At 53.6% G+C, this 141,946-nt stretch overlaps 2 protein-coding genes across 3 annotated transcripts; one reads left to right on the top strand and one right to left on the bottom strand.

Moving 5' to 3' along the window:
* The first annotated feature begins 8,053 nt into the window (after positions 1 to 8,053).
* CASQ2 (calsequestrin 2) lies at positions 8,054 to 65,395 on the top strand. The gene is made up of 11 exons (XM_045817257.1): positions 8,054 to 8,495; positions 29,834 to 29,918; positions 32,746 to 32,846; positions 34,271 to 34,382; positions 37,022 to 37,095; positions 42,549 to 42,679; positions 44,187 to 44,232; positions 50,949 to 51,003; positions 60,217 to 60,317; positions 62,174 to 62,248; positions 64,072 to 65,395. Exons 1-11 carry the CDS (start codon positions 8,262 to 8,264, stop codon positions 64,276 to 64,278), a joined length of 1,221 nt encoding a protein of 406 aa, XP_045673213.1. The 5' UTR covers positions 8,054 to 8,261; the 3' UTR covers positions 64,279 to 65,395.
* Positions 65,396 to 72,473: 7,078 nt separating this feature from the next.
* On the bottom strand, positions 72,474 to 119,432 carry VANGL1 (VANGL planar cell polarity protein 1). 2 transcript variants are annotated; one of them, XM_045817013.1, is made up of 8 exons: positions 119,296 to 119,432; positions 110,130 to 110,333; positions 103,566 to 103,698; positions 98,937 to 99,544; positions 82,756 to 82,889; positions 81,181 to 81,313; positions 80,145 to 80,379; positions 72,474 to 76,642 (listed from the first exon to the last, which is right to left on the bottom strand). In XM_045817013.1, exons 2-8 carry the CDS (start codon positions 110,198 to 110,200, stop codon positions 76,382 to 76,384), a joined length of 1,575 nt encoding a protein of 524 aa, XP_045672969.1. In that variant the 5' UTR covers positions 110,201 to 110,333; positions 119,296 to 119,432; the 3' UTR covers positions 72,474 to 76,381. The 2 variants fall into 2 exon arrangements, with proteins under 2 accessions (XP_045672969.1, XP_045672968.1); XM_045817012.1 differs by lacking the exon at positions 119,296 to 119,432 and adding an exon at positions 118,400 to 118,525.
* Between the last annotated feature and the right edge of the window lie 22,514 nt (positions 119,433 to 141,946).

Consider the following 141,946-nt stretch of genomic DNA (forward strand, 5'->3'; position numbering starts at 1 on the left):
GGCTCAGGTAGCCTATCCAGAGAAAACAGCTGAGGCCACAGGAGAGACCGCCTTTCTTCACTGTGGGAGTCAGTGCTCCCCAGTGTCTCTCGATATCAGTTAAGTGTTGCTGCTGGCACAAACCACCACAGACTCAGCAGTTAAAACAGCACACATGTGCTATCTTGCAGTTATGGAGGTTAAACGTCGAGAATGGTTCTGCAGGGCTTCGCCCCTTCTGGAAGTCCTAGGGGAACATTGGTTCCTGGCGTGGACCACCTTTCAGGCTGCCCACGCGCCTGGCTGGTGGCTAGTGGCTGGTGGCTGGTGGCCCGCCTCATTCACGCCCCCCCCCTGACCCTCCTGCCTCTGTCTCCACGGGCCCTCTGGCCACACCGGGCCCCCCAGGACCGTCCAGGCTAGGCTCCCATCTCAAGGTCCTCACTCCTCAGTTCAGTCACATCTCTGCAGCCCCCTTTGCTGTGTGAGGCGACACTTCCACAGGTTCGGGGGTGGGACCTGGACGCCTTCGGGGAGCGAGGGCACTGTTCTGCCGACCACACTCTCTGTGTGGTCGCGCCACGTAACCTCTCGGTCCGGGCGTTTCTGTTGTTTCCCTGCTTTCCCTGAGAAGTCTGCATTTTTTTCTCTAGATCCAGGACAAATCAGCCCCAAACTTGCCACTTACCTGCTCTTCTGGGCATTTTCTTCTAAACTAAATTCCTCGTTTTTTTCTCCTCCAACCATTCATTCCTCTGGCACTTTCCTGTTGAAATACCTGGTTTCCCTTTTTTTCTTTTCCTGTAAAGTCCGGGTAATCTAAGTTTCCCTGTTTTATTTTTCCCTGAAGGAAACAGAGGCGGCCACCCCTCCCTGCACAGAGTAGCCCGGGGTCGTGACACCCCAGAACGACCCTGGTCTGCGTGACTTTCCAGCTGTGTGACAGGCAGACGACTTGTCTTTACTGAACCTCAGTGTCGTCATCTGTGACCTGGAAGGAGTAATAGGATCTTTTAAAGGAGAGAATCTTTTTTTTAAATTGATTTTAAAGACAGAGAAATATTGATTTTTTTCTTTTTATCATTGCAAATGCCAGCCATGACCTGAACTGGGCACCCCCCCGTGACCCCTGTGCCCTTGCCTGTGTTTACTCCTGAAGGAGAAGGGCTTTTGTTATCCAAACAATTTCCTAAGTAGCATGGTGGGCACTGTGTGTCCCATCTCAACATTGTTAATGAAAATGATTCGCTGATGTTTCTACTTAACTCTTGGCACTGTTAGAAGTACTGATTTTGGACTTCTGGCCAAGGTGGAGGCATAGGTAGATACACTTTGCCTCCTCGCACAACCAAAGAAGGACAACAACAAATTTAAAAACAAAAATAACCAAAACTGCCAGAACATTGAACTGTGTGGAAGTCCAACAACCAAGGAATTAAAGAAGAAACACTCACCTATACCTGTAGGAGGGGCAGAGATAGGCAGCCAGATGGTGAGAATTCGAGGCAAGGTGGCAGATGGTGGACCAGGTGGGACAGGTGGTGGCTGGAGGACTGGGTGGTCCCACATTCACGTGCAGATAAACCAGAAGAAACAACTAGGGAGTGAGACAGACTGTGCAACCCAGGGTTCCAGCGCAGGGAAGTAAAGCCTCAAACCTCTGACTGAAAACACCTGTGGGGGTTGAGGTGGCAGCAGTGGGAGAAACTCCCAGCCTCACAGGAGAGCTCGTTGGAGAGACCCAGGGGGTCCTAGAATGTACACAAACCCACCCACTTAGGAATCAGCACCAGAAGGGCCTGATTTGCTTGTGCGTAGCAAGGGAAGTGACTGAAAACCAGCAGAGAATGGAACAAGCGGCACTGCTCCCTCTCAGACCCCTCCCCCACAGACAGCATCACAACACAGCAGCATGGGTTGCCCCGGCCTGGTGAACACCTAAGGCTCCTCCCCTTACTAGGTAACAGGTGCACTGAGACAAAAAAAAATGGTCCAAATGAAAGAACAGATCAAAAGCTCCAGAAAAAATACAACTAAGCAATGGCGAGATAGCCAACCTATTAGATACAGAGTACAAAACACTGGTATTCAGGATGCTCACAGAAATGATTGAGAATGGTTGCAAAATAGAGGGAAAAGTGAAGTCTATGAAAAGTGAAATAAAGGAAAATGTAGGGAACCAACAGTGATGGAAAAAAATCAGGGACTTAAATCAATGGTTTGGGGAAGAAGTAAGAAATAAACATTCAACCAGAACAGAAAGAAGAAACAAGAATTCAAAAAAAATTAAGAGAGGCTTAGGAACCTCTGGGACAACTTTAAACATTCCAACATCTGAATCATAAGGGTGCCAGAAGGAGAAGAGGAAGAGCAAGAAATGGAAAACTTATTTGAAAAAATAATGAAGGAGAACTTCCCTAACCTGGCAAATAAAATAGACTTCCAGGAAGTCCAGAAAGCTCAGAGAGACCCAAAGAAATTGGACTCAAGGAAGTACACACCAAGGTACATCCTAATTATATTACCCAAGATTAAAGATAAGGAGACAATCTTCAAAGCAGCAAGAGAAAAGGAGAGAATTACCTACAAAGGAGTCCCCATAAGACTATCAGCTGATTTCTCAAAAGAGACCTTGAAGGCAAGAAGGGGCTGGAAAGAAGTATTCCAAGTCATGAAAGACAAGGACCTACATCCAAGATTGCTCTATCCAGCAAAGCTTTCATTTAGAATGGAAGGGCAGATAGAGTGCTTCCCAGATAAGGTCAAGTTAAAGGAGTTCATCATCACCAAGCCCTTATTATATGAAATGTTAAAGGGACTTATCTAAGAAAAAGAAGATAAAAATATGAACAGTAAAATGACAACAAACTCACAACTATCAACGACAGAATCTAAAAAAACCCAAAAATGAACTAAGCAAACAACTAGAAGAGGAACAGACTCACAGAAACGGGGATCACATGGAAGGTTATCAGCGGGGGAGAAAAAGGGGGAATAGTGGGGGGAAAGGTACAGGGAATAAGAAGCATAAATGGTAGGTACAAAATAGACAGGGGAGGTTAAGAATAGTATGGGAAATGGAGAAGCCAAAGAACTTACATGTATGACCCATGGACATGAACTAAGGTGGGGGAATGATAGTGGGAGGGGAGTACAGGGAGGAGGGGAATTAAGGGGAGAAAAACGGGACAACTGTAATAGCATAATCAATAAAATATATTTTTTAAAAGAAAAAAATTGATTTTTTGTTCCAATTATGTTTGCATTCATTGGTTGATTCTTGTATGTGCCCTAGCTGGGGATCCAACCTGCAGCCTTGGCACATTGGGACAATGCTCTAACCAACTGAGCTACCTGGTCAGGGCCCCGTTTGGTAGGATTTATACGAGATGATGTATAGAACCCAACGAGCTCAGTGACTGGCTTGTAATGAGCACTGAAAACTTCGTCCCCTTCTTCCCTCTCCTGCTGCACACTCGGAAGGCAAGGCTGCATCCGCAGAGGAGCAGTCTCACACTGTGGACGCCACGCATCGCTCTGAAGCAATTCCCGGCCTGCCCCAGTGCCTTTACCAGCCTCCCGTGAGCGGTGTCTAGTCGGTGGTTACAAGTGGTAGAAAACAGATACAAGTGGGTTCAAATCCCAGCTCCGCTGTTACTAGACATGTGACCCTAGGCAGGTTAGTTCACCTCTCTGTGACTCTCTGTTAAGTGGGGATGCTAAAATGAGCGGGCTCACAGGATTGCTAAGAATAAATGAGTTAAATTTGCAAAATGCTTAAAAGAAGGCCTGGCACAATGTAAGTGCTTCAAATTTATTTAATAACTATTTAATGGGAACTACTATAGGCAGCACTTGGGAGTGGATGCTGTCCCCACCCCGGTCAGGCTCAGTCCCCTGGGGAGAAGTCCTCCCCAGTGGGAGAGTGTCACCAGGGAGAAGTGTGGTGTGTAAGGGGCATGGACATCAGTCCCTGGGCCACAACCAGGCCCCCCCCCCCGCAGGAAGTGACACTTGTGAAAACCTGGAATTCTTATTGGTAGGGCTGTGGGACTCTTTGTCAACTGAGCATTGATTTTTTTTTTCCTGCCTGGTTCCGTGGAGGCAGCTCCTGGAGCAGGGGAGTGGGGAAGCTCCTGATATTCAGAGTGAAAAGGAACAGAGGCCTGGGATGGTGGACAGGCCTGTTCCGAGCTGAGCAGAGGAAGCCTGAGGCCAGGACGCAGGGCTGCAGACACAAGCATTTCTGAGACTCTCTGCCAGGCGAACAGGCTCTAACTCCCTGGCCAGTGGCCTGGCCTGAAGGAGGGAGAAAGAGGATCAAACAAAGAGAGGTGTCATACACCGTGTTGTCCACTGGGTGGAGTATGTGAGCCAACGAAGGGACCTTGGGACCTATAGACGCCTAGATCTCTGCTTTGGAAAAGACAGATGCGAGGTTGGACTTGCGAGGAGGCACGCCCATCAAAGCCCTTCTTCACAATGGAAATGGGATGGCGAAGAGGAGAGGAGACTGGACCAAGGTCGCACAGCCAGGCTAGGCCGGTTCAGACCAGCCAGCACTCAGGTCTCCTGAATTCCTGGTCACATCTCTGTTACTCTGAACTGTTTCTGAGTCTCTCAGACAGGTCTCCTTCCCTTGTAGACCTTCCAAGGTAGGTATGAGCCTATATATTTTATTAACAGATTAAAAAGTCTGAGAAAACTGATGCTGAGGGAGGAGGAAGAGGTGGGTACAGCTCCCTCTAGTGGTGGAATCCGCTAGGTCTCCTCCTCCCTGGGACTGGTCTCTCCGCCTGCATTTCTGCTCCCCTCTGCTCCCAGGACCTCTGGTTCAAGAGGGGCACTCCTCACCCACTGTCACGGGCTCTCCCTTGACCTCCTTGATTGTTCTCCCGAGCAGGCGTGTCTGCTTGACGTCATACTGCACACACACACACACGCAACATTTTGTTTGAGTATTGTCTGCCTCCCCTCTCGGACGGAGCTCGGGGAGTTCAGGTTTGCAATGTATCTATCCCCAGTGACCAGAAAAGTGTCTGGTACCTAGAAGCTGCTCAACACAAATTTGTTTAATTACCAAATCCAGGAAAGACCATAGTTTCAAATCTTCATCTGTCTATAAAACGGATTCTTGCGCAGATGAAATCAAGTCGTGTGTAAAACATCGTGGCCGCCCGTCGGGAACAAATGAAGGCAAGGGCCCTCACTCACAGAGTGATGGACTGAAAATCGTTAGCAACGACAAGGGCCCCGTGTCATGTATGGTGACAATAATTAACATGCATTTGTATTAATTTGTTTATTTAGTTGTATCTCTTCTTGCTCCCGAACAAAATGAAACGATACCTGCTAACAGCACATGGAGACGCACAGGATCCAGCACATCAGTGTGAGCTGGGCATGCGTGGTGCCTTGCCATAGGCAGCAGCTCAGCCCGGAACGGAACAGCTCATCCTCGAGATGCAAAGTTGACTCAGAAATGTCAGAAGCATTTTCTGTTTACAAAAATAAATTATAGTTGGTGAGCAAGAAGGCAAAGTAAAACAAAAGGAGGAAAATAAAAGGCAGCCAGAGAAAAGGCTGATCCACTAAAAGCAGACCGTGAAAACCTATCGGGACTATGAGTCGGACGCAAATTTAGGTCCTCACACCCACGGCGGAGGGACAGTGGGAAACCTGATAGTCACAGCATATGCCAGTGGCCGGCTGCCTTCAGGGCTGGGCCGAGAGGCCCAGATAGAGGCCAGGATCCGGGCCCAGGGACTTTCCACCCCGGGGCGCTTTTCTGCTCTTACCCAGCTGGTTGTGAGCCGCACTTGAGAGCCAAGCTGAAACTTAAAAGATTATCCCTTTGCCCTGGTACTTTTCATCCCTTGTAAGTCGGCAGGAAGTTCGAAGACTCTGACTTTAAATATCTCCCAGTTTCTCAGTAACGTTAGAAAAACCATATATTAAGAAAAGTGGAGCGAATTCTATATAAAGATGAGCCGACGAGTTCGAGACAACTGGGAACGGTCTGGGGAGCTGACCTGGAAAAGACAAGACACACACCGCTTCACTAGGAAATCTGTGCCCCATAACTTATCCGAAGAAAGCAGGGACCCCCATGCTCGACAATGGCTTGGAGAGCTGACCATGCCTCGGGGTGGCCATTCTGGCTCCAGCTTCAGAGCACAGAGAACTCACCATCGGAAGGAAGCGAGCGCTGTCATGGGTTTTAATGGTGTCCTAAGCCTGGATATGAAAAGCCACGGCTCCTCGGCAGCCTGACTCCCAGCGTGAGGCCCTGTGGCTGCAGCAGAGGCCTGGCGTCACTGGCACAGGCCACTGAACTTCCCTTTGCCTTCTGTCCCCTGCAAACCTGGCGAGTGACAAGGTCCTCACTACTTCCAAAGTTGGCTTCTGAGTGGAAGGAAGACAAAAACTTGGCCCGAATCATAAGAGCCAGAGACCACTCTAAGGAGACATGCCCAGGCGGTGGTTTGACCAGAAGACATGGTCAAGGGCCACTAAAGCAGAAGGGGGTCTGCAGGGGCTGGTCCCGACTCAGAATCAACGCAGCCAGCAGCCCAGGCCCGGAGGCAGAGCTGAATCCTCACGCCGGCAGGTAGAAACAGTCTTGGACAAGCTGCTAATGTCTCTGAATCTCAGTTCACCCACCTGCGCGATGCGCACTGGTCATGTCTGCCCTACTACCCGCTGGGATCAAGGAGAAAATGGACACAGAAGGGTTCACAGCCATTACTGCCAGACACTAACAAGCACTTGTTACAATAACCCAAGTCCCAGCGTCTCCAGTGAGAATGAAATAAGTAGAACAGCTGCCGTGTTTGGGCACCTGCTTTGTATTGCATTTTTCCATCTATGTGGGCCAAACCCTACAGTGTGGGTATAATTATCCCCATTGAACTTGGGGGCAGCTGAGACTCAGAGAGGGGGAGGGGCCCTCCAAAGTGCACTCAGCTATTGAAAGGCAGAGTGAGCCCTGGCCAGTGTAGCTTGGTTGGTTGGAGCATTGTCCTGTAACCAGAAGGTCACTGGTTCGATTCCCAGTCAGGGTACATATGTAGAGTACAGGTTCGATGCCTAGTTGGGGCCCATATGGAGGCGCTCTCTCTCTCTCTCTCTTATAAAATAAACCTTAAAAAAAGGCAAAGTAGGGATTTTAACTCTCATCTCTCTGGCTTTTAGACCCTCTTCATTATTCCGTGTCTAATCAAGAGTCAAGGACAAAAGTGATATGTTAGAGATTAATGTAAAAAGAAAAATATGACAGCCCAAAACCCTGAGAAGATTCCTGAGGAAGACTGTTGAACTTTTATTTAATTTTCAAACGGGGACGGGTCCTCCTGGCGCCGGCAGAGCTCGGGGTGCAGGCTGCAGGGAAGAACTGTGCTCCCGCGCAGGCTGGCGCCCCGGAGCCCTTCGGTGTGGAGGGCCGGTGGGGAGGGGTGTCTGGTACCCTTCACCCAGTGACTGGCAGGGCCATGTGGGCATGGCGAGTGGCCAGCCAGTGCTGGGCTTCTAAGAAGAGAGGACAGGAGGCAGGCCGGGCAGAAGGTGAAGTCCACTTCGGGGCTCCCTCCTGTTGTGTCAGCAGTGAGCGGGCAGCGAACGGACAAGCTGTCTGCAGGAAGGGGCAGGCCGGATCAACTCCCTAGATAATCAGATGGTTCGATAATGTCCAAGTGGCACTGTGTACTGTGCACGTCTAACCTCTCCCCCCCGAGTACCACTGTCCCCTCCTCTCCTCTCATTCCCTCTTCCTCCCTCCAAGTTCATCTCTCATCTGTGACCTTCCGGCCTCCTTACTCCTCGTGTAATCGCCCTCCGCTCCCCCACCACCTGCCTCTGTTCTGCCCTCCTCTGCCCTCCCCACCCCTCCAATAGGCTGTATCAGCGAATCCCTCTGCTGTGGCACAGAGCACTTTTTTATTCATTGCACGATTTATTTTTAGCCTGAAACAAGTGCATCCTAAAAATGGAGTTCCTGATGGGACAGGGGCCGGGCAGAGCTATGCGAGGTATCTGGGGCTTGGCCGCCCAGCCTGGCTCCCAGTCCACACGTGTGCGTGCGTGCCTGCGTGCGTGCGTGTGTGTGTGAGCCTCCACTCTCTTCTTCCTGAGCCCGCGACTACAGGGGCTGGAGCCGAGGAGGTGGAGTGTCAGTCCTGGGGCCCAGGAAGGGCAGGAGGGACAAACTCAGCCTCTCCTGAGAGTTTTACCTCCTTCTGCCTGCACTCAGTATTTCTGGGCAAGAAAAGCCAAACTTCTCCCAGATGAAGAGGACTTGCTTGTTTGTCGTGGGGGTCTACCTGCTGTCCTCCTGCAGGGCAGAAGAGGGGCTGAACTTCCCCACCTATGATGGCAAGGACCGTGTGGTGAGTCTCACCGAGAAGAACCTCAAGCAGGTCTTGAAGAAATACGACCTGCTCTGCCTCTATTACCATGAGCCGGTGTCTGCCGATAAGGTGGCTCAGAAACAGTTCCAGCTGAAAGAGATTGTGCTGGAGGTAAGCAGGGGGCGCGGACCACCGTGCCAGTGAGCTCGGGCTGGCCAGCGGGGGGATGTGGGCAGCGGGGCACAGAGCCCCTTACCCTGAAACCCTGCTGCATTCCGGTCTCCTGTAAGTCTGAAGATGTACTTGTTGCAAAGCTGGGGTGTGTGAGCAAGCCTGGGCTGAGACGCTGAAAATGGGGACAATGGAACGCGTCTGACTTAAAGTCTGTTGCATGGTGGTCCTTTGGGTATTTCAAGGGCAATAGCCCCAGCCACTGTTTTTCGGAGAGAATTAAAACTATTGTTAAAAGAGTGGTGACGTGAAACTCCCGGGGGCTTTGGTGGGTTTCATGCCGATGACCCACTCTTTGCGCTCCGCCCACGATGCTGGGCAGACAGGGGGCATGTGACCTTGCCTGTCCCGGTCACTGGGTGACCCTCCTTCCTGGCGCCGTGGTTTCCATCAGCGTTCCAAGTGTGGATGGGTGACGGCCTCAGCTGCAGGCTCAGTAACGGGAATTTTTGTTTTCCTCAGAAAGTTCTCGGTGTGAGTGCAGGGCTGACACTGAAGTCAGTTCTTATTTTGTCTGCATTACGTGGCCTGTGTGCAAACCTGGTGCCGGGGCCCGTTCCCGAAACCGGGTTGGGGCCCCGGAGCTCCTCCTGTGGCTCCCCCGCCCCGCCCCGGACAGCCTCGGGCCACTCACACTCAGGGGCCCCGCGCGTGCCGAGAGCCCCGGCGGTCACCCGGGTCCCTCGTCAGCCCCCGTGCCCGGCCCGGTCCAGGCACAAACCTGTGGAGAGGACTGCTTGAGAACTACAGTGGCTTACTAACCATCAGGAAGCTCCGTTTAATCAAATACTCTGATTAACAGATTTAACATATAAAGCCCACGTGGATTTGAATTCTCAAAAAAAAAAAAAAGGCTGATAAAATCCAGGAAAACCATCCGAAGCACATCAAAATGTCTTTAACAATTCAGCGAGCACTTCAGAACCCCGAGTGTCTGCGGGTCATCAGGCAAGCACCTGTTTTTCAGAGGGTTTGTGCTCCGCTGTGCGGGCAGCAGGGCAGCTCCAGTCAATGGAAAGTTCAGTGTCTTTAAAATGCCCCCGCCACCACCCTACTCTCCCTCGGCTCCGTGCGGGGGCAGACGCGAAATTCCACCCCCTCTGTGGGCTGCCAGCAGGAGAGAGCAGGGACGTCTTGGGTCTTCGGAGCACAGACACGGGGAAGTCGCAGGCTGGAAAAACCAGGCCGTCCGGCCAGGCTGCTCATAAAGTCCCCACTCCCATCACCGTCTCCATCTCAAACTGCCCCACTCAGTTACTGAGAGATATTTTTACGAAAAATTTAATTGAGGGCATAAGGATTCTACTTATGTGCTCGTCACAGTCTGGTTAGCCTAGAGCTCTAAAATAAAATAATAATAAAAAAAAAATAAAATAAAATAAAATAAAATAAAATAAAGTAAAGTAAAGTAAAGTAAAGTAAAGTAATCCCAGTGCCCCTCGGAGACTGAGGAGGGGCGGGGGGGGGGCTGGGGCGGGGCAGAGGGAGCGGAGGCCCCAGAGGCACCTGAGGTTGCAGTGGGCGCCCCTAGAGGGAAAAGAACACAGAACTCGGAGTCGGGAGATCGGGATCTGTACTACATCACATTTACATGATAATAATCACTGTGCACATTTATGAGATCGTCAGATAGAAATAATGAACATTTTGAACGCTCACTGGGTGCAGGGGCTACTTCAAGCCCTTTGCACATGTTAGCTGGTTTCGTCCTCACAGTGTTTCTATGGCGTAGGTCCGGTTACTAGCCCCATTTTACATATGGGGAAACTGAGGCACTGAGGGGCTCAGTTGCCCAAGGGCACTCAACTAGTGCAGGTGGCACAGGCCTGGCCCCTCCACCGCACTGCTGCTAGAGTCAGTGAGACAGGTGCAAGGAGCTGCTGGTACCCAGTTCAGCAGTGTTCCCAGAGTCTGCTTGAAGTAGAGGCTCTCAGCCCAGGACCCTGGGTCTGATCACCCCCAGGATCCCCGCCAGGGCTGAGCAGCACAGACCCCTGAAGCTACTGCTGATGCAAATGCCCAAACCAGGGAGGAGGCTGGGTGGGGGCAGCATGGGGGGCAGGCCTTTGGCAAGATGCCTGTCAGGTGTAGGCTGTTTCTCAGCACCCAGGACAAAAATGGTTCCAGGAGACCCATGGGTGGGAAGGGGGGTGGATGTGAGCCTCTCAATAGTCTTCATGGGCAAGCAACTATTTTGTCCTCTTAACTCACTGGACCCCAAACCTGCACTGGGGAAAATCTGGTTTGGAAGCCCACGCCGGAGCACGCCACCTCTCGGGCACTGCAGCCCGAGAGAGGGGGTGATGTTGGAGGACTTGCAGGCAGCAGCGGTGGAGCAGGAGTGCCAGCCCCAGGGCTGGGTGGGAGCGATGCGAGGCGAGGAGGAGGCAGGGGCGTCTCAGCCACCGGCACACAGCCCGGGTGGGGGCAGCAGGAAGGGCAGGTTCCTGTCCTCCAAGGAGTGTGAGAAGGAGGCTTTTGATGTTTTTTTTTTTTATCGTAACTCACACAGACACATATGTGCACTAATGAAACAATGTCATAAAACAATCCTTGTCATAGTCTATTTCACTTAAAAATGTTTCAACCAACAAAATCAGTTTCCCTCTCCCATAGCGAGTTGCCACCCCCAGGTTTAAAAGTCTGAGGACTTGTAGGGGTCAGGAGGCTAGGGATTCACATGTGTGGCTGGTCGCATGAGGGCTGTCCCATGCAATGAAAATCCCGAGATTCTGTGGTCGGTTATGTATGCTTTGTCTGCTTCTCCAAGGCAGCAGTTTTCAACCTTTTCCATCTTGTGGCACACATAAACTCATTACTAAAATTCCGCGGCACACCGAAAAATATGGTATTTTTGCCAATGTGACCAAAAAAATAGGTGTAATTTTAACTCATGCACATGGATGGCTGTGTTGTGTTGGTTGCTGTCATTTCTTTATGAGACAGTCTGAGGGAGAAGAAGTTGGTGCCCCTGACTGAATGAACGGTCAGGGGCTGCCTGTGTTAAAACTCCTCGCGGCACACCAGTGGAAAACCGCTGCTCTAAGACAGGACAGGAAGGACCCCCAGAGGCAGGCCCTCTGCAGGGCCAGGAGGGCACCGCTGCACTCGGGGCCTTGAACTGTCCTTCAGTGAGCCCTGCATCTGTCACTTACCCTGGTTGGGCCTCGGGGTGGACGCTGTGATACAGGGAACTTGGGACACTCAGGTGGCTCACAGCCTGATGGGAAGGAAGACAAGCAAACGAGAAGACACACAGAGATGCGGCCATTGTCACAGCAGAGCGACCTCCAGGGACCTCTGGGGATGCAGAGGGGAGAGGGAACCCCCCTACCCCCCACCCCTGCTGCACTCTGGGGGAAATGAGGGAGCTCTGGCACAGAAGAACCAGATTGTGCAAATGAGTGCGATTGACCAGGCAGGTCTGCAAGGGTGGGGCAGGGAACCCCAGGGGCGAAAAATCTAACAGCTCCCAATAGTTTCCCACCTGCTAGCTTTTTCCTAAAATGGGCTGTGAGGGCCTCATGCCTTCAGGGGAAGATTTTACCCCTGCTTTGTGGATTCCCCCATGGGTGGTCGTCCTGGAAGAGGCTGCCAGTCACTTAGACCTCCCTCTGACCGAGTGTGAGTTCCGTGGGAGAGCGGGGCTTGACGAGGGGAAGAGGGGAAGGGAGAGCCTGCAAGGCACTAAAAGCCTCAGCAGAGGAAGGGCCAGGAAAACGGCACCAGGATGCACCGAACTTGAACTTTGCTTTCGGGTTTGGCCGGGCCTAGCTCTGGAGCGCCCCAAGCCCGGTACGTGGTACATAGTTCCATACGGATGTTCTGTGAACCCTTGTGGAGTGGATGATTGCAATGTTTCAGCTCAGAAGAACCCGGGCAAGCATCTAGATTTCTTTTGAGCCCCTCATTTCATAGGTGTGGCCTTGCAGGGTTAAGACTTGCACAGCTGGCAGCCCTGGTTCCCGACTGGGCACTCTTCATCTCCAAAACAGCACACCCTCGGCGAGAAATGTTAGAATATGTAGAAAAAGAAAAAGAAAGCTACAGAAATTGCCACCCAGAAATAAACAGTGTTAATGGGTGGATAGATTCCTTTCTGGTATTTTTTTTCTACTCATAAACACACATTTTCAATTGGGTTTACACCATTTATAGTTTTGTTTTCTCATTTTCTTTTAAGATTTTATTTATTCTTTAGAGAGAGGAAGAGAGGGAGAGAAACATCAATGTGTGGTTGCCTCTCACGTACCCCCTACTGGGGACCTGGTCCACAACCCAGGCATGTGCCCTGACTGGGAACCGAACCGGCGACCCTTTGATTCTCAGGCTGGCACTCAACCACTGAGCCGCACCAGCCAGTGCATTGTTTTCTCATTTTCATTTCACTATATTGTGAGTGTTCCCATGTCATTACATAGTTTTACATTCTTTACAAACGTAACGTCAACAGCAGCATAATATTCCATTGCATGATTGTGCATGCTTTTTAAATACTTTCTCTATTTTCAGATAATGACATTTTTGGGGATTTTAAAAGACTTTGTCTATTTAGATTTTCATTGCTGTTTTAATGAACATTCTTTGATTTCCAGCCGGACAAACTTTTTTCATAAAATTATTTGCCACTTACATGTTTCCTTCCGTGCACGATTTCTCTGTTCAGGGGCCGGCACAGTTATGCAGGGAGCTGCGGCGTGGTATGCTGTTCCCCTCGGCTTCAGCCGAGACCGCAGATTCAGCCGACACCACCGCGGCCACATTGTTATCGGCACCGCAGGGCTCAGGGACCCGAGAGGGAGGAGACATGGGCAGTGAACGCAGTTCCTCCTTTCTCTCTTGTTGCCCCCTCTGCTTCCCCCTCAAACCTGTGGTGCAAAGCACCGCTTCTAGAATGTTCTGTAAATACTGCCAGAAAGTCCTCCACTGTCACAATCACCTCGTTGAGAGGTGGCATGCTCCAAAGCGGGCTTCTGAAGCAAACAGAGCTGGGTTCAACCCCCGAGGAAGAAGCCTGCCCACGTTCAGGTTCATCACTTGTAAAGTGGAGACGGCATGGTGGTGTGAAGACTCAGTGAGGTAGCTAGGCAAGGGCACGGCTTCTGAACACTGGAAGGTGCTGGGCGCTCTCCTGGCCGGGCTGGATTTTAGACCCAGCCCAGCCGAACCCCATTATTTTACAGACGGAGGACACCAGGCCACTTTCAGAAGCTCAGGACAGGTGATGTGACCCCATATTGCTTGTTCATAGCCAGCTAAGCCCCAGAGGGTGGAGCGACCTGCCCGTGGTCACAGGCTCTGGATGTCCCCACGTCCAGCTCTCCCTCCGATCTCTACGGCTTTGCTGAGTCTGATACAGGCAGTGACCTCACCAACACCACTCACTAATCAGCCCCTTTCACACGTTCAGTCCCAGGACGGCCTCTGTCCCTTTGAAAAGTGCTTCCACTCTACCGCCTAGCTTACTCTTTCTCCATGGAGATACGTGTTGGAAATCTTCTAGATTGGGAGCCTCCTGAGGGCCACCTGAGTCCAAAGCAAACGTGGGGCTGGGGGAAGTGACAAAACTGGAACCAAGTTCACATGGACAAGGATCAAAAAACGGCTCATGAGTCAGAAACACAACTAAATGAATGGACAGGCCATGGGGCGGTGTTGCCACGGACACCTCGGTATAAGAGTCTGGGTTTGCATCACACTGGGGGTTCCTGAGCACACGGGACCGATGTCATTGTTCTGCCAGACACTAAGCCAGGTGCCGGGAGTCACTTAGTCCTCCCTCTTCCCCTCCTGCCTTCACACCGGTCCTATCCCAGAGTCCAAGGCCCAAGAGTCTCTTCCACACCTCTCCACTTTTCGGAAACCAGCAGTCCAACCTGAAAAGGAAGAACGGAAAGGGCAAAAGCTCTTTCCTGGTGAGCTTCGTGCTTATGTGGGACAGTGTCGTGGCCGCGTACACGTCTGTAGAAGGAGGCAGGCACGGCCCAGTTTCAGGGCCTCTGGGCACATTGGTGTTCAAGGCTGAGGCTGTTAACTGTACACGTGTGTTTTGGGGGGGTTACTGTAGGCCAGCCTGTAACAAACACAGTGGTCCCCCTCACCTGCTTTCTGCGGCTTCAGTTAGCCAGGGTCAGCTACGGTCCAAAGATATTAAATGGAAAGTTCCAGAAATGCACAATTCATAAATCCTAAATTGCTCACCTTCCTGAGTAGTGTGATGAAATCCCGCACCAGCCGGTGTCTCCACACTATGTATGCTACCTGCCTGTTGTCACTTAGGCTGCTCTGTGATCGGATTCATTGTCACAGTATCTCAGTGTTTGTGCTCAAGTCACCCCAATATTACTTGGGAATGACGCCAAAGCCATTCACGTACCTCATTATAGCCTGGTGTTATAACTGTTCTATTTTATCGGTCGTTGTTCATCTCTTACTGTGCCTACTTAGTGAGTTAAACTTTATCAAAGACATGTATGATAGAAAAAATAGTATGTATAGAGTTTGCTACTGTCCACAGGTTCAGGCATTCATTCGTGGGCAGTCTTGGGACGCATCCCCCACGGACAAGGAGGGACCACTGTATGCCTTTATTGGATTGGGAGAAATGATGGAGGGTCTTCTCAGGCATGTAGCAAGTGTTTAAGAGCATGAAAATTAGTGTTGTGAATCCCTGACTAGACATATTGATGCATCAAATGTCCATTGATCAGAGTGGACTCAATAATCTTTGCATTAAAAAATGAATGAAAGAGCCAGTGAATGGATAATGAATGAGTGGTGCTTTCCATATTGTGAACATTAAAAATGGGTTCATTTGTTTAGGGTGAACTGGGTCCCTTGCGCTGGCAGTAGAGCTGGGGTCTTGGCACAGAAATGGCCACATCATCCAGGCAGCTGCATGCCAGGTCAGCTCACAGCTCCCACTGATTTCCAGCAGGGTTCGGCTAGGGTGGGAGGTCCGAGGCTGCCCCTCGGTGTCCCCTCCTCAGGGGCCTTAGCTCCCCACACAAAAGCTGCTGCCGTTTACACAGGACCTTCCCCGCAGCTTCCTCCCAAGCCCTCTGGGACGTTAAATGGCAGGGTTGTCCCGTAAAGATTATTGGAAGTGGCCTGTCTCCCAGCAGGGACGATTGTTGTGATGACCAATGTTTCAGGCCTGGCAAGCAGATCCCTTTCTGATAATTTCTAGATGGTGATTCCAGCACAGATTACCCATCAGGCCCTCTGGAGGAGGGGGAGGCGGGTCCCATCAGCTATGGCAGAATCAAACATCAGAATCCTGTGCAATGGAGGCCTCTGGGTTCTGCTGCTATTCAGGGAAGTCCCTTGATGCCATTGCTCTCAGTCTGCCACAGCCCCTCATAGACTATATTCAGCCCCTCCGTCTATATTCAGGTCACAGTCTTTTTTGTATACTAGTGAAAATATCTTCGGCTGGGAGTAATACAACCTCCTCAAATCCTGCCACATACCCAATGCAATTGGCATGACTCTTGTGTGCACTTGATGAGCGTGGCCATCTGGTATACCCAGCCTCGGATGAGGGAGCAGTGCTTGGGACAGGCAGACACCTGGGGGTCAGAGTGCCTGAACTTCTTCTCTTATACGCAATGCCCTATTTAATCCATGGCAGGTCACAAATATGCCCCCATCTTACTCATTTATAAAGTCAATCATATAGTTTCTATCTCGGTGAATTAAAAGAATGATATGAAAGCAGGAGAATAAGAATCTCTTGTAAAATTCTAAGAAGCTGTGCAAGTACCAGGTATTATTATTTTGTTATGCTGGCTCCTGCTTGGGAAATTAATCATTGTAGAATGCCCGAGTGCCTGAAATATAGCCAGTGCTTTTCGAACGCTAATTCCCTTCACCTGTCAGTGGAATTTCAGAACATGTTCTTGGCCAATTGCAATAGTTCTCAACCTTGGCTGCATGTTGGAATCAGCTAAGGAGTTTTTTAGAATACTGGGCCTTATCTTCCAGATACTTGTTTAATTGGTCACAGGGTAAGGGATGATACTACAGTTTTTAAAAACTCCGTGGGTGATTCAAGTGTGCAGCCAAGTTTGTAGACCACTTAAACCTACCTGGAGACCTCAAAATGTGGACCCCAGAGCAACGTCAAGGGCCTCACTTGGGTGCTTGTTATGTGTAAATGGGATCCCCAGGTGATTTGCAGCCGTGTTGAAGTTTGCAGAGCACTGTGCCTGTCTCTTGGGCTGGGTGACCAGAATCATGTTGCCCTTGCTCGACCTTTGGTCTCTTGGCTCCCCTGGAGGACACTGCATGTCAGCGTACCTGTGCTTTGGAGAACTACTGGGGTGTTAGGTTGGTCCTGGAGCTGCAAAGATTCGGGTCTGCTCTGGGACTCAGCCAGGCCTCCCAGGCCCCCCCCCCCACTGTCCCCTCACACAGGCAGTGATCAGTACTTCAGACCTCCTCACAAGGGCCCCTGGAAAGCCTTCCCCTACTTTGGAGGTTTCAAGTCAAATTGTGGGGTTTTCTAAGAAATCAGAAGATGGCTTTCTAAGTAATCTTTCTTCAGGGTCCAGGAATTACCTTCAGAAAGAGAGGGAAAGCATCGATTTGGTTGCTGTGTCTCACTGCATTTTCCCCCAAAGAAACGAACATCTGAGAATTCTGGAGGCATAGGATATGGAATGCTAAGATGTGAACGTGTTTAACAGGGAACCATGGGAAAACTTCTTGGCGCAAACTGGTGAGTGTTGCACAAGGTGAAACTAAGTCTTGTGAACACCCAAAGAGAAATATTCATTATTCCATCTACTCCTCCACTCTTCAGGTGCTGCCCACTGACAACGTGCAGATAACATAGCCCCGGACGGCTGAGAGATGTCCTTCTTGTATTGATAACAATTCACTTCCTCCAGTTCCGGGTGGCATGTCACCTCATCAAAGAAGTATTCTCCCTGACCACCTATACAGATCGCACTCCCCAATCACTCCTTTTATCCTCTCTATTGGACTCTGTCTGTCCCCTTGCATAGTGTCTAGCACCCCTGCAGAACGTAAAATCCACAGAGGCAAAGACTTTATTCTCTCCATGGCTGTACCCCAGCACCGAAACCAGTGTCTGACTCAGTGGGCACTTAGTGGTATTTGTTGAATGAATGTTGAATGAACAGAAGGAAGAGAAGAGAAACAGCACTAACTACAAACTTACCCTAGACCATACCCAATATGGGTGCTTTACATCTGTTATTGAATTCTTACAATATATTCTCACATTACATTCACAGAAAGGATCTCATAAAATTAAGTAGAAATCATCCAAAGTCACGAAGCTAGAAAATCACAGACATGAAACAGGACTTGAAGCCATATCTGTTTGATTCCAAATGTCATGTTCCTGCCACTGCACCAAGGAACAGCTGAGTGGGATTGCTTCATGCTCACACGCAGTGCCAGCTCACAAGGGGACAGGTGTTTCTAGTTTGTGTTCTGGATTTTCACCTGCACTTGAGCAGTATTTACTGGTACAGCTAGTCTGTGTGTTGAACCAGAATGACCTGTGTGAGTAAAGAGACTAATGCTTAGCACCTACTTGGTATTAAATCAATGTTTGCTGGATGGATGGATGGATAGATGGATAAAAGGATAGAAAAGGCAAAGGCAAAGAACTATGGATACATTGCCTACATGGCAAATATATTTCTCCTTGATTTCTTTTTAAATTAAATTAATTTTTTAAAGAATTGAACATAATAGTAAAAAAAATAGATTGAACCTGTCAGATTGAAGGACCTGTTTGTCATCCTCACTTAATTCTACTGAAATATGGTTTAGGCTGATTTTTTTTAAGATTTTATTTATTTATTTATTTTTAGGGAGGGAAGGGAAGGAGAGAGAGAGAGAGAGAGAGAGAAACATCAATGTGCGGTTGCTGGGAGTTATGGCCTGCAACCCAGGAATGTACCCTGGCTGGGAATCGAACCTGGGACACTTTGGTTCCCAGCCCGCGCTCAATCCACTGAGCTACGCCAGCCAGGGCCTAGGCTGATTTTTTTACAGCCACGGGACTCTCGGTCCTCTATGCACACGGCATGGGCAGAAGCCTCTGTGCACTGCAGGGCCGGCCATGCCTGCAAACCTCTTCAGCCCTGGCAGGCATGCCAGAGGTTGCATTTCCAACCCCCAAGAGAGGAGGGCAAAATGAAGTGGCCGGACTCAAGCGAATCCGCGGCTGGAATGATGTGGGAATTCTGGGCAGAGAATAGCAACACATGCAAGATTCAGGCATTTCTTCCCACTGTCCGCTGCCCAAAGATGGCCTTCTCCACACTTGCACCTGCCACACTCCGAAAAATCCGATGAGGTCAGGCTTATTTTGGCCTGGCTTTGGGAACGAATCCTCACCCAGAGCCAGCATTCTCTTGGGACGTGTGTGCGCAGGCTCACTCTTCAGCTGCGATCTCCTTCGAGCCCAAGGGCCCCCGCACCATTCGGGGAGGGTCTGCTGTGCACATCTCAGCAGTAATATGGGTGCTTGGGTGAGACGGTGAAGCAGCGAGAGGCGCAGTGGTGAGAGAGTGGGTCGAACGGATGACCGGCAAATTCTCCCTTCCGCGTATAGAATTAGTGGGGAAACAGACTCCACAGAGTGGCAAACACACTGTTGATTCAGAAGGTTTAGACCAGCGGGACCTTCTTCTCCCACTCCCGTCCCTCCAAAAGCCCTCAGTACTCGAGCTCAGATAGGATGTGTCTAGTCATCGTATCCCCAAGGGAGACCTTCTCTCAAAGTCACACACTTTAAATTTTATTTTTAAGTTACAGTTCACATTCAGCATGATTTTGTATTAGTTTCAGGTGTATGGTGTAGTGGTTAGACAGTCAGTGTGTGACAATGTGGGGTCCCAACATCTCCAGCGCCCGCCTGGCACCGTACACGGTTTTTACAATATTGTTGACTATGTTCCCCGTGCTGTACTTTGCACCCTCGTGACTGTTCGTCACCACCAATGTCTACTTCTTAATCTCTTCACCTCTTTCAGGCAGGCCTCCAAGCCCCTCCCCTCTGGCAGCCATCACAAGTTATAAATTTTTAATTAGAGACATGAGATACCGTGATTATAATGCAAAGCCGTAAAATAAAAAGGAAGAAAATCGATTTGAGTCACCAGACTCTCCTTTCAAAGCAGCAGCCCTGCTCTTTTGCAATGTGAGCTTCCCCGATCGGGTGTGGAGGATTTTTGCGTAATAAACAGCCCAGGCTTAGCCTCTGAAATGACTGTCCCCCAAGAAAGCCAGCCCCTCGAAGTGCGGAGTCTGTACAACAAAGCCTCGCAGGCTCCCTCGTCTGCACACTGGGTGTGGTTCTGTCCACAGGAGCCGCTCCTGTTTGGACGGCCACGCGGGGGGATGGCCCGTGCACCATCTTTCAGTGCGTGGGGCCGGGCGGGCCTCTGAGTGCCGGGCGTCTGCTCCGGGAGCGCCCATCCGCCCGCCTGCTGCTCGGTGCCCCATGCCAGGCTGGCCTCTCCACACCATCTGCTGTGTGGTGGGCAGGGAGCTGGGACCACAGGTACTTACTCCCTCTCACACTCACCTGCCTCTCCTTACAGTGACACACAGCCACCCTGGCTCAGGACACCCAACGAATGTGACCCGCTCAGAGTGTCACCACTGATGAGTAGCAGAGCCAGCATTTGGGCCCAGGGGCCTGCGAGGCCCCAGTGTAGGGACATGAACGGAACCAGAGTGTGGGCCCTGAACCCGAGTGTCACCCATTTACTTATGAAGGAAATGACAGTTACCCCCCGCCCCCCAACACACACACTAAAAAAAGTGAATAGTCTCTGGTTGAGTGGTGCAGTTGGTTGGAGCATCGTCTCATTCACCAAAAGGTTGAGGGTTCGATTCCCGGTCAGGGCACATCCCAGGTTGCAGGTTCAATCCCCAGTTGGGATGCACACGGGAGGCAATTGATAAGATATTTCTCTCTCACATCAATGCTTCTCTCTCTCTGCCTCTCAATTCAATAAATATATTGTTGGGTAAGGACTTAAAAAAGTGAGTACAACACATAAGCAGCAGCTGACAATATCTCCTGGCATTGTCAAAAACACAGCCTTGAAGTTAGAGCCGCCTGCGTTTGAGTCCTTGCACGGTCAAGTCCTTGAACTGGACATCTGACCACAGGCCAGTGACTCAACTTCTCAAGGCCGAGCGCCTTCCTGGGTGAAACGAACCACACTGCCCTCATCACAGGATTCTCACGAAGAGGAAGGAGGCGGCATGTGGAATGACCAGCACGCTGGGTGCTCATAGAGGACCCTCCTTGGAATGACTGTGTCTGTGACAGCTCCAGCTCTCTGCTTAGCTCTCTGTAGTGTTTGTTGCCATTAGCAGATTCATCAAAATAAACACGAGTGAGACGTTTCACAGAGTTCAGCCAAGCAGCCACGCTCTCCCGTGTGCGCGGTAGGGATGCAAGCCGCGGGCCTGTGCTTGCAGCCATTCCTTCACGGTCGGGAGGTCTCTCCAGCCGCCGAAGCCCTCCCCCTGCTGTCTTCTTTTCATGAGGAGTGCCAGCCCACAGGAAGTTTAGTCTTGAAAGGGACGATCTGTCCCTGGCTCCAGGGTTGCAGTGACAACCTCGTGGGCCGCTCCTGCGGCAGGGCGGAGGTGGGGGGCTGCCCTCACAGGCTCTGGGGCACAGAGCTCTGCCGAGAGACCTGGAAAGGGGCATGGTCTAGCCCGGCGTCACTCAGGTCTACTTTCTAAAACCCCTACTCGGACAACACTTTTAGTATGAAAAGCAAAGGCCTGGCCTCCAGAGATGGCCTCCTTCGTCCAGTCAGTGTGGCCGGCACTGAGCGCTCCACAGGGAGACTGACTGTGTGCCGGAGCCGGTCGTGGAGCAAGATTCTCCGTGTGGGGCCCAGGCCCAGCGCCGGCGTCACCCGGGACCTTGTCAGAAATGCAGATTCCAGGGTCCCCTCCCAGGCCCGCCGAATCCGAAACTCTGGGCGGGCCCAGCTGTCTGCGTCTGCATGGGGCTTCGCTCCGGGTGATGCTGACGCGGCTCAGGGTCCACACGGAAGGCTGGTGTCGTGGGGCTGCTTGCAGCGAATTTGTAGGGAACGCACAGCCACCAAGCGCTTGCACCCATGTTCCTCCTGCAGTTTTGGTCTCATTTTTCATATCAGAAAACTGAAATCGGAGAGGCTGTGGCCTGTGAGGCCCCGGTGTAGGAACACGAATGTGAAGGATGAGAGCGTGGGCCCCCGAGCCAGAGTGCCGGGTTTGGGATGCCCGCTGTGTCACTTCAGTGCTGTGTGGTCCTGAGCAAGTTGGTTGACCTCTCTGTGCCTCCCTTCCTCATCTGCAAACCCACTTCATGTGGGTTTTGGGAAGACTCAATAAGATAATTCATAGTAGGGTTGGAGCAGTACCTGGCAGGTAGGAGACACCCGTTACCATTGCTGTGACGGTATTTCTCTGTGTGACAGAGTGGAAAAAACACACAGTGTTGGCCCTGGGGTCTTCACTTTGGCACTGACCGAGGTGATGGCCCAAAATAAAGCAGGCGACAGTCTCCCTCGCCCCCAAGGCTGTTTCAGGGGCCACCCGGTCCAGCACCCCGAGGCCCCAGGATTCACCTGAATCTCAGAATAGCTGCTCCACCCACTCCCCGCCCCCTGCAAGGGCACACCTCGTGCCTGCCCCCAGCTATACATAGAGCTGGCCTCACCCAAGTGGAAAGCAACGGGAGATTATCGGGAGATAAGCGTCAGCTCTCGGGGGTTCTGGGAGGACACGCAGTTGTTGAATTGCTTGACGTGTGGCCAGATGGGATCAGGGACAGTGGGTGAGAACAGCCGCTGGGCTCTTAGCTTCCAGGGACGGAGCAGGAGGGCAGCCAGGGTATTTTTAATGCCTGGCCCGAGGGACATTCCCTCGGAGCAAAGACCTGTGACATTTTCCCCGGGCTCCTCAGTCCTTAGACAGTTTTTTTTTTTCAAATCCCTGGCCCTGCAGGAGGGTCCTCGGAGCTCCCCAGTGAGTCACCCTGCCCTTTCCCTCTGGCCCACCTCCCCCACTTTCTCTCTGACCACGAAGCAAATGCGTCCTCCCCGCAGGAAGACAGCCCTTGGGAAGGGGCGCAAATGCAGCTTTCTTCCCACCTGCCCACCTGGACTGGGGCTCAGAAGTGCTACAAAGGCACAGACCTGGGGACACGGGCAGACGCAGAGGCACCGGCACACTGCACTCCTGTCCTCTGAGGCCCCGGGAGCCTCACACAGCCCAGGGAGCTTGTCCTCAGGTGCTTCTGAATCAGCATCACCTTCGTCTCACGGGCAAACTTCTGGAACAAGTGACCCACACCTGCTCCAACATGTCCTTGCCACCCACTCACCTGCCCAATGCCCAGGGCTCTGGCTCCGTCCCAGCTCCTCGCCGAAAGGTCATGGGTGACTTACTGGTCCTGAAAGGAGAGACCACATGGGGGACCCACCCCTGTGACTCCCTACAACGTTCTATCCAACCACCCACTCCTTCTCAAGGTCCTTTCTTCCTGTGACCTTGGAGTCACGACACAGTATTCCTGTCCTGCTCCTTCTCCCACAGTCCTCTCTGCCTCTTCTTGCTCTTGCCTCCTATGAAATGGCCGGTCCCTGAAGATGTCACCCAACCCCTCAAGCCTTCACCTCCTCCCCCCACAGCTCCATGAGGGACCTCTCCCCTGAGCTACAGGTTGGCACCTCCAGCTCCTGGGTGGACTTCCACGGCCATGAACCCACTGCATCTCAATCCAGGCTGAGAGCCGGGCCCTGGTTCTGGCGTGCCCTCCCCCCACCACTCTGTCTTGTCCTTCACTCTGCTCCCTGGCTGGAGATTCTGCGGTCATCTGGCCTCCCCTCCCCTGCGGCTCCCCTCCCTTCTTTCTCCAAAGCCGCGGAAGAGTCACCAGCTCTGCCTGACTCTCCGTTAGCAACATCGCCTCACAAGCTGCACCTTCTCCATCGACCGCCACCGCCTCCATCGGAGACCTGTCACCCCACCCCCTACTTAACTGTGGTGTCAGCCTCCCAGCTGGTCGCCTTCCTTCTTCACTCTTGGGTCTCTCTGCCTGGCCTGTGCCCTCAGAGCCCCCAGACTCACAGTCATGTCGCTCTTCTCTCGGGACATCTCCCAGATCAGGCCTGCTAGCGCTAACATGCAGAGCTCTCACACGCCTTCTCACACGCCTTGAACACACAACTCCTTTGAGTGTCCCCAAAAGAAGCCCTCTGCTCAGGTAGGTCAGCCCGCCCTCCGACCCTCCCCCTGCCAGCCCCTCCCCCCAGCCTTTGCCAGTGCCGTTTCTTCCTCCAGGAGCCCGGCGGCCCTCCTCTGCCCACCCGCGCACTGCTCTCCGGTCACGGCTCAGCAGGACCCTCATCCACTCGTTCCGTTATTTAAGAAACTTATTTATTTATTTGCTGCAAGGTAGTGAGCGATGTGAGCCCATCTCTTCTGACTTCTCACAGGAAGCCAGAAATGTCTAAAAAGGGCACCCGCTTCAGACTGGGAGTCACGGCACGCCTTCTGAGCTGACATTTACGAGTAGACTTCAAGGATAACAGGAGTTGGTGGAGAACGGAGGGAAGGGACGTCAGAGAGAGGGAAGGGCAAAAGTCAGAGCAGAGCTCGTTTAGTGCCTTTGTGTGGGTCAGGACTTGCACCCCCTGCAGGCAGCTGCTGCACGTGACTGGCCCAGGACTTGGGAGCACCCCTGACAAGGGGATCCTGCCCAAAGAGGCTGAGTGGCCTCAGATGAGGCTGAGAGGAAGCCAGGCCACACCGTGCAGGGCATGGAAATTAAATCTGCATGATTTGCATTCCTGCCCATGAATTCATTCTCTCTCTCTCTCTCTCTCTCTCTCTCTCTCTCCATAGTCTTTATTTTCTAGTTCTTAAGCACCTACTTAATTTTCCATTAGCTTCTTCCTTAACAAAGTCACGAGGTCCGTGACGCTGACACACTTTTGTTTAGCACAGACCTTGATCATTGTAGGTCCTCAATGAACAGTTATGTTCTCTTGTTATTTCAGTGCACCAGGCTCTGGTATTTTTGAATCAGCCCAAGGCCCAGAACCCTACCCAGCTGTCACGGCATTAAGAAGAAATTCTAACATTGATTAAGCACTCACTGCATGCCAAGCCCTGCGTCAAACCCTGTACACACTTTATCTCATGTAACCTTCCCGGCAGCCTTATGACATAGACATTGTTATTGTCCACGTTTCCCAGCGGGGTCACAGCGGTTGCGACCAAGTCAGTAATCCACGGCTCTGACTCCAAGCCCCGTATTCTTAATCTCCGGGATTTACCATCCCTGGTCACTCAGTTATTTAAAGATGAGGTCCAGTTTGACCCCATCGCTGCAGGGTATCAGTGGTACAATACAGACCTCCACAATGCGATATGAAGAGAGAGAGAGAAAGGGCATACTATGAATGCCAACTTCTGTGTTACTGAATGATGCTTATTATTTAACAGAACTTTTCCGTGAAGTTATTTTTGTACTCAGAGGAATCAGCAATGGCCAAAGCAAATCCTCATGTTTCTGGAAAGAATGCATACTATGCCAATGGCCAGGGGCTACATGTAGCAACCAGTCAGAGACAGCCCCCTTCTCTGGGGCGGACGAGAGGTGAGACGCTCTGAGCAGGAGCCGGCCAACCAACCAGACAAAACCTGCCGAGGAAAGGCTTTTAGTCAACAAGAGGAAACTGCCGTCGGCTCTGAAGAGTGATCCGGTTTTCCGGAGTTTAGGCAACATGGTCCCTCGTCTTTTCTCCTCCTCATGTTTGTCACTCCTCATCACTGTAATTGGCGATGATGGCGTCTTTCTCTTGGACTCAAACGTCCCTTGAATTTGTGACATGCTCGGGCTAGTCCACCCTTTCACACAAAGTCTGAGTGTCTCTAAAGAACTATACGAGACGCCAGAGAGGCCCGGCTCAGGGTCCTTCTCCGTAGGGAGGGAAGGTTCCCGACACAGAAGAGACGCGTACATGACTCTCACGATGGTGGAGTAAGTGTCGGAGCGCCGTGTCTCTGCGATAGGCTACGGGAATTCACAGAAAGGAGGCTGGAGTGAAATGTGACCCTGGAGCTGGGCCTGGCAGCCGAGGGTGGCCCAGGCTGGCAGCAGCCCGAGTGAGCAGGGGGGCTGGGCTGTGGCAGAGTGGAGAAAGGGACATGTCAGCTAGAGACTCGGTGCCAGGGCAAAGGTGGAGGTGAGATCCAGCCAGTGTGTGAGGCAGACAGTGCCTGGCCTGCTCCACCAGCCCAGCAGCGGTTACTGGTCCTGGGGAGCATGGGTCGGTCTGGAGTAAGCCTGGAAGGCCCTGGGCTTTCACCACAGCCACCTGCCCACCCCCGCCCTCCCCCACCAGTCTCACTGCTCTCTCTTGGGTTACAGCCAGCCCTGGTCACCCTTGGCTTAGGCTCATGCAAGGTGCTTGCTAGGGCTGACGGAAGTGATGACAGAGCTCAAGTGGGCAGGCTTCGGACCTAATCTCGGTGGGAGGCGAGAGTGACGAGGCACCGCAGGGGTTGTGCGCAAGCGTACCTAGAAGGAGGCGAGCGGGTCTCTGCTAGCGAGGTTTCCTGGCGCATCTGTGACTGCCGCTTCCTCCCATGCACCACACCTGGGACAGCGAGGGGCTATGCTCAGTGAAACGGGAGAGGAGGAGCTGAGTCTGTCCGAGGCAGCACCTGCCCCTCCCACTCACACATACATAGCAATGGGGGCGTTCAAAGGCCGCGATCGACATGCCTAGGAGAGGCACACGTTTGCACCCACCGAAAACCAACAAAATGCGGTCATGTGAGCCTAGGAGAGGTCGGAGTTAAACTCTGTGTTTAATTCTCAGAGTTAATTTCTTATATTCTTGGCAGTGTTAGTATTTCTCTTCTATGCCTAACGTAGAGGAGCCCCCAAGGCCAAGCACAGGCCCGGGGGCCACGGTCGGAAAACGTTCCGCCGTGCCGCTTTTGGACGAACTGGCAATTTGTGTCGGTGTTTTCCGGAGCGGCGAATGGGATCTGCTGCAGCCGAATCGTGGCGCGGGGGCGTGGCTTATGAAAAGGCAGCTTCCCCAGCCCCAGCCCAGAGCTCTCCTCGGCTTGCTCGTGCTGAAGCCCAGGAAGCCTCCTTGTAAGCAGCGCGCTGGGTGATTCTCCTGTGCACTGAAGTTTAAGAACCGCTTAAACTTAGAGTCAGAGGCTCAGGCTCTAGGAGTGGATAAACATATCAGTATCACAAAGACATTAGGTCTCATCATCATTAACTCTGAATAATAAACACAGATACATGTAAGTTGAAGTTTCGACAGCGTGAAATGGAACAGAGTGGCTTCCACTGAAAACCAGAAAACTCACTCAGAAATGACTTTGTCTAACAAATTGAATGCAATAGACTGAAGCCAAATGACTTTGCTGAATGACTGGCCTGTTTGAACATTGCGGGAAGGCTCACGATGAGTCATAAGATAAACACGGATGACGATGTCTTTCATCCTACGCTTCCTCTAGTCCCAGGCAAAATCCAAGAAAGGAGAGAACACTGCATGAGCAGTGGGGGACGCCACGTGTTACCTGGCCCTCCAGCCCCAGCCGCCAGGGCCACTCCACCGAGCAGCCGTCGGTGCTGCTGCCCAGCAGCCTTAGCCTTAGAGGAACAGGAGCGGTTAGGAGCCAGAGAGAAAGAAAGAGAATGGGAACATATGAGAAGGTCACGGAAGGGAGAATAAATAGGCAAAGAAAGCCCTGGAGACATTGTAACAGCAGAGGAAATCCAAGGGAGAAACCACAGATGCTGAGCAAAGTGGAGACGCAGAAATAAAGGGAGAAATGAGAGAAGCAACCACAGAAGAGAAAGGGAGGGGCTTAGAGCCCGAGCCGTAGAGCCAAGTAGGTCCAGGTCAGCCCACCAAGAAAACAAGAAATCCTAAGGGTACGTGAACCAAAGAACAAAACTGCAAAACATGTGAAGCAAAACCTGATAGAAATGAAAGGGGAAATAGACAAACCACTACGATTGAGAAGAAGGCCCAGATGTTCACTCTCAGCATTTTTATTCAGCATGGAGCTGGGCGTGCCTGCCGGTGCCACGAGAAAACACGAGGAAGTAAGGAGCCATACCTGTCGGAAGGAGAAAACTGAAGTGCTCCCAAATGCAGATGACCTGATTGCCTACCCTCCCTCCCACCAAGAAAGCCCTCTTAGAATTAACAACAGTTTAGCAGGGTTACCAGATGCAAGATAAACACACAAAACCCAATTATATATCTATATATCGGCAGTAAATACAGGGACACCAAAATTTAAAATCCAGTACTATTTACAACCACTCAAAAATTTAAATACTGAGATAGAAAAGTAACAAAACACGCATAAGATTAATCTGCTAAAAACCACACAATACTGATGAAGGAGACCAAAGCAGACATAAGTAAGGGGAGCGTGGTTTTGCAAGGTGTTACTGTTTGAGGGAAACTGGGTAAAACGTGTGTGAGATCTGGCTGTGTTCTTTATTTTTATATGTACATGCATTTCTTGTAGATTTCACTGGTATAAAAGATGCATAGCACATACTTCACAAATAATAATAAAATATACTCCATCGGAAATTCCTGATATGACCAATTGATCTCATGGAATACATTTCTCTTGATTTTTGCTAAACTCTTGTGCTGCTGGCCAACCTGTGGTTCAAAGCAACCATGAGTTGTCAAATGCAATTGCATCACTTTTGTTTGAAAGGATTAGAAGAAAATAAAAATGGGAACAAAAGCAAACATCAAAACCAACATTTTAGCAGAAAAGAGTGATGGCCCTTATAGTCTTTATCTTCCTTCTCCTTCCCCCGTTTCCAGGCCCGGAAGCAGCACCTGTCAAAGATTTCCTTCCAGGCATTTTTTCCCTATTTTTTCTTTATATTATATTTTACTTTTTACATTTTATTTTTCATTACAGTTTACATTCAACATAATTTTGTATTAGTGTCAGGTGTGCAGCACAGTTAGACACTCGTATGATTTACAAAGCGGTCCCCCCCCACCGGTGGTTCCAGTGCCCACCTGGCAGCATCATTGTTGCAAAGTTGTCGTCTACAGCCAGACCACCCTAGAAGCCCCTGACCTCTCTGTATGCGTTCTTAACACTGCATGTTACTCTACAGTCATCTTTGTTTAAGTTTAACTGAAGAAAAGTGATACTAATATTTCATGATCTCTCCAGTAGCCTCTTCATTCTACCTCCTTGTCAAGCCCCCATCCAGCCAGATGGCAGGAATTCGATCTCAGTCATTGGAGGGTCTCCCTGCTTCCTTGCGTCTAAGTCTCAGGAGCTTACCCAAGCTTGCGTTTGGTGTCGTCTGTGTCGGTGGCCACTCAGGATAGTTTCCGGCCACCTGCCCGCCTAGAGCGCTGCTGCACCCTCTTCACCCCCAGGTTCTACTGGCTCTCTCTCTCCACGGGCTGCAGGAAACAAACCTTCAGGACCCATCTCAGGTCTACGTGCCAGATACGCCCAATAGACATCTCTGCTCCCCCCGTGGGGAGGCTCGAGAACTAGGCTTAGGTGCCAAGGACACAGGTCTCCTTTACTCTAAGGTCCTTCAGCCCGTCTGGTGTCCCCTTGTGTCCTCGCCCCTCCCCAGGTTCGTGTCATGCCTGGGGAAGGGCTCAGGTTCCCGTGTCAGGGATCTATGAGCATTCAAGTATTCTGCTTCCTTTCTTTTAAAAAAAAAGTTTTCTTTTATTGATTCTAGGGAGAGGGGAAGGGAGGGAGAAAGAAAGCAAGAGAAACATCAATGTTGCTCACACCCTGACCAGGGACTGAACCCACAACCCAGGCTTGTGCCCTCACTGGGAATCAAACCCACAACACTTCACTTCGCAGGACGACACTCAGCCGGCTGGGCCACACCAGTCAAGGCTCTGCTTCCTTTCTCTCTTTCCTCCCCGTTCAAAGTGCATATACCCTGTGGGCACAGCAGGGTGTGTGGGAGTGGATGCATTCTTCCAAATTTTGTATCTCAGGTCCGGTCCTCGGTTTCCTCTCCTCGGTTCAGCACTCTGCTGAACCATCCCTCCCCCGAGGGGACGAGCCCAGGATCCCTTCACTGCCGCTTCACTGGGTCGCAGTGACCGGCAGTGGAGGAAAACCCCACTGAGAGCCTCCAAATAGGACCCCAGGACGTGGTCTCCTCTCCCTGCCGTGGGCTCACTTGCTCTCCTTGTCTTTCCCCTCAGCTCGTGGCCCAGATCCTGGAACACAAAGACATAGGCTTCGCCATGGTCGATTCCAAGAAAGAGGCCAAGCTTGCCAAGAAACTGGGTGAGTGTGGTTTTCTTTAGCTCTATCAGGAAGAACCAAGTGTCTTGCAAAAAAAAGTATAGTTTCGTGTATTCTTGCGTGATAACTGGGTTTTCTATTTCTTTTCATCATGATGATCTTGTACACCCCAGTCTGGAGTTGTAAAAGAGTTTCATTGAAGTCAATACTGGCCTGAGTTGAATGGGTTTACATTAATCATCAGATATATTTTTGTATCAGGTGCAGTGAAGAGGGTTTCTTCCTGGGGAAACTGGCTTTCAAGATTTAAACCTTTATTTTTAGATCCTCGAGTTAAAAGGCCAGCTTCTCCATCTCTCCACCACGGTGGTCTCTCAGAGGGAGATCAGATCTCTCCTTTTATCACCTCGTACTGCCTTACCTCTTGGTTTCTAAGGTAAAGGCTAAACCGCAGCTGGGCATGGTCACCAGGGATGAGAGGGGGAGTTTAGGTGAGGTGTGCTTAAATGACTGCACAGCGAGGGTTGTAATCTCTTGTGTCAATACGCCGTGCGGAAGCTCAGGGCACTCCAGGATCCTTACACCTGTAATCCCAGCGAGGGAGAAAGCAGGTAGCTGTTCCGGTTTTCAGACACGCTACACGTGTGCGGCCCGTTTCGCTTTTTCCGCATGACCAGCGAGCAGTGGCTGTAGCGGGAGGTTGTAAAACAGCACTGTTGAGGAAAGGTTAATTGGATTTGGAGTAGTAAGCACAGGGAAAACAAAAAAGGTTAGTGGTGGTTCAATAACTACCTTCAGGTACATGAAAAGTTCATTATCTCTGAGAATTGCAAACAACTCTTTTCTATCGTATTTTCGAGAAGATCAGCCTTGTGGGTGGTTGTTTTTTTTTTTTTTTAATGTTTAAATTGCAGGAGACGGTGTTTAGGTCAGACACAAGGAAGAACTCGTCACTGTAAAATGATAATAAATTATTAAGAATGTCTGGGTATCTCTTTCTCTAGAGACAAATTAGGGAACAGGTTTCCTCTTGAGCAGGAAAGCAAAGTAGGTTAAACTCTTTGCTTCGTCAAAAGCTACTTAATGAATTCTTTCTCCTTCCCAGCACCTGTTGATGCCTGAGTCTTCTCCCTTCCCATTGTTAATGAGAATTTGGATTTCTGGTGAATTTAGTTCGAGGAAAACACTAGCGTTACAGAGATCTAAAAACTAAGGGAAGCCCGACTGGTGTGGCTCAGTGGGTTGGGTGTCGCCCCACAAACTGACAGGTCACCAGTTCAATTCCCTGTTGGGGCACATGTCTGGGTTGTGAGTTCAGTCCCCGGTCCGTGCATGTACGGAAGGCAACCGGTTGATGTTTCTCTCTTGCACTGATGTTTCTCTCCCTCTCTTTTCCCCTCCCTTCCCCTCTCTATAAAAACTTTAAAAAAATTAAATGACAATAAAAATAAAAACTTAGAGAAGACAAGCTGGGCAAGTATTTGCAAGAGTGGCCCAGTAAATAAATACTCTCCCAGCGGAAGAGGAGACGGGGCTTGAAAAGTCTAAAGAAGCCTTTCTCCAAGCTCAGCCTGGAGGGGTTATTGGAGGAGGTTTGCTCTTGACCACTTGGTCCTCGGAGTTTCTGGGACAGCGGTGTTGTGCGAACCTGCTCCTCCATCTCCAGCCTCGCTTCCATTTGCCTGAACTGGGGCAGTAACCTCCTAACTGGTCTCACTCAGAGCAAAATCCAACAGCAGGACACTGGCTGATACTCCCCATGGTACCCTTGGGATCAGTCATTGCCATGTTCAAGGATACAGGACACATTGCTCATTTCGATTTAGAAATGGTGCTCCATGGTGTGCCTGGGGGATCCTCAGATGCACCCTGGGACCCAGCAGGCAGGGGGCTACCAGCCTCCTTTCCCTAGAGGTTTGCAAAGGAGTTCATTCAGAGAAAGAATTCTCCAGCTAACAGAGAGTTTGAAAACAATTAATCTAAGGAACCAAGGAAGCCTGAAGTTGGACTAAATGCCAGCCTCAGCTCTTTGGCCTTTCTGGGGGCAAGTCTTCCAGCAAGCGTTTGTCCAAGCACACGGCCTCGTGCCGAGAGCGATGGAGGGTAGGAAGAAGATCCACACCCTGCCCTGCAGCATTCTCAGTTCACTGGGGAGGCAGGACGTGCAGAATTCAGCTCCTCTAGAAAAGCGAGTGTTCGTCCTGGCCACAGACATTTAGGGGGTGTCCGGGGTGCCTGGCGTGCCCAGGCTCTGTGTGATGCCTGAGCTACCAAGACAACAATGGCCCTACCCTTAGAGAGCTCACTGCTGTCGTGAGTGCACGTACCTGGAGCTCAGAGAAGCTCCGTCATGGCAGGAGAGGGTGGAGTGGCCTTCCCGGGGGAAATGAGTCCTACGCTGAAACCTGAAGCTGCTGACCAGGATGGCAGAGGGAGATGGGGTCACCCAGACTCGAGGAACAAGGAGAAGCAGGGGTGTCCAACCTGCAGCCTGCGGGCCGCATGCAGCCCAGGATGGCTATGAATGCGGCCCATCACAAAATCGTAACGTTACTTAAAACTCTTTTTTTTTGCTCATTGGTTTTCGTTAGTGTTTGCCTATTCAATGTGTGGTCCGAGACAACTCTTCTTCTTCCAGTGTGGCCCAGAGACACCAAAAGGTTGGGCACCCCTGCTAGAGAATCATGCTCTGTGACTTTTCGGCTGCACACCCTTTCGTACCAGCTTGTGGGTGAGGAGCAGCGGGAGTTACAGGGTTCAGAGAGCAGAGCTCGAAGGAGCACAGTCCCGCTCGCCCTGACCCCGGCCCACAGGATGGGTTTTCCTGCATTGGGATCATCCTGTCCTGGGAACTCTCGCTTTCTTCCAGGTTTCACCGAAGAAGGAAGCCTCTACATTCTGAAGGGCGATCGCACGATTGAGTTTGATGGCGAGTTTGCAGCTGATGTCCTGGTGGAGTTTCTCCTGGACGTAAGCATTTGTGCGCAGGGGCCCCGCATGGAGTTGTTCGGGTTCAAATACAGGGGAAGTCAAACCTTCAAGCAAGAACACAGAGGCTGGGTAACCCCTCCTGGTCTAAGACAGATTTCTCAGGCTCCACGAAACACTAAGGAATGCCTACATCACAGGGCTATTTACTCCTCCTGGGCAGCTGGACGTAAAGTCACGTTGGAAACTGTCTTATTTGTGATCAGAGGGTCACAAACTGAAACTGTGTAGTAGTAATGTGTTATTTCTCTTAAAGTTATACACCCACATCCCCTGAAATCCCCTTGGCTTTGCTCCAGTGCTCTGAACAGGAGATAGGGAGTTTAAGAAAGAGGGGGGTAGTCACCCGAGGACTGAGTTACCCCAAGTTACCCTCAGAGCGGACTAAAAAGGGGCGGAAGTTATGAGCCCCAATATCACCCTTCCTCTCGGCCATGGAGGTACCAATGCTCAGTCAAATAGAGGAACAAACACTACAAAAATATTTTATCCATAGACAAACACACTTTCAATAACAGCTGTGAGGTCAGGTTCAAGCTGCTTTGAACACAGAGTCCTGTAAAGACAAAGAACAGCCATCCTTACTGATGACTCTTTAGCCACCAGCCCATCCACAGTGGTCTCTCACCTTTGCTCCACAGCCTCAGACACCCACAGTGAAAGTCAAAGTGAACGGAAGGTCACCTCCTACAAAAAAGTGCCTGTAGATTGTCCTTGGCCCTTTCCCTGACCCATAACCGCAAGCCCTGACAAAGTTGAGGGCAGCAACTGAACAACTCTGGCAAGGCCAAGGCTTTGGGAAGTTCGTGACAGAAGCCAGACTCTAGCCACCTTAAACACTGAGCAACATGACCGCCCCTCCCAAATGGAAGTCCAGGGTGACGGCGAGTCTTAGACTTGATCAGATTAGGGCCCTAGTTCCATTTTTCTCTGCAGGTCACAGATAATGTGTCTGTGTGTTGGCTTCGTCCCCCAGCTGACGGTTCCCAAGTGGGTTCTAAGGTAGCCAGCAGCAGGAGCTAATATGTCCCATTTCCTCATTCATATGTAGGGAGAAACTGAGGTGGGGAATCTGGCTTCCCATTGTCGCCTTAAAGAGAAAGCAGAACTTTCCCGAGGCTTTCAGCAAACCTGCCCTGCAGATTCATTGACCAGAATTGGGTGTCATGCCATTCCCAAGTCAATAACTGGCAAGAGAAATAGAACTGCCCCAGACCAACCAGTCTACCCCTTGAGTTAAGGTCAATTCCTTCAAAGGTGCTGCTGCTGTACTCACTGGGGGAGGGTGGGGTGGATGCTGAGGCACCAACCAGAGTCCACAACTTCCCTGTGAAGCCCTCTGCCTCTGCGCCTGATTCGTGGGCAAGGGACTGATTTTGTGTGTGGGTGTGTGTGTGGCATTTCAGCTCATTGAAGACCCAGTGGAGGTCATCAGCAACAAACTGGAGGTCCAAGCCTTTGAACGCATTGAGGACCACATCAAACTCATTGGCTTTTTCAAGAGCGAGGACTCAGAGTGTAAGTAGCCCGTCAACCCCAGCCTGTCAGTCCAAAGGCTAGCTTCCCAACAAAGTAGGTCAGATTATCCATAAAGAGGAGGGGCCATCGGCGGGTCCAGCGCTGGGTAGCAGAGAAACTTCCCGTGCAATGGGACTGACACTTTGAGTCAATTATGCAAAACAGGCGGGGGAGCTGAAAGGACACTAGGGCTGGGCCGTGTTCTCTGGCCTTGAAGGGGCCAGGGGTGGTAGAGTGTTTTACAGAAGAGAAAAGAGCCCTTCCTCCGCTTTTCTACCTGCCCACCCACCAGCTGGATTCTCCCGTAAAACAGGGCAGCTGCTGGGCTGTCCCCCTGACGTCAAAGCTGCCGTGGTCACCAGCTGGAGAGGTCCGCAGTCACTTGGACAGCATGAGAGGAAAACGGGGGTCGGGCTGGGCGTAGCAGCTGCAGCACAATGTGGAAACTTGCTGGCCAGCCCTGCTGACCACCAAGGCCGCCTGCGATCTCGCACCACACCCTTGGGTGTGTTCCCTTTGAAAGCTCTGCGGCCAGGTTCTGGGTGGGCACAGGAACATCTCCCAGCATCAGCACAACCCATCTGGGGCGGGGGGGAGGGTGGTGAGTGGGGTCGGGAGGAATCGGGAAGGGAAGGAACCAGCAAGACCAACTACCTGAGTACCTTTTCTCAAGCTGCTTTGGCAGCATGAACTCGATGAGTTAAGCCTTTTCCTGGTATCTCAGCATAACTACGAAAGAGATTCCAGGAGCTTTGGTACAGGAGGGAAATGAAAACAAGGGCTGCTTCGGGCTATTTCTGGGAACTCCAAAATATTTTGAAATTATCTGTGAAGCCATGTCTCTACCCCATCTGCCAGCTGGCCTCCTTAGTCATCTGAGCAACCCACCAATTTTCTCTCCGCCATGACCCAACGGGATGGTCTCGGCATTGGCTACATAAAAGCCTCTATTCACCCTCCTCGAGAGAGTGCTGGGGGAAGGTGGCTGGCCAGGGAGTCCTGCCCCCGTTCTTTAGGTGACTTTATTTCAGTTTCCACATTTCGGGACACATGCTGTCCGCTCTTTGGGGCGCTTCTCGTGAGGTCAGAGTAGAAAACTAGACCACGTGCCTTGAAGACAGCTGCTGTTTGTAGGAGGCGAAGGGTTCGGTCCTAGCTTGAAGCACCAGCCTGAGATGACCTTGCCCCACCCTTTTCCACTGTAGTAAAGATGTAGACTGGCTCCCCGAGAGAAGAAGGGAGTTCTCCTAACACAGGTCTAGGCCACGCTTTCTATCGGAGCAGGAGTTTGGGAGGCGGAGAGGGGTTCATCGGCAACAAGAGAATTCCGATGGAGCCCATGGCTGCCTCAAATGGATATAGGTGGCTTAGCTACGGCTCTGACCCCTTCCCTTTCTGTTCTCTCCCACTTCCCTCTGTGCACCGCCCAGCCTCCCACCAGTCTCCTTCCCTCCGCTCGGTCCTCTGCCCCAACCGTCGGCCTGTGCGCCGTGCGTTGTGACAGCATAATCACTTGTGTGAGGACGAGTGTGCGTGAATGTGGGTCAGCGTGTGCAGGTTTCTTGTACATTTGCCAGCCCCTCTCTCAGATGCGCTTACACGCTCACCGCTGTGTGGCAACTGCCACACTGCCCTGCGGTTCCGTGAGGGTCCACAGCCCTCGCTGGGCTGTAGCCTTTGCTCACCGTCTTGTCTTACGCATCTTGGTGTCCCCTGAGCCAGCATAATTCTCGAAATGTTTCTGATTGAATAGTAGAAGAGTCTGCATGCTCCTGGAATTCTAGCAAAAACTTATGCCTCTGGTAATGAAAGGATATAGAATTCCATGAAATGGAAAAAGTTCATCTCATTAAGAATGAATCATAGGATCACTGACTCTCAGGATTATGGAATTTTTGTAGAACCACCGCCAGCCCCACCACCAGCCCCATGATCATCACCCCGCCATCTAAGGCTGGGAAACCGACGTCCCCACCCAGTCCGGGTGTGGTCAGGCGCAGCTCGGCCACGCCCCTGTGGCCTCAGCCTCTGCACCAGCGCGGACTCCGGTTTGGGGCCAGAGTCAGCTGCCGTCTTGATTCATTGTAAGGGATCAGAATACAACAAGGACACTTAAAAAGGGGGAGAGGAAAACTAGGAGTCACTACAGAGAGTACTCCTGCTAGGCAGTTGGAAGTACTTCTGTGAGGTCACTTGTGATCAAGTAGCTCGGCCGGGGAGGTTTCGTGACCCTTCACGTTATGCTCGCTCACACAGCGGGGCGCACGCTGCCTCGAGGGCCCCCCTGTAGCCAGCAGTGGGTCGGAGCCGAGGAACTTTTTCTTCTGGTCTGGAGCTCGACAATCCCTTGCCTTGCCCTTGTTCTCTCTAGGTTTTCTCCTTCCCATCTACCAGTTTTGCCAAACACGCAGAAGTGTGGCAGAGAGTTCTCTTGGGGGAGTGAATGCCAGTCAGTTCAAACTCCTTGGGGAAACCGTGGGTTTAACTAATTCTAAAGAATTATCTACCTGAATAAGATCTACTTAATAATGATCAATCAGGATTAATTGGTTTCCCACTCTCTCTGCGTTGTTTGAAAAGAGAAGTGTCTGCTGAGGGCATCTGGAAAATGTCTCTCCCTTCTATCTTTCCCCTCTTAGACTACAAGGCCTTTGAGGAGGCAGCGGAACACTTTCAGCCTTACATCAAATTTTTCGCGACCTTCGACAAAGGGGTGAGTACCTCCGAAGCCCCAGCTGGAGCACTTTCATACGCACGACGCGGTGAGGTTGGAACTTTCCACCACCCTTTCCCTTCCTTTAGCAACGTTAACCACCCTCCACCCATTCGTACTTTTCCCGAAGCGTCAGACTATGGCAGTAAATCGCTGTGAATGAGAGATGAGCACGAAGATGTTTAAAGCAGAAGATGTAGGGGTATTGCTGAAGACATCCAATGAAAAGCAATGTACCAACTGCTCAGGGTCACCTTCAGCACTAAGAATGGCGAGCGTGTGGGCCCGGAGTGTGCGGGACACTAATCACTGTGTGACCTTTTCTTACAGCCCCCTCCCCCTCCCCCTCCCCCTCCCTGGTTGCACGCTCTCCCTCTTCTGGGCCAGGACGGGGGTGCAGCGGGGAGGGGCAAGGGCCTCTGAAGCCCTGGGCTCTTCGTCTTTGGCGGGGGGATCCCTGATGTGCTTCTCTGTGATTCAGTTGCTCTTCATTCCCTGGATGTGGAAGGACGGTGCCTTTATGAGCCAAACAACAGCAGAGACCAAGGGACCTTGAATCAAGGGGTCACCCACTTGGGGTCCGCTGAACTTGGAGCGCATCGTCCTGGCTCCAGGCGCCGCTGAAATGGCTGCCCATTGCCCAGGGCCTTCTGTGGGGGTGGGGGGCACAGTTTGATATACTGCACCAATACAACCTCTAGTCCTTTAAATGACTTTGAAAGTGAACCCCCCCACTTCCCACGTGAGAAAAAAAATTTAGAAAGGTTAAGTAGTATCCGAGGTCCCCAGTGAATTAACGGGAGGCTGAGATCGCAGTTCAGGGCAGTTTAGGGCAGACTGTGTCCCAAGTCCACGTGCTTCCCTCTGTGCCGCACCGTGAAGCAGAAGACTCCGTGCCTGCCCTTGAGAGTCAAGGTGCACGCTCACACACTCACACACACACATGTAGCACATACAACACACATGCGCAACACACTTAAAACATACTCCACATACATGCCGTACATACGCAGGCAACATACACACTGCACAACGCACAAACCTAACACATCTCCTCACACATACCCACACATACACACACACACACACACACACACACATCCAATACACACACTCAGGATACTTGAAGCACTCTGTGAAAAACAAGTACTTGGTAAAAGATGAGGAAGCCTGCAGATGCTGATGCAGGAAAGGTGTGGTGATAAGAGATCGCATTCTGTTTGTACATGTATTGAACCACTTCTATGGCTATCACCCCAGTTTACAAGCTTGTGATCTGGAAGAGAGGTCCATAATCTAAATTGTGTCATCTAAACCTGAAGAAAGTTTACCCTCATTGGCGGGATTGGAGTTGGGAGAGATCTTGAGCAAGGAGAGCAAAAAGAGTAATCATTATCACTCACTAAGTAATTTTTGTGCATATATGCCAGGCTTCGTGCTAAGAGCTTTATATCAGTTTTCTCGTTTCATCTTCTCAACACCCACCCCTGTGAGACAGGGGGCGGTATTCACAGTCCACAGAGGATGACACTGAGGCACCGAGAGATTGTGATTTGCTCTCGGGCATTTAGTGAGTAGCGAAGCCCTAGGTAATCCCGGGTCAGCCCGCCCCCAGCGTCAGTGCCCTGCACGATTCTACTCTGGAGAAAGAACCAGTGCGTGTGAAATGCACCGGCACACAGTGAGCCTGCAGCCACGGTGAGCGAGCTGTGAGGACCGTTGCTAATAAAGCCCGTCCTTCAGGCCCAGGAGGACGGAGCTTGCGAGGGGATATTAGTAGAGAAGGGGAGGGACAGGAAAGCTAAAACTGAGTCCATCACTGAGAGCTCGTTCCGATTGGTCGGGAGTGACCAGTGCCGGGTAGGAGATCACCCCGGAGAAAGAGAGAGTCAGGCAGACAAGTTCGGCCAAGCAACAGAGCCTCAGCTCTTAGGAGGGTGGTGCAGTGCCGAGTTCAGGGTGGGGTCAGTTCTCAGATGTGCCTCCCAGCCCAACTGTATGGCTTCATGTCTGTGGCCCATGAGGAAGGTGAGGCAGGCTATAATTAAAAACTCAGACGACTCTACTAAAAGCTCTATAAGACACTGAGTCATAAGCGCCACCATGCACATAGCCTTGTGGGACTTCCTACCATTCAGAAAGAGAAAGACGAATGGTCTCTCCCTCGTGCGGAACACAGAGGGCAGAGCTGCCCCACCGAAAGGACTCATTGCCGTTTGGGACTGAAGAGCTAGCGCCCATCAATTAGGGGTGTGGGTGACGGTGCCCAGCAGAGGGGTGGGGCCCAGAAGGCATGGCTGCACCCACCATGTCACTCAGGATGGCACGCAGTTTAACCTTATGGATTGTTTGTTTCTGGGCTTTTCCTTTTAATATTTTCAGACTGTGGTTGATTGTGGGTAACTGAAACCGTGGATAAGGGGGTCGCTGCTGTATATGAGTTGGAGAAACCTAAAGAGGGTGAGATGTCAGGGCTGCTGGTGCAGGTTTGGGAATTAGTAGTTTCCAAACAGCACCCCCATGGGTATGCCCCAGGGAGCTTTAGAACTATGGACTCCTGGGCTCTAGCCCTGGAAATTTGGATTATTTTTTTTAGGATTTTGACAGGGTCCAGGAATATGCATTTTCAAAAAGCATATTTTGAAAACCAGGGGATTTTACCAGGCACACTGGTTTGGGACCAGAACCAATCTACAGATCCTGATCCAAAATCAAGCCCCCAAAGGAGCAAGACAGGGTCGGAGGGCCAAGGATGGCGCCCACTCTGCTGCATCTTACGGCCTGGAATATGTCAGTTCTAATTGTCCCCATGTGACCTGCTCCGTTCTTGGAGTGAACGGTGAGAAGCAAAATCATTTTTTTGAACCACATTAGGACAAAAAGAAGCAGTGGTTATCCAAACAGAGTTGATAGAGAAGACAGATACTGAAAAGGCCTCCATTCACTGAATTGGTTGCATTGGCAACAACTGAAATGGCTGGCTAATGTGTTAGAAAAACATCTGTATCAAAATTCATACATACACTTGCAAACGTCAAACACGGGCCATTGTGCTTTGTAGTTTTCTTGCCTTTGGCAAAACGTATTCCAATGAGTTTTTAAAAAGGCACAAAAGGACTCATTCTATGGGCCTCTTAGGCTTTCAGTGGTAAAACCCATCCTCATACTGTTGTTCCCACCCATGAGCCAGGGCTGGTCCCAGAAGAGTGCCTGGGGTGCAGTCAGCCCCATTAAATATTGATTGAACAGACGAATGAATCAATGCCTCAATCAATCACATCTCCTTCCGTCCTTACCACCCAAAATACAAATGAAAGAATGAGAAAAGGGATCGTCTGAGACACAAGATGAGGGCACCCCGGGGTGGCGGTGTGGATGGCATGCACAGGCCGCTGGGAAAGTTCGCTCAGCAGTCCCCAGAACTAGACTAAAGAACGTCACAGTCCCCCCTTTACATTCATGGGCTTCCCAGTGCATACCACATGCATAACACACACAAGCACATGCACACGCACATGCACACGCGCACACAGGGGGCACCCCGAGCTTCCAGTGAGCGCCTTCCCACCTGCAGGGAGCTGGATCCTGCAGACTGTGGTGGGGTGAGCGATGAGGGAGGAACAGCAGACATCGCACTGACCGTGCGCAGCACCACTGGAGCAGCTACAGGGACAGACATCGCTCGCTGCAGTGTCAAGGGGAAAGTGACTTTCTAATGACAGGGAACTTGGTGTCCAGGCAAATTGGGTTTGAACTCTGGCTCTGTCCCCTGTGGGTAGACGATCTTGACAAATAGCCTACTCAGATTGTGCCTCGGGCTCGCCATTTGTAAAATAAGTACAATAGTAGCTTCTAGCTGCCACAATCAAAGCGAGGATTCAGAAAGGAGCCAACCCAAAGCACCTGGTAACAGCACCCGGCACCTAGCAAGCGCGCTGCACGCTCACTATCATTACCTTTTTGTTCATCAGATCGCTTCCCACTTCCTGTAAGCGGTGTCCTGGGTTTTAAAATAAGCAGTAAGTGAACTCACAGAACGAGAATCTAGGGTCATTTTCAAGCCCCTTTGAGGATGCGCCCGGCTTTGCGAAGAACTGTGGGTGAACCCGGACACTGGGCGCACAGTGGCTATTGCCCCTCCTGCCCCCATCCATCACCCCTACCACCCCTGCCCTGTGGGGGAGGAAAATGTAAGGAAAAGCCCCACATCTCCCTGTCCCTTCAAACGAAATAGCATGACCATAAAATCTCCTTTGACCAACTGTCCCTCTTAACATGGCCCGTCTTCTCTCCCTCTGAGTCCAACGCTAGTTTCTTTGTTGAATACTGTAAAAAATGTCTTTTGGAATACAGTGACCTGAATTAATAGCAATCGATGACAGAATCCATGGGGAGGCCAGTGTTTCCTCAGAATGGGCCTCCTTGTGTAACAGCTCACGCAGCATCCAGTCCCCCGCCCCCCTGCACAATCAGTCCCGGATGCCCCGGGGCCCCTGAGCTGTTGGCGTTCCCCGCAGGGCGTCCGCACCCGGGCCGCTCCTCTTCAGTTTCAAGGGAACCACTGTTCATCCCTGGCTTTCTGGGGCCACAGCTCTGAACTGGAAAAGAATGGCATTTGGTTTTCTCCGGAGCGTGGCACATTCCAGGCCTCTCGAGTCATTTCACAGCAAGAGTTCCGAGTTCAGCAGGTCTGCAGGCGAACACAGCAGCCATTCTGCCCCGACAAGACAGTGCGGCGGCTGGAATCCAGAGCAAAGATGCCCTCCGGGCCGCTTCGGGCTCCCCGAGCTTTTCGTCTGGTACAGGGGAGAACAGCACAGCCTCGCCTCCTGGGTCCTACCTGGTTTTAGTGCTGGGAGTCTGAATCCCAGGAAAGCCCTCCACTCCAAACAAAGCAGGATGGCTGCGGGCAGTGCCCGGAGCCTGAGAAGCCGTCACACCCGCCCAGCACTGAGAGACAGCCCAAGGGCCAGGCTTCAACCTAAGTAACAAGTAGAGTTCATGAGCTGATCCAGGATTAATGAGTTGGCCTCTGGTTTTGAGTACCTATAGGCTTTAAATAGTTCCTGTCAATTGCCTGTTCTATCAAAATTGATTCAATTAAATCCCTGCATCCTCGGCACATCTGGGTTGGCCTTGGCTTCCTCCTCCAGCCCGGCAAATATGGCGGCGTGGTGGTGATTGTGGGATTAGATTCCCCGCTTTTCATTCCATCTGCCCAGGCCCCTGCTTGGACCTCCTTGGCCAGAGGGTTTCTTCCTCACTATCTGCCCTTTGATTGATCCAGCCAGGCCATAGGTGATGAGCTCCTGTCACTGTAACATTTAAGTTAAAACTGTACATACACGCTCAAGTCTTTGCAGGGAACACACGTGCACCGTAAAGACGAACCACCCACTGCTACTCTAGACTAGCATTCAAGGAACCTATTGTCCCATTTCTAATTGCTGCAGGTGGCAAAGAAATTGTCCTTGAAGATGAATGAGGTTGACTTCTACGAGCCATTTATGGATGAGCCCGTCGCCATCCCTGACAAACCTTACACAGAAGAAGAGCTCGTGGAGTTTGTGAAGGAGCACCAAAGGTACCCCCGATGGTGTGCAGGGGATGGGGGTGCAGAGTCTGGGACATGGAGAAGCACCCCTCAGTCCTAACATTTCAGACCCCAAGAGCAATGCCCTGGAGTTAGCACCCCAGAGGAAGTGAACTCAGCGGAAGGGCCTTGCTGGTCATGGATCAGTGGTAGGCATGTTGCTACATTTTCTTTTTAATTTTTTCTAAGGTTTTATTTATTTTATTTTTAGAGAGGGGGAAGAGAGAGAGAGACACATCAATGTGTGGTTGCCTTTCACATGGCCCCCACTGAGGACCTGGCCTGCAACCCAGGCATGTGCCCTGACTGGGAATCGAACCAGCAACCCTTCAGTCTGCAGCTTGTGCTCAATCCACTGAGCTACACCAGCTACATTTTCTAAATATGGTTCTACACTTGCAGACATGGTTAGATCACCTCCCCTCAGTCGGCAAATCCCCTTTAAGATAGATTAAGATTTCAGTAAAATTCTACAATAATAGCAATAGTGACTTAGGAACAGCCTCTTATACGCCAAGTACCATGGTAGGTACTTATGGGAGCTATTTTATCTAACATAACCGGGTAATTTTCATTATCCCCATTTCACACATTAAGGAATGGGACTGAGAATAGTTCAGCTACTTAATCCTCAGGTGAACATTCTATACACACAATTTCTGGGAAAAGAATGTTTGACACCACTCAGCTCCAGCATGGATGAGTACACTTTTTCTATAAAGGGCCAAATAATAAATATTTCAGGCTCCATGGGCCAGATGGGCTCTGCTACAACACTCAAGTCCACCGCTCCTGTGTGAAAGCAGCTGTAAACAATACCCTAACAACCGAGTGTGGCTGTGTCTCGGCGAGGAGTTTATTTACAAACACAGGAGGCACTGGCTGGATGTGGCCCGCCAGCTGTAGTTCCTGAGCCCTGCTCTTGAGCGGGGCACAGTAGGGGACACAGATCATGGAGCTGAGCTCACCGCCTCGCCCCCACCCTCCCCAACGCGTGCTGGTGTGTGTCCGCTGGACCGGAAGCACCATGATTTCACCAACCAGTCAGTCCTGGTCCCTACAGCGAGGCAGCACGTGGAGGAGCAGATATGAACAGGCCCAGCACCGTTTGCCAACATTTAGAAAGAAATGAAACCATGGGCAAGACGTGGGGCCCACCTGCTCTTCCGAACATCCCTTATAGGCCCTTTGATGGATGCCCCTGATGATAAAACAAAATCAAGACTTCCTGTTTTCCCTCCCAGGTCTCCTTATTCTGGGTCTCCTCGGGGCTCTCCGGGAGGAGAGAGATGGCTCCTTGCCCTGGGAATGAGCTGACCGTGCGCCCTCTGACCCATTGTTTATAACGGGCTGTGTGATCCTCGGGCCAAAGCAGCGCATGAAAAAGCTGAGAGCCGTAGCCCAGCTCTCTGTGTGACGCAGCAGGGTACGCTGCAGTGGCTCCGCGGCCGCTGTGGTGGCCTCTGCTCCAGGAAGCTCATCTTTTTTCTCTTTCCAGACCCACCCTACGTCGCCTACGCCCAGAAGATATGTTTGAAACATGGGTAAGAAAGTGGCAAACTCCTTCTGCCTTGTAGAGACTGGTAGAATGCCCCTTTGATCTCAAAACTCACACCAAGTTTCACTTGGCTGGAGTGGATGTCTAGAAGGTAGAGTATTTGAAATGTGAACGGCAGCACGCTCAAGTCAAACCCAGTTGTTGTGGATCCAGTTTATGCCTCTCTAGTGTTACCCACTGGGCAGGAGTACTCTGCTTCTGAGTTCATTTTCCATGGTGACCCGCCCGGGGCTCAGGGCAACTAGTGCAAGAAGCTCAGGCCATGAAGTCACAGGGACTTGGGTTCAAGTCTGGAATCTGACACCTCGTAGCTTTGCATCCTACATCGAGCCATGTGGTCTGTCTGAGCTTTAGTTTCTGCACCTAGAATCAGGGCTAGAGGTGAATGGTGGGAAGATCCCAGAACATGGTAGGTGCTTGACAAATGAATGGTAGCAGTTTTTATAAGTACCAGCTCAAGGCGCCAGAAAAGACTGAGCCAGAATATCCTCTAGGTCAAGGTCATAGACAACATGTCAGGCGGGTCAAATAGCATTAGAAAGAGAGCCCTGGAGGCACAACCTCCCACCCACCTTAGCTTTACACCAAATTCTGTAAACAGTAACAGCCAAAGTCTGCAGAGCGTTTCCCAAAGCATTACAGCAATTGTAGAGTTGAGGAAATACAGGAGTTATTTTAACACCAATTTACTTAAGGAAAGTGATCCTGTGGATTAAGTTAATTAGTCAAGAATACATAACTAATAAGCACTAGAACTTAGAGTTAGATCATCGGGAGTCAAATCCCCTGTTCTCTCCAGCACACACCCCTAGAGTGGGCCACCTCCCCACAAGGCACCATTCTGCAGTGGGGGTGTGGGTGGGAGGGGAAGGGAGTAACGTGGAAGCGTGTATTTGTTTACTTTAATTCAGAGTTTAAAGTGGCAGGTGAAGGGGCCCACGGAGTAACTTGGCACTTTCTGTCTGACCAGCATATAACGTCGTATTTGGATGTTTGAACGTAGAACAAACATTGCGTAAGACATGGACGTGGAGGGTGAACGGGCTGGGGTGCAGAGCGGGCTACCTGAGCACCTCCACGCGGCAGAAACACGTGCTCCCGGCGTGTCGTGCTTTCAAAAACATGACATTCAAAATGTTTTGTCATTGCATATGAACGGTACAATAGTGCTTTAAAAAGAATATCCCTGGAGAAATATTTTTACTTAAAATAATTTCAGACTTATAAAAAATAGTGCAAAGAATCCCACGATCTTTTTACCCAGATTCCCCATGTGTTAACGTTTTATCACCTTTGCTTTGTCTCTGGACGGACAGACGGATAAATAGATGTTAGGTTTCTCTTCTGAACCGTCTGAGAGTGAGTAGCAGACACAATTCCCTTTCGCCTTTGCGTCCTTCAGGTGTTTTCTTAAGCAGGACTTTCTCTCGCATAACCACAGTACACTTACCAAAATCAGGAAATCAATACCATTATTTTTGTCTATGGACCTTATTCAAACTGACGAGTTGTCCCACTAATGTCCTTTATAGTATGAGAAAAAATTTTTTTCCCCTGGTGCAGGATCCAGCCCTGGATCATCATGCACTGGCATTGCGTTGTTGCCCCTCCGTCTTCCCTGGTCCTTCATGACACAAGGCGCCATGTTAAATGGAGAGCGACCATTCCTGTTCTGCTGGGCCTTTATCCCCGGGGTCTTATCTGATTTCCTTCACCCCTGATAAATAAGTCTCAATTATCGAGGCTCCTGGAAGGAAAAGACTACAGAGTGTTGAGCCCTCTTTTCACAGGCCTTCCCTCAGGGATACAGCTGTGTGGTGTCCACGCCTGCCTCCGCCCACCGCATCTCCTCTTCCGACCACAAACACAGAACCCCTGCACCCCCGAACCCCCGCGCCACCCTCGGAGACACTCCCTCTTACCTCATCACACCTGGACGTTGAGAAAGACAGTCTGCTGTCTGGCTCTCTTCTCACGTAATGAATGAGATAAGTCACAGCCTTTTGCTACATAGGACGTAAAACACAATAAGAAGGATGGCTCACATTTTCTACATTGTATATTCAATTGCTTTCTGATTAGGAAGGGCTGTGTGTTAAATTTAACCTGGGAGACTGCAGGGGTGTCAAGCTCATTTCCACCGGGGGCCACATCAGCCTCGAGGTTGCCTTCAAAGGGCCAAATATAATTTTAGGACTGGATAAATGTAACTACTCCTTAACTAGGGGCAAGGTGCTCGGCAGTGCCGCCGGGTAGAAACAAGGTGCCAGGCTGGATAAAACAGGGTAGAGGGCCGGATTCGGCCCGTGGGCCTTGTGTTTGCCACTTGAGTACAGAAGCCCGGGCACCCAACCGCTTTACTCCTCTCCAACATCGAGGCACACCCACGTGACTTGGACCCCAGAAGCCTAGTCAGACCCAGCCAGCCCCTCATCCCAGCCTCCACCACGGGAGGGGGTGGGGCAGTACGGGTCCTCCAGCATCATCTCCGCATCCTAAGACGAGAAGCGGAAGTCCATCTGTCAGAAGGCCCCCTAGGGAGCCTTTCCCCGCACCGCTTCCCCATCCACCTAGGTGGGCACTGCCTCAAAGAGCATGCCCACCGGCCACTTGGCCACAGGAACTTGAATCACAGATCTTGGGGAAAGCGACCAGTTAATGACCTCAGAAGTCTTCAGCTTCAGCACCCGCTTCCCCAGACACTGCAAACTACAGTAATGAGCTAGGAAAACGAGGTGGGGCTAAAGCAACTGTTGACTTTTTTCTCTCCTCCATTGTGTAGGATTTAAAAGCAGCAAACCATAGAAACACATCATTTATTATTACTAAAGAAATCGGTGCCTAGTAATACCTGCTTGTGTAAATCAGGTAGCTATTTATTTATTTAGAACAGTCAACGAATGTCAAAGTGGGGTTAGGGTGGCCCAGGCCCAGGGCTGACTGTCCTTCCCCTTTGAGACTCCGCCTTCCGCCGGCCCTCCATCCTGGCACGTGGTCAGCCGGAGTCCTGGGCCAACGCCCACAGGGATGGGAATCATCAGTTCCTTCTAGAAGAACCGTCTCTCTGTTACAATAACAAGTATTTCCACAAGAGAGCCAGAAACCCCCAGACGGGCCCCTAGGACGCTCCATCACACCAGGGAGTCCGCTGCTCTTAAACACATTTGTCTTCTCTGCCTCTCTTCACGCAACACGAGAACAAACGTCAGCAGACACTGGAAGGAAACCACAAAACCTGAGCAGCGGTAATCCATCTGCTTGGTGGGTGATTCATTTCCCCTTGCTCTCTCTAATATTTCCTAATTTTCTTCAACCAGTATGGAAGATTTTTATCACCATACTCCTTTTTAAATTCAGTAGGCATGAACAAGCACCTGTTGTCTTGTGCTAAGCACTGAGATTATAAAAATGAGCATCGCTGTCCTGTCCTTAGGAGTCCAGGGTTGAGTTGGTGACACAGCCTCCAAACACGTGACACCAGTCCAGTGCGCTCCCTGCCATGGCAGAGGGACGCACCCTCTGCTGGGGAATCCAAAGACAGGTACTCACCCAAGTAACTCCCAAACGTCCATCTTTGGGGCTGGGGGAAAGCTGATGTCCAGTCACGTGATATATTATAAAGGCCCCGTCCCAGCCTTTTTCGGCTGACATAAGAGCCGCTGGCCTGAGGTGGCAACATCTGCGAACCCGGGAGCGGGGACGGCAGATTCACGGAGCTCATCCTCTGCCGTTGGAGATGTCAGGGAGCAAACGCTTGTTCCTCTGCTCTCTGGGGTTCAGTGTGAGAGGCCTGCAAACTAAACAGACAGAAGACAGATTAGTATGGGGGATGGGGGGGTGGAGCAGATTTAATTACCTATTTATGCTCTGGAGTTCACAGAAATGCGGCTGAAGGAGAGGCTTATGTACCATCTAAACAGGGGGCGGGGAGGGACAGAGGGACCCTTCTGGGACAACAAAACACTTTTTGCAAAGAGAAATGGGTCCTTAGGAGAAGCGATGAGAGATACGATTATTTGTGACAACGTCTGTCTGTTTGAGAAGAGAAGATTTGAGTTGCACCCCAGGAAAGGATCTACTGACAGCTGAGTTCTTTTGAGAGGCTCTGTATTTAGGCAAATGAGAGATCTCAGAAATTCAAATACCTTCAGCTCAGGGTAATTTCTGTGCCACCCTGGCTTGCTCTGGGCTCTTCCCTTGAGCTAGGAAGAGCATGGGCTTTGGGTGGGACCGGACAAAGCTGGTCCGATCCCCAGGTGTGTCACAGACTGGCTCTGTGGCTTCAGGTAAGTCGCTTCAATTTTTTAAGCCTTAAACAGGGACAAGACTTTCATTAAAGATTTAGAAGTAATGTGCTTACAAAGTACTGACTCAAAGGCAAAGGGCAGTTAAGAATAAGCCATTTTAATCGTCATTGTCATATGAAGGTGTACTCCCTTCCCTCATCGAGCTTGCCATCTGGGTAAGAAGGGAAGATTTATGCAAGTAGAGAGATCATTTCCAAGACAGTGTGACCGGAAGACCAAATGGGTGACCTGGGTGGCAACAGTGTGGGGTTCAGAGGAAGCCCCTGGGGGGCGGTCCCTCTGCAGACGGCCCTTGGCTCTTCCTCGTCCATGCACCCAGGATACTCCCCGAGCAACCCTGACCTACTGGCTGGCCCACGGGGTCCTGCTCTGTGAGTGTGTTCCTGAAAATACCCGGGACAGAGCCCCCGCCTGCCTCCGTGCAGGCGCTCGGTGCAGGGGCTCGGTGCAGGCCTGCATGCTGACCCTCTGTGCCCACAGGGACAGAGGTCACCCTTTCCCGTGGCCACGCAGCTCTCCATCCAGGGATGATCTGAGGCCCATGGAGGGACAGCCACGTTATGAACAGTCTCTTAGCAAATACATACGGACTCTTAATTCTGAAACCTATTTCCAAATGCATTCTGGAAGGGTAGGCAGAAGCGAACCTGTTTCATGGTGTCCACGGCCAGGGACACGGGGCGGCCTAATGAGAACCACTCAGGGTGTCCTGCCCGGTGCTGACAGCAAATGTACACCAGCAAGACCTCACCCCGCCCCCCTTCTGGCTGCTGTCAGATTTGTGTAATAAACCTGCACGCACGCATATAGATCTGTAAAATTCAATTCCCCGGGGAATCTGACCACAGCAGTGCCCACTCGCTTGTTTTTAATAATGATATTTTCCATTTACTCTCGCTCAGAATTTTTGGAGGTTTTGTCCATTCCAAACTCGAAGGAAAAGAATTAGCATTTAGATAGGATTGCACCGGCATTAAAATCAATTGCAATGGAAACGGGGCCATAGGAGGGCTGGGACGACTGGGGTGTTTTTTCCGCGGGACGATTCTGATGTGGCGTCCAGGGTGCCCAGTGAGCCCCTCTCCCTGTGTCTGTGACGATCATATTCACTCAGAGTCGTCCCCAGGCCTCATTCTCGCACAGCTTTCCGTCCAAGTCCTGTGAGGATCACCTTTCTTTCTTTCTTTCTTTTTTTAGAGAGAGAGGGGAAGGAAGGGAGAGAGGGAGTGAAACATTGATGTGTGAGAGATACATTGGTGGGGTTGCCTCTCACATGTCCCCAACTTGGGACCTGGTCCGCAACCCAGGCATGTGCCTTGACTGGGAATCGAACCCATGACTCTTCAGTTTGGAGGCTGGCACTCAATCCACTGAGCCACACCAGCCAGGGCGGATCACATTTCTTATAAAAGAAGCGCCACCAAGCTCTTACTCGCTCTCCTGCAGAAATAATCGATGCAAAGGAGACACGAGCCCTGTGGTCCAGGACATCTGTCCAGGACACAGGAAGATGCAACGCTACTGGCTTGCCCCGCAGATCTGAAATACTCTCTCTAGACTCTGTGCCGCAGTCCCGGCCTCCACAGCTGTACCCACTTGTCACCATCGCACCCGCAACCTTCCCCAGCCCCCATTTCCAGACTCTTCTGTGGCCTCCCTCACTCAGGCGTGCATTAGAGGCCTGTGTCACTTCCACAAGCTCTGGTTCCAGAGCCAAAAGGAACCCCCCCATGAACACCCCCAAGGTAACAGTCGGCAAAGCGCCCCCTGCTGACCACACAGGCTCTTCACTGAGCAGTGTCTTAACAGAGAAGCAGTGTGTGACACTTGTGTGAACAACACAGACGCAGATTCTAATGTGCGTCAGGGATTCCTGTCTGCTGCCTGTTCGGGGCCAGCTTCAGGATCCGTCAGCAGTGCCCAGAGGTTTCCATAGTCTGGTCTGCCACTGACTGTATGGGCTGGTGGTGACTTCTTGAAACAGAGACTAACACTCACTGAGCTGCATTCAGAGTGCTTGTCGCCTTCTGCGTTCCTGGTGAGCCAGACTCACGTTCTTCCCCTTTTGCCTCTTCCTGCTGCCCTCCGGGACCCGCCAGACCACGGGAGTGAGGCCCGTTCAGTGCTGTGTCTTGTGTGCAGCTGGTGCTTCCCCGCCTCACACACCCATCCATCGAACGCCACGCCCGCCTCCCAGCTGCTCCTCAGTGTTCCCCTCCTCGATGTGCATGCTGCTCTGTCCCCTGTGCTTCTGGCCCCGTGCCTCTGGCCCCCGAGTCTCTGTGTCCCCCTGTGCCTCAGTGTCCGCTCTCCCTCAGCCACCCTCCCCCTCTCATTTTCACCCCTGCCTGTCTCTCCGCCTGGGAGTGTAATCTTTGATTCTTTTCTCCCACAGGAAGATGACTTGAACGGGATCCACATCGTGGCCTTTGCAGAGAAGAGTGACCCAGGTAGGATCCCCCACCCCCCACATCTGCTCTCTGGTACCTTCAGCAAGAACTAGCTCCTCACCTTGGTCAGCCCTCACCTGGTCTCTTCCCTCACTTCCCACCTGCGGCGCAACCGAAAGACACTGGGCACCCCCTGGTGGTCGCCTGCTCTGCATTAACCCCTCTCCTTCCTGCCCACGGCCTGGTCCACTCCGATGCCCCGACCAGGGAGAGCGAAAGCGCAGCCTAGCTTTACGGACCGCGTGTGTGTGAGCTGTTCACAGTCCCAGTTTATGTATGTAGCCTGTGTAGATGACACTCCTACCTTAAATAACAGTGCAGGCACCCTTCGGTCTCTCAAATACTGTCCGTGCCTAGGAAATGTAATGGAAAATATTTCCCCACGTAATGAGAACTGGGCCAAACAGGCAACTGATTTCTAAAGCGTAAAATGACCCTACAAATGGATGAGTAGCTTTGTTTTCTTTTGGAGCTTGGACAATTTTTTCCTGGTTTCACTCTGTAACATCGGTGGAGAGTGAAGTGCAGGAAAAATTAATTTTGCAGGAGGGAAAATGCTGAGTCCCCTGGGCAGTGCTCTGTGAGACCAAGAGTTTCCAAAGGGAAAGGGGAAGTGGAGATTCTGAAGTGTGTCCTGGGAGGCCTGGAACAACACACAATGCAGCCGGAGAAGGCAGGGGACTTCATTTCTGATGGCTAAGGAGCCGGGCCTTGGGCTCTGAGGTGTCTGGGCGGGGGCTGCAAGACCCGATAGGTTCCCACACCACCACCGTGAGCTGACTGGTGCGGAACCTTCAGGAACCCGTAATTTCATGGAGTGCCGAGGCAAGTTCCCAGGCGCCGTCAGGTCTGGGAACCGTGGCTCCAGGGACTGAGGAGTTTTATGGCATGTGCCGTGGACCTAGGCCTCTGGTACATTCCTGGGGCCAGCGGAGGAAACAGCAGCCCAGGGAAGAGAAGCTGCCCAAGAGGGGCCGGGGAGTTAGCGGAGTCTCCCGAAGGGGGAACAGGTCGTCTCGCGCATGCTGTGACGCACAGTAGGTGCTCAGTAACTGCCCACCAGGCAGAGGATGAGACAGGCGGATGCCTGACGACACCCCAGCCCGGCTCGCGCCTGTGGGACCACTTCCTCTTTGTCGTCCGGATGCCATCAGCTGCCACCGTTTGCTGCAGACCCAAACTCCAAGTGTGTTTATCATACAGCTCAAAAAATTGAGATACAAGCCACATACCATAACAGTCACCTTTCAAAGTGTGCGGTTCAGTGGGTTTTAGTACGTACACCGAGCTGTGCTAATATCACCACCGTCTGATTCCAGAACATCTCGTCCCTCGTAAGGAAATTCCGTGGGCGTCACCAGTCTCTCCCCAGCCCCTGGCAACCACTCAGTCAGTCTCCGCCTCTGTGGATCGACGGTTCCCGACGTTTAAATGGGATCATGTAACACGTGGCCGGCCACCTCTCACGTAGCGTAACATTTTCAAGGTTCATCCTTCACGTGACATGTATCTGTGCTTCGTTCCTTTTTAGGGCTAAGTAATATTCCACTGCACCGTGTCACAACCAAATCTGTGCTCCACGTTCTCTGACAGCTTCCTCCTCCCAGCCCCTTATTTTTATTAGAATTCTTGAATGTCCATTGATGTTCCAGTCTCTCCATCCAGTTTTCCAGTCTCCAGTCGGAAAAACTCTTCAAAGATTTCTAGTCCTTGTCCAGAAAAAAGAAGAAAAAAAAAAGAGCCAACACGGTTCCAGCTTCCTTCCACAGATTCTGGCCGCCCCTCTGCCCTGGAGCAGGAAACAGCCAAGGAGGCCAGGTGCCCCAGGTGGAGAAGCTGCACTCAAACAGAAGCGGATCCCTGGTGTGTGAACAGGGAGGCCACCGCCTGCTGGCCAGACTCCAGGGTGCTCTCCTCCCGCCCCACCAGCCCTCTCCCAGGCTGTGGGGAGGCCCGTCTGGCTCTTGGGAACAATGGAACAAAGAGGCCCGGAGAAGTTGCAGGAACCTGTTTGACTGAGATTACCGCTAATGAATCAAGCTCCTGAAACTATTTCCACCTCCTCCCTGCACAAATATCCCTGGGCCCGAAGCCGAGCCTTTTCCCAAGCTAGGGCTTGTTACTGGGAAGCTGGAAGAAAGTTGCTTGTGGGGGAGGAGGGAGGGAGGGGCTCAAAGCATCTTTTTTCATCGAGGGAGGGCCTGGCCCGCTCAGGGCTGAGACAGGGAAAGGGTTTTCTGTCTCTGACTCTGTGGCAAGTCGGTCATTGCTCACAGGTCACTGGTGTGTGACCTGGGGTGGGGTGGCCTGGCTGCGGACAGGGCATTTTACTCCTGCCCAGCTGGTGGGTCCCCCCCACCTTTGCTCTTGCTACACAGGGACACGTGGCCTGTTGCTCCGACCAAACCCCTGCCCACTTTCCAAAGAAAGGTTTTACACTCAGGAACAGTAGCCACGCGTCTCTCTCCAAAGAGCGGCCCGTCTCAAGGAAGCGTGTCGTGAGCCTCCTGGAGAAGATCTCATGGGTCCCCAAAGCCTCTCATGACATATGCGTGATGATGAGGAAGACGACAATGACAATCACCTCTTGTGTGCTTATGTGACATGTCAACCTCATGTGTGAGGTGCTAGTTTTATTCCCATTTCACACCAGAGCAAGCTGAGGCCGGAGTGGGAGCCCGGTTGGGATGCGGTGGAACCGGATTAAGCTGAGGGCTGTCTGGCTTCCCAGCCACGCCCATACCCCCAAGGCCCTGACCCAGGCTCATCCACCCCTCGGAGTTAATACCCCTGATGTCATCTAAGTGACAGTCAGCCTGCCCGCCTTCCTCTCTGCCGCCCTTCACCGCCCCCGCCCCCAACATCAGAGAGACCCAGGGAAGTTCAGGGGCATGCTCAGGATCACGTGGTTAGAGGCTGGGCAGACACACAAGCTCGGTTTCTCAGCGGCTCCTCTGGATCCCAGCCACCAGACCACACGGCCCGCCCCCCCCACCCGCCCCCTTACCGCTGCCCCAGCCTGCTTCAGGCTAGCTACTGCTGCAACCTGTTTGGGGAGGGGCAGGAAAGAGAGCAGAAAGACAGTGGGGAGTGAGAAGAGAGCCTGATTATGAAGAAAAGTCCAACCTCCTCCCCCTCACCCTCTGAGGTCCCCAGACTTGGAATCTGGGCTCATACAGCAGCAACAACAAATGTCATTGGAGGGACCTGGGTCCTGCAAGCTCTCGTCCCTCTCCCGGTGTTCCAGCCTTCCCAGTGGAGGGCTGTGTTCAAGGCCTGCAGATGGCTGCCTGGCAGGCCCTGGGGCGACAGGCCCTCCTGCAGGGAGCTCTCCTCCGCTGCCACCGTCTGCCGAGGACAGGCCTGGCTGGGAGGGCGCGTGAGGCTCTGGGCTCCTGCCCCAGGGGCCCCACCTGCTGCCGGCTTCCTCCCCCAGAGCCTCCTCCCAGCTGCAGTGCCCAGAATGCCGCCTGAGCTGCTGTCTGACGGGTCTGCAAACGGACGTCTCTCTTCTCCTGGCCCCAGAGGAGTCTGCATCAGACTGACATCTTCATAACACTTGAAAGGTTTGAGAAGTGGCATTTCTACATGAGCGCGTGCTGGATGGATACCCTCCCAGGGCGCTGGGAGTGTTAGGCACTCCCAAGCTGGAAGGCAGGACAGGCTGCTGTCGGCGCTGGCGGGACAACCGGTGACACAACCGGTGACACAACCGGTGACAGGCTCTGATGGTCGTCTCCGAGCCCCGTTCCAACCAAGCGTCAACTGCCTCAGGTCTTGTCAAGTGGTTTGGAGACGAATCATCTCAAATAGGAACACTGACCGCTCATTTGAGCTCCCAAATTTAAATGTGGTTTATCAAAGCTAACCTTTGGTTTATGCCCCATGCTAAATGGTGTTCAAGTGCTCAGCAAAGGTTGGCACATGTAATCTTCCCAAGGACCCTTTGTGGCAGGAACCGTCGTGACCATCTTCCCCCGGCACAGACAGGAGTCAGAGAACCTCCCCAGGTCATGTGGCTAAAAACAGGTGGAGCTGGGATTCAAATCCGGGCAGTCCAGCCCCAAGCCCCGGCTCTGTAGCCACCATCTTACACCTCTTTCCATCACAGAAACCTCACCATTTCACCGTTTCACCGATCCCCAGGCCCTCAGACCAGGACCGACAGCAGAGGGGAGGGCTGTGGTAGGGAGCGGAGGGTGTCCAGGTGTCTCAGGTGCCATCTCGGGACTGCAGAGCCCACACAACATCCCCCATTTCTACCAGGGGACAGGATGCTGTGTCAGGGCACCTCCCAACTAGGTCCTTCCGAGGCTCCCCAAAGCCCCCGGGTTCAGGGGCCACGATGCTGCTTTTTGAGAATCACACGCTCACTGAGTGGGCTCTGGCCTGAGGACAGTCACCTGCCCTGATCCACCACTGTGTCCCAGCACCCAGCCCCAGGCGGGATATTTTGAGTACGCTCAGAGTCTACCTTCCTGATGACAAAATGAATTCTTCCCATCGATGAAGGATAAAAGTACTGGAAAAGAAAACCTAAAAATGAATGTAAGGTTGATGGAGCAGAGAGGGAAAGAAAGAAGACAGAAAACCTCTACAGTCTACTCTGAAAGTGTCCCACACGAGAACAATGGCACCGTTGTTACCAAGGAGACCCCAGGTAAAGGGCGCAGCTGCTTTCTCCACGCAGAGAGGAAACAGAGTCCCAGAGGGGTTAAGAGCCCCGGGCAAGGTCACCAAACCCCAGACACAATCTCCAAGCTGCGTGAAGCCCGCCCCCACCCACTTACCTGTGTCGCCTGCCACGTGAGCAACTGAGGGCCCCGCCCTAACAGCCTGGCTCCCGGAGTCCAGGCGCCTCTCCAGGAGTGAGACCCTGAGTCCCATAACCACAGGACGTGGCGTCAAAGAGGGTCCTTTGTGGTGAGCTTGGCCAGCTGCCCAAGGACAGGGTCACAAGGACAAGTGCAGGGCGAGCATTACTCCTGGGCTGTCGCTGGGTCTCAGACACACGTGTTTCTGCCGAACGGGGCCCTGGCTCCTGACGTGGCTGCGACGGGCCCGGAACTGGTCCCTGGGGCCCGCTGCAGTCTCGTTCCCACCAGCCCCTTGCCGCCTGGGAAGGAGAGCGTAATCCCTGGGTTCTCCTCCCACGGAGATGTGATTCCCAGAGGCCTCGAGCTTGCCGTGGGAAACCTGGGTCAACAGGAACCCTCTGCCCGGGTCGTGGGACCTGAGGGCACAGGCCGTGTGGCAGGAAGGAGTCACAGCCCCCTCTTATTTATTTAGGTCCGTCTCTGAGTCCCCGGGCTCACTCAGCAGCATTGCTGAATGGACCAGCCACACAGGCTGTGGCTGTGTGAGCATGGGACCCAGCCACAGGTCAGGAGGAGGGGAAGGGACAGTCAGGCTGCTCAAGGGGAAGGCAGAGCCCCCACCAGCCCCACGGTGCACCCCTGCCTGTCTCCTCGGGGCCCAGCCCTTGACCCTGCCCCCAGTCCCCTGGCCTGACGCTTTTACCTCCTCAAGCCGCTCAAGCACCAGCTGGAGGAAGGAAGAGGGCAGAGCTTTGGTAGGAATACCCAGACCCCAGGGGGAAGCAGATGGTGGGAGGGGCTCTGGACGACGTGCAGACCACAGACCTGGGTCAGAATCCTGCCTCTGCCGCCTGCTGGCACGTGACACTAGGCAAGTCACGCACGCTCCCTGTCTTCTCAATTCCATCCTCTTCAAGATGGAAATAATAAAGTCCTCCTAGCCGCCATCAGGACAGAATGTGAAGATTAAATGCAGAAGTACCCAGTAAGTGCTGAATAAATACTCCTAAAATAGCAGATTGGGCAGCTTAACAACTTTAAAGCAAACAGATTAGCCCATGTTCTAGCCCACACGAGGCACGGTCTCGTAGACACGCCGCCCTGTGCAGCCACCACCGCAGGAGCCTCCAGTCACCGAGTCGGGGACAGAAGGGCAGAAGGAGCAGTCCCCGTCGCGCTCTCGGGGTGTGACTTCCTGTGGCATGTCTTCTCTCCTGCACGGGCCACGGGCCACGAGCGTAGGGGACCCACCCCTTGTGCACTGACAGGAACTCACTGAATGGACAGGTGAATGGCCAGATCATTTTAAAATAATGGCTAAAACTAACTATGCACCAGGCACCGTCTCCGTGCCTTAGAGACACTAACTCATTTGACTCACATCCACCATTAGGCGCCATTGTTAGCATCACCCCCGTCATATAGATGAGATCATGTGCCCCAAGTCGCACTCTCAACGGCAGGACCAGTGTGCCGACCACAGTCGTTCTCCCCGAGTGTCCGAGTGTCCCAGCCTTGGGCTGGGCTCCCTCCCTGAAGCGCAGGCTCTGTTCTGTCCTCGCACGTCTCCGCGGGTGCGGAGGGCTCATGCTCATCGTAGAACTCATCATCCTGAAGGTCAGAGGGCTGCCCTTGGTCCTGGATGAACCCTCTCTGGCTGTAACGTCAATCTCACTTGTTAATTTACTCTTTGCATGGTTCGTTGTTGTTGTTGTTGTTGTTGTTTTGAGATTTCCATGCTCCTCTGTGGACCCCAACCGTCTGCATTCTTAAAAACAGGCAGTAAGCCCCAACTTTGCTTTCTCTTATTTATGTACAGCTCCAATCCACTTGATTTTTTCTTACAGAAACCAATTTTTATTCCTTCAGTCTTGTTTGAAATCTCCAAACCTGCTCTGGAATGGGGAATAGGAAAGGTTCTTGCATGTAGCATTTTAAAAAAACAATCAATCCCACCATTCTGGGACTTTCCCGACAGAAAACTGCAGCGCCGTCCTGCGGGTGTTCAGCGAGCGCCAGTTCTGATCGCGAGCTCATCCTCGGCAACACGTGCGCCTCCCCGGCTCCTGCCTGCCCCTCCCGGGGGCCTTCGGCACCTCACGAGGGCTTCCAGCTGGGATGTGGGTCTGCGTTGTTGAGTTTCCTCGTCTTTGTGAACTTCTGGTTTGTTGAGGTCACTTTTAAATGTGATTCTCATCCTCCAGACTGCTGTCAAAGTCACCCCCTTCATCATCATCCCTTTCTTCTCTGCCGGTGAGAGCAGTCGCTGAAGGTGTTTTGGAGGAATCGCCCTTGTGGTCCGTGTATTCTGATGCATAAACCCACACGTCACTCAGGTGGCACCGTATTCCCTGACCTGTGACACAGCAACGCGCCCAGGGGAGCGGGTCCCATCATGTCTGGATGGTGGCGGCCAGTGGCACTCTCTTGACCCTCTCAGCCAGACCTGAGGCCACAGGAGGGAGAACCCCCGGCCCCACCTCCACCCCAGTCCCCAGAGTAGTAAATAGTCAACTCTAAATAAAGCACATGGCCCTGTGGACCTCAGGTCTCTGTCACAGGCGGAAAGGCCACCCAGGCCACCCTCCTCTCTGCAGGAAGGGGCTGCAAGCTATAGCGACCCTCTTCCCTACCAGCAGGAGCCCTGCTGTCCGGGTAACAAGGCCTAAGGGGGCCCAGTCTGACTCTGATGAACTAACAGCCTTGAAGTGACTGCACCCACTCAGGCGGGGCTGCTGAGAACAGCGTGCATTCTGCCTGGAATGTATTAGGAAATGAGGAAGTGCTGAGAAAAACCTTTACCAGGAGGCCTGGGCGAGCCAAACAAAGGCTGGGGGGCCTGGCGAGAGGAGAGGCTTGTTAAACAGAGGCTGTGGCGTGGGGCTCAGCCTGGCTGGGCCCCCTGCACACAAAAGAAGAAAACCCTTACAAAGAAAGGGCAGTGGCCATACTGAATTCCTGGGCAGCTGGTGAGGGCCTCGTATATAGAAGGTGTCCATTTCAGGCCACAGATTCAGCTATGCAAGACCCATAACTTTATATGTAGAGCTGAACCTGAATGTCACCCCAGGGTGACAAAAACTGGGTCTGACAACCATGCCCCCAGCCCCGCCCACCCTCCCTAGGGACCCAGGATCTCGCTGGTTCCCAGGCATAGCCAGGTCAAGTGTACATCTGGTCAGTCACCGTCATCATCACCAATTCGCAGTGGCATCTGCAGAGAAGTCTGTCATTCGGTCTGGCCTCTGGCTTTGTTCCCAAGCCGCCCGTGGTTCCCCCCACCCTGTCCCTGGATCTGTGTGACCCATCGCCTGTGATCCTCAGGAGCCCAGAGAAGACAGTCGGGCCTCCTGGCTTTGCTGCTCTGGGGCTTCCACGTGGAGGTTCTCCCAGAGCTTCTGGGCGCCCCATATTCTCGGACTGCCTGGCGTGCTGGCGTTGCTGCGTGCGGACACCCGGGACTGCACGGGCCTGTGTTCGAGCACACGGACGTGTATAGACACACAGGCACAGAGTTTATTCTCAGGGACTTTCCTGGATCTGAACTCTGTGTCTAGTTGGGAGCCAGGGAGGGGGTTTCGCTGAGGGTTTAGTGTATGCTTTCTCTTGCTAAGCATTTGGAAGAATGTTTGTTTATGGCATAAATTTTATGTTGTTCCTGGTCCTTCAAGATTTAAGCTTTTAGAGCCAAAAAAAAAAAAAGAAGAAGAAAGGGAAGAAAAGAAAAGCAATGTTCTTGAAACTCACAAGGCTTGTCTCTACTTTTCTTATGAATCATCCCTCCCCTGGGGGCAACGAACACTCCGACAGAATAGGGTGAGAGCAGAGCACACACGGAAGGAGGGAGGGAGGGACACCCCATTTACTATTCAAAACGATGAAACCAACTGTGAATCAGGAAGCTCACTTAGCGTGAAGGTTTTAGGAACTCCAGGTGGCAGAAAACTAGGGGTCCAGACCCAGTGCTCCCGGTCCCTAGCGCAAACACTGTGGGGAACGCTGAGGGAGGGCGAAGTGTTGGTGCGGAGACAGGGCACAGAGCACCTGGTTCCGAGGACCGGGCGCCAGTTCCTCTGCTCTGTTCCTGAACTTTCTGGCTCCGGGCGGTCACCTGTCACCTGTCACCTGCAGGTTAACCGTCGGAGCTCGGCCTTGCCTTAGGAATCAGCCACTTCCCTGTGAACTGCTCATTTCTTTACTTAAAAATTGTATTGTTGTCTTTGAGTAAGCTGCTTTGCGGCTGGAGTTCTCGGCTGACTCATGTTCCAGAGTAATCCTATAATTGAGGGTGCGTGCCCAGTGGCTTAAGAACCCCTGGAAAGACCGCAGCCTCGGCTCTCCACGCCGGAAGCCAGGCAAGCGTGGGCGTCACTCCGCCTTCTCGATCCTGCTGCAGATGGCTACGAGTTCCTGGAGATCCTGAAACAGGTCGCCCGGGACAACACCGACAACCCTGACCTGAGCATCGTGTGGATTGACCCGGACGACTTCCCTCTGGTGAGTGGCTCGGACCGGGGCCCCGTCCTTGGTCACCTTCGCAGACTCGTGTTTGTGTCTGGTCTGAGATCCTGTCACACGAAGGAGGGTGTGAACTGGGAGGGACACTTGGAGAAACCCGGTGGCCGCCCCCATCCAGCGTGAGAGATCTTGGCCGCAGGGGCAACGTTGAACTTGGGGCCTGGTGCTGCCCCTGACATGGTTAGACTTCCTGTTCTCACTGCCTGGAGCCCAGAAGTCCCTCTCTGGGGCCACTCAGGTGGGCTGCCGGCAGCCCCATAGCTGCTGTCACCCACCACCACCCACTGGCAACAGCCTCTTTCATTTTCTGAGCGGGGGCTGTAGTTCTGGGGCAACCTGAGTTGCTAAGTAATGGAAGCCAGACACAAACATGTTGCGTAGAGTTAAGAACTTCATGGAGAGAAGCAGCAGCTTCTTGGAGGGAGAGACCCTGCCTGTCTCGTCGTGTGTCCCAGGTCCTAGCGAGATGTCCAGCACTGGACTGGAATGTGTAAGAGCCTTAAACTCCCACTAGCATCAGCGATCAAGGGTCAGAGAGCCTTGGTTACGCTTAAAGAGAGCCAGCAGCATTGGTCCGATGCACAAGCCTGGTGGTAGCGAACACACGTGGGGCCGGTAGACTGTGCTCTCTGCCTGCATCATGTCTTCTGCTCCTGTCAACAGCCCCGTGAAGTGGGGACTGTGGCGATCCCTGTGTCACAGATGAAAGCAATGACAGCTGGAGAGGGTAGAGCAGTCAGTGGTGGATGTGACGTTCCAGCCCAGGCCCACGTGATGCCAGACTTGTCTACCGGTCACTAGACTTGCGCGGGAGCTGACTGCTGGCAACCAGGACAAGTTTAATTATCACGAGGTTATAAATGGTAACTTCAGCTTCTTCCAGGAATTCTCATTTGGTACACAGGTCACGACTGGCCATGCTATGGTTAAACAGACAAGAGTGAGGGGTTTTAGTGATCGCAGGGTCCTGGCACCCAGTCCTATATAAGCAGGACAAACAGGTCGAAGGCAGAGACTGCCGTGACATCTGAGGTCAATGTCAGGCTATGACAACAATGTCACGGCCTTATAAGGCACTACATGTTGTACATTTGACCGCTGGCTGATCTGTTTCCGGTCTGTCTGGACTACTAAGCTGGCCAATGGTCTGCAGTTCTCCTGCCCTGTTCTGAGTGTTTGCCTTGCTTTGGCAAAGGAGAAATCTTCAGGCTATTCTGATTTCTGGGTTCCTGGCTATCCCCAGGCCCCATCAGGCTACGTATGTGCTTGGGGGACTGTCTGCACTGAACGCCTCCATGCTTCAGCCCCCTGGCCCGTGCTCCTTCAGTCCCGCCGCAGTCAGAGATTAGCCCTCACGGAACCACGCCTGGCTGGACGAAGCAGCCCTGCTCCCACTCACATGCTTTCTCAGGACACACTGCTGTTTGCCCAGCCATCTCCCGAGGCAGAGAGGCGCGACGTAAGGGGTTTTTAAATGGGACGTTGAAGAGGGGTGGAGGGAAAGGTGCCTGCCACCACACAGAAACTCCAACAGAGCAATCTGGGCACCGACTTTGGACCAGCGCTGGAACACTCGCCCTTACAGCTGTAGAAGCTTTCATATTACACGTTTGCATAGTTTGTGTTAGGACATCTTTTTTTTCCCATGCTTATTTAAAGGGCTTGAGGGCTGGGGCAAGTCTTCAATTTCCTAAGTGCCCACAGCTGTGTGGGGGCCCGTTAACCAGCGGTGACCTAGTTTCTGTGATGGGACGGCAGGTGGGTCCACCACAGACAGTGATTTTAGCGGGGAATGCCCTCTGCCCATGGTCTAATTTTATTTTTTGTTGCCACAGCTTGTTGCCTACTGGGAAAAGACTTTCAAGATTGACCTGTTCAAGCCTCAGATCGGGGTGGTGAATGTGACAGATGTGAGTATGCCCCGTGGATGCAGGCTCAGGCCCCCGCAGCCTGCCTGTGAGGTCGGGCAGGGAGTCCAGGCCCTCCTAGAGTGGGCAGGACCCGGGGCCCTGCCCAGGCTCCGGAAACTGCCAGGGTGGCCCCAGGCTCGTCCCTGAGCCTGTCTCAGCCCATGGCTCCACGGGTGCACGTCTTCGCTTATGGGGCCAGCCTGGCCTGGTTCATTGTGTATTTGGAAATTTCCACCCGAGTAAACTCTTCTGTATTTTCTCCCAGTGCCCTGAAACAAGGTCTGTCTGCACGAGGGAGCCCGTGTTTGAAGCTGCCATTGTACAGTGGGTGATAGCCTGTCACCCAGCAGCAAGGACCGCAGACAGGGGGCGGGGGGTCGCAGAAAGTCAGGGAGAGAGCCACGTGGAGGGTGGGCTTCTCCGCACCATCCAGGCATCGTTGTGCGGAGGGCAGGAAAGGCTGGGGTGGTGGACTGGCCGAGCAGGAGGAATTTCAGATCTCAGTCCAGACACCGGAGGCAACTCCACCGAAACAACGCAGCAAGGGGACAGACACCAGAGGCAAAGAGTGGACAGGAAGGGACAGCCACGGGGGCCCCCGAGAGCCGTAACTAACTGTGGTGGGGCCTCCGGTGAACGGGCCAGTTAGCCATGTCCCTTCACCCTCTCGGTGGCTGTGCAGCCTCCTGGGGAATTCTGCACTCACGTGTTTCGTAAACTATTGTTGTATTAATAATAACATTAATAATGATACTTTGAAAAATGCGCTCAGGTTAAAACATTTCACAACAGAGCAGTAGGACATCAGGTGAAAAGCAAGAGTGTCCCGCACGGCCCTGACCCCACCCCCGGTCTCATCCCCGTGGGAGCCGCTGGTGGTGGTGCGATGACCGTCCCACCAGAAACGTAACGTGTAGGAAACAGAACGTATGAGTAGCAAGTGCAGATCGGCAGACAGCACGGCCCCAGGGATGCAGAGTGCGGCGCAGGGAATACAGTCACGATGCTGCAGTGACGTGGGCGCTGCCCGGCGGGCGCTGCCCGGCGGGCGCTGCCAATGCCAGGGGGCCCTCTGTCAAGTACGCGACTGTCTCACCACGCTGTGCGCTGAAACCAGTGCGGAGTGTTGTCAAAGCCACACAGAGACTGAGAACCAGAGATTACTAGTAGTATCAGCATATGCATAGCACTGGGTTTCCTTAAAAAGGTTGTTTAAAACATGGAATATATGTATTGTTATACAGGTATCTTGTGTTGAGTCAGAGGGGGGAAAAAACCAATGCAAGTACAACTGCAATTCGTAAAAATACTGACTTTCAGTGCCCCCGGGGACTGTGCCGTTCCCGGGCCCCCTCCCAGCCCCCAGCGTTTCCCCTCAGTATCAACCTCTAGTCAGGAGGGTGGGCAGGTCTGGGTAGGGAGTGGGCTCTGCCAAGGCAGTGCTGGTGACCTGGAGGGACACCACAGGGTGGGCAGCAAGGCACAAAGAGGGGTGTGGGTGGGGGATTGGCACTGCTAAGGAGGAAGGGGTTGCAGGAGCTGTCGGTCTCGGCTCGCTCCCCACGGCCCCGCCTCCCTATCTACTCCCCTCCCCCAGCCTGTGCACATATCACACACACACACACACACACACACACACCCTTTGATGTTATACACACGGGAGACTGCATGTGCCACTCTGCAATGTGGCATTCCCCTGGAACCGTGTGCACACGTTCTGGTAAGTGTGAGTGACCTGGGGCCCACCCAGCAGAGCCCCTCAAAAGCCCCTGGTCTGGCTCACTCGTCCTGCCTCCACTCACTCCCTCGTCCTGTCCCCGCAGGCCGACAGTGTATGGATGGACATTCCAGACGACGACGACCTGCCCACAGCTGAGGAGCTGGAAGACTGGATCGAAGATGTGCTTTCTGGGAAGATAAACACTGAGGATGATGACATTGAAGATGATGATGAAGATGATGACGATGACGATGATGATGATGATTCCGATGAGGAGGATACTGATGACAGCGACGAGGATGATGAGTAGTCTCGACTCCACCTGGCTTCGATGGACACGAAACCACGGCTGCCCACTTCCACGTGGACGGCCCAGCCAGCCTCCCCTCCCTTCCCCAGCGTGTCCCTGCCCACCTGCTCTGCACCGGGAGCTGCACACCTCAGCAAATGGCTTTCCAAACCCGGTCCTCCCACTCAGCAGGGACAAGCGGGGAACTATCCCCAGGTTGACTGTCTGACTGTCACAGAGAAACCCCTGTGCCTTGTCCGACCATTAGTGGTCAGGGCAGTGCCAGAATCCGGCCGTCTCGGGAGAATACCGCCTAACACCCCTGCTCAAGTTTACTTGCCATCCTTGACTCTGGCAGCCACAGAACTGACAGCTGGCTAACTCGCAGGTGTGGAGTGACCTTGTTACCGTCAGAGCCCAGGGAAGACACACAGCGGATCCACAGAGCCCCGTGCCTGGGACCTCAGTGAGGAGCCCTCTCTCGGATGCTCAGCCTTGGAAACAAGTCTACCCATCGGCTTCTCTCGGCTCTATTACCCTGATTCTTTGCAGTGCAGGCCAGACCAGTATGAACGCAGGTGCAAGCTTTTGGATGAGACGTCATCATCTTTTCTAGATGTTAGGATACTGGGGTAGAAGCTTGATTTGCTCTCTGAACTTGCCTTTGGGTGGCAAGTCTCCCCTACACACCTGGGAGTGGGGAGAACGGAAAGAATGAAAGGATTCTATCCATTTGGATGGGTTTGCGTCCCCGATCGGGTGGGCTGGCTTCCTGGCCTGAGCTCCCATCCGGACACCCCTCCTCTGCCTTCCCGTTTGGAGTGCATCCAGGGATTGGTCTACCCACATGTCACTCTGCGCTCATCGGCACTCCCACAGCTGACCAGGACAGCAATAAACAGAGGTCGCAGTGGTGCCCAAAGGCCCTAAGGAAAAAACAACCCCAAGTGCCTTCTGAACTCTCTGAAAGTTACATCGTGCTCGGTAGTGTTAGCGTTCAGTGTGAATTATAATGTTTTAATTTATTTTCTCAGTCTTTTAACATGAGCAAGACACCGCAAATTCTTTGCAAATGGGGCAATCCTTTTGTGGAATACTAGCTAACTAACTCATTAAAGTCATATTTTGAAAATATTAAGACTATCTTGAAAAACCTCTGTTGATTTCTCCAATCCTGCTCCCACCCTCTGGGCTTCTTCGGTTTTCCTTTCTGTCCGCCCTTCCTCAGCCCTCCCTTGAAACGTGAGTGTTTCACAGCATCCTTTGACTCCCACGTCTTTCTAGGGCAGTGTCGTCCCTGCCCATCAGCTGTCGCCTCTGTGCTGATGACCCCCACGTCTGGGTCTCTAACCCAGACTTAGATCCATTCATTCAGCCACTCCTGGACATCTGGGTCTGGATGTTGCGTAAGCACTTCAAACAGCGTAACCAAACCCAAGAGCCATTACCTTCTCCCCTGTCTCCCCTCCTCTTCTCAGGGGAGCCCCAGTTTGGATGAGTGATACCACCCTCTATCCGGCCGCCTAGGGGACCTGCAGGGGCCTGCTTCCCCTCAGTTGCCGTGGCATTTTGTGCTTATTTAAACTGCAACACATCTTTCCATATCTATCTATTCACTACACCGGAGGCAAGGAATTCATTTTTTTTTTTTGTATCACCAGCACCAAGTAGATACTCCTTTATTGAACTGATGGCTGAATAACTGATTAACCAGAACACCTCTAACTCCCCAGGACTGCTGGATACCCATGCATACGGGCCTCCTCTCCTTCCCTTCTCCCCCCCACAGCACGAGGCAGGCAGGTCCCCAGCTGGCCTGCACTACCATTCAGCCAGGCCCAAGCATACCTACCTCGGGTAACCTCTAGGGGAGGTAAGTTTTCCAAGCCATCTTTGAAGCTAATCTTTCAAACAGTCAAGGAATGCGGACGGCCATAAAAATGGTCTGTTTCCCAGCCGGGAAAATCTCCTTGTTCTCAGAGGGAGAATGTGAGTGATGTGCATGGGGTTTAAACTGTGTCGAGGCGCTCCTGTGGCAGAAGCGCTGAGGGCCACGCTGGCACTGCCTGGGAGGAGCTGTTCAAGCTGGTGTTGACTGACTGTTTGCTCGGGGCCTGGAGCACCATGCTAGTGCTTCTCCTAGAGGATGTGATCGCACTTAATGCTGACAGAGGTCCGAGGAGGTGGGCCTGGTTACTGCCCCCTTTCACAGACAAGGAAACGGAGTGAGACCCAGAGGGCTCACACAATTTTCCTGACGTCACACAAACACTTTAAGAGAGTGTAACTGTGATCCCTGTTTTACGCTTAAATCAAGGATTTAAAGTACATTAAATTCCACAGATTAAGGAATCAAAGGATTCCGTTTTCCTGAGATAGTGCCCAGAGGTGAACTCAAGTGAATTTCCCATAATCCTTCTTCCTGATGGAGCCAAGAGGCCCCTTCTCATTTCATTTTGGAGGTCATAGGCAATTTGGACAGTATTGGAAAATGTCAGATAGTTAGAACTGCAAGGTCATCCTATTAGGAAAAAGATGACTTATTGTGCTTTCAAGAATGCACAATCATTTTCAATATGTTTCTTGAAAATATTATCTCCTCACGTGAAATGAGCTTGACTTTTTATAGCAAGCTTGTGCCTTGTCCAGGCCCTGATGGGTGTGGCCTGGGAGCTCTGTGCTGCTGCTGATGCCACCAGTCGCAGGTCATTAAGTTGGACAGTCCTGGCACGCCCACACACACCTCCCTCTTGCGTGCTGGTGGGTTCCTGGGCTCTGCCCTTGAACGTGCTCATGCTGGCTTTTCTCAGCCCTGATCAGCCAGCATCGGAAGCATAAACTTATTTTAAAAAACACGGATGCCTGTCACCAGCCCTGAACACCATCCCAGGCTGGGGCCCAGCCACCCGCATCTTAAACAGAGTCACTGGGGACGGACCTGGGCCGGGATGGGGAACCATCACTCTTCACACACCCCTGGATCATCTCATCCCGTCTGTGGCTTCGTGTCTCCAGCCAGGCTTCTCCTGGGTCCTAAGCTCCTCACTCCATGGTCTCCCTGGCACAGCTTTATCTGGATGCCCCGCTGGCACCTGAGAGCAACACGGCTTTGGGGCTGTAAAGGGGCACCCTTAAAAAGTAACCCTCTTTCCCTGACTGAGATCTGAACCAGCTGAGAGATTGGGTCAAACAGTCAGCTGTCCTGAAAGTCATCATTTTTACAGAAAAGCAGTCCTTTGTAAATGAGACCTTAGGAGAATGTGTTTCCCAGTTCCCCACCTCCAAGGGCAGGCCACCCAAGGGAATCAGGTGTGTGGAGAGGACCCAGCCCATTGCCTCTCAGGGGTCAAGGATAGAGAGAGAGGAGAAGACTGGGACCTCAGGCCCCCAACACGAACTTCACCCGAAGGACATCACCTGAAAGACATCACCCTGAGAAACAAGGGCCAGTGGCTGTTTCCCATAACCAGGTGACTCTCTCCACCTCAGGACAGGACTAAGGGCTGGGCAAAGGGCCAGCGGCACAGAGGGGAAGGTCCTTCTTCACAGAAGCAGCAGAGCTGGCAACAGGCCCCTCCCCATGGCGGTGTTCAAGCCAGCAACCTTCTGCCATTTCCGCGCCTCCCATCCCACCTCTAATGGGGAGCAGGCCCCACTCCTCTCTCCACCCGCTCTCCTGGGCAGCTGAGGCGTTTACAGCCTCTCACTGGGCCCCTGCAGGCGCCCTGGCTCTGCCACCCCCAACCCGGCCTGCATGCTGCAATCGAGCGATCTTTCTTAAACGAATGGCTGAGCTTGCCACGAACACGCGTACAGCCAGCTCTTCAATGACTCTCTAGTCCCGGGAGGTGTTAAAAATAAGTTTTTTAAAGACCGAGAGGCCAACAGAGCGAGCCAAAGGTTTTCAACTGGCAAACCAGAGTCTAGGGCCGTGGGGTAGGAGGCTCAAGGGGAGAAACGGGATGGGGCTTGCAAACCCAGAAGTCCTTTGGGCGTGTCCCCTCCACACGAGGAAAGCAACGTCGGAGCAGTGCTCACACTGGTGGCTGGCCTCTGGGCCCAGGGACTGGGAGCACAGGGCGTCCATCTTGGGATGGTGGCAGCCAGTTGGTATTTCGACAGAAGTCAAGTCAGCCCCAACGGCAAGCGGCCAGGGGGTCAGGACCAGCTTTGCCATGGGGTCAAAGCCAATTTCCTTTGCAAGGCCCGTGTGAGCTGCTCTTGGTCGGCCTCCCCACCACCTGCCCCCTCTGCTCTTAGAGCCTGAAGCTGGCGGGAGCCGCCTGACAGCTTAGCACCTCCGAGCCTGGCTGTTCCGTCTACTGGAATGCCTGTCCCTCCCTGGCTGTGCCTCCCAGAGAGTCCCCGGCTGTCTTGCCTTCAGTGCAAGGTAAGAGACACCCCAGGACTCTCGGGGAGCTGAGCAAGAGCTGGAACAGGAACAAGGTTTAAAGCACCTCAGGTCATTTCTACAAATGCATCCTCCTTTTGTCTGGGAAATGGTATGAATTCTCAGGACCACGGGAATACATTCAGATGGAAATACAGACCACACACCCGGAGGTCAAGCAGAGCTGGTGGCTGTCCGTGTCAACATCGGGCTGTATAATTAGAAAACGCTTGCATGACTTTCTGACCCCACTGGGGAACTTCCCAGGTTCCCCTGGATCAGAGACCCCGCCGTTCCCACGCCGCCGCCGGTGGGCCTCATCTCTGGCCTGACCGTGTCTGACGCTGTCCCTACTCCCTCACTTCACGTCTGTGATCTGACGGTTCAGTTTCTGACATCCTCAGAGCTCGTCCAGAGTGCTACCGCTGGACCGTGGGCAGCACATGAAAAAGAAAAGAATCTCCGTTCATGCCGCACAGAGCTTCCACTTTTTCTGCAGCAGAGTTTGCTCTCGGGGCTGTAGATTCTGCGCACGTGGCCGGTGGCTCAGAGAAGACAGCTTATCAATAATCTGTACAGGGAATATCTTCACATCAATTGCTTTCTCTACTTCCTGTCATGCAATGGATAGATAAGGACGCTCAGATAAGGGTGCGTGTGCCGTCGGCACGCTGCTCAGGTCAGAGGACAACCAGGTGGCTCGGAAGGCAAACTCTAACGTTTCCTTGCCAAACAATGAAGTTCCCTCTAAAGAGACCTATCTAAAATAAGTCATTAATTTAAATGGAATTCCCTAGCCTCTCACACAAACGATCCACCATGGACACTCCGCAACCCCCCGACCTCCCACATCCAGGGTCTGACACTTTTCTCTCTCTCGATTCTAAGATCTTTTCCCACTTGTTGATTTACTCAGAAAGGCCCGTTTCACCTGCAGGTGCTAGAACCCAAGGTTTTAATTTCTGGTAGTCTGTTCACTTGAAAACGTGCTCTTGACCATGAAGTGATGGCAAGCAGTAGTTCCTGTTACGCTGGCGATTCTACTTCCTCGTGCAGTCTGAGGACAAGCTGTTTTTAAGAAGGTATCCAAGTGAGCAAGAGTGAGAATGTTCCCTATAATGTAAAACTCTAGCTCAGAAAGAGAAACAAATTACACCTTGGGTTTTCTGTTTATTTTCCAAGTTTTACAGTATTAAAAAAATGTAACAGGTGAAGTGTTTTACAGGTCATTGGGGTGGGGACTCGGATGCCAGGTGCACGGCCTCGCGGCTGCGCTGCCACAGTCACCGATGCCACAGTGAGAGGGCTTGCAGCATGACCTGTGGATGCGTGTCAGCGTGCCCGCACAGATGGCTGCTGGTGGGGAGTGCATTCACTGCCACGTCGGAAACATCTGAGTAGAGCCCACCCTGAAGTGTGTGCAGGAAATCACACTGTGTCACACACACAGGCTGGCAAGTGAAATTGGCCCTCCTGGTTACAAAATGCCACGTCAGCTAATGAGCCAGAACACACAAGACCCCGGCCACATCGTTGCACAAACAGCTAAGGCCCCATCGGGTAGACAAATTTTGTCACTGAACATTTCGGGTGGATGCTGGATTCTAAATCTGGAAATATACCGTTCTTTCAACAAAAATGTGATTGTCAAATAAACCCTGGAGGAGGCCTGGCCCGGCCCCCTCGGGCCCTCTCCCCAGCACGCTGGCGGAGAAAGCAGCCCTCCAGCAGGCCAGTGACGCCCACCCTGCAGCGGGCCGGGCCCACCCTAGCGCCCGCCTGGCTGGACACGCTGCACCGGAGTCGCAAACAGCGGCTTGGAAATCAGCTTTGGTTAGTCGTGTCGTAATGCTGGGGACCCGGGGGGTCTGATCTAACTGAGGCCTGCAGTGAATCTGTCATAAAAATAAGGAATGATCACCAGTGTTTGGGTTTTGTTTCCTTTAAAAAAAATATCAGAGAGAGGCTCAACATCAAGTGAAATGCAGAAATATTTCATTATTTCTACAACTCAGGAGCACCAGCAAATAAAAAGCAAGTGGTACCTCTTCCCACCTGAGCCCTGGAGAGGTGATGACGTAGAACTGTTGAAATTCAGCACGACATGTGTTGGACCAGACTTATCACCCACAGACCAGGTTTTACTGGGGTCGGGGGTGGGGGTAAGAGGTTGACACCTGGATCTCTTCCCAGACAGATTCCCTGAGTAACAGTCTCTGGTCCTCAGAGGCGAGGCTCCCCCCACTCTGAGCCTGGGGGGTTCAAACTCTCCTCCGTGACAAGCTCCTTCGGAACACAAGCTCACGCTGACCCCCACCCCCCGCCCCGCCCTTAGGAAGCTCAGATAGGTAGAAGCACATATGAAATCACACAACTGTACATTCAAAATATTTTTACCCACATATTATTTCAGTGCCAAAAGAAACACCAAAGACATTCAAGATGAAAGCCCAGAGATTTGTCACCTTTGTCCCCAAGGCTTAAGATAAGCATGTTTTTATTCCACTAAGACAAGGACGAAGCACTGATGTTTTTGAGCCGAGAGAGACCTGTGGGAAGTGACCTTTCAGGTGTCGGGAAGCCGCTGTGCTGGGGACACTCGCGACAGAGCTCTGCTCCGCAGGTGACCCGACACAATGGGGTTATCTGTGCAGAAGTGGGACAGGCCTGGCAAAAGGGACGCAGAGTCCTGAAGTCTAACTTTACTCAATAGTTTTAGATTTCTTATCTCCCCTTTGAAACATGTCCCCATTCCTGGCGAGGACAATGCTGAGGGTGTGAGCGCTGTCTCCCCTTCCCCGTCCTTGACCAAAAGCACCCAGCAGGAGAGAAAATGGTAGTTTAGGCATGACAGATCCAAAGCTTAGAGACACTATTTTCGGAGGCCTATTTTAATGTCTGTTCTCTGAAACCCCTGAGAGGAACCAGGGGATGCAAAGAGCTTGCTGAGAACACCCGTCGGGGAGTGAGGGCAGGCTCTGGCTGCAAACCAGCCTGGTCGGGCTGTGGGCCGTCCCTCTCCCACCGTGACCAGGGACAGAATGTTGACAGCACCAGGCAGGGGCTCCCTCAGCTCAGGAGGCCAGGTCAGCCCCCACACACCCCCCTGCGACCCAAGACCGAAGCGCACACCTGCCCAGGCCAGCAGGCTGGGTGGGGAAGGACGGAGGGGCGAAAGCAGGGAGCCACCCCAGTCCTACCCCAGGTGCAACGCCAGCACGGCTGCTTTTCCTGGGGGCAGGAGATTCTCGAGTTCTCTGCATGGGAAATCCTGAGACCTGCCATCATGGTGGAGAAGCTCCAGGTGGGGCCACGCCTCTGGGGCGAACCCAAAGTGGAGGAGGAAAAGCAATTCCACCTCCAACAAAACCCTCATCCCAGGTTCTGGTTCAAGGTCAAGCGTCCGCAGGCCCCTCCTTTGCATCCAGAATGACAGATCACGTAGATCACACCTCAGGGTGCATGACCGAGAGATTGGAACCGAACATTGAATGTGAGCTTCCAGAAACTATCCGTGGGACTGTGGGCAAGTCTCCCCCTCACTGACACCCCTTTTCTCACCTGTACGATTGAGAGAACCCCCACCATAGAGGAATGTGAGGATCATGAGGCTGTCCAGAACAGTACCTAACACACAAGGACCGATAAGTACGTGTTAGGATCCTTCTCTTTCTTCTTGGACCATCATGTCTCATCAGAAACGTGACCTGAAATTTCCTGAGCATCCCTTTGGTCAAAGCTCAATACAGGGATTTCCACGCAGCATCTGACCAGCTCTGTCCCATTACCGTTCCAGTACCACACCGAACACCATTCAACAACTGTGTATGGGCTTAAGAACAATTCGTATTTTATTTAACATGGAATATGACCACAAGGTTACATAGTAGTAAATTCACAGTAGTGATTTCTTTCTTGTAACGAGATCCGTAAAGCACACACACTACCCAGGAATACTCACACCGCTTTAGAATCGCGAGGGCTCTGCTGCGGGACTATTAAACATCGTGCTAACATTTCCCTGCCACCTTCAGTAATCAACCTTGTTTTTTTGATGATGCTCAATTTTTCAGCTATATTGAGAAACACATAGTAAGGCTTCCAGGGTAGTGGAGCTGGAGCAGTAATTACATTGGGCTCACCCTTCCCGTCTGCTTTCAGGTCGGAGGGGCTGGGACAGGGGTCGGCAGATTCATCTACAGAACAGTGGGCTCCCCAGAAGACACTTTTGTGCACACACTCACACACATAAACACACAAACAAGTGATGTATGAAGATACACACCCACCTGCTACAGCTCACACAGATGCTCAGATGTCTCATACATAAACATGTCATCCCCCAGTAACATACAGTCTGAGAAACACTCGTGTGTATGGAGACACATAACCACAAACAATACCCGTCCCTGTTCAGGGAGCCTTACAGCCATAGCAGGGCCCGGGTAGAAGAGAGTCAACCGAAGACCTGATCCTCTTGGTCTCCCTGAACGGCTGGAACGTTCTCTCTCCCAGGGACAGGGCTGAGAAGGAGCAGGGCAATCAATGTCTGTCAACCCAATAGGCCCACGGCTCCCCACAGAGCTACGGCCACATCTAAACACATGCACTCAAAGCGAAGATGACACGCAAGACTGAGAGTCCTCGACTCTCGCCGACTGCAGTGCAGAGAGAGGAGGGCAGGCAGCGTGTCCCTCCCCGACACACAGCAGCGCCACCATGTCCTCCCCACTGCAGAGGAGGCCGGGGCTCGGGTAGTGAGCCGCCACACCGCACACAGCACACGCACAGGCCACCCGCCCCTTGCTGTTGGCTGCAGAGTCCGGCCTGTCCACAGCTTTGAAGAGCTGGACGGGGCAGGACAAGGGAGATGGTGATGGGTGGGCAAAAACCTGGCCGAGCATCTTCTCTGGAGCTCATTTGCCAACCTTTTGCAAGAGCATTACGTGTTTCGGCTTAACGGGTAATGCAAAGGATGGATGAACTACAAAACCCTGAAGTCCCTTCCACCTCCTAGAATGCAGACGGGAACAGTCAGGTCGTGAACGATTAAAAATTGTCATTATCTCCCCGAGGACACCCTGAGGGATGAAAGGTATCTCCTGGTTCAAACGCTGCCAGGGAGGAGAGCGACCTCAGACCGGCACTGCCCGCTGCCGCCTTCCGCTCCTTAACACGGGCATTCACATTTTAATAACTTCGGTGGAAAGTTATAGAAAAATCTATAAACATTTAAGGCAAATGAAATCCCGTCTCTTCTAATGTGGATGTATCTAGATTCGACTAGCCCGCCCCAGGACACAGTTTTAAAAAGAATAGCCTACTGGCTCCAAGAACTAAAATAAAACCGCGCTGTGTTCAATTGTGCGATGTAGCTTTCTGAAACCTTAAATGTTTTAACAGCATCTACATTGTCCCCACGGCACCAGTAACTCAAGCTATTAAGAGTTTGGATGTGCAAAGGCTGTGTACAAAGATTCTGCATTTTATTTTGGTATTCTTTCAAAAAAGGACTCCATACAAAGTCAGTGTAAAAAAAATCAATACTCAATTTAAAACAGAAACAATAATCTCAGAAAGTCTGACATTATCCTATGCCAAGACTGAGGGGGAGAGAGAGAGAAACGGGTAGAGAGAAAATAGATTCCTTAATTTAAACCTTTCTTCACCCCGCCAGGGTGCGGGAACCAAAGCAACCAACCCGACTTAACCCCTTCCGGACCGGTAACTTCAGACAGGCCTGGAAGCCCAGGTTTCAGAGTGCTGGTGAGCAGCGTCACTGTGAACTACAGGGGAGACGTGTGTGGCACTTGCACTGCTGGGCGCCTGACACAGCAGCCTCTGACACATCTCGTCTGGGACAGTGTAATCTTTCACGGCCAAAGTCATAGACATTCAGCATCTCCCATAACACATTTCCTGAGAAAGACGTCATCCTAAGGAATGTCCAGTTTGAAGGGACCTACAGGCAAAAACTAAGAGGAACCAAAGCACCGCGGTGACACTGTGTGTGTTTTCCATCAACAGAACCGTGCAGTCAGGCAGGACATCTGGGCTCCGTGCCACACCAGCGGGTGCCCTCGTCCCAGCACATCTTCTCTTTGACCTGGAGGCTGTTGATTCGAGAACACCGGCGTACTTTTTCAGGTACAGATGTATTACAAATACTCAAAGCCAAGTTTGCTTTCAAGAGTGATATGCAAATACTGTACCCCCCATGGAATGCATAAACCAGTAACTGTGCGTGGGGCACACACACAAAGGGCACTTGGATGGTGTCGTCCTCTATCAAAGCCAGCGGATGGTACCCTGAGTACCTGGGAAAAGCAAGAGTGGGCTGCTTTGTAAAGGTTTGCTGTGGATACTAGAGCGCCGAGGGTGGCAGGAGAACCCGGATGTGGCTCCTCGGGGAATTCCCCTGCTCAGGGCTCCGCCAGGAAGCCACCTCCCTCCCCCCACGCCCAACCCAAGCCTCGGGAAAGGCCCCTGGAACCATCTGCATTTTAGAGGCAGATTGTGGGCGAATAATCCTGGACCCCAGACTGGCTCTCCCCTCTCCTTTCCCTAAACTCTGCAGCCAGCCCATCCCTTTCTCCTCGCTTGGCCAAGCCCGACAAGCCAGGTCAACACCAGGGGCTAAGCAGCCCTTCCCCGATAGTAAGTGGCAGAGGTGAGGAGTTAGTCAGTCGCACAGTGACAGCGGTCAGAAATCAGGGACTGGGCGGCAGCCACTGTCACTGCGGTGGGCATCATTTGGTCTCCCAGGAAACTAGAAGCTCCAAGCCGAAGCTGCCAGTACGAGAGTCACAGTGTGAAGCCCCCGTTTGGTGGGGAGCAGCGGGGAGGAGTGGCAGGAGGGGCGGGGCTCCCACTGCAGCCCCAGAGGGATGTTCTAGCTGGCTCGCTCTCCCTGTGACCTACCCCGTGGGCCATCCACCCTCCCCTACGCAAACGACCTGTGGGGCCACCTGAGGCTGTGCACAGAGTCTGCGGGCACACAGGCAGAGCCAGGTCCCATGCAGCTCTGAAGACTGGGCGTCCCGGCCAGGCCAGCCAGCCAGGTGGGGGCGGGGGGGGTGCACGCATGCGCACGGGGGACGGCGGGATAGGTGAAGACATGTGCCAATCACCGAGTCGGCAAAAGGCTACCTGCGCTGGCCAGTAAGGAAGCAGGGTCAGAAACAAGGCAGGCAGCTTTCCTCTTTGGGAAAAAAAGAGTCACATGAAATCATTAGTGCACATTTTCTGTTGTGATCTTTCTCGGCAGAATCCGAGGCAACAGAGAACAGCCCCTGGCTCCCACGGGCGACGCGGAACTGGACATTCACACACAAACACGTGTGTGGCCACGTCGGGTCCGGCTTCCCGAACCAGATCACAGGTGCGTCCCCTTAGTCCGCGGGAGGGCGCGGCACTGCACGAAAGGCAGGGGCGACTCGCTGTAAGGCGAGGCTCCCCGGAACCGCCAGCTCCGCTTTGGTTGCAGCTGTCACAGGAACGCCGGGGACCGGCTTCTGGAGTGGTCAGGCCCACAACAGTCGGAGGCCCCGGCACCCTTCCCTGGACGGGCGTCCCCTGCTTCCGCCAAATAAAGTGCAGATGGTGGAAGGTCGCTGGTCTATCACCTGCCAGTCTCAGCGATGGGAACTAGTATGAACAAGATGCCCCTCTGGTATACATATATCTCTCTATATTCTTCTTCTTCTTTTTTAATAAAGCCACAAATACAGAACTTTAAACCGATGTCTCCGACTGCAAGCGGAGGACAAATTTGTGAGATTTGGGGTCTACGAACTCTTCCGAGAGCACGATGAATGGAATTTTCTTCACATTGACGACGAGGCTGAAATCCAAGCATTTCAGGACGAAAACCAGTCCGTCGCGTAGCCCGTTGGTCACGGCCTCATCGCTGACGAGCCTCCACTGCGTGGCCAGCCAGCGCTCCTTGTCGTACTGCAGCGTGGGGCCCGCGCGGAGGTAGCGCTCCAGAAAGGCCTGCAACGAGAGGGAACGGGGGCTCAGTCGGGAGACCGGGAGACGCCTGGCCCTGGGGCAGCGCTCCTGCCTGTTCCCGCACCTGGGGGAAGGGTTTCCCAGTGAACCAAGGCATGTGCAGCGCACTGCACGGAACTCCCATCAGATCCTCACGGCTGAGTCCCTGTCGGGAGGGAAGGCCTCCCTCCGCCGACTTCCAGCCAGAGGGTGCAGCCGGCAGGAACCACTCAGGCCAGGAAGGGGGTGGCGGGACCGATCTCTGCCTGGAAGCCATGGGATCCGGGGGAATGGCCCCAGGCATGTGCCCCAGCCCGCACCTGTTTGCCCCCTCCCACACTGGGAGTGGAGGGCCAGGGCCGACCCTACGCTGCACACACAGAAACACATGCTCCACCCCTGACAGATCCGGTGACTTTGGACGGGCCAGCGAACCTCTCTGCAGCTGGAGAGAAGGGCACCTCACTCACAGGCCTGCTGTGGGGGCGAAGCGGCTAACCACCTAACGGCTGGAGGTGACCACCAATCAGTGTCAGCGATGGTCACTTTGTATTGGACCGAGTGTGCACAAGGATGGGGAGTCCAAGGGATGGCCGGACCTCACGTTCCCTCCCCCGACTTCACAGCGCCACTCATGCGGAGCTTCCCTGGAGTTCCCTGATGCTCCCCCACCATCCCGGGAAGCTCCTCCTGCAGGATGTCATCCTCCAGCAAACTCCTCCTGGCTGTTTACCTCTTCTCAAACCGCACCCTGAACTCTCAGAAGGATGAGCACGCCCTCCTAGAAACGCCCGTGTTTGCTGGCAGGACTGCCGTGAGGCTTTTCACTTTCCCAACAACTTCTGACTTGCTCTGTGGGCCCCACGCTCAACTTGACTCCCCTGGAAGGCAGGTGCAGCTTTTCAAACGTGAACTTCGGCTGTACCTAGCACTAGAAGCGCAACAGCATGGGCATTATTGTATCACTAAATACAGATTTAGCTGTGAGAAAGGACGAGCCAGTGACACAGACAGAAAATCCTGAGATAGATCACTCTGGTCCTTAAGGCAGAGGACCCAGGGCGGTTTCTAACTGTGCCCCCCGCACCCACCCCTCACCGTGCTGTAAGGAACGTATCGCCTCAGATCTGTGAGCGCGTATTCCAAGTACAGCTGCGCCTCTGATATAACATCTACTTCTAGTATAAAAATAGCTCTTACGAATCACAAGAAAAAGAAACAATTCAACACTGAGGGAAATAAGTTTAATTAGATAATTTATAGAAGAATCAAAAGAACATTAATCCATGAAAGATATTCTATCCCATCAAAAATTAAAGAACTATGAATTCAAACAATGAAAACGTTTTTCCTTCTCTTAGATGGGCAATGATGAAAAAGAATGGTAACACCCAACACTGTCAAGCATGGGAGGGAAATAAACGGTCTTGCCCCACCCCAGAGGCGGAGTGTCAAAGGCCACGCCCCTTGGAAGGCCAATTTGGCAGATCTCTGCCTCTGAACCAGCTGTTCCTGGCCTGGAGATGCGTCCTCCAGAAACACTTGCACGAATGCACAAAAGCATGTGTAGAAGAGAGAGCCACGGCAACGCTGTTTGGACCAGGAGTTGGCAAACTTTTCTCTAAATGTAAATATTTTCATCTTTGCAAGCCATTCTCTGCCACAGCTACTCAACTCAGCCTGTGCAGAGAGAAAGCAGCCGCAGGAGGTATGTAAATACAACAGGGCGTGGCCACGTTCCAATCGTACTGAAGAACAAAACAGCCAACCCCCGGGTGTAGACTCAGAAAAGATCTTAATCCAAAAGTGTATCAATAGACAATCCCGTAAGCAAGTCACGGTCTTCAGTAGAATGAGATGCGGCTATCAGAGTGAGTCTGACCTGTAGGACAGAGATCGGGGGTCCTGACGTGGAAAGACGGCCAAGAGGGCTCTGAGTGAATACCATACATGTAAATGGTACCGTTTCTGTCTCCCCCCCTTTCCGTTTGAAACACACACCCACGCACACACACACACACACCCCAGTCCGCATCAGTAAGCGCTGCTCGTGCTAGGGGAACGAACTTCACTCTGTGCATTTCCCCAGACCTTAATGTTTGGATTTGTCTACAAAGGTTATTATTTTTAATTCAGAAAAGCACACACTTTTTACATGAAAAAGAAAGCCACTGGGAAACATGACAAAATCTTGAAAAAAGGATAACAGCCTCCGTGGATGGCACACTCCCACTTCGCACGCGCTGCCACACGGCACCCAGCCCCAGCCTCCGCGTTCAAGCCATTTTGCACCCGCTGTTTGTAACTGAACATCCTCACAGAGAGTCTTCCGTGCTTAGCAGGTGCTAGGCAGGCCATAATTTGTAAGCTGCTGTTCTATTTTTAAGTTATTTTGTTTGGAGTTATTACAGATTACTTTGCGAAAATCACCTGCATGTATATTCATGTGTATCTGTGATTGTGCTGAGTACTTTTTTTAATGAGAGTCAAAGAATATGGAAATCTGATAGCTTTTTTACTGAATATTTCTGTATTGTTTCCCTGAGGATTGTTACTGGTTGGTGACAATGTAACCAGCAGCAGTACCTGTATGCATAGGACATTGTAGGGACACAGGTCCTTACACGAATAATAGCAGCTCCCAAATGTTACGTGTGTATTCTATGCCAACCTCTCACTCCGTGTCACATTGCCATATTCAACATAATTCTCACACAACAACCCTATCACGTAGATACTGTTATTACCCCTGTTTTATAAAAGAGGAAACAAGTGTAGAGTAACTTATGTGAAGTCATAAACCAATTAAGTGGTGGAGCCAGGATTTGAACCCACTTTTGTCTGTAGAGAGCTCGTTTGCTAAACCCTTACACTATTTTGTCTCCCTGGCCACCTCCCTCTATTAGATATGTGACTGTTTCCTGTAGTAGCCCTAAAAGCGTGCTCATATCATAATCTAAAAGACCATTCAGTAAAACTAACTCTACAACATCCAAAATGCCTTACCAAGTGATGGCATTTCTTCTACCACTAAGAATGAAAGCCATTTATTGGGTCCTTACCATATAACAGGCACTGTTCTAAGCACCTCACATGAAAAAACGCCCTTATTTCTCACAACAACCCAGTGAAGTGGTTATCAGTAGTATCCCCAATTTACAGATCAGGAAACTGAGGCACAGAGGCATGAAGCTGCTGGCCCTGGTTTCCCAGCTAGTTGGCGGAGCAGCGAGGTTAGAATGAGTCATCTTGGCTCTGGAACCCCCGAGCACCCCCAAGAGCCACCTGTGCTGTCTCCACGTGAGAGTTTCTCCTGTGCTTGAATCTGGAGGCCTTCAAAGGTGCATCTAAACACCAACTATACCCAAATACTGCTGTGAAATAAGTGAGAATCACGAGTTATGGTTAGTTGCTGTTTCAAAGAAGCCTGTGCTTTGGCCACTCCTGCCCCCCCCCCCCCCCCCGCCCCGGACAACGGGACGCGAGGCTGGGCGCCGCACCGCACCTTCGGGGTCATGCTGTTGGTGATGCAGAAGGCCAGGTGCTGCAGGATGCTCTCCATGCTGTGATAGTGCTGCTGGCGCGTGGTGCGCAGGTACTTCTGCAGGGCCCGGGCCATGGATGGGAAGATGGCCTGGGCGGCCTCCCTGGGGTCCATCACCTCCCCGGGGGTCTTCTGCTGCTCCTCGGCCTGCAGGCGCTGGATGTGGATGAAGGCCTCCTCCACCGCGACCACCAGCCTGGGGACGGGAAACGTCAGGATGGGATGTGGGGACCGGGTCACTGGGACCCGGAAGGACTCCTGCCCTCCTGCCACGCCCCCACCCGCCACCGGCTCCCCCGAGGCCCCCATCTTTAGGCTGGCACTCCAGGTGGTTGGAGGGGAGCAGAGAGGGTAAAGGGAGGCAAACACAAAAGTAACTCGTGGAACGGGGGCTATGGGGGACGAGGAGAACGGAGGCCTGGGGCTTGGAGACGACCTCTGTCCTCAATCCTGCCACTAACGTGCTCAGGAGACTCGCTTCAGCCCGACCAGGGAGGGTTGGTTAGATGAAGCGAGCTCCAAGGCCCCTCAGCTCTGCATGGTGGCTGGTGGTGCCGGAGCCGCCCTACAGAGAACCAGAGCTGTCTCCCCGCCACTCCAGCTGCCACACCAGCACGCGTGATGGAAACCACCTCCGTCCGCTTCAGAGGATCAGATCTTGGAAACCAGCAAGGGCCTGGGGGTGCAGGGTGGGGCCACTCCAAGTGTGGGCTGTGGGCCTGCTGCTGAGCCTCAGCTGGGGATTTGTGAGAAATTCCAATTCTCAGGCCCAAGTCCAGACCTACTGGACAGGAAGTGGCCTTTGTGGGCGGGGGTCTGATATAAAGAGACCCTGGTGCTGCTCACACATACAGGAGTTCGAGAAACACTACAGCAAGATCTGCTCCGAAGGCTCAAGCAGCAGGTCATGTTCATGAAGTGAAATCTCATTCTAGTTATTACAGAAAGGGAAAAACAAAGTGCACGACAGCGGGGCCGCTGCCGGGGGACGGGATACCTTGCTCTCCGCTTCTTCACCCGCCGCTCGTGTTCCGCCTCCTCGTAGTACAGCTCGTTGTGGCTCGAGTCCCTGCGGCGCGCCGCAGCGGCGATCATGGCCCGGGACTGGCCGGCGGCATTGTTGCTGGGGCCTTTGGGGCAAGGACGGCAGAGGGAGAGGAGTTTTAATGCCGTGGGGCCGTGAAACAGGGCGGAACACAAGTATCGCAGTCTGCCATGACCGACCACCCGTCCCCTGGGAAGCACAGTCATGAGTCCCAAAGGTGACTCCCCACGAGGGTGGACAGTCCACTCTCATTCGATGTGCTCGCGAGAGGCAGAAGTCTCCCCAAAGCCCGACTGGAGCCGTGCAAACAGCAAAAGGACCCAGAAGGTGATGAAGAATGCACGACAATGAAAACGCTGGCTGCAAATAAGACACTGTGGAGATGTTACTTACATCTGCCACAGAAAGGCTCAGAGTGGCCCTCAGGGCAGCCGGAACATCACGTCTCACCCACGAGACAGTGAGCAAGAATGAGGGGACGGGAGAATGAGGATGGAGCCAAAGCAAAGTCCTGGGACCCGGGGACACTGCGCGCATGCAGGGAAACAAGTAACAAGTGCTGCGAGAATGTCACGGCGGCCACAGCTTTTAGGGAAAACACCCAGTGCCGGAGAACTTGCAGAACGGCCCGTGTGTTAGCACGGACTCAGAAGCCCTGGTCCGCATCCCCGGACCACTGCCCGCCTTGACCTTTCGGAAAGCCGAGGCAGATCTCATGCTTTCTCAGGTTTCGCCCACTTGGCCCAGGAGCTGGTGTCACCGGCGAAATGCGCCAGTACTTCAGGATTCACGGGAGAGTGCACATCTCATTAGCCAAAAATAATAATAAAATTAAAAAACTCGGAGGGTATTATGTCACCGCCAGAACTGACACCATCTATAAATCACCGGACTTGCTAACAACATGATCCTCTTGCAGGGTTTGCAAGGCTCTCACCTTGCCCCAAGCTGCCCAGCAAGAAATGACACCGCATCCTGTTTCCTGCACGTAACCATCTTATAGCCCGAAACGGCCCTGACGTCCCCAGCCTGGCCTCTGGCCGCCCGCCACCCACTCAGCTCCAGCTCCTTGGCAGGGCTGAGAAACTCCTATAAATGAGTGTCTCACCAGATGCCTGAACTGTGGAGAATTATCCAGTCTCCAGGGACCTGGGTGGCTGAGCCTTGGGGTGTGTTATCTACATTCTGAAAAGAAGCCCTTGCCTAATAGCTTTCAATATGAGATGTTCCCAGCAGGAGGCAGGGAATACACACACATCACTATTGTTTTCCATCATAAAATCCCCAAATGAATGAACCTCCCACAGATGCAGGCCATAAATCAACATTCCTCTGAAAATGAGTGCCAGAGAGAGAGAGAGAGAGAGAGGTTGTCCTGAAGTGAGAATGAACCACAGCGACAAGCACAGAGAAGAGGCAGAGCCAGAACCAGACCCAGAGGGGCCGTGAACCTTCCTGCAGGGTGTAAGCTGCACAGTGCCCCAGCGGCCCCTACACCCACCAGAGATGCCGTTTCCAGGCACGTACCATCCACGTTGTAGACCTTCAGCCCCGCCATGTGCTTGGCTGCTCGGAACTTGGAGGCTGTTAGGAGGTTGGGGTTATAGATGGTGAAATCTTTATAGTAATTTTCCAGGACCACCAATGCTGCTCGCTGGATACTGAAAAAAAAAAAAAGGGGGGGGGGGTGAGATGCAAAATTAATGCAAAGCTTTTTCACTGAATAAGCAGGTCTTAAGTGAAAAAAACAAAACAAACAAACAAACAAACAAAAACCCTCTTTGGAAGTCAGGTACAATACCAGAGTACCAAGGCTAACCGCGCACAGGAGGCTGCTGGGTTCCACCACACCTGTGTCTCCGGGATTAAAGGCAAAGTTAAGTCCTATTGTCAAGTGGCTCTGGGACCCTCTCTCCCGGGCCGTGCCATGAGCGAGACCCCATCCCGCCAGTAGTTGAGAAAGGAGTAAGTTACACCTTAGATTTGTTCAGGCCACACAGAACTTTCCTATGCCCCCCAGTTGACAAAAGAGGAAACAGAGGACCCCCAAGTGGTCAAGACACTCTCAGACGGCCGCAGAGCTCCTGAGCGAGACCACGGTGTGGACCCAGGGTCCCCAGGTGCCCGTGCAGTGGACCTCCCCACCCCCCCGTGGCATCTTAGGGCCCCCACAGGGCGGAGAGTGCTGGGAAGAGGCTGCTGCAGACATGAGTGAATCCTGATTCCTCCTCCCCACTCCCCCGGGCCAGCTGGTTCGCCCCAGGGTCCTGCGACCTGTAACCACCCACCTGGGAGAATGGGCGGGCAGGAGCAGAGAAGAGGAAATGCCGGGGGCGGGGGTGGAGGGCACCCACATGCGGTACTGGCAGCAGAGGAACCCGCGGCTCCTGGTCTCAGGTGCAGGGCAGGTCTACCCACCTCCCCTCCTTAGACCCCGGCCGTCACTCAAGGGAAGAAAATCACAGTCACACGTTTGTGCCCTGCCCAACAGAGCGCATGTTTCCCAAAGAGAAGGGCCGGGACTCCAATCCGCATTCACAGACCTCCAGCTTCCTTCTCCGAGACGCGTGGGCTCTGTGGGACTGGGTCTGCACGGACGCCGACCGCCACCGCGCGGAACTGCAGCTCCTTGCATCTTGCCCTTCACATTCTCCTTCCCGGGTCTCCTCTAAGTGGATGGGCTCACAGGGGCTGTCTGTAGCAGCCCAGCTGCCATGTGGCGCTCTGTGTGGCTCAGGGGTCTTCCCTCGACACATGACAGTGCCGTCCCTAACCTTTCCGCCGGACACTTCAGCTCCTCTTGGGACTCAGGCCCCAGAGTTTAACACAGAGTCTAAAAACCACCTCCAAGTCAGTCAGCTAACCTCCTTAACAGCAGTCTTGGCAAAGCTTTCTTACTCATATTCCCCCAGTGACCTGTGATCTGCATTCAGCTGGTGTCTAGTATGCACCTAGATGTACGCACTCTGGCAAGACTGACCTCGTATAATGGTCGCATGAGACTGCTAGGAGCAAGTCCGCGTTTTGAAAGCCTTAGTCATTCAGTTATGTGGCCGCTCACTCATCACTTTCACATTTAAGTGCCTCCCTCTGCCGAGCCCCGGGAATGCCAAGATAAGACGGAAGGAGCTTCTCCATAGCCAGGCGTCCTTGGAATGAAGTCCTGTGGCAGCCAGAGGGAACACGCACGGGGGGCACAGAGGAAGCACAGAGAAAGCTGACTGCGGGACTCGGGCGGGTGCGGGCAGCTCCCCGAGGAGGGGACGTGGTCCTCGGGCGGAGCTCTGTGTGCCATGGAAGTCCCCTGGTGCTGACGCCCCATGGATCCTGGGCTCAGATGGCCCGTCTCCTCCTGGCCCGTCTCCGGTGTCTCTGAAGGGGGCCGGCACTTCCTCCCCTCACATTCCACTCACAGGCGGACCTCGGCCTCTCCTCGATGGTGCACGTCTGAACACCCCCTCCCTGCACCCTTGCGGCCTCCCACCCTGGCGCTCCAGGTTCCCCAGAGTTCCTGGGCAGGGGCAGACCCGGAGCCCTCTGCACAGAAATAAGTCCATTCAAGACACAGACGGGCTGGGGTGCAAATATCCCATCCCACGCCTGTACCCTGGCGTGGAAACCTCTCCGGGGGTCTGGATATCAGCAGGCAAGTGCTTCCCAATCAACATGTAAAAATCAAAAGGCAACTCAGAGGTGTCCTCAGGCCCATCTTCAAAACAAACCCTCTGTGGCTGCGGGCTCGGCTTTTCCACTCAGCCCGGCTGTTAGGAGGGGCCCAGGGGACCCCGCGAACTCGCCCCAGGCCTCAGAGGCAGGCGAGGCGAGGCTGGATGGGAGCCTGGCGGCCCTCTACCCTGAAACCACAGACAGTGTTCTCTGCTGCCCCAGGGAGTGTCTGTCCTGCAGGGGGTCCCTGGCTGGGGCGCACAGCCCGTCACCGTCCAGCACGCACAGCTTGACTCATGCCACAGCCCCAGGGGCCCCAGGAGCACCAGGGGTGGGGCAGATAACCTGGGACGGGAGCCTCTTATGTCACCTGCATGGACCTCGCAGTTTTCCACATGCCCGAGAACTTGCACTCAGAAAAACCCAACTATGGGCAAAGCTCAGACAGTGCTCTCTTCCTCCAGTACCATCACCTCAACAGAGGTTCTAGAAGGCCCAGGATGGCCCAGTTGCCCCGGAAGGGGCTGTGGATCTGGCCAGCCCCCAGGCTGACCAGCAACCATGAGAGCTGAGGGACTGGCAGGGGAAGTCTGGAAAAGCCCCCAAGAGTGGCAGCCCACCTTCGCCCAAGAAAACGCCTGGGCCACACTTGACATGTCAGGGATACTGGGGCGTGCAAAGCCCCACAGAACTGAAGCCAACACAGAACTAAAATGCCTGACTCAAATAAAATAATTGTGAGATCTGGACTAAACGCCACAGTGTCTCTCTTCACCTTGTCAAAGAGCAAGAACTACGTAACAGAGGAAGCAAGTCTTGCTGGTGACTCAGGAAGATCCCCACGTGCATTAACGAGGAGCTGGGCTACAAGTGGAGCAAGGGGAAGAGGTCAGACCCTGTAGGAGGTGGGGGTGGGGTGGGGGGGACGGTGCGTCCCCACGCCCCACACAGCAGAGCGGTCTGAGTCACGAGGCTGCCGCACCTCCTCCCCACACCCTCCCTTACTGGGGGCTATCAACACCAGCTCTGCTGTCAGCCCAGCTCCGCTGTTCTCTGGCCGCCTCGGGCACTGGCTCGGTTCTCACGCACCCTCGGCTCCGGTGTAAGTAGGGAGGACGGGCTGCCAGGGCCCTGGGGCGGGGCTCTGCTCCAGCTAAGTGGTACCTGCTGCAGCACAGGCATCTGATGTGCCTCTGCTGACTTCCCCACGGGACGTAACTCCTACGGGCTCAGCTTGCTCATTTGGGAAACCCTAGGCTCCCACAGGTATGGGATGCGTCCTGAGCATCTATTCGTGAAAACATGGAGTTTCAGAAGCAAAAGGAATCTCAGAGATGAACAAAAGCAAACCCTTCGACTGGTCCCAGTCTGTCAGCCAGCTCACCTCTGGGGAAGGAGGAGGCAAGCAAACCCCAGGTGGAGAGAAACCTGCCATCCTTCTTATCACTGTCGCAGTCAGAGAGACAGCTGACGCCCAGTGTCACAGACAGGTGGAGTCTGATGCACCCGCTGAGGACAGGGCCACACCAAAATCTCTCGGGGAGGAGCACTCTCCCAAGATAGGGGCCTCTGAACACAACGCACATCAGCTGCCGGCACCCTCCTGCGCCGCCATCCAGGGAGCTGCCCTTGCACAGACCACACGGAGGGGCGGGACAATGCACAAACACAAATACAGGAAGCCCAGACACGCATGTGAAAAGATAACATATGATTAACGGAACATTCAACTCTGGTCTAGGCTGGTCCGAACTCGAATTCATGGAAGAGTCTAGACAGCAATGGGCCAGCACCAGTGTCCAAGGGAATTTGACAGTCACTTCCAAATGTGAAACACAACCAGTGCCCAGGTGGCCTCCCCGGTTGATTTTCTTTTCAGGACAAAGAGGTGCCACTGCCAGTGCCACTGACGACTGTTACATGTGGCCATGGCAACGGGGAGTGGGGCTCTCACCCTCATGCTCCACTTCTTGAACAGGCTGGGAGAGAAGAAACCCCAAAGATGGTTCAAGTGTTAGTTCATAAAAATCTCCAAGACGCGTTTTGACAGCTAGATCCTAAAAATAACTGCAAGAGCAAATGAGCGGCCTCCCCCCACGCTCCGGGCGTGACTGCTGTGGGGAAGGTATGCGCCGTGCAAATGGCCCTGGCTTTGGCCCCAGACAATGTGACTCTTGGCTCTTTCATTCATTCTTTGACCTTGAACAAATTATAACTCATCTCTCCAAACCCCAGGTTCTTCATCTGCAGGACGGGAAAAGCAATGCAGAAAGCCCTGTTGTAACAACATAAGCCGACTCCAAACCGCTCCACTGTGTAAAAAAATGCATCACACCAGGATTACTGAGAAGGCTGGGGCAGTCTGGTGCGGGTGGCTAGCCAGGAACCCTGGTGACAAAATGCTACACGCAGATACACCGGGTTCTGGCTGAAGTCTGATGCCAGTTGTCTCCTGGGCTTAAACAGCCATGGAGACGACTCCAACTCCGGTGACTTTCCCCGGCTTCAAAGGCAGTGGGCACGCAGGCCAAGAAAAATAGTGGAGACTCACTCTGCACTTCCCTGCTTCCCCAGGAGGAGCTGCCTGTCTGGTTTGGGTCTGTTCTGAAGATTAAATGAGATGATGTACTTCAAAGTGCCCAGCCCAAAGCAAACGGCTCACAAAGAGTGGCACGGACAGCTTACGCTGGGGAGGCCCATCCGTCCCTTGGGTGTGGCTGTCCCGCCCTCCCCATCAAGGACCCACCCCGAGGGACCTGTGGCAGGAGGCGAGCGAGGGTGGGCCTTCCGCACAGTTTCCCGTAGGAACGCAGACCACCAGGCTATGCTGCACTCTGTTTCTGACGCAGCGTTCCCTGCCGACGCTCCACCGCCTACGGTCAAGCCTAGCGAAAGGGAGGCCTCCGTGGCACATGAAGCAGATAAAGCACTGGCCTCCGAGGGAGCAGGCCTGGATTCCAGGTCTGACGCTGTGGCCTTGTGACTTCCCCTTTTCTGGCCTGCGATGCAGAGAGAACACCAACTCTTCCATGTGCTTGTTGAGAAGAGCGAGAGAAATGATGCCAGCGAAAGCATGTGTAAACTACAAAGGATTAGACGAATCTAAAATATCATGTTACTGAGTGTGCGCACTCTGCAGCAGGCTGGGGGCTGCCTGGTAGCTAGAACATTCACACAGCCTCTGGGCCTCGGAGCTCGGCCCACTCTCCCACTGAGTCACAGCCCTTCCGCTCTACACCAAACGCAGAGAATCTTTGTGTTCGGCCGAGCAGAGACACAGGATGGAAGGAATCCCAGTCCATCCAGTCCAAACCCCAATCCGCACACCGATTCTCTTGACGACACCCCAGGCAGCCTCCAGCCTCTGCTGGAAAGGAAAAGTCACTCTCCGACTTGGTCCTGAAATGACCTTTCAGTTCCACCCACTGCTCCACCCACTGCTTCCTTCTGGACCAGGCCCCTCTTTCTGGCGAGAGCCCATCCACCACTTGAAAAAAAGGAGTGTGTGTATCCTCCCTTTCACTCTTGGTTTGCAGATAAGGCACTGAGGCCTAGAAGAGCAAGTATGCACACTGTAGACAGATATGCATGTGCACACTCACACATACACACGTACTCACACACACATGCATGTGCACATGCACACAGTTGTCCGTTTCCTGTTCATTCGCTGTCCCCCAGATTTGATCGTGGCTCCTGCCATCAAACAAACACAGGCCACTAAAGTCAGAAATGTTAAGGCTTCAGCGCGCATCCAGCCCAAGGCCCTTAGGTTTTAGCGGCTTTAGCTTCTTCCAGGTCGGGGAGAAAGGCCGTCCCTGACAGGGTTGGGGGAGAAGCCTCGTACAGGTTTTAGCCACTTCTTTTCAAATATTAGTCTGCTCCCTTCGGCTCTGTCAACAGAAAAGCTTCCTTCACGTGAAAAATGTGAAAGCATATCCTCCACGCTAACATCCCGTGTATGTGCCCCCTGCCACCGCTCTGATCACCGAGGCGTGGGCTGGCGGGAAGCATCACAGACAGGGTCCCAGGCCCAGAGCTGACCCTGTGAACACACCTGTGTTCTTTAGGGCCAGAAGGGAGGAGGCAGGTAAAGGGCAAGGAGGGCTAAGGTGAGAGGGGGTCAGGAGGGGCTGGGAGTGACAAGCGGGAGTGTGTGGTGGGTGGGAGACGTGAGCCCGCCGTGAAGACCCAAAGGACACCACCAGTAAGGGCTGCTGAGGCCCCAAGGCCACCCCGCCCCCCGCTCTGTAAGGTGCACCTGCCCTGGTGGCTGCATCTGAGGGCTGACCCCAGGGTGCTGGAGAAAACTCTACAATGCAGAGCCCAAATGAAAGCTGATTCAGCTTTCCTTGCAAACTCCCAACTCGAGGGAGCCGGCGGATGCCCTTGGTTTTACCTGACCGACTTCTCCCCAGAAGAGTCAACAAGACTCCAACCTGGGCGTTTGGGCGTGGCCACCCCGACTTGGAGATAAGCTGGCTGGTCTGACAAAGAGCCAGGGCGATTTGCAGCAATATTCGCGTGAGTCCCAGAGACGCAAACATAATTAGCCCCTGAACGCTGCCGCCGCCTCTGCTGAGAGCCAGGCACATGCCTGTCTACGTCTCCCGGCCCTCCCGCCTTTTAATTAAAATGTTTGTCTACAGCTGCGTGTGGGGAGGTGGCCGACACAAATCCCACACAGAGCACAGGTAATGATCACCTGGGAACACGAGAACGGGGAGGAGAAAAACTGGAATCTGCTTGTGTTTCTTGACAGATCTAGGTTAGACTGAAGAAAGATCTGGAAGGCAGGCTGGATTGTTCTGGGACTTTGTCTCGACAGAGCAGGTGGGACACAAACGGCAGCCTGAGATCCTGAGACGGGACAGGTGAGATCCTGGGAGGGGCCAGATCGGCGGCCCTGCCCTGCCCTGCCCTGCCCTGCCGGCTTCTCTGTGACGGGGAACTTCAGGGGCCAAGTTCTCTGAATCCACACTCGCGAGCTGGAAAGCGTCCCAGGCCCAGGCTCTGAATACCGGACCTGCAGACAAGCCCTGCAGGCGTCCCCACGGAAGGGCAGCCAACGCAGACTCGAAGCCGGACGCCCACACCCACAGCTCGCAGGAGGCAGAATCCACGGCGTTGGGTCGTCACAGAGCGGCCCCCGCAGTGCCGTCGGGGGAAGCACCCAGAGCGAGTGTCCGTGCCCCGTCCTGTCCCGTGTCAGCTTCTGCTAACGCAGTGTGACCCTGGGAAGGCCCTCTCTAATCGCACAAGCACACCGTACCACCGTATGCCCAGAGCAGACCTGGGAGGGGTCGGCGAGGACTAGACGCGGCCAGCAGCCGCGGGCAACAACCTGGTTCTGCTGGTCTCAGGCACTAAGCAGCAGGGAGCTGTCACACGTGTCATCCCCCTTGGCCATGGGCGGTTCTGAGTGCGGTGACAGCACTGAGACAGCCTCCTCCTGAGATGACCCAGCCACGGCTGGCTGGCTGGCTGGCTGTCCGGCTGTCTTGCCTACAGCAGCAAGATGCTGGCAGACCTCTTAAAATGGAGGGGACCTGCAAGACACACTTCCTCTAAGTGACAGGTCTGGTGGCTGCAGCCCCACTTCGAGGCCGGGGTGCAGACCACGCCACACCGCTACCCCCCTGCACAGCCCGACCTCAGCGGCACCTGCCCCCTGGGATGGCAACTCAGCCTCCCCAAAACTTCCCATTACTGTGCTGAATCACACCAGATAAAGGTCCGAGACCACCGCCTGCTTAGTTAGAGTTCTCTAAGGGGGACATTTCGATGGGGACCAAGCACCTCCGGTCCCTCCCAGGATGCCCGACTGGTCTTCTCTTACCCAGCCTCACCTCCCTCAGCACCGAGACCGCTGGCCCTGGGAACAACTAAGGGGCACACAGTGAGAAATCTGGGGGCCTCTGCCTGCAGACACTGAGCAGAGCCGGGCAGGGCAGGGCAGGAGCAGGCCCCTGCCCCTCTGCCCTGTTGTGCGTCAGCGTCTCGCACGCACCGTGTCAAACCACACCCATCCACTGGTGGGTGGGCGTGCAGAACGCCGGGCCCTGCCCCAGCAGGAGTCCTTCAGGGGAAGGAGGAACAGCACGCCATTCGGGGCACAGATCCGCCGCCAGCCCTGCCTGTGGCCCTGCAGGAAGGCCACCCGCCCAGCTGCACACCCACTGGCTCCTTCCCCTCCGTGGCCACGCTCTGTTGGGGTGACTCCCCTGGGCCTTGGGGCGAGCCTTGGGGCGGACGCCGTGCGAGGGAGGCGCCCCAGCTGTGGCCGATGCCAGCGGACAGCTGCACAAACACGGGCCGCAGTGCCCAGCGCCTTCCGTCAAGCCGCTCCGAACGGGCACCCCAGGGCCAGGGCACAGCGGCCGCTCTGCGCCCGCCTGCAGATCCTCCCCCAGAGCTACTCCTCAGCTCTCACTCGCTTCGGTCCTGTGCTTTGTCAGGCAGTGGGGGTGACGCCTGGCAAGGACCCTCACTCAGTAAGCAGCAATGAAACAAAACGCACACTTGTAAAAAAGTGAAATTGTCTATGAAATCATGATGATAAAAAACAAGGCTGTTTAAAAACACCCCCCGACTTCACCACCTACGGGGCTGGGTCCTCGGGACCCTGGATGCTGGTTTTGAACATGCGTGGGGGGCGGGCCCACGACCCGGTGATCCCCGTCCTGGAGGTCGTCTGACCCAGAATCGCAGACGTAAGATTTCCAGGGCAGCTGGAAAGATCCTGGGGTTACTAGAATGACCTTAATCTCCCCAGGAGACCCTCCCTTTTTCACTTCTCACTGGAAAGTCCAAGCGCATCCAAGAGAAGCGAGGCCCCGCTCGGGCTGGGAGGCTGCAGGCGCGAGCTGGAGGAGGGGCGATGGGGGTTCTGTGCCACACCTCGGCCGAGCGCCGCTCCTCGGTCCCCTGGCGTCCTGGGTCAGAAGGCCTCAGCGTCCCTAACCTGCTCCCGTCTCAGCTCGGGCTGCCATGACAAAACACCACAGCTCGAGAAGCTTAAACCTCAAACGCTTATTTTCTCACAGCCCTGGAGCCTAGGAGTCCGGGACCAGGGTTTGGCCAATCTGGTTTCTGGTGCGGGGTCTCCTTCTGGCTGTCTTCTCGCTGCCTTCACACAGGGCCTTCCCCGGTCCAAAGAGAGCGAGTGTGCAAGCTCGCTGGTGTTCCTTCTCATGAGGACACCGGTTTTATCAGAACCGTGACTTCGTTCAACCTTCATTACTGCTCCAGAGGCCCCGTCTTCAAATACAGCCACACGGGGCTTCGGGCTTCCACCCATGAATTTTGGGTGACGCAGTTCAGTCCCTTAAGTTCCAACCCCCCACCCTCCCCGATTCATGTCCTTCTCACATGCAGGGTATAATGATTCCATCCCATCAGCCCCAAAGGTCTTAACTCATTCCAACACCCGCTGAGTCCGAAGTCCACGTCTCTTCCAGGCCGCGTACGGGTGAGATGCCAGATGCAACTCACACCGCGGGGAAATTCCTCTCCGACTGTGAGCGTGTGGAACCAGACAAGGCGTGTGTTTCCAAAACAGCAAGACGGGTCAGGCGCAGGACAGCCGTTCCCATTCCAAAAGGGAGAGGCTGGGAGGGAGGAAGGGGTGATGGGTCCAAGCAAGTTCAAAACCCAGCAGTGTCATTCCATCCGATAGTAAATCCTGAGAATGTTCCTCTTTGGTCCAAGGCTCTGTGCCTCCTTCTTCCCTTTTCTTGAAGGACAGTGCGCATTAGCAGCCTTCCTTCCCTCTTCCCTTTGGTCCCAGCTGACCCTGTTTCCACCGGGACCACCTCCTCTGCGTTCCCGGCTTCCCCCGGAACGGCCAGTTCAATCCCCGGCTCACGCCCACGCTAATCTCTTTATCAGATGTTACCAAACGGGTGGGCAGCCTGGCCTTGGTGCTCTCTTCAGGTCTTGCTTCATCTTTTTTTTTTTAATCTGGATAGGCTGAAACAATTACCATATGATTTCACTTTCCCGTGGGATCTAAAGAACAATATAAATGAACAAACGAACCAGAAACACACTCATAGATACAGAGGACAGACTGACGGTTGCCAGAGGGGAGGGGGGCTGGGGGGCTGTGTGAAAAAGATGAGTTGAGAAGTGCAGATCGGTAGTCATGAAACAGTCACGGGAGGTAACGCACAGCGTGGGGAGTACTATAGGTAATGTAACAACAGTGTGCGGTGCCAGGCGGGTACTGCAGATGTCGGGGGGGGGGGGGACACTTTGTAAAGTGTGCGACCGTCTAACCACTATGCTGCACATCAGAAACTAACACACACTAATAGTGAATGTAAACTGTAATCGAAAAAAATTTTTAATTAAAAAAAATTTGGATAGGCTCAGAATCTTCTGATTATTCCAGTTTGGATTCCTTTCTGCTTAACAGTTCCTTCTTCAAGTCACGTCTCTCCTCTTGCACTTCACTAGAAGGAGGAAGAAGGACCCAAGCTGCATCTTCAACGTTTTGCTTGGAAGTCTCCTCAGCTAAACACCCAGCACCATCAGGCACAAGTTCTACCTGCCACAGACCACGAGGACGGGCACACAATTCAGCCCAGTTCTTTGCCACTCGATCACACGGACATCCTGTCCTGTTCCCCAGGATCCAAAAACAGGTTCCTCCGACTGATCTCTATCTCTGGACTCTGGGGGGAGGGACACACTCGGCCCACAGCAGTTCCTCTTCGGCACGGCCACGCTGCGGTCCCACACAGTCAAAACCCCCACTGTTTGAAAAGCAAGCCGAGAACCACCTCTTCCACAGCACGGTGGTTCTGTGGTCAGTGACCAGAGCCTGGATAAAAGGGTCCGCGGTCAAGGCCAATTTATAAGCTACCAGGGAGCTTCAGCAAAATGAAAACCCCACAGAACGGGCCCCTGTGGACAGACAGGTTTGCAGAGGGCCGAGACAAGCGTTCTCTCCGCAGTTGCGTCTTCAGTCTCTCCTCGCTGATGATGACCAGCCATCACCTTTCACTGATGTGCACATACCTCCTTATGAAGAGCTCTCCCCCGCACTTAAGAGATGTGACTCCTGGACTCCCTGAGGTATAGAAGTCACTCACGGAATCTGTTGGTGCTCTGTGCGAAGTAGAACCAGCAGACAGGCTCTGAGGATGGCGGCCTCGTGTGGCCGCGCGAGTCTCCCGCGTCACCAACCCACCCAGGGCTCCCCACCTTGCACAGCCCTTTCTCTTTAAATCTGGGCTGGGGCTCGGACTTGCTCGGACAGGCGAATTCAGGGCGAGCGGTGCTGGGCCAGCTCCAGGGCGAAGCCTTAAAAGGTCCTGGGAGCGTCTGCTTCTGAGTCCTCGGGAGAGGGAGTCCAGCCACCCTCGTAAGAAACTACTCCCCAAAGCGGGCTCTCGGGGGTGGGGGGGTGAGAACTGTGGGGTCCGCGGGAAGGGAGAGAAGCCCAGCCCCAGCTGCCCCCCACACGCCTGCAGTCACACAGGGACCCCTGGACAGGCCGGCAAAAGACCCTCCCAGCTGAGCCCACCCACAGAACTGCGAGGAATCATAACAAAATAATAAAATGTTGTTTAATAAAAAGCCACCCCATGAAGTTCTGGGGCGGTGTTACACAGTATTGATAGACAGACAAAGAGGGCTTCTTTGGGACCAGGGCCATGCAGGGAGTTAGAAAGGTCTGACCAGACGAGGGCTCACATCGGCTGCTGTGGTGATAAGTCTGCTGACTGACCGAACGGAAGAACCGATGGGCTGAGAAACGGCTGCGGAGTGAGTGCAAGTCCGCAACCCTCCTCCTTCCCTCCCCGCCAGCCCCACAGCTACGGGTTACACGGAATGGGGTAACGTATTAAAAATAGCACCCAGCTTGCAACATGGTAAGCACTCAAAAATGCTTATGAGTTCCTTTATGCGCTCTTTTTTTTTAATCCTCACCCGAGGATATATTTACCGATTTTAGAGAGAGGGGGAGAGAGAGAAAGAAAAAAAAAAGCACTTCAATAATGAGAACCATCAACCGGTTCCTTCCCACCTGAGCCCCACCTGGGGATCGAACATGCAAACTTTGTGCCTTTGGGATGGTGCTCCAGCCAACCAAGCCATGCGGCCGGGCCCTCCGTGCACTCTGACAGCAGTGACGTGAACATGAGCATGTCTGTCCAGAGGCACTCTGGTGAAGCAGTTAGGACTGTTCTAGAACCAAACAGCCTGGGCTCGGACCCTGGCCCCGACCATCCCAAGCTGCATGGTCGCAGGCAGACAGCCTCCTGCACTCTGGGGAGCCTCGGCTTCTCCTCTGGGAACGGGGTGGCGGTGCTGGCCCCACAGCCTGCTGGGGTTGAGCGAGCTACGCGGTGAGAGCCTGGAAGGTGCCAGCACTGGGGAAGGACAAGGTAAAGTGTCAAGGTTTTCGTCGTTTGCATCTCAGAGCCGGTCAGCTACACTGGCTTCTGTGCTCCAATAGCCTCGGTGTCTACCTTTAAAGACTTCAAAACTGAGAAACTGTCACCCTGGCCTGGCCGGTGGCTTACTTGGTTGGAGGGTTGTCCCATATGACAAAAGGTTGTGGGTTTGATTCCTGGTCAGAGTACGTAAGGAGGCAAACGGTATGTTTTTCTCTCTCATGTTGCTATTTCTCTTTCTCTCTCTCTCTAAAATCAATAAACATATCCTCGGGTGAGGATTAAAAAAAACCCCTGAGAAATTACCAATTAGGATAATTAAATGTTATTTTTAGTCTCTTTTCTCTTCTGCATTTCTCCCTAAATACAGTTAGCTCAAAACTCACTCATCTTTGGTAAAATCCTGGAAAAGCTGCCAACTCACTGTGAGGATGGGGCCAAAGAAAGCGACTGGTGACACGTGTGGGCGGGGTCACAAATCAACCACGCCGAGGCGCCAGGACGCTGTGCAGAGCACAGGGCAGCGTGTGGCCCACGGGAAGGTGGCCCCTGCGGCCCGCACAGGCCCCCTACCCTCCGGCTGGGGACCCTCCACGGTAAAGGGCGACACCGCGGCACCGCCTGAGGAACGAAGGAGCCCGAACCCCCGAAAAGCCCCCTGGCTTCCCTCAGGCACCGGGCAAAGGTTAGGAAGTCTCTTAATCTACTTATGTTATCTCACTTTGTACGACAGTAACCTTTTACATTTCTGGACATTTTCAAATAAGCCGTGACTGCACTCCTGCCAACAAGCAGGGCCCCTGCAAGGACCTTTAATGAGAGCTAACCAGAAGCAGATTTTCTTTAAGAAACTAAAGAATAGGCGTCCTTTAGACAACTCTCAAAAATAGCTCAGCTGATTCAATGAAATCACCTTTGAACACAAAACCGAAAAGAGCCTCAGCCCAACAGGTCACTGCTGTGGGGAGGGCTTTACACAAAGGGTGCGTGCGTGGAGGGGCCTGGGACCCCCGCCGGGCCTGGAAAACCGGCTGCCCTCGCCCGGGGCCGCTCTTTGTCCATTCCGATCCCCCCTCCCTCCCGTCTGTTTCCACCCTTCACAAAAGCGCTCCGAGGTTACATTTCTGGCCCAGCGGCTCTTCCAGCCACTGCTGGGTTCGGACCGGATTTAGCCCGAGCTCCGGCAGGTGACGCGCCCACACGGGCCGGCAGGGAGAAGGGCGGGCATGCTCCGGCTCCTGACAATGGTGGGGGCCATGAGGGGCAGCAGGCTCTCAGGGCTCTGTGTGTGAACAAAGGCGCCTCTCCTTCTGTAGCCCTCTCTCTGCCCCACAACCCGGCCTCCGTGGGGGCGAGGCAGGGAGAGGGGAAACAGAGGGTCCTGGAGAGGAGCCGAGAGGAGGGCCCTGGGGCCACCTGGACATGCTCTCCCCCAGGGCTGCTGGACATGGGAGCCTTCACCCCTCTCTGGGGTTAGTGGCTTCAGGGTCAGCAAGTGAAGACCCAAAGGCTGCTGGTCATGGTGAGAACAACCACGAGAGGTCTGCAGCCCACCTGTGGGTCCCAGCGCTGTCAGCCCAGCCTCTCCCGCCCCCGCCCACCTGGCCCACCCTGGCCGGCAGAGCTGTGGGCAGCACAGTGGGTGAGGTACCAATACCATTGCCAACTTCTCGAGCATCCCACAGGCACAGAGCTCTGGGCTCTTCTGCTTGTCCCCGCCCATGTCTCCCCACCCCATCCAGTCTTGGGAGAGCGATGGAGAGCCCCGGAGGGGAGGTCACCCCACCGCCCCAGCCACCGGAGGTGAGCAGCCTGCCTTCCCTCCGTCACCTCCGCAGGTGCTTTGCACCAGCTCGGGCTGAGGCCGACACACAGAACCACAGTGGGCCCCCCTGCCGTGTCTTGGCCACTTGGATTTACACAGTCCCACAGGCTGCTCCTTTCTACCGGGACCAGAGCAGGACCTTCTCCACCGCTCACCCGCCCTCAGAGCCTGTCCTGTCTGAAGACAGACCACGTCCCGCTGGGCTCTACGGCGGCCACAGCCTGGAATCCCCCGTCCTGGGGGGTTCCCACCTCCCACCCAGTTGCCTGAATGAGCGGCTGCCCCCTGCACGGCAGCACGCTGGTCTCTCTCGGGGCGCAGGGCTCGAACGCAGCCACCCCGTCTCAGGGCCCCAGTCCTGAGCTCTGCACGGCACAGGTATTTAATACAAGCCTTCTGCCCACACTCCAACATCAAATTCAGAAAAGCAAGCCGTCTGAGCTTGCTGAGAGGCACCTGAGAGGACTGGAGGTGCCTGATTTTGCTGCCCAGGGAGTGTGAATCAGATACTGATTTCCCGCGAGGATGGGTCAGGCCGGCTGCAGCCCTGAACGCCAAACCACCTGGTCCAAGACGGAGCAGGCTGCGCCCCAGCAGTGAGAGAGGGTGCGTGCCAGCACCGAGATGGTCTGGAGGCGTGACCCCATCCAGACCGGTGCTGGGCCGTGTTCCTGGGCCCCAGCCAGAAATGTGACAAAGCCCACTGTCCTGATACCCACTCAGGTGCCCACTGGCAGCTGCGACACCACAGCAGTGACGGCTGCGATGAACTGGTGACCAGGGGCCACGCAGGTTACACGCGTTGGCATACACGGCCTGGTGAGGCTGGAGAGCCCAGTGGGAGGGCAAGGTCAGACAAGGCAGGCGACGTGTTTGGCGGGGAACCACATCACTGCCAACAGTGCGCCGAGCTCCAGGCCAGGCACCGGGGGCACAAGGAGACAAGGCCCGTGTCCTCCGGAGTTGTGGTTTGGGGAAGAACAGAAACGAGGCCAGTACACACCAGTGGGAGATGCCCGCGTGAGGACATTCGTGCAAATCACTGAAATCCCCCAAACGCCCATTTCCTCATCTGTACAGAGGGATTAAAAACACCGAAATCGAAGGGTTCTTTGAAGACCCAACACGGCACTTTGTACCCAGTGCTTACCTTGGGATGGATCAAAATAAAATTAAAAAAATGAACAATGACTATTGCTCTTTTAATTAGCCACAAAATAATCAGGCTTTATGCACTGATGTGAAGCATGACATCTCAATGTATTTCTAACTTTTTCTAACGTACACATCTTCAAAACACCCAACCCTTACGAGTTGGAAGTCTCTCTCGCCTGCACTTGGTTCTGTACTGGAGGGTCCCTAGGGCGACCATGTGATGTGCCACCCAAACCAGGGCACCGCCAGGAGAGGAGAAAACAGGAACGAAGAGTAATTCCATTGGCACAACAGGGTAAACCAGATGTACCATTTTGAGCAAATGAAACTGCTGATGGAGTAATCCATCATTCACAGGCCAAGTTCAGGGGCAAGGTCAGCAGCCATCACTACGTATCCTTTCTCCATCATTTTTGGGAGGTGCCAACAACTTCGAGAGCAGATCCAACTAAACTCCGACCTAGATAAGAGCCAGCAATGGCACCCCGCCCCATCCGGAAGTCAGGACAGTCGGTGTGCATGGACGCCCCACCCCTCACCACACATGCACACGCACATACACACACAGCTCTTCTCCAAACTCCTCCAAGGAGTCACACCCCGGTCCTGGCCCTGGCACCTGCCAGAGACCTCCTGAGCTTCCCGCCACCCCTTACCTCAGGTGCCCCAGGCTGTAGAAGCGGGACTCGCCGTCGGTGGAGCGGACCACCTGCAGCGTGAACATGGGCTGCAGCTGCCTCAGCTCCAGCAGGACGATGGCCAGGTAGTGGATGAAGAGGAGGGCGTCCACAAGCGAGACCGCGTATTGCACGATGCCCTGGTAGTTCCGGTCCCGGGAGTCCAAAATGCGGACCCCGTAAAACAGCCAATAGGAGACCACGAAGAGGAAGATGAGGACCAGCAGGAGGGCGCGGAACACAAACACCCGTGGCACGTCCGCCCTCTGCCTGCGGAAGAAGAGCGCCCAGGTCCCGATGAGCAGGATGAGGAGCTTGAACGCCACGGAGATGAAGAGTCCCTCGCAGATGGTGCCGCAAGGCTCCAGCTCGTCCCTCCACAGGATGGGGGGCAACAGGAGGAAGGCGATGGGGGTGAGGAAGACTAGGAGTCCGAGCGCCGCGGCGACGGCAAGGCCCAGGTAGCGCTTGCAGTCCAGCCCCACGCTGTCCTCCAGGTCCTTGCTGATTCTGGCGATGTCCTCCTGCGAGATGCTGTGCTCCGAGGTGCCCGTGACGGCCGTGGTGGTCTCTCCCCAGTTGTCATCCTGGCGGGGAGAACACAGGAGGGTGAAGAGCCGCCCGCAGCGGCAGGCCCTTGGTGAAAAGCCGCAAAGCGAGGACCTGGGGCATGGTGGGTGTGGAGGGCTCACCCTGTGGGACCCCTCCCCCACGTGCGCTTTCTAGAAAATAGGAGCTTAGCTCATTCAGTGCAGGCACTTGAAACTGTAACTACTTTCACTGAAATTTTTCAAAACGCACCGTCCATTTTACCTCTACAAACAGGGACAGCATAATCAGACCTTTCTGCGTTTGCGTCTGGGAGAACCCCACACTGGTTGCCGCTGCCTGTGCTGGAACCCCTTGACATGCCTGGGGGAGTCTGGGGCTACTCGTCCTGCAGTACATAGCCTGCTGTTTCTTAGACTAACACATGGGGGTTCGCCTGTGGCACGAGAAGAGAACACCCTCCGGTTCTTTCCTCCGGTCGTGCCTGCGTTACAGAGGCTTCCAAAGCCCACCTTCCGGAAGTGCCCCCAGGAGCGCCGGACAGAGGAAGGCAGAGCGAGGGAACTTACCTGGAATGAGTCAAAGCTGGCCTGCAGCGAGGACTCCCTCGTTTCTAAAAGCTCCTGGACAGTTTTAAGGCCCACCGAATCAACACCAGTGCTGGCACTTCCCTGACAACGGTTCTCGCCAAACGAGCTGAGCCAATTCAAGTGCCTGCGGCCAGGGCAGCTGAAACTCTCTCCCTCGTTCTCAGGGCAAACGCAACATCAAAGGCAGGGCAATACCAGGGTTATTACAATGTCTCTGTCTTCTACTTTCTTGCTTTCTCTCTCTTTTTAAACTCTGGTAGTTTCCAGTTAGAGCAATGAGTCTCTGCACTGAACGAGATCCAGTCGTCAGGATTTTAAACAGTTTGTGAACTTGGCTGGCAACTCGGACTGCATTCAAAGCCACGGCAGAGCAAGGAGGCGATGAAAAGCCACATGGGGCCCCCAGAGGTTGGGCCTCCGAGCTTTGTGTACTAATACATGACTGAACTTGGAGAAAAGTCAGAGTGGGTCAAATGAACGTGTAAGACACCAACTTAGGAAAATCTAGTGTAATAGCTGAATCAGGGGGATAGAGATCTCCTAACCAAACAACCTCAAATCTAGTAAGGATAAAAAATACAAAACGGACAGGCCACCACAAGCAGTGGTGGCGGCAGCAAAGGTCTTGACCTGTGGAGAAACAGGTGTCACGTTCACGGAGGAATGCCTGTGTAAGGCAACAGAAGCAGCCGGGACTATTGAACATGGCCAGGGGGGAAATACAGAAGGATACACTCAGTCTTGAAGACTCGTTGGGCAGTTTCATATAAATTTAAATATATGGCCCAGCCATTCCACGTCCAGGTTTTTATCACAATAAATAAAAACAGATGTCCACAAAAGACTTGTACGAGACCGTTTTAACAGTTTTATTCCTAATAGCCCCAAACAGTGCAACCCAAATGTCTGTCCATCCGGAGAATGCGTAACAAATCGTGGTGTTTTGATACAATGGAACACCGCTCAGCAAAATACCAGAGAACGAACTGCAGAGACACACCACAGCATGGACACATCTCAAAGTCATTATGCTGAGTGAAAAAAAAAAAAGTCCAAAACAAAAGAATGTGACTCCAGTTACATCAAATTCTAAGGCAGGCAAAACCATTCTACAGAGTAGCAATCAACACAGGGCCTGCCTTGGGGTGGGGGTGGGGGGGCGGGGGCGGGGCCGGCAGGGACTGATGGGAGGAACTCGAGAGGAGGGAGCAGAAATACTTGTACTGACAGGAGTGTGGGCTACACGGGGTTATTCAGCTCTTAACGTTTTTCAAACCGTGCACGTTAGATCTGTTCATTTCTCTGTATCCGAGTTTACTTCAGTTTTTTAAAAAGAAAAAAATGGCACGCAGAGAAAAACAACAGCCACGCATTCGAAGAGGGACAACTTGCTCCGATACAAGGTGAGAAGGTCAGAGGCTCCCCGAAACCATTTACTCTGGGACACTCTCCGTGAGGGCAGTTCTGGGGTCCGAGCTCCACACTGGGTGTAATATCCGGTTGGTCACCAATACTGGAAGCACTAGTAGTGCCTTGCGGTCACACTGCTGACCACCACGCTGCTCTGATTTGGCCACTCGCCTTTTTTCCCGCCAAAGAGACGCTCCCTAAACCCCCTGCGCATTTTCAGAATGTGGGCGCGTCTGTGCCGAAAACAGGTGGATGTCCAAAGGGCCCTCTCAAGCTTCAGTTTCTTAGAACAGCGAAAGGATCTAAGATCCCCTAATCCAAGCCCCTTGACTTTCAGTGTAGAAACGGAGGCCCCCCAAGGCGGTGACTGCCCACGGTCCCAACACTACTGAGAGGTACAGCCTCCAAAGGCCCACTTCAACGCTCTTCCTGCCGCATCATCATCCTGGCGTAAACGCCAAGAGCTTCCCGACGCAGTTACCAGACGCAGAGAAGCCGCAAAGGTATGGAACACCAGCATCTCTGGGTCCACATCTGGATGGAAACCTACCCCCTGCAGCACCTAAGGGAGGTCCACTCTCAGGACTGGCCCCACCCATCCAACCACCCTCCACCCCTCTGACCCTGAACTACAGACCGGGACTCATCCCTGGACAAACCCCACACCCGTCCCCCTGCTGCGGCTGGGGGTTCCGAGAGCACCTTGTCTACGTGGGGAATTCTAAGTTCAGTCCATCTATCCGCTTATAAGCGCACAGCTGGGTACACCCAATACCTACAGGCACACACGGATTTACCCGCAGTCCTGCGTCTGCACGGCCGTGTGTGCGTGGCTCGGGGGACCGGGGGGCCGAGGCTGGACAGGCACGTGTTTCAAGAGCCGTGAAGGACACGCAACCGTGTTTCTGAGTGCAGCTCAGATGTTTACTTAGCTCTGGTGGGCTGCCAGACAGTGGGGGCCCAGAGAGAAGAACCCACAGAACGTTTTGTTCAGAAAATTCATAAATGACCAATACAGCTGACCCTTGGACGATGGGGGGTGAGGGGCACTGACACCCCCGCCCCGCGCACGGTCGAAGACCAGCGTACAGCTTTGACTCTCCCAAAACTTAGCTACTACTAGGCTACTGCTGGCCAGAAGCCTTACAAATAGCATAAACAGTGGATTAATACACATTTTGTACGTGTATCACTTCCTGTTTTCTTATAATAAAGTAAGCTAGAGGAAATGCTATGAAGAAAGCCATAAGAAAGAGAAAAATGCATTTACAGGACTGTACTTACTTAATGAAAAAAATCCTCAATAGCTCAAGCCTGTGTTGTTCACGAGTCAACCGCACTTAAAAATTTGGGTGATTTCACATAAAATCCTGATTTCCAGCTTTTCTTAAATATGGCAAGGCGCACCGCAGAATCCCTGAGTCAGTGGACGGGAGGACGTGTCTGGGGCTGAGGAGCTGCCATCCCGCAAGTGACAGAGGAAATGCAGTCTCCAGGGCAGCACGGACGCCCCGGCCCCCTGTCCCGGCCCGACACTGCGGTGGGCGCCAGAGGTGGCTGCTCATCCCCAGGGCCTACTTCATGCACCCATGTCTTCCTACCAGGCATCTAAGGACGTAGCCCCCAATTTATTTTGTGGCCAGTTGTGACATTCTGTCCGGACTGTCCCTGCCACTCTGCTCTTCTTCCCCACAGGACTTGGGCTTTGGGAAGGCGTGTCCTTCCCCGGTGTATCCGGCTCCGCTGCAGGGAGTCTCCAGAGGCTGCAGCCCTAACTTTTCCCTCCTCTGCCCTGAGGTCTGCCTCGCTGGTGTCTTTTCAACACCATTCAAAGCAAGCCCGCCAATCACGCTTCAGAAGAATCCCCAAGCTAGCCAATGGCAGGGCAGGCTGTCCTCAGACCAACAAGAAACCACGGGTCGTAGATAAACTAATCAACATGCTGGAAAAATAAAGATAAAAACCCAAGAGAACCTATTGCAACACGGCCTAGAAAAACGTTTACCAAAAGGAGCCCCGACCAAGGGCAGCGTGCTTACGGGCTGCCTTTGATCCTCACCTGGACTTCCTCCGTCCGAGTGGCATCGCTGGCCAGCAGTGGCTCTCCGGGGGGCGCTTGAATGGTGACAGACTTCTCTGACCCTCTGCCATCTTTATTCCGGGGTGATTTGTGTCTCTCTCTGTTTCTTTCCCTGAAAAAGAAAATAATCAGCTGGCACATTTTTCCCAAGGTAATGAACTCTCCTCAAAATAGACTGTACATTTCATTTTGAATTTAGGAAAATCATACACACACAGTTACCCCCTGCAAAGAGTAAGTTGATCTTTTCTCCCTACTTAGCATTTCCTTTCTGCGATCATATTTTTTTCACTCTAAAACAGCGAACTTTAGAATGTGTAGCTAAAGCACACTGGTATTGTAAAATGATGGCCTTGGTTTGCTTTTTAACTAGACTTATCTTCTAGGACCTTGTGTTAGGACAACCCTGCACAATATTCCAGCTTGGGTCTATCCAAAAAAATCTGGGACACACTGTCACCCTACACCTTCGGACAAGAAAGGAAATTCTAAACCAGCACAGAGAACCATTTCTTCTCATTCCTACAAATTCAAACTGAAAGGCATTCCTACAAGTTCTAGGTGAACTCAACGACACCCCTAGAAACAAACAAAAGCTAGGTCGAATGACACCACGGTGTGCACATGTGTGTCTATGTGTGTATGTACCTGTGTGTGTGCATTTGTGTGTACATGTGTGTGCATGCATGTGAGTGTGTGTGTGTTCAGGCCTCCAAAGGAAAGCAGGCTGCTGTGTCACATTAATTCTGGGGGGTCCCCCAAGGTGGCTATAAGAGCCCCCTGCCGTGGGTCCTTCTCAAAATTGCAAAAGGAATCAATCGCCTTGCAAAGCTCAGAGGTCAACACCTGGGCATCAACAACCCATGGGAACTGGCCCTCCGGCCCCCAACTGGGAACGGTCAGCACAACCACAGGAGCCCCTCGGTGGCCAAGTGCACGCTCCTCAACCTCCTGTCCCACAGGCGGCCTTGACCTCAGCCCACCTTCCTTCCCCCACCGCCCTCCTTCCCATGAGCCCTCGGCAGGGCGGAAGCACTGCGCGCGCTGACCGTGGGGACAAACACTCAGACCTCAGCTCTGCCCCCACGAGATGTGCGGCCCTGCACACGTTCTTCAGCCTCCGGACACCTCCGTTTCCTCATGTGTGAAGCGGGGATGACGGTGATACCACATAGACAGAGCAGGTGAAGGCAGCACAGGAGCGTGGAATCAGGGCTCAACAGGCAGTAGCTATGATTACAGCGATTCTGCTCAGCCAAGGCAAAGGATGGGGACTTGACTTTGGGAAGGCCCCCTCCCTCCATTGCGCGTCTCCTGCAACCCACCGCTTAGCTAACAGAGCCCCGCAGACTGCCTGCGCTCCAGCTCCTGCCCTATCGGTGCCTCCCTAGGACGGGCTTTGGTTCAGTCCTCCAGAGAGCGGGGAGGCGTCTGACTCCTCGGGTGGTAGCATCTCTGATCTCTGAATGGGTGACCATCACAATCCATTGTAAATCAGAGTCTAGGAGTAGGTGTATTCTGATCACCCTGGGCGTTTTATTTTAGCCAGGCAACCAGGGAGAGAAACAGCCGGGAGATCTGAGAGGTGAAGGCCAATCACTCCATCCACCCCCACCCCCTCCCAATCCTTAGAGCACTTTACTAAGTGCTTTATTGCACTAATTTCATTCCAACCCAACAATGATTTTATGAGGCCAGCATTCCTGTCCCCATTTTACAGACAAGGAAACTGGGGCTCAAAGAGGCTACGTGACTTCCCAGAGTCACAGTGAGTGTCAGAGCGGGCTCTGAGCCCAGGCCCACTCCGGCCACCCCGGCTGACACCGCGCCACGCCCCACGGATCTGCAGGGCCACAAGAAGGCTCTGCCGCATGAATATTCTGATGGCTCCTCCCCACACCCTGTGCTGGACCAGCCACCACAGCTGTGACATGTGCCTCTGAGGCTGCTGCTGGGAGTCACGGCCGGGCTGTGACCTTGGGGAGCACAGAGTGCCCAACACCCTGGGCTGCCAAAAATAATCACTTCCGAAGGACTCCCTGTGGGAAACGATAAGCAACTCGGGCGAGACTTCCCACGAGCCAGGGTGAACTCTTCAGGGTCTAGAACTGTGGTGCCCCGGGGTGCCCCCACCCCCGGGCCAGACCCAGCAGCCCCCCCTTCCCCTTTACCCTGTTTCCCCTTTCCCCACCTGCTCTCACCTGGGTCACTCTCCACCATCAGTCAAGTCACCTGCTCCCCTCACCCGTCTATCTATCCACGGGCCCCAGGGGTCACATCCTGTGACAGCACAAATTCCACTGGAAATCAAAATGCTTTCTGAGCACCGGTTCCTGGAGCCTGGACCCTGCCAGGCAGAGGGCGGCGGCGGGGGGGAGCCACCCAGGGCTGGAAACAGCCAGTCCCACCGCCCACCCCTCAGCCTGGCTCGTAAAGGGCCCCATGGCACCCGAGAGAGAAGCACCGTCTATCGGCTACTCTGGTAACATCTGAGGTAAACCAGATAAGGGCCCATTATCTGATAACCCCAGCGCCAGAAACCCTAAACCAGGGCCTCCCCCAGCCGGAGTGTGCAGAGAGATCCCCGGGGGGTGTGGATCTGGGTACAGACTCGCTGGCGCCACCCTCCGAGAATTCCTCTGGGGAGGGAGACAGCAGGAATCTGCATTTCCCACCAGCGCCCCAGGTGATCCGGGAATCGTTCCCCTAATCGCTCCCCCCCAAATCCTCCTGGGGGAGGGGAGCTGCTGGACTAAATGCTTGGAAGTCGGCCTGTGCGTGAAATGCCCTGTATACAGCAGGGGCTCAACTGTCCTGCAGCTTTTACAGACATGCTGGTCCTGTGCGGCTGCCCCGGGGGGTCTGAGCCGACACTAAATACGCAAGTCCAGCAAAAATGCTGTCAGTCGGCGCTTTCCAGTTCACAGAGCTACAGCCACAGCGTGGCCGCCTCGGTGCAACAGGTCCCCAGCGTCCGTCCGAGCAGTTCCCGATGCCGTGACTCCAAGGAAGGGCCGAGAGTCCTCTGGGAGAGGGCTCCCCCATGGTGACCAGTCAGAGGACACAGGCCAGAGACCAGGGGAGTGAGGAGACCAAGCCCCTGAAAGAGGCTCAGGCACACTCGGGCGCTTTCCGGCTCCAAGCGGTCTGGGTCACCTGCGTGCCTTTGCTGAACAGGTGTGTCAGCCACAGGACTCTTGGTATCCTCCTCTCTCAGTCTGTTTCCATGCAACCTCTGCCCGAGTAAAGATGAGTGTATCTGTGCACATGTGTGTGCAAGAGGGGCAGGCAGAGCGGGCGAGGGCACGGCATGGGTCTGTACCTGTGTGCGTGTGAACGCATCTCCCCAGGTGGTTTTAGAGCTGAGCCTTTGGCAGCTGCTGCAAACGGCCCCTCGGCCCAGCAGCTTCCCCATCGAGTCCCACAGGAGTCCCACTTGCAGCCGCATTTCCTGGGAAGCGGCTTTGGCTCTATGGCTGTTGTTTGCTCTTTCTATTTGGGGAACGCTGGCCCCACCAGGTGCCCCTCCCTTTCCTTCTCACCACCACCCACTACCTGCCCTTCCCCTCCGCTGGCTGACGGCAGGGACTGGCTGGCTGCTTCCTCTCGCGCTCAGTCCGGGCAGCCTGGGAACAAAGGCCCCAGCCCCCTCGTTCGGGCAGCCCTATTTCGGACAATGCATTTCGGCACATTAGTCACATGAGTTACTCTTCATTTCCTTTCCATTTGTTTTCCTGCCACTGACTCCTGCCCGGCCCAGGGGAAAAGCACAGGCTTCCAAAAAACCAACAAGCGGGCCTGATACCTGCCGCAGGTGCCCACCAGCCTGGGCACCTCAAGCAAATTTTGGTGCCCCTGGGCCGCACTCTCGTCAGCTGATCAATGGGGGCACCACCTCCCACCACTGCAGGACGGCTGTGAGGACGCAGGAGAGGACTGAGGCCCCAAGGGCACTCGCCCGCTGGCCCTCACCACCGCTGGCCGCTGCCGTACTCAGCTCAGGGAACCGGTGCGCCAGACCCACAGGTTAGGCGAGGTCGGCCGAGGCCACACCGTTTCCCCAGCAATTCAACCGGACACCCTCTGGGGATGACAGACATCGCAAAACCAGGGCACTGCCCTCTTTGCTAGGAAAGAGTCACCTGTCATCTGCTTGGAACCCAGCCCCTCCTGCAAAGTCGGTGGCAGCGTCATCAGGCACATCACGTTTGGAGTGCATCACCATTCCTCTCTGGGCCACAGTTCTACTAAAATTACCCCCAAAAGCCAGGCCCCTCCCCTTTCCCACACTTCCATTCAAATGCCCAACGAGGGCCTGAGCAGAGCGGCCTTCCCAGGGACAGTCCGGGGGACGAGAGGCTCTTGGCTGGATCGAGGGTCTGCCCAGGCCAGTGGAGGGGGACCGTCGCTGCTTCGTGTCCTGTCTGTCCTGGCAAAGAGTGGCAGCCTCGGCCCCACAGCGACGACGTCCCACCCGGCTGCAGACAGAGAATTCACCGCATGTGGGCACTGCCTGCTTCCCAAGAGCCGGGAGCGCACTGCACACGGTGTCCCTGCACCAGAGCTGCCCCATGTTGGCCCCCAGTGACGTTCCTCCATCAATTTATTATTAAGTCTCAGCTTGTATTATCATTTGCTACGTGCTTTCCACACAGGTCGGGGAAGGCGCTGGGAGGCCTGCATGCTGTTAACATGGAAAGTTCCCGTCTCTTTCAGTTTCCACAAGGGCACTGCTGCGGCTCTGTATCAGTTTCTGGGGGCCCCCAGAGGCCCGAGGAAACGGCCGAGCACAGCCGGGGCCCCGGGGCATGGCAGCCGGGACTCGCGTGCAGATAAAGGACACTGGGGACGGCCCCACTCGGAACACTGCAAGGGGTCCCCCTTATTCATCGCCGAACACCGAGAGAGCCCCAAATTCCGATGTGCATCCTGTGGTGTGGCAAAGGGAAGCCGGGCACACGGACAAGGAACAGGTTTCCCTAGAAGGCCCGAGGATCGCTGCTTTGACAGCGCTATTCCCGGTATTTCACAGCGAGTTTGGCGAGTGCGCCTGGCCTCGGAAACCTGCGGCAGCACCGCCATCCTCGCTGGGGCTCCCCTGGGCTCCCACACAGGCCCACCTACGTCCTTGCCCTGCGTTTTCATGATTCTAACAGCAACGCACGGAGACCCAGAAAACTGTGGATGTTGGAAAGTAAAGCACCCATATCCCTCATAACCTCGGGGGGCAGATTCGGATCCCTCGTAACCCAGACACCGGCACGGCTGACCTGTTCACACCCACCGCATCGCGAGACTGTAGAGCTGTTACAACGTGCGAAGAGGTGGGCTTGTTTTTGAAAGCGCGGCCTTGTGAACACATTTATACGTCTTTAAGTGTCCTTCTTTCACCCTTCTCTATCCCACTCAGAGCTTTAATTGCAGAGTGCACACCCGTGGGAGACGGGATGAGCACAGAAGGAAGATGCCAGAGAAACGAGCGTCCCCGCCAGTTCCCCCCCCCACCCCCGGCATCCAGCCCCGTCCCCGTGGGGGACCCTCCCGGCGGCCGGGAGAACCCCTGCCGGGCCCCTTCCTGCACGAGGATCTGCATTCAGCTGCTCGTATGAGGACCTGCTCAGTCAGGGGCACACCAGTCACCCTGCCCGGGCCGTGCAGGGCCGGGCCACCTGTGGGCCTCTGGGCGGTGGCCAGATGGAGCCTTTGACTCTGGGGCTGAAATGCCATGGCCATTCATGGCATTGATGCAACCACTGGCCAGCGACCTCCTACTATGTGCTGTGTTAGATGCTTTACATGCACCACTGAATGACCTCTCGACAACCCTGCAAGGAGGCGACTGCCGTACCCATTTCACAGATGAGTCTGAAGGCATGGCGGCACCAAGTTTTAGCACCCGCAGCCTCAAGCAGCACGGTGCCTTCTCTTCAGTCACTCATTACTCGCCAAGCACTCCGCAGGTCTGTGCGCCGGGCTCCGTGAGCACCGGCGCACCCCAGAACCTTCTGCTCAGGGGAGGGGTTAGCCCCCGGCACCCAGGACAGCGTTTTCCAAGCCCGAGTCAGAGAGAAGGAGGCATCAGGCCCCTCCCCCCCCACTGGGTAAGCCTCGTGGCAAACGCAAAATGGACCGAGGCAGCAGCTTTGGCCGGAAAGCAACAAATTAACACGGCTTTTAAAAAATTTCCATTTACATTCTTCCTGAAGCTTTGGGAGAACTGCCATCTATGAGAAGTACTTGGAAGTGAAGAAACATTTCCACTGCAGAGAGAGACTTTAATTTAAAGTCGATTGTGAGAAATTAAGGTCATCAACTGTAATGGAAGCAATAAATCGCAGCGTGGTGGTGCGGTTACGCCCCGTGCGTGCTGAATGCTCTTCGAGCTCCGCTGCTCACGCACAGGCCCGAACACCCAGCCCCACGGCCCAAACGCCCAGCCCCACGGCCCTGCACCTCTGACGGGCCTGAAAAGTGAATCTACATGCCCCACAGACCTGCAAGTGTCTCCAACAAGGAAGGCGGGACCGTCCACAGCTTACATACCCTTGCCGGTGAGATTTTTTCGAGTGACTTGAATAGTAAGAGTATCCAGAATACGTGGATTCGGTATCCATAGCAGTGGACAGCTTGCTTTGGATGAAGGAACAGCTCCTGCTTCTCCGTGGAGGTAGACAACTTCGCCAGCTGGGTTCCGGGAACCTCAAAGCATCTGGGAATCAAGGAGCCGCTCTTCAACAGGAACAAATCCTGGGGAAAGGGTTGGGGGGAAACCGGTATCAACCGTCAGAGCCAACCTAAAGGGCTGGAAGCTAAAGGACAGCAGCCGCCTCCTCTGGGGTCCCCATCACTGAACAAGTGAGCGAGAGCGAAGCTTCTGGACACTAAACGCTCCACGCATGCAGCAACAAGCTCCCCGGGTACCTGGGAGGGAGGGAGACAGGTAGGTGACTGGCACGCAAACCTCCCCCCTGCCCCCAACCACAGCAGCAGGAAAAACGGAGGGGGGTGACACCTGGCCCCGGGCCATTTCCGGGACGCAGCCTGGCCCCCAGAGGCTCCAGCTGGGGGAGGTGGCTCCCCACAGCCCCAGACACCAGGCCCAGCACCCCCTGCCGGTCTGCCGATTACAAAAAACGATACACAAGGAAGTCACTTACAAGGGGTTTGCTCCTAGTTTCCAAAGGCCAATTTTAAAGGAAAAGAAAAAAAAATTCTCAGTCTCTTCAAACCAGGAACCCAAATTCCTGAGAATTTATGTGAGGGAACTAATTTCTTTTTGAAAGAAAAACAATGATTACTGCACTGTCTGTAACAGTAAAAAGCTAGAAACGATCTAAATGCCCCCCAAAACAGGGGAGGAGGTTTATCCACCCACAGAAAGATCACACAGCTGCTTAAAATGACAGCTGAGCAGAACGGAGACCTTTACGACGGCCCGCAGTTTCAAGCGCGGCTACGGCACCAGGCATTGCACAGACCTATCCTGCTACCCTGCAGTTATGAGGCTATAAAATCACTTAAGGAAAGATAAGGATGAAGAGGGACATCAGAAAAAGAGAGCAGGTGATTGATGAGTTGCAGGCTCCTAGGTCTTTTCCCACATCTCCATTGGATATTGCTTGGCCATAAAAATAAATCAGAAACATTTCCAAGTAAATTTCTGGACCCCACACGCTAACTTCTAGAAAACTTGAGATCTGCAAGTGGTGCCCCTCCCACGCGGCCATCACCCCAGAGCTGGTCTCCGCCCTCCGGGGCTCCTCCTTTCAGGGCCCCTGGAGGCTGAAACTGCAAACAGAGCCATCCAGGGAAGTGCAAAGACAACAACAAAGGACCTGCAAACACCAGGCCCCGTCCCTGCTGCGGGGGAGGTCACCGCCCCACCCCACCCCACCCCCACCCCAGCAACCACCTGCAGGTGTGCAGGGAGTTCCCTGAGAGCCCCCACAGCCCCCACTCTCAAAGGATGCCTTCCCCCCTCCCCTCCCTGGTCGGTGGTCCAGGGCGAGCCTCCCTGGTCCTGGATGTCCTCTGCTGACAAGGGCCCCAGGCAATCAGAGGTTGATAGGGGTTCTGGCCAGGGCTCTTCCCGTCTTGGGACGTGCCCCCGGCCTTGGGCACCAGTTTCCCCTCTGTCACACCAGGGTGAATCGGGGAGCCACTGTCTTCACAGGGTTGATCGGATGATACAGAATCTGGAGCTGGGTCCCCAAACCAGCTCTCACTGGCTTATTAGCTGTGTGACTGCAGTCACAATACTCAACCCCTCTGAACTGGCATCTGTAAAACGTGTCTAACAAGAGGAAGAAATAAGCTACACAAGTGTGAACGCTCCCAGCGTGGCCCCAAGCATGTTCTAGGTAAACGAAGTCGTGGTTGTCAGCACGCTGGGTCCGGTACTGAAACCCAAGGTCCCCTTGTCCCTCCCAGGAAGAGGGAAGCCCTGGGAAAGGAGCGGGGCGGAGCGGGGCCTGCGCTGCCTTCCCACCTGGGGGCTCCCCTGCAGCTCACCTGCAGCCAGAGGGCACTGGGCTAGCACCTCAGCCCCCTGCTCACTAAGCCTCGGGTCTCCTCATCCCTTAAGCAAAAATAAGGCCCCTGTTTCTGGGGCGACCGTGAGTGTGAAAACGAATGTCAGGCATTTTGAAAGAAAATGTTAGTTTTGCTCTCAGGCCTACTCCCACTTTTCCTAGAAGACTTCGCCAGCACACTCATCTTGTCTTCTCCCTCCTCTGCCCCCCACCATTCCCACGAGCAACTTCAATGAGCTTTCAGCGCCTGAGATTCGTTCTTTTCTGCTCCGGGCTTTGCGGCTGCGTCCCTGGCAGGCTACACCGGGAGGTGAGCCAGGCTCCGCGGGCCTGCCCCGAGCCAGCCCCTCTCCCTGAAGGCCCTGCTCTCTGCTGACCTGCGCGTTCTAGCGCGAGCAGCTCCGCCCAGAACCCCCACTGCCTCTTCCACATTCAGAATTCACCACCCACAACTCCTACACTTTCTCTGCCTCCCAACCCATCATTCCTGACTGCCCTTTCCAGCCCAACTTCCAGCCAACTCTTGCTAACTGTTGCTGGGGGTCTCAGAGGCGAGTGGCCCACCTCCCCAGAACCTGGCTGATCCCATTCCAGCCCCCTGGCTGTGCCACCGTGGGGCAGATGCCCACCACTCCGGGCGTCTGCTTCTCCCCCTGTAAAACGAGGCCACCTCACAGGATCACTCCCCCGGCTGCTTGTGAACACGCATGGAGCCTGCCCACGTCAAGCCTCCGGCACCTGGAAACCCAAGGGCCGTCCCTCTCCCTCCTCTGCCAGCAGACGTCACTCTCCGTCCTCATTAAAAATCCTGGCCATCCATTAAGGCAACTCCAGGCATGTCCCTCAAAGAAAATCATGGGCTCCTTTTGGGAAAGGCTCTACCTAACCCTACCAGCTGCCCCAGTCCAGCTTCCCTCCCACAGCTCTGGCCTGTACTTAGCGAAGGCGGGGTCTGCGTGCTGCGCTGCCTCTCCCTTCTCCACCGTCACCCCATCCCCCCACCCTTTCCCCCGAAACAGCTCTCGGCTGGCAGGTGATGGCCGCTGATGGGCACGGGCCTAGACCAAAGGTCACATCCTGTCCTCCGTCCCCTAGATCTCGTCTACCTATTCATTCATCCACCGCCCTATGTGGGAAGCATCTAGGGACCCTTTTGGCAAAGCTAGGGACACAGCAAGGACAACGCACATGGCACAGGCCAGTGTCCATTGTAATGCACTGATGCCATTCCTCCAACACACCCTCCCGTCTCCCCATCCAAGTGTCCCTAAAGACGCAAACTCGCCCACTGCTCTCCATCCATGGATCTACCCCAATGCAAGATGCGGAGACAAGAGCTATTGTTTGCCCCCAGGGCATTCTGGACACACAGGCACCCGACAAGTACCAAAAGGCCGAGTCCCCACTGCACGGGTCCCACTCAGGCCTCTGCTGCCCTGGGTTCATCGCCAGCCACCGTCGCACCTGTCCTCCCCTGGCCTGGCCTACCCTTCCCCATGTCCCCTGCCAGGTGACGTCATCATCCGGTCGGTCCTCTGGCTCCACCCCGGTGCCACTTCAATGCTCGCTCTTCCCTTCCTCCCAGGCAGCCCACTGTCACTAAGAGCCCTCGGAACTCCAGGCTCCTCCCCGCCCCCACTCTCCCGGTTCTCAGCCACCCACTCCTCCAGGGCTACCCTGTTACCAAGCCTACAGGTTTCCTCGCTGAATCCACCCAGTCTGCGCAGAGCCCAGGCCCCTTCTCCTGCACCACACGGTGAACTCCTGTCCGCAGTCCGAGTGGGGATGAAGAGGCAGCAACAGGCAGCCAAGCGACAAAAACCCAGGGCGAGCTCATTTTAAAAGCCAATGTAGGAGCTTCGATGTACAGTAGTCACACTATAGCCCCCCCCTTACTGATGGGAGACATGTTCCAAGACCCCCCGTGGGTGCCTGAAACCGCAGACAGTAACGCACCCTATATGTACTATGATTTTTGATATACATATATGCCTATGAGAAAGTTTAATTTATAAACTAGGCACAGGAAGAGACTAACAACAATAACGAATAATTAATAGAGCAATTACGACAATGTACTGTAACAAGAGCATGTGAATGTGGTCCCTCTCGGACTACCGCACTGGGCCGTACTCGGCCTTCTCCTCCCTGCGCCGCTGTGAGACGACAGGTGTCCCTGCGCGAGAGGAAATGAGACACATGAGACGCTGAGAAGGAAACCCACGGGCACTGGACACAGGCACTGCGGTGCCGCCAGCCGACCACTGCGACCACCACGAGACCACTGTGTGAGTAAGGAGCGGGCAGCATCTGCAACGTGGACGCACTGGACAATAGGATAATTCACTTCTCACACAGGATCGAGCGAGATTTCATCACACTCCTCAGAATACATGCAGTTTAAAACCTATGAATGGCTTATTTCTGGGACTTTCCGTTTAGCATTTTTGGAGAGTGGTTGACCACAGGTAACTGAGACAGCGGGAAGCAAAACCCTGGGTCAGAAGGGACGATGTAGTTAACAGAAAAGCACATCCTGAAGCTTATCACTCCAACGATATATTCACAAGACAGTTTCCTTGTATGCACAAGAAATTAGCGGAACTCAGACAGGGTCAGAGGGCCACCTTATCAGGAAGATGATAAAGGTGTCAAAAGGAACCAGAGCCCCAGGGTAATAAACTGACTGACAGGCTGCTGGACTGGCCTGAATGGGGTGGAGGCAGGTACAGGTTCTGAAGGGTCCTGGAGTCTGGAACCCCAAACCGGACCCACACTGCACTGGGGCCCAGCAGGTGGTGGCCAGCGTGATCTTTCAACTCACCGCACAATGTCGCTTCCCTGCTCAACCCCCGTGCACCTCGGCCTGGACTTTCGCTTTATACCATGATGTCCCGTTCTCCATTGGAGTGATTACTTCACATCTGGCTCCTGAGCAGACGGTAACACTGCAAGGGCAGCAACCCTCTCATTACCGCCTCTCCAGCTCCTGGGCCCCGCCGGGAGCTCCACGTGGGCTGCACGGAGGGTTTCTGTGGCCGTGCGCAGCCCACACAAGTGCTGGGGAAGACACCTTAGAGATGGTCCGGTTTAAATGCCCAGTTTTGTAGAAGAGGAAAAGGTGCAGGCGTTAGATGCAGCAGTGAGGACGCAAGGGCCAGGGGTGGAGCTGCCCTGCCGCCCACACACCTGTCTCACTCAGAGGCGCAATTTCTGCTTCGGAGGTGCCCTGAGCAGCTGCACCCCCTCTGCTGCGGGACATTCACCCTCAGGCGCTGCAGGCACTGCGGGAGGCTGCCGCCAGCATGGGGCTGCAGCTCCTCACCGCGGCCACCAGGGCGGCGCTGAGACGGTGCACAGGCCACGTCTGAGTGGCAGGATCTTCAATTCTGGAACTGTCAGGCGAAAATGACCAGGAGAACCACCTTCACCGCCCTTTACTCAAAGCAAAGTGAAGATTGATGGCCTCGAAGAGAATCTTCCCCCAAAGTCATGTTCATGCACACAGAATATACCTACTACTTAAGCAGAGAACACAGCGTTCCGAAAACCATAGGAGGGAAATAATATGTTACGGTAATGACAGTGGTAAACAGAAGCTAACCTTCGTGAAAAGGAAATTATAAAAACACCCACAGCTCTGCCTGGAGCTTATTAAGTCATTAAGGGAACTCTAGTTTGGAGGGCAGCAGGCTCCCTCGCCAGGGGTGCAGAGACTGGCACTGAACTTGAACCGCCACCGCCCTCCTTCCCCTCCATCCGCAGTGGGTGTGGTCGAAGGAAAAGAGGTTCCGGTGCATCTGGGCTTCTATATTCTGCGCACATTACTTCAAATATTTACTTTTTATCATATTGTATGTAAAATGCTAAAGGGTGGACTCTATTCATTGTTATTTTTACTATGTTTAGAGGCCAACATTTTCCTCAAGATACCTGTGTTTAATTGTACGGCATTGAAGGGGAATGTGAGAGTTTAAATACTTTGGTTTAGAGTCAACTTCACTTCTGCAGAAGAGAAGCAATGTGGTTGGACAGCCCCCTGTTCAAATCCTGGCTCCGGTACTTATCAGCTGTGCGACTTAAATCAAGCTACTCAACCTTTCTGTGCCTGTTTCCCTACCTATAACAACACAGTTATATACAGTATTTACCGTATGGCCTCAGTGAGGTGGCTATGCAGTGAGATAACTCACCATCACTCAGAACGGCGCCTCGTATATGGTGAGCACTCACAACTGTGAGGGTATTGTCATTCCTCAGCAAAGTGAAATTCTCTCAGCTAGAATACCTTTTATGGCATATGACTTGGGTATCATTTTCATTGAACTTAACGTACTTTGGGGGGGTCTGTCATAGTCTATCTTTCATGAAGATCAACAACCGTAGGTAAGTAATTTAATGATTTCCACCCTGTTCCGTGCAGGCCTCCCCTTTTCCCGTCCCCAGGACGGGAGTGAGTATCACAGAGATCAGAGGAGACGGTGTGTGTTCTCCCAGGTTTCCTGGGAGGACCTCGGGGCTGTAAGCGAGGGTGTGGAGGGCAAGGGCAAGGTCTGCAAAACTTGTCGCTGAACTTGTGGTCCCTGAACCGTAACTCATCATCCAGGCCACCGAGGTGGGGGTCAGCGGTTGTGGCATTTATGACAACTCCCACGATTCTTTCATTACAACAGAGCTCTTGTAAATGAGCCATTCTGGGCCACTCTTAACAAGGAAAGAAAATGCCAACCTCATTTTACCTGCCTTGCCAATGATTTCAGCTCACCTTCCCAGAATAACCACTCTGGGCCCGAGTCATTAATTACCTCTAAAACGCCCCAGCCAGCTCAGTGTAGGTTTCTAAGGACCTGTGAATAGTTACCATGTCAGGGGCTCTACGCTGTACATTTGTTTTCAAGTAATCCCTTTGCCCCTGTTAGACATCTAAGCTTCAGCAAAACAGATTTCACGGGGATCACCTCCTCGGTGAACTCCCCGGTGCCTGGTCCCGTGACCGCTGTCCAGTAAGCAGGATCCAGAAGGACAGTGGGGACAAGACAGCAGGACATACACGCACCTTCTTGTCACGCTTCAGACCAGACCAAAGTCCCTAGGAGAAACGTGGTCCAGCCGCGAGACCCCCTGATCCAGTCTCACCCACCAAGAGCGTAGCACCGTGCCCAAATCACTAGCCCACACCCAGCGAGCCCCGTAACCACGGCTAGTTCACTCGACAGATGATAGAGGATGTGGGAGGGGCTGTTGTAAGTCGTTCCCATTTAATACCTCACTTAATTATGGGACCAAACCTTATAAGGGAGGTAAAAGGTTAATTTCACGTTACAGTTAAGGGTACCGAGCCGCACACCCGGGAAGTGAGGGAGCTAGGGGCTCGAGCTCTGAGAGTCTAATTCTAGACCCTGTGCTCTGAGACACGGTAATGGATAGCACTGTAGCAATGACCAGAACTGTTTCATTTACGCAAAGAAGGGGGGACAGCCATTGTAAAACCTTCCTCACTCGGGGCCTGTTTCTTCTTCAAGAGCAGGGTTGACCAGGACTTGTTGCTTGGGAAGGAAACCCCTTCATGGTTTTTCCCGGTCACTCCCATACGGAACAGCTAAAAGATTCTGCGGGATAGGCACAAATAGGCCGTTCTCAGGATTCTTGTCCCATTTTACTTACTGACTGAGCTGCAACCAAGTCGCACAGCCAGCACTGTGACAGTAAGTTTCACACCGGGTGTTTTACTAATTACACTTAGACACCACCGACGTTTGGAGAAATGCTAAATGCTCACAGATAGGTGAAAAGTGTTATTTCTGTGAACTATAAAATAAAACAGATTCCTCCCACAAATCAAAGCCCCAACGAGATCACATCGATTTAATTCAACTCTAAAAACTCTAATTAGTGGTTACATAAAATGACTAATTACATCTCCCTGGATGCAGACAGTTTCTGCTATCTCACTTAAAGAACCTAGGAGTTGTATAATCAAACTACCCACCCCTAGGAAGGAGAATGCTAATTAGCACTGTTGATGGGCGACACAAGTTATAATATGCCCAACAACATGTAAAATTTCTAAACACATCACCGAAAGTGCCTGAGTCTTTACAGCTTGCTAGCTCTTTGGAATAAGTGTCTAAAAATACATTCATTTCCAACCAGAGCCCGGAAACATAGAAGGGTTAACAAAATGCAAGTGCCAGCCACTCTATCACCATAATAAAGCGCTCTAGCAACTCTTAACAAGCAGCTAAAAGTGCTCACAACACCTTCGCGGCGCGCGCTGGATACCTGGTTTAAAGATGTGGAAACCGAGCAAGAGAATTCTGGGCTCCAAGTCTCACTCCAAGCTCATCTCCGGCCGCCAGGCCGCGGCTCCGCCCCACTCCTGCCTCCACCACCGACGCGTTTAAATTTTTATAAAGCTTCACACTCCTCTGGGCGCGTTGCTTGGGGCAGTTCAAAGACTGCAGTTGGAAAAGAGGTCCTGCCCCTGTCGAAGCTGCCCGGGTGCGGGGAGATTTCCTCCAACCGGGGCCCTCGGGCAGAGACTTGCCAGCCGCCTTCTGCTCCACCCCGGCGTTTTTGAAAGTAAACTCCTACCTGCCTGTTGCGCTCTGCGATGCGCCACCGGACTCGCCCCCCCGGCTCCGAGGCCGGCTCAATTTTGGAAGCGAGGTGTGAACACAGGCCAGCTCTGTGCGGGTTTCTGGCCCTGGGCCGGGCGGCCCCCGGGCGCTGACGGTTACCGGGTCGAGCCCCGCGGCGGGGTGGGGACCAGGGTGCGCGCCCGGCCCCCGGCCCGCACAGCCGAAGCAGCCGCCCGGTGCCTCCAAGAACGCTGGGCCACTCCCTGCCGGCTGCGGGGACGCGCACCTCCAGGGCGCACCCCAAAGTGCAGCCAGGGAGAAGGGGTGTCCGAGGCGCAAGGAAGGAATGCCGGGACCCAAGGAAGTGGGGTGCAGCGGGGAGCGCGGAGCAGGAGCAGGAGGGGCACACCTCGCGGGGGTGGGAGAGGAGTGGGATCCGGGGAAGCACACACACACGGGGTGCGGTCCGTAGGAGGGGAGGCGGGAGGAGAGCGGAGAGCCGGAGTCTGAGTCCTGCGGCGGGGGTGTGGGATCCGCGCTGGGGGCGGCTCCCCGCCCGAGGTCTGCGCCCCGCGCCCGGCCTCTCGCCGGACTCACCTCGGCACCGGCCGTGCGGGCTCCGCGGCCGCGGTCTCGGCTCGCAGCGGCCCCGGCTCTGCGGCCTGCGCTGGGCTCCTGTAGAGGCAGAGCCCCGCCGCCGCCGCCGCCGCCGCCACCGCCGCCGCTGCACTGCCGCTTTCCGCTTCCTGTCCCGGCGCCGCCCCGCAGCCCGAGCCCAGCCCTGCGAGCCCGGCGCGGCCGCTAGCCAAGAGCAGCGAGCGCGGCCGGCCCCGCCGCGGGCCCGGCCCACCTGCCGCGGGGGGCGGGGACCAGCGGCGTCTCCCCCCACCGCGTGTCACTCCACGCTTCGGGACGCACTCACAGGCGCACACGCACATTCACACATACGCACACAGACCCCAGAGACTGATTCCCACCCTACATTCACACATTTAAACACATGGCCAGGGACTGACCCCACCCAGCACCCAACATACTTGCACCCTCGAGCTCACTCTCTCACACACGAGCAAGCATACTCATACGCACACAGACACCAGGGACTGAGCGCACACACACACTTTCACTTGCACGTAAACACCTGGCTAGGAATTGACCCCACCCTGCACCCCGACATATTTGCACCCTCAAGCTCACACACTTGCACATACTCACAACCGCACAAAGCCCAGGCCCGTTTGCCCTCATGAGATCCTGAACACATATATTCACACAGTCCAGGGGCTAACCCCTCCCTGCCTCCTCCCCCCACACACACATTCAAAGAACTTACCAGCAAAATCCATGTGCACCCACATCCACACCCCCACCAGTGTACACACTCCCACTTAAACTCACACGCACCCAGGAAATGGCCCCACAAACAACCACACACGACTCAGGTCCCCTGCGGTCCCCTCGACCAACCTCTCCCTCCTGGGCTAACAGAGCAGTCCCTGCCCCCCCCCCACACACACCCCACCCCAACCCACCTCCTAGAAACTGCTGGCAGAGCACACCTCTGAAGGCCGGCTGCCAGGTTCCCACCCCGCCTCCTCCAGGTCTGCCTCTGGCTCTGAGCCTCTGCCTCCCTGTGTGAAAAGCGAGAGGGTCCCACGCGAAATCGCAGGACGACAGCACTAGGGGTATGGAGAGTGGCTGGTGCCCCGTAGGCACTGCGCAGTTGTCAGCTACCGGTAGGAATGTTTGCACCCTTCCTCCTCAGTCGTCTCGTCTGGGTGGGGTTGGGGGTCCCTGTGGAGAGTCTGCAGTCTGGCTGGGACCCTGAGCCGCTCACAGGACACAGCTGTGAGTGGAGGCAGCAGCTAATAAACGCTGCACAGTCGGGTCGAGAAACACACGCCCACCCGGACGGAACTAGCCTTGGTTGGGCACTTCCGCCCCCAGAGCCCTCACTCTCCCCTCGCCAGCGCTCCCCCTCCAGCTCTGGGCCCAGCACATGCAGTTCTTCAGCGGACGTCCAGTGTTCCATGTGCTGCTGTCTTCCCAGCGCCACCCCGCCCCCACCGCCACAGCCTGCCATCAGGCTTCACTGCAGAGCTTTACAAAAATGTGCCTCTTTCATGTTTAAATGTAGACCCTTCAAAGTTCCAGGAAGCCAGGGATATCCAATTCTAGCTACCACGCTTCTGAACAGCCCCCACGTGATCTGCAGAGCCTCGCTGAATTTTGGCGGAAAGCGATTCTTACTCACTTCAGTGGGTCTAGCTGCCTTCCCATGTGGTGCTTGTGTGGGAAAGAAGGGTCGTGTAAAATAAACTCTATTTTCGGATATAAATTCAGCTTTAAATGCCATCTACTGTTCGTTTTTATCTGGCAATCTCGAGTATTCGAGTCGGAAAGGTGAGAGCTGGAAAACTTCCCAGGCGCTGAACGGTGGTCTGTCCCACCTGGAGGCCTGCTTGGACCCCTCATCCGGCTCGACGCGGGTCAGCCCCATTCAGCTCTTGCCCAAAGTCAAGTTCTCCAGCCTGTAACCTTAACTGGTAATAAAGGTCACATGTATTTGTCTCGCTTACCCATTTTTTCCAAACTCACCTAGGAAGGTGGGGGACCCCCCAGGGGGTGTTCCCATGGCTGCAGCATGACCATACTTGCCATGAGTTCAGGCACACCCCAGAACGCTACCCACCGAAACTCTCCCCGCCTTCCCGGGGCCACCTCAGACTCCATCGCTCACTCACCCAAGGCCCTTTCCCCAGTTTCCCCACCCAGAACTACCCCCCCCCCCCCCCCAGGTGCTGTTTCTACACTGAAGTTGCTTTGAAACATACTTCGCAAATGAATGAGTGACTAAAATACCACTGGCTCTTGGGAAGTTACTAATCTAACCAAGGAACAACCTAATTGAAAAGGCGTGAAATAGGGATGGAAAATAGTGAGCAGCAGAAGAGGATGCATGAAATGATGAGTGCTCTAAAGACACACTTTTAAAGTCATCTACCCAGCCTCAAGAAAAGCAGGAGCCAAGGGAGAAAGGCCTCTGATAACAAAATAGATTGTATAAAATCCATGCTTTAAAACATACAGACTTCATAAATAAGAGGATATGTCATACCTCACTTAGATGCTGTTTACACTTAGTTTACAAGCATTTCCAGTAAGCTTCATCATCTGCTTCCTAGCCCACTCTAGGTGAGACACACAGTAAAAGAGCGGAAGAGGTGAGTTCGCAGACCCGGGCACTGCAGAGGGGTCACTGTGAAGGTCGCTTTGTTCCAGGACTCACACTTTCCCTGTACCAGGGACTCCTCCTGGCACACTGGGGCATCACAGAGTAGCGGTGTCCCTCGTGACCTTGAGTTATACAGGTTGGGTGGGTGTTCTGTGTACAATACTCCATTTAAAAAAAATGGGAATTGTGAAAAAATATTAGAAAATTTTTCATCCAAAATATTTGAAGTGTTAAAAAAGTGCTGATTCTTTAAAGGGCCATTTTCTGTAAAATGTACATATGTGTAATATGTTCTTATAGGTTAATAATTCCAGTGGTGGGGTATTAAAATGTGGGTTATTCGTGCCCAAGGAGAGAGTCACACGGACCTGGATGGTGAGGGACAACCTGCCCTCACCTTGAGGACAGAAAGGCGTGGGCAGGCGTTGGTGAAGGACAGTGGTTAGAGTAGCGACCAGCTCATCTCGCGGGCTTCATGAACATGAGCTGGAAAAACGGGTGAATAGCATTTCGGTGTGGAGTCTGGGCTGGGGTGTGGCAAGAACCATGTCTGCGACACCGTCAAGGGCAGTGAGCAGCACAGCTGGGCTCCAGGTAAGGGCTTATGCTGAGACACAGAGGATTCAAACTCCAGTGGCCGGTTAGTAGAGAACTTGGAATTTGACGCTAGTGCTCGAACTTTTTAAAACAGGCAGCAATTTGCGAAAGTATTCATCCATCCATTCGTTTATTCAAAGACATACACTTTGTGCCTGTTACAAGTCAGGCAATGTGTTAACTTCCAGGGATACACAGCTGGATAATGTAACATTGATCAGTGATTCAACAATGTATTCGACAAATGTTTACTGAGCACTTACTACCTGCCAGCCTCTATTCTAGGCTCTGGGGATACATCGAAACAAACCATGCCCTGCCCGCCTAGAGCTGACATTCTAATGGGGAGAGAGGGACAAGCAGAGAACACGGGTGGTGTGTCAGGGGTAACAGGCCAAGAGAAAACAGACTAGGACAGGAAACGGGGTGGGCCCTAACCCCCCTCCCCCTCCCCCCCTCCCCCTCCCCCTCCCCTTCCCCCTTCCCCTTCTGCAGGAGCTCTGCCTGCTGGGTGACACTGTTAGTTAAACAAAGCCTGCAATCGGACACTGGTGGCCGGGTGTGACAGACCGGAGGCAGGCCCAGGCCGGGAGCGCTGCAGAGCAAATGGAGAAGGGCCAGCTCGAGCTGCAGACACAGCATTGCTTCCCCTGGCCGTGACCTTGCAAGCAGAACGTGAAGGATGAGTATGTGGCAGATAGAGAGGGAGGGAACATCCTAGGCAGCCGCACAGAAGTGTGACGGAGGATGTGCGGGGGGCGGCACCCAGCGGCGGTGTGTGGTGCTGAGCCGGTGGAGACCGGGGCTGGAGGGCGGTGGGTCTGGAGGCCTGAGGCACTTCACACCCCTGGTGTCCTGGGAGAAGGACGGGAAGGTGGGGAGGGTCAAAGCATGAGGGTTTTTCAGGGCACTGCAGGCGGCTTGGCACAGGGACAGTGTAAGGGAGGAAGCAGGACTGGGGTGGGTGGGGCGGTGGGCAGCACCTGGCAGAGAGGGGCAGATGCCAGAGCTCAGAGTGCCTTATCTGGTGGGTTGAGAAGTCTGGCTTTTTCTGGTGGGCAATAGGGAGCCACTGAAGAATGTTTAGCGAGATATGCTGAGCCCCTGTGGTGTGCGGAGCGGCTTCGTGAGCAAAGGGTGAGGCAGGGAGACATAGTAGGAGGCTGGTGAGGCAGAGGGAGCCTCAACTGATGAATGGACTTGAGTTACCTGAGTCTGCGCAGCCACAGGCAGATCTCCATTAGTGGGGAACCAGGAGGGAGAGGAAGTTCAAGGACAAGAGGTGAGTTCCGTTACAGCACATCCAGTGTACGTGACTTTGGGACGTGTGGGGGCAAACAGTCACAGGTCGCACTCATCGGGCATTTATTATATACCAGGCACCGTGGTAAGTATCCCACAGGTCGTACTCATTCCTGTCTACAACCTGCCCATAGGCGTGAGACCACCCACCTTTTACAGAGGAGGTACCCGGGCACAGACAGGCCATCACACAGCTGCTGGCCGGCAGGGCCCGGCTCCCAGCCCAGATCGGCCGGTCCTAGGTCCCCACGCCGAGTCCACAAGCCAGGCTGCGCTAGGCTGCCGACACTGTGGTTTCGGGAGATGACAGGTCGCCGACAGTGCCGGAGACCGGAGGGCGAGGGTCGGGTAGAGAAGGCCGACTGTGCGAAGCAGAGACAGGGCAGGGACAGGAGGAGGTGAGACAGGCGTCCTACTGTTTCGTTTCGACACAGGCCTAAGCCTGTTTCCAGACCAGGGAGAAGAAATTCCAAATTTCAGAATTTAGGAACGAAGGGGACAGACGGACGGGCCAGCCTGGTAGAGACGGTGAGCAAGCGGGAGGGCAGACCCGAGAGCGGAGGTGGGTCCGGTGACCTCTCGGGGCGGCTGTCACTGGGACGGAGACCACAGGACAGTGCTCAGCTGACCGGAGTGCCATCCCCTACACCAAAGGGCTGGGGCGCGATCCCCAGTCTGGGCACATACTTGGGCTGTGGGTTCGATCCCCGGTCAGGGCACGTGCAGGAGGGAACCAATCGATGTTTCTCTCTTGCATTTCTCTCTCTGTCTCTCTCTCCCTTCCTCTCTCTCTAAAATCGACAGACATATTCTCCAGTGAGGATTTTAAAAAGTGCACGTTCCCAATTTTCTCCCTAACAACTTGAATGGGCTCGCAGTCCCCAGGGGCCTTTGAGGGGCCCGAGACCATTCTTCCCAAAGTCTCTTCTATGTCTGAGAATTACCTTCAGTGAGTTCAGTTGTGGGCGAGGGGCCGATGTCAAGTGGAAACTGGGAAAATAGTTGAAATGGTGGGATTTTCTGTTAAGTAGCTTTGATGGGCTCGGGAGCATACTCTGTGGACCAAAGCGCATGTGCTCTGTGTGAGGCCGCCAGGCCTGTGGGGACCTTAACCAGCAGCAGTGGCCCGTGACCACTGGCACCAGCTCCACAGGGGGGCCAGGCCCTGGAGTCTCCCGAGGCTCTGCAGGTCTGAGCGGGCCACCCCTCTCCCAGGCTATCGTTGCCTTGGGGGCTGGGAGGGGCCAGGGAGAGCTCAGGTGGCAGAAGCAGGATCCTCCCAGCCTCCAGTCAACCCCGCACCAGGGCGGATGGCCTGGTTGTCAGAGGAAAGGATGCCAGCCGGGGCAGGGAGCCTGACGGAGCCGTCAGTCGGCGAGCGTGGCCCGGGGCCCTCTGGGTGTTCCCTGGCAGATCCCCCTCGCCTGGCCAGTGCCAAGGTCATGCTCACGGCTGATCGTGGGCAGCGCTGGGTCAGTTAATCATATCTTATGGGGCCCGGAAGTTTCTTTAATGTTGTTTTGAATCTATGGAGCCATCACAGTAATTCATTACCTATTTATGAGAAACACTTGAGTAACACCCCACATCCCTCGTTAAGCTAATTACTTGGACTAACAGCAGGTGGCATGATGTCCTGCGGGTGAACCAGCCTCTGGCGCGGGGGCCTGGCTCCGAGCTTCCCGCTGCGGAGCAGACGCAGGCCCAGAAGGGGTCCCTCTCTGCCCAGCACCTCCGCCCCCACCCCTGCCCCCACCCCCACCCCAGTCACAGGCTCCACGGGCTCTCCAAAGGTGGCAGGGAAGGGGCAGGTCTGGGTGTAGTAGGACCACACCACCCACCCATCCAACCTGGTGATCAGGGTTGTGTTAGTCATGCCTTTTTATGTTCTGTCTTTCTGATGCCTTGACCTCTGGGGCCCGGAGGCAGTGAGCCTCGCCTGTGAGCGTGCTCATCCCACACAAAGTGTCCCAGCCAGAGCCCCACTCGCCTCCTGGATCAGGCTCCCACACACCAGGCCACCCCTCGGCTGCCCTAATCACCCCACGGCCAAGTGCCTGACAAGGAGAGACAGCCCCGCACCCTGGGAGCTGCCGAAATCACTCTTGCTCTCCAGTCCTGAGGCAGCCTACCCCGCCTTGCCTGTTCCCTTTCCCAAGAAACAACGGTAGCAGGTCCAGGCTTTCCTCCCACTCTCTCTGCCTCCTGACCGGCCCCGGCGCTCCCCTGGGCACCCCCTGTCCCCCCCACCCCGCCCCCTGTGACACGTCACAGCCCCTCCGCTTGGGAGCAAGCTTTCTTTTCTATGCCTCCTACCTGTTGGCCTTGCCATACCTGAATAATGCTAAAACCCTCATTTTAAAGCAGAGTGCCCATTGAACCTTTGCTGATTTGTGAACCACAAAGGAATGAATACTTATTGTGTTCTTGATTATGTGCCCAGCATTGCAAAGGCCATTTAAAAAAATGTACAATCTTACTTCACAGTATTTTCTTGGTAACGCTATGAAGTGGGTGTTTTATAAAAAACCTCAAATAGGCTGAGTGAATTCCCCGAGATCAGCAGACAGAGGCTGAGCCCAGACCTTCCCCAGCCCTGGGGCCTCTCGGGGCCCCTGGGGGAGCTCATCTTAATTCCCTCCTTCCTTCTCTGATGAAGGGACCTGCCCCGCCCCACCCTCCACTGCTTTTCTTTCCACCTTTCCCTTAAAAACAATTCCTTTACAACATTATTTGTGCTTTACTTCCTCCCAGGTGAAAATCTGAAAGGCAAATAAATCGTCACTTCCAAGAAAGATATAACACAATTCCTTCTTTTAATTACAAGAGACTTGAAGTTCTGAATTATAATTATTTTACATTTTAAGTTCAATCACAACATTTTCAGATATGTACTTTGTTTTCAATACTCGTTTTAGTTAAAATACAGTTGGCGTACAGCATTCTATCAGTTTCAGGTGTACGGCACAGGGACTCGACACGTCTGTAACTGTGGATGCTTTTTGCAAGCACCAGGGCCAAGGCAGTACAGAACCAGATATATACCCTTCCTCACCATATGAAAGAACTGTAAATTTAGACAAAATGTATGCAACAACAGGATTCAAGAATGCAGGCAATAGAAGATGCAGGAGACACACTAGGTAATTCTTTCAATCGCCCCAACTGGCTGCTTAAGGAGAGTGTTCATGCCGTGGTGGAGGGAGGAGGAACCCAAGCAAGACCCAGAGGTGTCTCTGCCCCGGAGAGGAGGAGCCGGGGTCCCGGGGGCGGAGTAACAGGGGTGAGAGGGCTGCAGGTAAAGCGACCTCTAGGGAACCCCAAGGGCTCCTTTCCAGTACCCATCTGAGTACTGTTCAGTGCAAGGGTGTGAGGAAGGAATCCCCCGAGAGGATAAGAAGGGACATACCTAGAAGCCACACAGAAAAGTGAATAGTACATGTTACGAGCAGCCAGGCTAGAGCACCTCATAGTCCATGGGGTATTGAATAGTATAACCAGAAAGCTCTTGTGTCATTTAAAGAAGATCTAAATTAGCCCTGGCCAGGTGGCTCAGTTGGTTGGAGCATCGTCCCAAACACCAAAAGGTCGCAAGTTCAATTCCTGGCCAGGGCACATACCTAGGTTGCAGTGTCCTTCCCCTTCAGGGCGTGTATGGAAGGCATCCGATCAATGTTGGTGTCTCACGTCGATGTTTCTCCTTTCCTCTCTCTCTAGAAACCGACAAACATATTCTCGGGTGAGAAACTTGTTTAAGAGGACCTAGATTAAATGCTGTTGTGTTGGGCCAAACGGACCTTGACAGCAAGACCTGCAGCGTCAACCCGTGTCCACGTACTCTGTGTTCAGAACAGAGGTCGAGAGCGTGTGTGGCGTGCGTGGGCATTCAGCATCCACAAAGTAAATGTGGAATGACTGGGTCCTCTGAAAAACTGCCGGACCTGTGAAGCAGCAGCAGAATATGACCCATAATGAGGAGGAAAGACTATCAATTGAACTTCACCAGAACTAAGGCAGATGATAGAATTAGATATTCTATTAAAGATATTACAAAGATATTAAAACAATAATTTTAACAGCATTTCATATGTTCAAAATGCTAAAGGGAAAATTAAACATAATAAGCAGAGAAGTGGAACATATAAAACAGATCTAAGCTGAGCTTCCAGAGGTGAAAATTATAATGTCTAAAATTAAAAAAATATATATATATGCATATGTCTATCAGATAAGATTGAAAAAAGATTAGACACTGTAGAAGAAAAGGTTAGTGAACTTGAAGACAGAGCAATAGAAACTGGAAATAAGAATGAAAGACAAGTAAACAGAGCATCATAAGCAATAGGTGACTTCAATCAGCATAATGTACACACGCTAGGAATTCCCTGAGAGGAACAGAAAAAAGTAAAAGAAGAAATGAAAGCCCCTAATTTTCAAAATATAGTAAAACCTATAAACCCTCGGGTCTCAAACCCATCAAAATCAAATTGCACAAAAGAGTAACAAAGAGAAAATTCTCAAAAGCAGCCAGAGGGAAAAAGTCACGTTCCATACAGTAGAACAAAGGTGAGAGTGACAGCAAAGTCATCATCAGAAACAGTTCTAGGTCTTGCGTTTTTATGATTTTAACTTTCGTGCAAAGTAGATTTGCCTTGTAGTTTCTTACTGTAATCCAGTGATCACTCTCTGGTGTTACGTGCTCACTGGCACTTACTAAAATGCATGGAAGGAAGGAAGGGAGGGAGGGAGGAAGGAAGGGAGGGAGGGAGGGAGGGAGGAAAGAAGGAAAGAAGGGAGAGAGGGAGGGAAGGAGGGAGGAAGGAAGGAAGGAAGGAAGGAAAGAAGGAAGGAAGGAAGGAAGGCAAGAAAGAAAGAAAGAAGACAATGGAGTAACACCTTTAAAATACCAAAAAAAAAAAAAACAACCATCAACCAAGAATTCTATACAATACACTTTTATATCCAGTGAAAGTATCTTTCAAAAATGAAAGTAAAAATAAACTTTTAGATTTAGAAAAACTTAAAGAATTCATCACCACCAAGTTCATTAATCTTTTCTTCTGCAATGTCTATCTGTTGTTAATCCCGCCCAGTGAACTTTTTAAATTCAGATATTATAATTTTCATCCTTAAAGTTTTATTTGGGTCTCTTTCATATCAGTCATCTTTCTACTTGAGTTTTCCATGTCCTCACCCAAGGACATGCTTGTTGACTTGAGAGAGAGGAGAAGGGAGCAAGAGAGAGAGGGACAGAAACATCGATGTGAGAGAGAAACATCAGTTGGTTGCCTCTCAACATGCCCCGACCCGGGACTGAACCCATAACCTAGGCATGTGCCCTGACCGGGAATTGAACCCATGGCCTTATGGATTATAGGACGACACTCCAATCAGCTGAGCCACACTGGCCCAGGCTCTACTTAAGCTTTTGAAAATATGGAATGCAGTTACAATAACTATGTTAATGTCCCTGTCAGCTAAACTTAACATCTATATCAATTCTGTGTCATTTTCAACTATTGATTGATTTCCCCCCTCATCGTGGGCCATATATTCCTACTTCTTTTTATGCCTGATAACTTTTTACTGAATGCTGGACACTGAATTTTCTGTTGCTGTTAAGTGCTGGGGAGTTCTGTATTCTTGAACCTTACAGTCAAGTTGCTTGGAAACGGTTGGATCTTTTCAAGTCCTCCTTCTAAGATACGATATATGGGACCAGCTCAATCTATGGCTGACGGCTCCCCAGCACTGAGGAGGACCTTTCCGAGCGCTCCATCCATGGCCCATGGAGAGGCGGGGACAGGCACTGCTCCTCGGGGTGTGAGTGCCAAGTACTTATCCCTCTAATCCTTGCGAGTAGTGCAGTCTGCAGCCTGAAGGCTTTCCTCCCACTCTGCATTCACCAGTGCTCTGTACAAGGGGCCCTCTGCACCTCTCCCAGGTCTTCTCTCCTTCTGGTACCTCTACTTCAGGCACCAGCTCCCTCGGGTTCCTGGGACCTGCGGCAGCGCCTCCTCACCTCAGGTGTGACACCCTTCTGGGCTTTCCCGGGTCTGAGCCTCTCCCAAGGGAGTAAGTCTGGGCAATCAAAGGTCTCACCTTGCGTGCTCCCCATCTCTCAGGGATCACTGTCCTGTGTGGCTGATGCCGAGGGTCCCGAGAACCATTGCTGTGCGAGTTGTGTCCAGTTTGGGGCGGTTCAGGCAGAGGGGTAGACCCGGCCACTGTTCATCCGTCTTAGTTAAAAGCAGAATTCCTGGACTGTTTACATGTAATTTAATTATGGATGTGGCTGGCTTTCCATTTACCGCATTGCTAATTGTTTTCCGTTTGTTCGATTTGTTCTTTCTTTTTTGTTTCCTGCCTTCGTTTGTCTTAGTTATTTCTTTGTGATCACATTTTATATCCATTATTAGTTTCTTGACTATACATTTTTTAAAAGGACATTTTAAGAAGTATTTTAGGCTCACAGAAAGATTAACAGGGAGGTACAGAGATGCCCCAGGTGACCCACCCATGCAAAGGCGCCCCGGTTACCAACGTGCCCCACCAGAGTGGCATTCGCGTTCACTGTCGGTGCTGCACGTTCTGGGGGCTCAGACAAGTGCATAATGACATGCGCCCATCATTCCAGTATTTTCTCTGCCTTAAAAACCCTCTGGGCTCTGCCTGTTCATCCTCCCCCACCCTCCCACCAGCCTCCCGCAACTGCCGACCTTTTCGCTCTCTCTATAGTTTTGTGTTTTCCAGATGTTCTACAGTTGGAATCACAGGCATGTTGCCTTTTCAGGTTTGGCTCCTTCCACCTAGCGATACTCATTGAAGTTCCCTCCGCGTCTCTCCACGGCTCGATAGCTCATTTCTGCTCAGTGCTGAGTGATGGTCCCCTGTCTGGCTGTGCCGGTTTGTTTACCCGCTCACCCACCGCAAGACGTCTCCAAGGCTTCTGAGTTTGGGGCAATTATGAATGAAGCTGCTGCAAACACCCACTTGCAGATTTTGTGTGGACATAAGTTTTCAGTTCCTTTGGGTAAACACCGAGGAGCACGAGTGCCAGATTGTATGGTAAGAGCATGTTTAGTTTCTTTAAGAAGCTGCACACTGTCCTCCGGAGTGTCTGCACCGTCTTCATTCCCGCCGGCGATGGACGGGAGCTCCTCTTGCTCCGCATCCTGCCGGCGTTCGGGGTTGCCAGGGTTCCGGGGCTGGGCCATTTCGACGGGCACGTAGTGGCATCTCGGGGCTGTGATTCGCATCTCCCCGACGACATCTGGTGGAGCATCTTTCCCTGGGCTTCCTTGCCATCCATAAGGATTCTTTAGTGAGGTGTCTGTGTCTTTGGCCCATATTTGATTGGGTGGTTGGCAAGTTTGTTGCTGAGTTTGAAGAGTTTTTGTATATTTTGAGCAACAGCCCTTTATCAGATGTGTGTTTTGCAAATATTTTCTCCCTGTCTGTGACTTGTCTTCTAGCTCTCTTGATACTGTCTTTTGCAGAGCAGAAGTTTTTAACTTTCACAAAGCCCAACTTTTCATTGTTTCTCTCCTGGATTGTGCTTTTGGTATTATGTCTAAAAAGGTGAGCATACCAAGGTCACCTACGTTCCCTCCTACCCTGTCTTCCAAGAGCTGAGCCGCTTTCCATTTTACCGGGAAGCCTGTGGTCCGTGTGGGTTAATGTTTGTGGAGGGGGAGAGGTCTGGGTCCAATCCTCCTTTTTCACACTCGGATGTCCAGTTGTTCCAGCCCCATTTGTTGAACGGACTGTCTCTGCCCCGTTGCACTGCTTTTGTTCTTTGCCAGAGACCAGTTGACTGTATTTGTGTAGGCTTATTTCTGGACTCTGCAGTATTTAAAAAAAATTTTTTATTGGCTTTAGAGAAAGTGGAAAGGGGAGGGAGAGACAGAGAGAAACATTGATTTGTTGTTCCACTTATTTTTGCATTCATTGGTTGACCTTTGTATGTGCCCTGACCAAGGATCGAACCCACAACCTTGGCGTATCTGGGTGATGCTCTAACCAACTGAGCTACCCAGGAAACCAGCCATGCAGCTTCTCAGTATCAGTATAGGATTCTGGACCCACGAGCTTCCCTGCTCTCCCTAGGGGCAGAGTGTTTGGACTTCTTCCAGCAGCTGTGGCTCTTTGCCTGTGTCCTGGGAGAGGATGCCCTACCTCCTCCCAAGAGAGGATGGGGTTTCACTTCTCTTCTCCCAGAAACCATGGGCTGAGACACTTCACTCTCTGCCCCCGGGGCTTCAGGCTTTCCTATGCAGGAGTAAGGGGCCCAGGGAAGCAGGCAGGCCCCTGGGCCTGTGCTCCCAGCCACCCAGAACCTCCCTCCCTGCCGTGTCACAGAGAAGACACCAACTGCTCTCTGCCCTGCCCCGTCTCTCCTGTGAGTACACAGCAGGAGCTCGTGAAGAAGAGCTTGAGAGTGAGAGCAGACTCTGCTTGTGCCTGGGACCCAGCTACTGCACGCTGACATGCTGACCCACCCTCGGCCTCTGAGACGCTGTTGGTGTTTCAGTTTACTTCTCACTGCTGGCTCAATGGCCGCGTCCTCGTCCCGGGCTCTGCCCAGCAGAGACGGTGTGCGTGTCCCACCTTGCCCTTGTGGGCCGGTCTGCCCTGGGAGTTTGGTGCACTTGGCTACCGGGTGCGCTCGGCTCTCGCCTGGGCTCCATAAAAGTCAGAACTATGTAGCTCGTCCGGCTTTTCCTTGCTGTCAGGGTGGAACAACATTCCTTCTGGCTTTCTTCACCCTGAGATGAAGCCTCGTTCTCCCACCACTGGATTCACTCTTTTCCTCAAAGAAAGACCAGAATGGGTGTGTTTCCTGTTTCACGTGCAGGACAGGAAGATCTTGGAGAGGCCATGCTCTTCCACGGGCCCTTGACGACACCAGGACTGCGCTGCCACCAGGACTGTGCGGGGTCTTCGCCGGGTGGGGAGGAACGGGGAGGGGACAGCCCACCGCGCTTTGCGACACGCCAGCACAATTTGTGAGGCCTGTGGGTCTGTGTGCGTGGCTTTCAACCACGGCAAACTTTGGAATGAAAGGGCTCTGTTTCCAGAAGTTTCCTTAATGAGAGTGTCACCGCTACTTGGTACTCCCAAGCTGAATATGAGAGGATTTGTCTTTGAACCAAGAGTCAAGTTTTACAAAGAGAAAAGAGCCCGTTGTGAGAGTGTGTTGCTCTTGGGAGACACGTGCTGGATGGGCGAGCTCCTGTGCCCTTACGTCTGGGTCTGGCTGGAGGGGAGGCGGGGTGCTCACTGCAGGGGGGTGCATTCACCAGCCGGTGGTGCTGAAGGAGGCCTGTGTAGCCCGTAGGACACTCCCGTGCAGGGTCTCCCCCCCCACCCGTGTCTCCGGCAGTGCTGACCACCCGTGTGTCCGGCAGTGCTGACCACCCGTGTGTCCGGCAGTGCTGACCACCCGTGTCTCTGGCAGTGCTCCAGGAAGAGAGGGTGATGAGACAGGCAAGCGAGGAACACAGACGAGGGTGCAGACGTACCTCAAACCAGGTGGTAGAATCAGTCAACTTTTCCACTTTAATAGGATCATTCAGCTGAGATTGTAATTTTGTTTCCTTTTGGTTGAGGGAGCGATTTATAAATCCTGGGCAGGTATACAAATAAGTGCAGAAATAATGAATAAAAAAAATAGATGTGGAATTCTTTCCAGAGGGTTGTCCTGTGTGGGATTTGTAACAAGCCTCAAAACCATCCTGCTGCTTTTTATACGCTCGGTCTGCTCTTCTGTGCTGCGATGGTGGAAACGGGTAAGAGAGCCCGAAATACCACATTTACAAGATTGATTTATTAATTTACAAAAGCAGCACAATTGCTGAGAATAATTTGGCTTGTTAAGTCTGCCACGACAGGGGTTTCGTTGCCTGGAAGCATCCAACATATTAAATCTCTAATTGTACTTTCGAATGTCTCCGGAAATATGATTCATGAAAAAAATCAGTGCAGTAAGTGTTTAAGGGTTTAATCTGTTAAAATTAAGTTAGTTTAACATTGATCACAGAGCCAAGAGAAACAAATTTTAAAACTCTTTTTAATTGCTAGCACAGTTAATGGAACGAGACAGCTTGCAAGCTGGGCTTGAAGGTCTGAGGGAAACTGGGCTTTAGAAATGAACGCTTGGGCACGGCCCACGCTAGAGGTAGAAGCGCACGCTGAGCTGGAACCCGGGTTTTCAGGGCACGGACTCAGACGCTCCCACACGGGAAAAAGGAGCGAGAAACGCGGACAACCGCACCTCATCAGCCCTCTGCGGGGTTCTTCAGGTGCTGTCCAACTCGGGTTTTACGGCTCTTCTTAATTCCTGCCAGACTAATGAGTAAAAAAACGACATTTTGTTATGGCTTTCATTTGCATCGCTATGACTGCAGCGAGACTGAACATCTTTTCGTCACGAACTGGACGAGGACGGTGGTCCCAGAATCTCTGCCGACGCCTCGGGGCAGAAGGCGGGAGGCTGGTGAGCACTCCCGTGTTGTCGAGACAAGCCCGGGCCCATCCCTGCGGGCCGAGCTCAGGGCGGCCACGCTGGCCGGAGGGGTCTCGCCCACCGCCGTGGGCCACACAGAGAGAGCGGCGAGCGGGCAGGAAGGGAGGAGACCCTAACAGAAACGGCGGGGTGGAGAATGCTGGTTTCTCCCACTCTCCCCAGTGTGGGGGCCCCTCTTATCCTCAAGCCAAATACGAGGAGCCCCAAGAAAGCTGCTCTTAGAAAATGGGGAAGTATTTTACTTGCAGAAAAAGAATGACTGGCATTTTTTTCACCTGGCCAACTCTTTACCTGTGTGTGTGTGGGGGGGGCGTGGAGAGGAAGGGGAAAGTTTTTGGATCCCCCCACGCCTGCCACAGAGGGCACAGCAAGGATTCCACTGAAAATGCGGCTCTAACTAGGACCTGCCCTTTGGGGGCCCTTCCGGCAGCGGTGCCCAAGGAGAGAAAGGAGTTGCGGTATTGGCAGGGATGCTTGGCCCAGGTTACTGGCAGGCCCTGCAGCCAGGTGGCTCATGCATAGTGGACCGCGGGGGAAAGCCTTTGCACGGCCCAACAAGGCCTTCGACCCCTGAGATGAGGGCCGAAGCCCCAGCGCAGGCAGGCAACCCGGCCCCACTGCCGTGCTGGCCGAGGGAAAGAAGCTGTAGAAGGCGCGGCGGAGGGGCGCGAGGAGAACGAACGACGGCTCAGGCAGCAGTTACAGCCGCGTACACCCTGGTGCGTTGTGCCGAGTCTTGCACTTTAAGTCCGACGTCACACGGAAGGCGCCGTAGCGGTTGGGATTCAGCGTCAGGCAAGCACCCTAATGGTGCAAAGGGCTGCCGGCTGTAAGACGCCTCTCAGGGCTGGCTCGCCATCTCTGCAGGCCACTTTCCTCGCTGCCACGGCTGCGGCCACCAGCTGGGCACAGGCACTTCTGCCCCCGCGGCACGGCACATCTCTAGCTTCCTTCCCTCGGGTTTCGGTGGCACCGCTGCGTGATACGCCCCCCCTGGGTCCGCGAGGCCATGCTCACACGTATGTGCGAACCTGGGGACGCGAAGGAAGTCAGCCCTCCACGGGGCAGTCTGGCCCAGGCGTCCGGGGAGCGGGCACCGAGACCGCACCAGCGATGCAAGTGGTTTATTTGGGCATGACTTCTGTGGGAGATGGAACGTGGGCGGCGGGGCAGGACGGGCAGGAAAACCCGCAGACCGCAGTGCAGATTAGAGACCCGTGAGAGGAGGCAGGAGGGAGCTTGGACAGGGAGAGGTGGGGCAGACCTGACCGAGCCGTGACCCCGCAGGGAGCCCTGGCACGAACGTCGCACAACGGAGGAGTCCCGCGTCGGGCGGAAAAGACAAGGTCCCGAGACCTCCGCCACAGTCGCTCATTAACTGGGCGCTGCTGCCCCAAGGGGCGTGACTGGTTCACGATCCGGGGCTGATCCGAGGGCACTGCAAACGGAGGCTTTCGGCCAAGCGCACGCCTTGCGGCCAAACGACAAATTCTTTCTGGATGCGAGCGCACCCTCCTGGCTGCCACATTCAGCAATAGGATTAAATTACATTTCATCTCCTGGGTATAAAGCTCCCCTGTTCGTAGCAATAATCAGCTCCATCATGCACCCCTGGCTTGATTTCCCTTCCTTCCTCTTACCCTTTTCCTAGTCCCTTACTCGGGTTCTTCGAGATCACTTCTCAGATTATCTGCCTGCAAAGCCTGGTCTCAAACTCCGGCTCGTGGGAGCACCACTAACGCGGCTGGTTTACTGCGTTTCTTAGTTCAACGGCGCCCTCTTCTGTGGGTACAATGAAGTTCAGCTTCTTGAATGAAGGGAATGAAGTGTGTGTGTGTGTGTGTGTGTGTGTGGTCGTCGTCATCATCTGTGATATGAATACACTTCTGACTTTCATTTTGTGATACTTTTCTGGGGCCACTGAAATTCAGATGTTTCTACTTCCTTTTATTACCAAGCCTCTAGGGGATGCCTCCTTGTTACAAGTCCCGCGGCCCCCAAAGTTTCAAGGTTCACACTTCCTCTGATCCTCTCCGTCTCAAACTTACTGTCCTATGTCCCCCCTCAGGACATCAGGCTCTCCTTCGGTGCTGTGCTCTGGTGGCGGTTACCTTCAGCTACTGCTCGGATCTCGCTGAACCCCTCTTCCACAGAGCCCCTGCTGTGCCCTCTCCCCCTGAATGGGCTCTGGGGCTGCTTCTGCTCTACTCCTTGCAGAGGTTTACTCCCTGCTTCTCTGTAAATTGCCATCCCATTCAAACATAGGTTAAGAGTAATCGCATCCATCCCCTTGCTGCTCTGTGCTGTTTTGGGGGGACTCCCTGTAGAGTTCCTCCTCTGGGTGGTGGCCAGCATCCTACAGGAATCAAAAGTCCTGACTAGAGTTCAATTCCATTTTCCTATTTCTTGAGTCCGTGTTGAAGTTACAACTAAAAATTTGTCATTTTAACCTGAGTTTTCCAGTTTATTGGCATAATATTTAATTAAAATATTGGCTTATTATATTTTAAATCTTTGCTATAGTTTTTTTCCTCCATTCTTAACTTATTTCTTGTGTGATCATTTTATCATAGGTATTTTTAAGCATTTGTACTTTCACTAAAACAACTTTTGGGTATATTGATATATAACTGTATTTTTCATTTCATTAACTGCTTCTCTTCACTTCATTATTTCAGTCCTTGTGTTTTCTTTGGGTTTAGTTTATTATTCCTTCTCTAATTTCTCAACTGGATAGTTAGTGCATTAATTTTCAATCTTTCTTCTTTTCTTTTCTTTAAACTACTTATTTATTTATGAGAGAGAGAGAGAAAGAGAGAGAGAGAGGGATTTTTGTTCCACTTATTTATGCATTCATCGGTTGATTCTTGTATGTGTCCTGACCAAGAATCGAACCTGCAACCTTGACTTATTGGGATAGTAATCTCACCAGGTGAACTATCCCGCCGGGGCCATCTCTCTTCTTTTCAAATATAGATAGTTTTGGCTGCATCTCAAGTGTTTTTATGGGTACCATTTTCATCATTATTCACCTTTGTCCTAGCTCAGGCCCTTCACCAAGCAGAGCCTGAAGCGGAGCCAGGATACTAACACGTTTGGAGGGTCCAGCGCAGGGCAGTGACGGCGGGAGAGAAGTGAGGCAGGCACAGGCACAGAACTGGGACCCAGCACCTGCTGTGCCACTCACTCCTCCAAAGGGCAGCTGGGTGCTGAGCAGCTGTGTGCACTCAGCGCACTGAACTTCTCCGGAAGGCCTGCAAGGCAGGACCCCCCTCAGAGAAATCGCAGGACAGAGAAAGGAGGAGTTGTCCTCCCAGCTCTGTTCATTTTGCTTCCTACTGGTCAAGATTCATACCATGGAGCTCGTCACCCCAAGTTCCAGAGTGTTTCATCGGGTCTGGCTTTGCTGCTCAGGAAGTCAGACCCCGCACCCCAGAGCGAGGTGTTCATGGAAAATGACAGCAGCCCAATCTGGGCAGGCCTGCTAAGGGCCACACCCTCCAGGAGTGGCCTTCAGGGTCACCTCAACAGGTAAAGAGCCACAACCAGCTCAGGTGCTTGCTGAGGGCAAAGGAAATATGGAATGGGTAGTGGGAGAACATATATGAAAACTGTTTTTCCTTCCTTCTTTTACTCTTTTATCACGCAACATAAGATGCATTGACGATTTACTATAGTATTTACGATTCTTACTTTTGCATTATCGATTTGGGTTATAGGATATCAGGAGAAAGAGTAATATCACTCAAGGGTTTTGCCTTCTTTTCTGGGGGAGGGTCAGTGCACACACAGCTGTACACAGATAGTTGTATCATGTTAGGTGGGGTCACGACCTTCTTACTGTCATCACTTGGGGATTGTGTGGTTTAAGGTGATGCCCTGGGTGCCACGCTGACAAGACTGGACTTGTGATGGTTAACTTTACGCAACAACCTGACTGGTCCATGGGGAGCCAGATATTTCATCCGAGGTTACTCTAGGTGCTTTTGTGAGGGTGTTTTTGGATGAATTTAACATTTAAGTTGATAGACTGAGGCAAGCGAATTACCCTCCCTGCTGTGGGTGGGCCTCGTCCAATCAGTTGAAGACCTGACTAGAACAAACCAGGCCAACTCTTCCCCCAGTAATGGGAGGTTGGGGATGAGGTGCAGAGATTAAGGATTCAGAGGTGACTGTGACAAATGTGTGTCTGTTTCTAGAGGCATAAAGCAACCAGTCCAAAAGGGCCAGCCGAAACTTGGGACATTCTGCTGAACACACAGACGTGGGAGTGGTCAGCACGGTTGCTGTGTACGCAACCATCCCTGACAGCAAGACTCTTAGAAGACACAGCCCTTTGTGAGACTTGTTCTGTGTGGTCTGGTGCTGCCCACTGGCTAGAAACAAACATTCTTGGATTCCCCCGCTCCCAGACTAAAAAAATTAAAAATTCAAAGTCTGGAGGCCAGAACTCCTCATTTTAAACAAGCAACCCAAGTGACTTCAACGCACCCCAAATTCTGAGAACTTAATGAGCACACACTTCAAGCAGAGAGAATGTGCTTCCAACAGGGTGACAGGCGGCTCTTCAGTCACTAGGTGGCGCCAACACACACTAAATCTCCCGCTCTGCCCGTTCCTCAGCCGGGATAGAGGAGGACGTGGAAAAGGCCCCTCCGGATCCTTTAGAAGAAATTATGGAAGAGGATTTCTGCCAGCCCTTCCCTTCAGTGAAGGAAACACAAAGGTTACATTATCAGTCACCCTACAAAGGTCAGCCCAGACGAGGCTAAAGTTATAGGCAGGGAGCAGGTGGGTGGACTTTTCTGCTAACCGGCTCCCTGGACACACTTGTCCCACCGGGCAGCTCTGGGGAGCACGGGAGGGGCCGGCGGAGGCAGCGCTGTGGAGAGCGGGGCCCTGCGCCCGCCCCACCCCACCAGCCCTCCCGGTCAGGGTGCCCGCGTGCCGCAGGGAAGCTGTACTTTTCGGGGTCAGACACAGGTCTGGCGGCCCCTCAGAACCAGGCGCATCCTGCACCCTGTTCTTCCTCTGCCTTTCCCCGCAGACCAGATGATGCCACAGCCGTGTCCAGCGCCCTGGCTCCAAGCGCTCGGCCTCCTGCTCACACCGTCCTGCGGGCGTCTAGACCCCCAGCCATCACTGAGCCATTCCCGCAGGGTCCGTCTTGCACTCCCCGGCCCCCATCCTCAGCCTCTGGCCCAGGCCTGGCGTCAGGAACCCCGCCTCCTGGGCCCGCGGGGGGGGTGCGGTGGCTCCTGGGGCTTGTGTTGGTGGAGGGGCTGGGGAGTGAAGAAGAGACCTGGGCTGGGGGGCAGGCAGCCAGTGCCTGGAGAGGGAAGGCAGGAGGATGACAAGCTGAGGAGAGGGAGTAAACTGCGAGGGGTCACTAAGGACCCTGAGGGAGAGAGAAGGCACCTCCATACAGCAACTGGGAGAGTTTCCTGGTCACACAGGGGAGGGGCCGGGTTGCAGAAAACCAGTGGGAGATGATGACTTCAGCCCCGCTGGCTGTCCCTGGGCCGAAGGTCAGGGGAGGGGCAGTTACTGGATCTAGTGAGCGAGCTAGAGCTGCTGGAGGAACCAGGGCGGGGAGCCAGGGGAGCGAGGACCCCCACCTGGCTGTCCTCAGAGCCATCTCTGCTTCCCTGGATCTGGGGTGGGGCCTCCCCTTGGCCATCCAGGGGGAAGCCAGAGGCCAGGGGAGCCCTTTGGTGCTGTGTCAAGTTCAGCTGGAGGCAGAGAGCAGAGGGCAGAAGGCAGACTGGGGATCCTGGGGGAACAAGAAGAAGCTGGGACACTGCTGTTCAGCCCTCGGCGGTCCCTCCGCCCCCCATGGAAGGGGTGGGACAGGCCCGGGAATTTTGCAGCTGCAGGGGCCTGCAGCTCACACCTCTGCAGACACATGGGCAGGCTCCTCACTGCCTGGCATGGCACAGGACAGGGGCAGTGTCAGCACGTGTCCTCCAGGTCATGTGTGCAGGTCTGGAGAGACAGCACGTCCCTCGGGCACCACCCTGGCCTTGGCCAGGGGAGTGAGGGGCCCAGGGAAAGGGTCCCTCCTTCCATGTCCTCGCTCTGCCCAAGAATCCAGAGGGTCTGCCAGGGACTTCTGTTCCCACGGCCCAGGGGTTCGAGCTGGACCAAAGTGGCCTCCAGTGGGTCCCAGGTCCCAGGACCAGCACAGAGCATCTCCTGCAGCCCGCTCTGCACCAGAGACAGCGCAGACCCCCACAGGCAGCAGGGCAGCTCGGGGCCTGGTTGGGCCAGGCGGTGGGCTCCCCACCGCCCCTGGCTGCCCAAACCCCATCTCTCTAATGCCTAGTCCAAGGGGACCCGCTTTTGCTCTTCAGAGACGGGGAGCCTTGATACCCACATGATTGTCTTCATGGTTGTTCTGTCTTCCCTCCCCACCCCAGGCCCCCCACCCCTTTCCCTGGTCTTGCTCATGTCTCCTCAAGACCCCTGTGAGCCCCCAGAAGCCTGGGCAGGCTGGACAGTATGCCTGGGGCCCGGGCTGAGCATGGGGACCTGCACTTAGGAGACTTGGCTGGGATCTCGGGGCCAGAGACACGACCATCGACAAGTGAACGGACGCTGGACTGGCTCCAGGGCTGCTGAAGGACGGGCTGGGGGCTCTCGTCCTCCTCACGCCCAAGCTGGGAGGAAGCTGTATCCCCACACGGCCCAGCACCAGCCTCCCATTTCTACAATCATTTCACTTCCTGTGATGTTCACAGCCCACCCCCTCACCCCCCACTTCCTCCGCCACACACCACGGGAGCCCACGCTTCCGTGGCTGGGCCTGCAGAGGACCACCCCAGTGAGCAGGCGGGGAGCGGCCGGCCAGGAGGGCCTGACATGGGGCCCTGATACTATCTCCCAGTGTGGCCATTCAGTGAGTTCTTTTTTTTTGTTAAAAGCATTAATGTAAAATTTATAAATTGCCCTTTTCATGATCCCACTTTGGCATTTGTACTTTTCCTAAAAATATAGCAGGAGCTTTCAGAACACAGATCGATGGGGCCCTTTTCACACTGTGAAGGGGCCCTGCTCTGGGGGGTCACCGAGAATCTAACAGGAAGCAGGTACTTGACACAGGCGAGTCCCTCCCTGCAGCCCCTCCCCCGCCCTGCCCCAAGGGAAGCCCTTGCATTGGGAGAAACCCTCGAAGTAGATCCTGGCCTGGCCCTGACGCGGAGTTGGCAGGGTCAGGGCCAGGGCCTGGGGCGGGCAGCCTTGCCTGCTTCCTCCAGGTGGGTGGGCCAGCCCCTCCTGAACGCCCAGGGCCCGGGCTGCGGTCCACCCCGGAGGGGCCGCCCTCACAGCCCAGCTTCTCCGGCCTCAGGAGCAGCTGCCCAAACCCACACACAGGAGCACGCAGGGGCCGCTGCCGAGACCTCAGACACCCGCCCCCAGGCCAGGTGCCGTCACCTGGGGCACCAGGGCCTCAGAGTCTCCAAAACACATGGCCAGCCCAGCAAAGATCCCACACCGTGGCCCTGACCCCAGAGGTGCAAGGTCAGTGTTAAGAGAGGACAGTTAGGTCAGCAGCTTCTTAACTTGCTAATTGCACGGGCCTGGCC

The sequence above is a fragment of the Phyllostomus hastatus genome, unplaced genomic scaffold, assembly GCF_019186645.2.
Source record: "Phyllostomus hastatus isolate PE091 unplaced genomic scaffold, TTU_PhHast_1.1 phas_scaffold_216, whole genome shotgun sequence".
NCBI lineage: Eukaryota > Metazoa > Chordata > Mammalia > Chiroptera > Phyllostomidae > Phyllostomus > Phyllostomus hastatus.

Excerpts from the sequence above, each read along its gene's own strand:
- CASQ2 (XM_045817257.1), top strand. The coding sequence starts at position 8,262 with ATGAAGAGGACTTGCTTGTTTGTCGTGGGGGTCTACCTGCTGTCCTCC. Across the intron at positions 34,383-37,021 it reads CAAGAGCGAGGACTCAGAGT|ACTACAAGGCCTTTGAGGAG; the intron begins GTAAGTAGCCCG and ends TTCCCCTCTTAG. Across the intron at positions 62,249-64,071 it reads GGGTGGTGAATGTGACAGAT|GCCGACAGTGTATGGATGGA; the intron begins GTGAGTATGCCC and ends CTGTCCCCGCAG.
- VANGL1 (XM_045817013.1), bottom strand. The coding sequence starts at position 110,200 with ATGGATACCGAATCCACGTATTCTGGATACTCTTACTATTCAAGTCAC. Across the intron at positions 99,545-103,565 it reads CTCGGACGGAGGAAGTCCAG|GATGACAACTGGGGAGAGAC; the intron begins GTGAGGATCAAA and ends TCTCCCCGCCAG. Across the intron at positions 76,643-80,144 it reads CCAACAGCATGACCCCGAAG|GCCTTTCTGGAGCGCTACCT; the intron begins GTGCGGTGCGGC and ends CTCTCGTTGCAG.